Below are 144,179 nucleotides of genomic sequence, written 5' to 3'. Positions count from 1 at the left end.
CCTGGCCCCAGAACCATACAACTCCTACCATGATCTGTGTCAGCAAAACATCTGCCATTTGCCCTTGCTTTCTCCTCACATAATTCATTTCTAAATCTAAGCCTTATGTGAATACATTTTGATCAGCAGGACCCATCCTAGCTTCTGGGGAGACTTGAAAATAGAGTTTTAAGCTCTCCAGCCTCTGTTTTACAGGAAGACATTCTGAAAGGGGGTTGAGAGAATCAAAAGACTATCCTAGGGGCGCCTGGGTGGCTCAGTCGTTAAGCGTCTGCCTTCGGCTCAGGTCATGGTCCCAGGGTCTTGGGATCGAGCCCCGCATCAGGCTCCCTGCTCGGCGGGGAGACTGCTTCTCCCTCTCCCTCTCCCTCATCCCCATCCTCACCCAAGATGAGGGAGAGGGAGAGGGAAAAGCACCCTCTGCTGCATTACGCTCTGCCTACTTGTGTGTGCGCTCTCTCTCTCTCTCTCTCTCTCTCTCTCTGTCAAAAAAAAAAAAAAAAAGACTATTCTAAACTCACTCATTGTAGTGGTCCCTGGCAACACGTGGTTATTGGGCACTTAAAACGTGGCCAGTGTGCCTGAGGAACTGAATTTCTTACTTTATTTAATTTAATTTTTTTATATTCAAATTTTAAAATGGAAGTAGTACAGAATACTTTTCTATTCAACATGAGTTCATTGTTTGTGGAAGACTATGTTTCACTTTAGCTGTTGCATTATATAAGATATTGCTGCTTAATCTAGTGTACATTTATAGTTTACTTCTTTAATGTGGTTACTAGAAAACTTAAAATTATATATGTGCCTTACATTACACTTCCATTCATTTCCATTGGACAGTGCTACTCTAACCCCCTAGACGGGGGCAGGTCTGACTATGCGTCCACAGAGTAGCTATATATCCCTAATCCTCATGTTTGTTTGTTTGCTTTTTTTTCATAATAATCACTGCTGTATGTATTTGATCCCCTAGCTTGTAAAATTCATAAGTGGAAATACTACATCTTTTTGGTCACCATTATTTTCCCTAGCACAATGCCCACAAAAGTAGACAATAAATTATACCAAATGAATGAATGAATAACTCCAAGAGTGGATGTTAAGAGCTAGGAATCTTCGTAGCTCAAGGTAAACCTTATGTTAGGATTTTATTATTTTTTTAATCAATACAGCTATTACTTTAAGATGTTGAGATTAACCTTTTCATTGCATTTCATAGTTGCTTAAATTCCAAATAATAATTGAACATACCTTTTTTTACACATGATATAACTTTCTGTTAGTTTCCTTTTTAAAGAAGAGACAGAGAAGGAAAAAGAGCTTTCTGGGATTTTTCATTAGAGATGCCACACCAGTATTGTAATTTTAAAGATAGATTTCCATATAGATACAACAATGTGACATAAACCAGTGCCACCTACAGATGAGTGTCTCAGGGAGTTAAAAATAGCATTTTGCTGTTTCAATATGAGAGAAAATTTATGGTGTTAATTGTAGTACAAATGAGAGATTAAAATAGTTATTTCAACAGTGTTGCAAAGCATAAAGAGAAAAAAATGATTCACTCTAATAGGAAGGTTTTGTTGTTTTTTTTTTTTTTTAATGAGGAAGCCCTTTGAAAAATAATATTTCCAAATTCTTGTGCTTTAATGAAAATGGAGGAGGAGGTTATTTGTTAGAGCCTTAGGAGAGTATTGATAGAGGGAGTAAAATCTTTGTCATCCCGTATGTAAATATAGATATGAAAGAGCCACAGAAATGAAACATCACAGTGGGAGCATCAGAAATCATGGGATAAATATGGGACTACTAGGAGTATCAATTTTTTTCAAAACAATTTTTGGAAGAGGTGGGGTGAAAAGAAATGTAAGTATAGGAAGTTCTCATCAGAAAATAATTGAGACCAAATTTAAAGTGAATCTACTTAAAATTATGTATCACTTAAGACTTTCAGTTTAAAAGAAATTTAACTGGAGTTTAAGCAAAAGTACATTTATTTCCTAAAAAAAAAAGGTACATTTATTTCCTGATGTAATAAAAATATTTCTGAACCAATGAATTGTCTTCTTAATATTAATTGATGAAGCAAATAAACCATCTTGCATTAAGTCACTCTAAAATAATTCAATAACAGTAAATGAGGATCTTATGTTTCAGTGAACATCACAGCAATAATCCTACAGGCAGAGTTACTTAATTAATTGGACCCATATACATTCTTTCTCCTCAGTGGTATTTTCAAAATGTTTGGACAATATGTATGATTAATACCCTTGCTGTTTTATTTAATTCCTGCTGTCATTCTTTATGTGCTGTGTCTTTTTTGTTAATTTTAAATTTGCACAAGAAAATATATTTTCAAATTATTTTGTATTTAAGGAAGTTCTATATCATTGACTATTCAAATTAAGTATTTTTACAAGATTTTTTTTTGAAAGATAATCTGCACAAGGTATTTTTGTCAAGCTAATAAAATATACTTCAGAAATGTCCATATGGAATAAAAATGGAGCAAAACCATAAATAGCAAAACCATAAACATTGCAGTTGGGGTAAGTCACTTATAAATTATAAAAAAAAATAATCAAAAAGTACAATGCTTTTTAGTAAATACACTGTTCAGTAACAGGGATGGGACAAGGAAAAAAAAAAAGTGAGATTTTGGTATGTCTTCAAGCTGAGCACAATCCAGAAGCATTCCGCTTTCTATCCAAAGCCATGTCCCTCTTTTTAAATTCTCCCAAATCTAGGTGGCAGGAATAAATGAGAACAGACTTGAGGGAGGACCATACCCTTGGACTCTTCAGCATTCTTGTGAGTTAATTAAAAGCTACAGTTATATTTAGAAATTGTTGCCGATAACTCTATGCTCTAATGCTTAAGAAATAACCAATTATAGAAAATTTAAGATTTTTTTATTTTGTAATCAGTATATGATCTATCAAAAACAATTTTACTAGCTTGACATGAAACAAGTAGGGTGGATGATTTTTATAAGTTTGGAACACAGGCAATGAATAAGCATTTCACAGTCAAATGGCAATATAAAAAGTCTAGATAAGAAATTTGAACTTCTCTTTCATGACAGGTTCCTATTATATTTACATATGTACATTAATTTTACTCATAAAATATATCTGATTAAATTTAATTTAGCTAATAGACTAGTACACAGTAAATCTTACAAAGTTAATATATAGTAAACTTTAGAAAGTTATATCAGTTGTTAACCAACTACAGTTCTGATTTTATAAGATCTATTTAAGAAAACAACTTCAGGATTTTAAAAAGTATCTGATTGGCTAAATGGAGCAGAAAAGTGTTAACAAGAACAGTTTACTAGCACCATTTATTAGAAGTTTGCTATACACCTGACATTGTCTTAAACACTATGCTTACCAGTCTCAGTGAATCTTTACAATACTCTGATGATGTAGCTACTTTCCAACATCCTTATATATAGTGGTACTCCCCAAATACTTATTTCATTTTGGATATGCCACATATTGTAAGGATCAGACTTACATATTTTTCCAGGGAGTTGCTAACCAAATCACTATTTAGTAGTACTGGATCTGGTTGGCTGAAGCCTGCATCTTGATTAAAGCACAGTGAGAATGGATCTTCCACTTTATATGTAGAAATAACTTAGAAGCTCAGCTTCTGTGAATAAATGAATTCTTGTTACGATGCTGAAGTATATTGGATACAGGGCTCAGTCACACAATCTACAACTATTTCAGATGTCAACGAGATAGATGAATTAAATGAAGTTTCTGTTGCACGTGGAAATACAAGCCGTCATTATCAATGTGAAGGTTTATATAGGCTGTAAACTCACATTTAAATTCATAGATTGCACTAGAGAGTCAATCTTGCAGTATCATACAGACTTTTTTTCACTGCATGAAATTTTATCAACTTTCCTATTAGTTGAACTATTGTTGTAAACTTCAGGTTGGTGATATGGGTCTACAGATTTGATTACCTGTGATTTATATGTTCTTAGTGTATTGATTGGTGGCATATGTATATGGGGGAGAGGGTATTCTTGAATATGGTCATAAGTGCTATGATGCAGAGATTTTAATATTTCCTGCTAAATTGAACTCAGTAGATGAAGTACTTTGTTTAGGATAGTGAAATTGCATGAAGGTCATCATATCATAACAACTCACATATGAAAATAATAAAACAGCAGGTATGCTATGATTATTAACAATAGGATATTACAATTGATCAGATCATGAATTCACAACTTTTTCCTTGTGATGAGAACTCCCTTAACAACTTCCATATATATCATGCAGCAGTGTTAACTATAGTCATCATGTTGTACATTATATCCCTAGTATTTCTTTATCTTCACAACTATTAATGAGGTATAACACCTTGCTAGAATTGACAAAATTGCTCTTCATAACTCAGGTTTCAAATTGCCCACTTCACTTCTTTTTGTTCTTCAGGACAGAGTTCCAATTACATACTAATCTTATTTTTAGCACTTTTTGTGTGTTATAAATGCACTCAATAGAACTGTGTCTAATGTAAATATTGATCTCTATTGGTGCCTTGCTTGTATTAGTTAGGATATTAGTTGGCTGTTCTAACAGGGATCCAAAATAATTATCAAAAAAAAAAAAGGGGGGGAGGGGCAAATGGTAGGGAGAATCTGCCTACAGAGTATTCGGGCTCCATGTTTCTTTTATCTCACTCTGTCCGGCAAAGGGATTGCCTTCCTTTTCATGGTTTAAGGTGACCCTGTATCACACTCAAAGAAAATGGAAGTTGAACCACACATTTCCACTTGCCTCTTTTCATCCAAATCTTAGAGTCATGGTCACACCTGGCTGCAATGGAAGCTAGAAAATATTGCCTTTACTCTGTGTGGTTATAAGCTTCTATGAAAACACGCGGATTCCATAACTCAGAGAGGGGAGTATGGACAATGGGAAACAATGAGTAGCTTTTGCCACAATGTCAAGGACATTTCTCTATTGTCTACAGAGGCGGGACAGCGTGTTTTCTCTTGTTGTTAAAGAAGACTTCAAAGGCACAATTTCTACAAAGGGCAATGGGCCTTGCAATTTGGGGATGAACTTCAAAAAATATAATCACTAACCATGGATCCAGTAATTAAAAGAAAATGAGACTATGTTTAAAATATAATTCCTTGGTTTAACCTCCTCCCTATGTAAGCTGTAAGGCACCTGAGGTAATTAGGTATTCACAGGACATAAACAATAAACACTGAAATGAGAGTCAAAGAAAACAGGGAGATAATGCAAGGTTTCTCTCTCTCTCTTTCATTCTCTATATGTGTGTGTGTGTGTGTGTGTGTGTGTGTGTGTGTGTGTGTGTGTGTGTGTGTTGTACTCCACAGTTTTTCCTTTATCTATGAAGATAAACATTTTCCTGGAAAGGATGTGGATCAAGAATAATGATTTAGGTCCCCGGTATTAGGACACTGAGAAATAGTAGGCAATATCTTCTATTATAACTCTATGAAAATACATAAGAATATGGGGCAAATTCACAGACCTTTCTGCATAATCTTGGATTAGTTGAGGCTTAAAGATCCTTGATTCAGACATTGTATGAGAAATTATTTTTAGTAATCAGTGGCTCTCAAACTGAGACAATTTTTCTACCCCAGGGACATTTGGCAATATCTGGAGACTTTTGCAGCTTCCTTGGACAACAGAGAATTAGCCAGTTTAAAATGAAAATAGTGACATTGTTGAGAAATCCTCATCTAAATCATACAGCAATGTGAATTTGCTATTAGCATGGAAGAACCCATATTTTTTGGTTAGATGTAGTCTATCTGGTTGCTATGTCCATAGAGGGATTTCAATATGTATTTGTTAGGAAATTATATTTTAAGGATAATATCCTGTTAGATTTGATGAGTTAGTCAAAAAAAGGTGTGTGATTATCTGGGAGTTGAGCATTAACATAGTCATTTCACATGAACCATTTCAATATTAGCAAGATCTCTACCACATGTATGGATAAGTTTTGAAATAAATTAGTTTTAGCTTTTGATTTTGCCAATAACTAGCAAAAATATATACCTTGAGCAGTATCAATGTTTATACTCTTTTTATTTTTGCTATATTTTGCTATAACTACAGTTTACTAACTTTTATCTAATAAGGAGATAATTTTATCAAATAAAGTTTTTTTCTATATGTTTCTGAAACAAAGTCCATTTGAAAAATAAGTTAAATTTTATTATATCTAATATTTACTCTTCAGCAAATGCACAGCAATTCCTTAGTACTATACTTCTGTTCTAGGTGTTGGAGCTATAGCAATAAATTAAATGTTTTTGTGGAGTTAGATAATAGGCCTACACGCACACACACACACACACACACCCATACACACATATCTATATAAATACACCTATGTGTATATAAAACATATACATTGATAAAAATATATGTGTATATGCATGCATATATATGTGCATAAATATATACACACATGCATGCTATGTTAAAATATGTGTGTATATGTTCTATGCAAACTATAAAAAAAAGATAAGTAGAAAACCAAGCGCTTATGTAGAAGAATAAAGACCTTTGTGATAAAACGATATCTGAAAAGAGACCTGATGAAAATATAAACACTTTGAATCAAGTGGCAGATTTGATCAGATTTTGATCAAGGATTAGTACTTGGTTATTTCTTTAAAGTCTATAACTTTATGACTATAAAATTACTGTCTTTGAATATAAAGTTCATTAGATCTAAGACTTTAATAGCGATTAGTGGTAAAGGATTACTGTCTAATTATATAAAATAATTTGAATAATAGGATTTGATAAATCTAAACTAGGCAGAAAACCTTATGGAAATTTTATAATAAATTAATATATGTTTAGTGCCTCTTGATGTCAAGTTATTGACAGATATAATTTTTTATAACTGATTAAATAACTAAAGATTTGAATAGAAGATAATGCGATTGTCAAAGCAAAGTTTATTATTACCTCAGTTTATAATGTGAGCCAATTTAGTAATTTGTCCTTAATCTAAAGCCTAGGAATGACCTCTGTCCTCAAGGGAGTACTTAAAAATAAATAAATACAGTAAAGAATTGTGCAGGGCACAGTGTAGACACAAACTGGAGAATATAATTCTACCTGGGGAAGCAATCAGAGACCTCTGACCTGATTTTTGAACTTATCAACAATCTTGCATTAAATCGTGAATGAGATTAACTTATACCACAGAGGACTATAAAGTATTTAATTTCAGCCTACTTTGTGATAGAAGTCCTTAGGGTTGCATTTAGATGTACCTTTTCAGGAACACCCACATTTATATATATGATACAATCCCTTTAACGGTCTTTTTATATGAAAACAGAATATAAAAATTTCAGTTGGTATATAAAAGATCTACTCTAGCTAATTACATCTCAATCCCTTAAAACTTCATGCAAGATATTAAACTTTTACTTTACACAAGGATTGTGTACAAGTACATGAACTGAAAAAAAAAATACTGCCATTTTAATCACTAACACACTCCCGTGAAATTAAGGCATTGTGCTTTCTATAAAATACATCTTTAACACATGAACATCATGAACAATATGCATTTTCCACTGAGCCCCACATCAGGCTCCCTGCCCAGTGGAAAGTCTGCTTCTCCCTCTGCTGCTCCCCCTGCTTGTGCTCTCTCGCTTGCACACTCTCTCTCTCTCAAATAAATAAATAAAATCTTTACAAATGTATGCATTTTCCAATAATATACACTATTATTGTTGGAAATATATTCTTTACTAGCATTTAATATGAGGTGTTATTTTTGACAGAAATCATATTAGGAAATTATAAAATTATTATTAAAGAAAAATACTGAAATTACACCATTATTAATATTTATTTGAAAATAACATGTTTGAAAATAAAACATTTTTTATGATCTTTAAAATGAAAAGTAGCACTAAAAAGCTGATATAAAGTTATAATGTTTCTTTATATTCTTTAATCTAGCATTCTTATTCCATTAAGTTTTCCACACAGACAAATCAAAACAATGTTCATTATTGTATATAAAAATGTTTCTAAGTTACCTGTGATTTACAAGGCCATTTACTTTGAAATTGAATGTGCAGTCAAATACTTACCAATAATGAAATTTGAAGGCACTCTTAAGTTATTGAGATACTCTGAATATACTTGAGATGATTTGGTAATTAAATTTTCCCTTCAATATTAAATTAAAATTAAAATCTTTAGCTGACAGTTTTTCTCATTAAAAAGCACTTAAGCCACTTACTGTGTATTGAATGTACACACACATTGTTTCAGGAAGAAATACATGATCTCAGTTATTACTAGTATTGCTTTCTTTATTTGATACATTTCAAGCATTGCTAGGAACACTTAAGACATTATGTTCAATTACAGACATTTTATGCTTCTTTAACCCGTGGTCAATAAAAATAAGTATATTTTATCTTAGTGATGTTGAAAACAGCTAGAGGCAAGAATTCTTATGAATTTCATAAAAACTGATGGTGGGGTATAGAGGGTAATGTAGTTTTACACCTAAATTTTCACTGATATTTTTCTTGTATCAAAATCCCTCCTCCCTCCTCCCTCCTTCCCCCTCCCTCCCTCCTCCTTCCCTCCCTCCTTCCTTTTCTCCCTCCTTCCTTTCTTCCTTCCTTCCTTCCTTCCTTCTATTCTGTCCCTCTCTTTCTTTCAACCAACTACACTTGGATTCTCTTTATTCCTCTGTTTTGTCATTGTTAGGATCTGGAGACACAACAATATTTTTAAAGGATTATTAGGCATTTAATAATACATTCATTCAAAAAACATTTATTGAGCACAGCTTCATGCCAGGCACTGTGAAAAGTACTAGGAATAGAGCAAACACCAAGCTCAACAGGAACTCTAGCAAGAAATATAGTCTTTAAATAAAGAATAAAAGTAAAGTAACATGATATGAGAAATACAGAGAGTGAAGGGAAAATAGAGCAAAGATACCCAGCATAATCTAAGTATACAAATAAGACTTATGCTTCTGCAGAAGTTATGTTTAAACTGAAATTTAAAGGAATAGATAGATCAGTCAGGAGTGTTCTGGGGGGAAAGGAACAGTATATATGGAAAGCATGGAAGAGAGATTTGTCCATTGAAAACATCGAAGAAATTTGCTATGGCTTTGGTAGCAGCAAAACTTACTTCCTCCCTTCTAAGACTGGCTACTTACAGTGTCAGCTTTTTGCCCATCACTATCAAGTGCCTGGTAACTTTTGTCTTTGATTCTGAAAGAAAAAAAAAAAGTCATTAATAATGCTTTGAAGCAAGGGCTTCCATATTCATCAAAACAAGGCTCAGTCAACTTTGTGGTATTGAGGAAGGAAAAATACCTTTCATTTTTTCAGTTCCCTTATAACAAGGAGATCAAAACATGAACCAACATATTAACAAACTATCCTGCCAAAACATTACGTTTGTGAAGTCATGAGACATACACAAATAAAATGCATGCCCCAAGAAATGACTAAGTTTGTTTTGGTAATAGGAGTCTTGCTAAGCTTAAGCCAATTTATACTCTGAACATATCACCTAACTTGCACTTCTTGACTAAGAATCAGAATGGCGGAAAATACTACTAAAACAAGAAAATTTTTTACAAAGTTATCAATCCTGGCATCCCAGCTCGGGGGTCTAAGTAATATGAGAAATATCAAAGAACCATGTAAAAGGGCCAGAATATCACTTACCTTTAATTTATTAGTATGGCTAGGCTTCCTAACACTGATTCTTAGAATTAGGCATACTTACCTAGGAGCTGGCAAACCTGAGTTTGGGAGAACTTTCTCGCCATGGGGGAATCGACAGATCCCAAAAAGAAGAGGAATAGTGCTGAGCCATGCATAACTAGTTTACCTTTCCTAAATTTATGGCTTGTGTAATCAGCCACTTCCTCTTAGGGAAAAAGAGCAAAGGATGGAAGGAGGCCAGGAACTGCACTAATGGATGCTCCTGTATAAGGAGAAACATCACAAGTGGGAAGGAAGCATTTTCCTAGTCACAATTCTAATGCGGTTCTAGTAAATGCTAACTGATCGTTTTGGCATTAATCTGTGCCTAAAGTGACCATCTGAGAGGAAAATGAAGTAATGCTTAATCTAAGTAGATTATAAGATTTTTTTCAACATGTTAATCTGTTTCTGATAAATACTGCAATGATATGCTTAAATGAGAAAATGGAAATTTTCTAAACAGAATATTGAAATCAGTGAATGGAATATTGGGAAGATAATGAAAGAAAACATTCATGGAAATTATTTGGCAATAACTGTTCTACGCCAGGTGTAGTAACTGAATTTATTAGTTCTGGGGGATGAAAATGAGATTGGGCTATCCAAGGATAGACTGTACAGGTTGTTCCAGAATCTGGAGTCTGAAGTCCAGTAACCTAGGTGAGCCAAGCAGGCCTGAGCAGAAACAGACATAATGGCAGAACAAGGAAGAGCTAGCAGCTATAAATTAATAACAAGTGAGATGAATAAACAAAGGCACAAGGCAACGGGTCAAAGATGAAAACCCTTTGGCAGGCAAAGCCTGGGACTGAGGTACCATGTGTCACCTATTTATTCAAACAAGGTATTAAGAAAGGATACATTTTGTACCAAACCTCTTCTGGTAATGAGAATACAGCACTGAATAAAACAAAATCCCTCTGACATTCAACTTCAAGGGAATTGACTATAACATAACATAAAATAACATGGTATACTGAAGTAGAAAGTACAACAATTCAATTAAGTCAAGGTAGGTTGATGGAGAGTGGCTGGGTCTGGGTGGGGTGAGGGTGGGAGATATATGTTCCAGGTAAAGGAAATAACAACTGCACAGGTGTGAGGCAGGTCTATGCTTGGTGTGTTCCAGGATCAAGTACTTCAAGGCCAAGGGAGAAGAAAAGGTAAGAGATGACATTGGAAGTTAGATATTGTCTATTGTAAGGAGGAATTTATAGGTCCAAGTACAAGTTTTGTCCTTTATGCAAGTTGTTATCTAAAGATCTCCCTCTTTCTCTTCTTCCTTTCCTGAACATTTCAGGCCTGGAGCCATTATATAGGGCAGAGTAAGGTGGGTATACACACTTGGAGGATAGCCAAGGTGGATCAGTGCAGGTGTAAAAGCTTAAATAAGATTAAAAGACTGTCTCCATTCAAGTACTTAATAACATGGGGTATTAGAGTCCAATCCAAAGGGATGGGGGGGGGTTTCCAAATCAAGCAGTGGTGCTGTGTGGTATGTTAAAGCCCAAAGTCATATGGAGGGTACAGCAGATGGGAAGGCAGATTCATTTCAAAGAGGGGGATTGATAAAATGAGTGAATATATTAAGGATAATAAGAGTCAGATTTCTGTCTACTGGAAATGGAGATACAGGTGTGACTTAATGGTTTTTAATACATACATTCATACATGCACACATATAAATTCTGTGTGTGTACATAAAAATATCTACATACATATATTTTCTATGTCCACTCAGAATGTCTGGGAGCAGTAGTATCTGAATAAGAATGAGCATACCTAGCACCTAAATCTTAGCTACTAAATACCATTCTTCACCAAAAGAAACCAGGACTCATTAAAGGAATTGATTCTAGAGGTAGTCAGAGAAAGTACAAGATGAGTCCAGAATAACTTGTGACAAAAAGCAAAGAAATGCTCAAAGGATGAGGGTGGCATGTCAAAATGACACAGAAATTTGCTTGGAAGGACTACCACTTACCAAATATGGAACAAACTAAATACTCAAATAAATGCTGTTTATACATTATAATCCACTGAATAAATAGGAAACTATGAATCCATATTTCTATAAATAGGGATAAATCGAATGTTTGTTGAGGGATGGCATATTTAAATAATTTTGAAGTATTTTCCCATAAAATAATAAATTAGAAGAGAAAAAGTATTTACTTGAAGAAGCTAATCAAATAATCAGAGTAACATCACTGGCAATGGGACAATTCGAAATTTTATATCATTATTGGTGTATAGAAATGTAACAGATTTCTGTACATTAATTTTATATCCCATTACTTTATTGATTTTGTTTTGAAGATGACACAAAGAAATGGAAAAACATTCCATGCTCCTGGATTGCAAGAACAAATATTGTTAAAATGTCTATACTACCCAAAGCAATCTACACATTTAATGAAACCCCTAGCAAAATACCAACAGCATTTTTTACAGAGCTAGAACAAGCAATCCTAAAAACTGTATGGAACCACAAAAGATCCTGAATAGCCAAAGCAAACTTGAAAAAGAAAAGCAAAGGTGGAGACATCCCAATTCTGGACCTCAAATTATATTACAAAGCTATAGTAATCAAAACACTATGGTACTAGCACAAAAGCAGACACATAGATCAATGGAACAGAATAGAAAACCCAGAAATGAACCCATAACTATATGGTCATTTCATCTTCAACAAGGCCGGGAAGAATATTCACTGGGAAAGAGTCTCTTCAACAAATGGTGTTGGGAAACTGGACAGCAACATACAGAAGAATGAAACTGGACCACTTTCTTACACCAAACACAAAAATAAATTCAAAATGGATTATAGACTTAAATGTGAGACAAGAAACCATCAAAGTCCTAGAGGATAAAATAGGCAGTAACCTCTTTGACATAAGTCATAGCAACTTCTTACTAAATACATCTCTGGAGGCAAAGGAAACAAAAGCAAAAATGAACTATCGGGACTTCATCAAGTTAAAAAGCTTCTGCATAGCAAAGGACACAATCAACAAACCTAGAAGGTAACCTATGGGAAGGGAGGAGATATTTGCAAATGACATATCCAGTATAGGGTTAGTATCCAAAATGTGTGAAGAACTTATCCAACTCAACACCCCAAAAATGAATAATCCAATTAAAAAATGGGCAGAAGACATGAACAGACATTTTGCCAAAGAAGACATACAGATGGCCAATAGACACATGAAAAAATGCTCAATATCACTGATCATCAGGGAAATAGAAATCAAAACTACAATGAGGTGGGACACCTGGGGGGCTCAGTCAGTTAAATGTCTGCCTCCTTGCTCAGTGGGGAGCCTGCTTCTCCTCTGCCTGCTGCTCCCCCTGCTTGTGCTCTCTCTTGCTCTCTCCCTCTCTCTGACAAATAAATAAAATCTTAAAAAAAATTACAGTGAGGTATCACCTCACACCTGTCAGAATGGCTAAAATTAACAGCACAGGAAACAACAGGTGTTGGCGAGGATGTGTAGAAAGGAGAACCCTCTTGCACTATGGTGGGAATGCAAACTGGTACAACCACTGTAGAAAACAGTATGGAGGGTCCTCAAAAAGTTAAAAATAGAACCACCCTGTAATGATTCAGCAATTGCACTACTATTTACTTGAAGGATACAAAAATACTGATTCAGAGGGACACATGCACCCCAATGTTTATAGTGGCATTATCTACAATAGCCAAATTATGGAAACAGCTCAAGTGGGCATTGACTAATGAATGCATAAAAAAGAAGTGGTATGTATATTTAGATACACACACACACACACACTCACACACACTCACACACACACACACACACACACACACACACACACACACACACACACTGGAATATTACTCAGCCATAAAAAAGAATGAAATCTTGTCTTTTGCAATGATATGGGTAAAACGAGAGAGTATTGTGCAAAATGAAATATGTCAGAGAAAGATACCATATGATTTCATTCATATGTGGAATTTAAGAAACAAAACAAATGAGCAAAGGAAAAGAAAAAAGAGAGAGAGAGGCAAACAAAGAAACAGACTTTTAACAATAGAGAACAAAGTGACGGTTATCAGAAGAGAGGTGATTGAGGAGATGGATAAAACAGGTGATGGGGATTAGGAGTGCACTTGCTGTGATGAGCACTGGGTGTTGTATGCAAGTGTTGAATCACTATAATGTACACTTCACACTAGTATTACAGTGAATGTTAACTAACTGGAATTTAATAAAAACTTTAAAAAATCGCAAATCACCTTATAGGATGCAGTTGACAGCACCTTGTTACATTTATTTATTTATTTATTTATTTATTTATTTATTTATTTAGATTTTATTTATTTGGGACAGAGGGAGAGAGAGCACAAGCAGGGAGAAGGGTAAAGGGTGAGGGACAAGCAGACTCCCTGCTGAGCAGGAAGCCCAACATGGGGCTTGAACCTAGGACCCTGAGATCATGACCTGAGCCAAAGGGAGATGCTTAACTGACTTGAACCACCCAGGAGCCCAACACTGTCACTTTTATAATATTCCTCCAAAATAAGAATAATCTTAGTACAAGAAAAACATAATCTATCCCAAATATAGGGACATTCTATAAAATAACTTCAAAATCTTAAAAAAAATGTTGACATGAAAGGCAAGAAAAATCTGAGGAACTTCAATAAACTGAAGAAGATAAAAAGAAACATTACCAAATGGAATATGTTTTCCTGAACTGAATTCATTTGCTATGAACTACATTATTTGGACAATAGGTGGCACTTGACTGAAGTCTGAGGGTTAGATTGTAGTCATGTCAATGTCAGATAAATTCCTGTTATTGGTGATTGTATTGTGGTTACACAGAAAAATGCCCCCTTTTTTGTGGAAAATACATACTAAATATTCAGATGTGATGGGCCATCAGGTTGGCCACTTATTCTAAAGTGGTTTGGTAAAAATATTACTCTTAGTATTGAATATTTTATGTAATTTTAAGTTGTTAGAAATTGAGTAAAAAAGTGCAAATTGTGATGAGAAGCTTTTGGTGATTTTATTCGGGGGTGATATGGTATTCCTTATGTTTGAAAAGAAACATCAAGGCTGCTGTGTAGATGGTAGGGTTAAGGATGGAGAGGGGGAAGGTATTAAAAAAAAGACAAATTGAGATGCCATTTTAGTAATTTAGAGGAAGATAGTGGCAGCTTGAACTAGGGATACAGCGGAGTTGCTGGTGAGCATCAAGTGGAGTTCAGTTATTTTTTGGAATGATGACCTACGAAATTTGCTGGATGTAGAGTATGTAGGACAGACGAAAGGTATAGGATGACTTCAAGGTTAGACAAAGGTTCTTAGACCCAGATTCATTGATTGCCTTTAACCTATTCATTTTCCCCGTCTTGTGCTACAGCTCACATGTCACTGCAACAATATTCTGAAACTAATTTGAGTCACTGAGAGATAAACTAGTCATGAGTTATAGAACTATGCCATTTACAAAAGCCTCAATAAGGAAATTACTGTTTATATTAAATCAACAAGAATGTGAGAAGACATGTATAATAGTGATTGGAGTAACTACAATGCTATAATACAGAAATGGTTTTGACTTCTAACTCAGCCAATTGTAATTTTGGACAAGTTGCTTAAACTCTGGAAACTCAATGTTCTCATATGTAAAATGAGGGATGGTATCTACTTTATAGAGTTGTATAAGGATTCATTGGTAATGTAAAGTGGTTAGGATTGAGCTAAACATAGTTACAGTTACTATTAGCAATAGTAGTGGTAGAAGTTGCATTGTGTCATATATCCAAAGACTGAAGAGATTCTTTAGTTTGAAGTAAATATTAGGTTTAAAAATGTGTGGAAGGAACGTGGAAGAATCATAGCAATTGCTATCAAGGATTATCTTTGAAATTTATAACAATAGTTAGTCATGTTTTCAAATCTCTTAAATTATGCACATTTCTCATAGTTCGCTTATATCTAAAGGATGAAAAAAATATTTTAAAATGTTAATACTATGTTGGTCCAGGAAAATTGTCTTCAATCATATCAGTGTATCTAATAATTTAGATACAAGCATTTAGTACAACATTCACTCTAGACAGGTGAATGTTCTTGTCGCTTAGAATAGAACATATTTCTTTCAGGCATTCCTTCCCAACCCATTTTTATATTCTCTATTTACTATGCCTAATCATTATGCTAAGGTTCGCTTGAAAACAGTTGCTCTTAATTGTAAAATTGAACTGTGCCCCATTAAGCTCTTGCCTAGCTGCTTTTGAGATCCTTGGTGGTTTGGAATGTGGGGATGCATCCACATTTTCTCTCTAATGCTATCCCTTCAGTGTTTCAGCTGCTAAGTGGTTGTAACGTATGCCTGATATAATTTCCTGATGATGGGTGCATTGTTCTCACTACTGATCTGTCAGCAGGAATGCCACCTGTATCTGAGAATTTGGGACCAGAAGGGTTGTGTATTTTATTGAAGCAAGAGGGAAAATGTAGAATTAAATAGAAAGAAGCATTCCAGTCTGTCCATTAACTTCCGATACCAAATTTTGTACCAGCTATAACATAAAAAGAAAAAGAGTAGAGATTATATGAGCTTTATAAATTAACCCACAAAGAGACTTGAAATCTTTTTGACTGTTTTTAAAAATTGCAATATTTCAACTTTTCATATGGATGCATACACATTATTCAGTATTTGTGAATGCCTGTGCTGTGCCAAGCCTTTGTGCAGGTGCTAGGGATAAGGTAGATATAGTCTCACTCTCTTATAGCCTAGAGTCTACTTTGCAGCAAAAATTTTACCATATTGGGTCTCCCAGCTTCAAAAATACTGTTATTTTATTGTGATATTAGAACAATTGGTGTTACATAAATTCTTGTTAAAACTGGGTGAAATTCTTGCTACCTATATAACCTTTGTAAATTACTTAGCCATTGTGAGTTCAAGAATGACAAATAAAAAAAGAAGTGTGCTGGTCCCCCCTATAAAATGAACACTGAATTCTAGGTAGACTTCTAGACATCCACAGGGCTTATATGAAAAGGAGAGGGGCCCTGTGAATAAATCTGATCTGGGAGTCAACCTGCACAATCAAGGCACTGTGAAGCTTGTAGGCTGGATTTACAATTTGGGTTTCACAAAACTCAATTTATTTGTTACCAAAGTCATTGCAGCAATGAGAGCATGTGGTCCTTTAAGGTCCACTGAAGTCAGGAGCTCAAGTTTCTAAACCTGATTTTGGACTTCACACTGATTCTGTTTCTTGCTGTTGGGTTGGTGTATCATGCCATCTCTACCCTCTGGACCAACCACATTGTTACAGATTCTTTCATGCAGAAGCCCTGTTTACCACAGCACCTATTAACTTGTCTCACATAGTAGCTTTCCTGTTGCCATGGAGATGCCAGAGAGGGTTTGTTTGTTTGAGTTATAGACAGGACCTTTCTAATACTCAGCTAGATCTTGTATGTGGGTTCACTGGGGGTCTTTGCGGTCAGGAAGGAACAGAAATTCCACTCTTTTATTGTTTGCCTCACAACTGTCAGCAAAAGAATACCAGAGATATCAAAGAAAAGCATGTAACAAGACAGGAGTCAATCAGGAATGCTATATAAGCTTCTTTTTATTCAAATTATCCTATCCACCTAACCAATATATTAAAGAATAGTTATCTTCAGGTCCATAGTCTTCATTCCCATGGAGATAAAAGTGTCCATTTATGTATTTAATGAAGTCACAATACATTTTGTATGTGTGTTTTGGTTTTGGTTACATTTTTTGTTGTTGTTGTCATTTGAGATTAAGTAAAATGTAAAAGTAAAACACAATACATTTTGTATGTGTGTTTTGGTTTTGGTTACATTTTTTATTTTTTGTTGTCATTTGAGATTAATAAAAAAGTTTTGGTTACATTTTTTATTTTTTTGTTGTCATTTGAGATTAAATAAAAATTAAATAAAATAAAAATACATTCCTGTATCCAGCATGCTGAGATATACCTGAGCATTCAGTTAATTTCAGTACCTTTCCTGTATAAAGTGACCATCACTCAGTAAAGTGGTTCCTACCCACCTCTATTACTCCTGAACATGTTAGCCTGTTTTATATACTCACATCCTCTAATTCCTGTTGAAATAATTTTATTTCTCTGTTTATTGTTCATTTTTCCTTACCAATTTTCACTAGAGAAGAAGTTACTTGTCTTTCATTAAAACAACTGTGATTAGAACAGTGCCTAAAAGGCAGTGTACTTACTATTTTAAATGAATAGTCAGTTTTTAAATGAAATGAGACTATCTGGTCTAGACATGATTATTTTCAAAAGAAAGTGAGAAATTTCTTTACCTACCACTTGTAGTAAGGAAGGCTTATTATAGAAGATATATATATATATATATATATATATATATATATACACACACACACACACATATATATGACATAAAAAGGATTATTTTATTAATTTAAAAAAGAAGTCTGTTTTCATTTCAGTCATTTCATTTAAATCCTGCTTTATTTGCAATTTCATTAACCAAGATGATCAGTTAAGTAGGACTTCATGTATATAATATAAGGGTGATTTAAATTCACAATGGAAGTACTGGAAAATCACAAGATCCTAAAATATTTTCTTGTCTGCAGAAAATGAAAATTTAATAAAGTTTTAGAGGTTAAGGGGACTATTGAAATTTTTCATCATTGGTTATCAGCAACCCATTTATATATATGAAGGGTACTCAGTGTCCTTTAAATAGAATATTTAATTGGTACATCCAATTTATTATGATAAAATGTAACTTAGTGACTTGTATTTGGTGAGCCCTGTTAACTAGGACTGATTTTCTAAAATTATTGTTATTCAAACACTAAAACATAGACCACTTTGAACTACGTAGTCACAGCTGACAAATAGTATTTGTATTTATATTTCCCTTGAAAAATCCCATTGGCAGTGATAAGGGAAATGTGACTCCAAAGAAAGATGTTATAAAAAAAGATGTTGTATGTTTATTAAATATTTCAGCTCTGCAGAGCCCAATAGAAATCTATGCAATTTTTAAGCTCTTCTGATAGATCACAGAGGTGGTCATTATTGTCCTGCAGATTCCTGAGATGCTAGAACTCCCTGAGGACCTGTAAACTACTTAATTCTTCTACCCCTAAGCCTATGACTTCATCCGTCCCTTTCCCTTTTATAATAAAATTGGCCTGTATTTTGAATCCCATCCTCTCTCTTCTAAAGAATTTTGCATCTTGGGTTAGCAACTTTCTCTTGAGTCCAAGTCATTCCCCCATTCTCTGCTCAAACATTTCAGTGAGATATCCACACCTAAGCTTGTTAATTGATGTGATTCTTCAGACCTGCAGGTGTTCAAGGGAACCTTCCATGTCTGCAGCCTCCAGGCCTGCCTTTGGCAGTTGGCTCTCCTATGAGTTTACCTCAGTGAGCACATAATGTTTTCTATGGGCAACATGCTGTGATTAAGTAGGGAAACACTAATCTTAACCTATGTCTTGACTATATGGCATCCTATTGTCATTCTTTATGTTCCAGAGAGGTTTTCCCTCAGTACTCTTCCCTAAACACAGGACAGGATACATTCCTGTATTATTTTCCCTGTTGATTTTTCATAGTACTTTTTACACATTGTCATTAATGTGTTAATTTATTCACTTGTCTGTCTCACCAGTCAATGAATGAAAGGGGCAAATACACACATTTGATACGCTTGACTTTCATTTCTTTTATTTTCACCTTCTTACTGTTTGGAACACACACAATATCGTTATGAAAAGGAAAAAAAGGGAGAAATAGATTAAGGCAGGATTGCAGAAGTATGACTAAAAGTTGATAAACATAATTTTTATAAAATCTTAATATATGAGGAGTTGATATCACTGCTAGGCTTTGTAGAAATTTCATTGAGCTGTTGGGTATATCTCTCACTTCTGTGTATGTAGCAGTCTTTCCCCCCTTTTCTGAAGACAGAACCCTTTTCTTCATTTGGGACAATGCACTCTTGCCTCCAGATAAAAATGTGAATTATATTGCTTCACCTGTGTTACCATAAATGACCAAGGCTCGTTCCACAGATTATTGAATACCTCTGAGATCTATGATTGATCTAGGACTGACAGGTACACTAAGCAGACTGAATTACAATCCTTTTCTTAGTGATTGGCATGATGTTAGCACTAAATACTTTGCAAGCCTAAAGCTACTATGGGCCGTTTTGCCACCACAGGAACACCTGATTAAGAATTCAGCAAACACGGAAGGCAAAGATATGGATTGTGGAAGGAAAAAACTCCAACTCCAGATCCAATCTAAGCCTAAATACTCCTTGACTTTTCAGTTATATGAATCAATCTTATTAGCTTAATAAGTTTTCTTAAATGTATTCCAATGATTGCTCAAAACCCATCAAAAATATAATTTTTGATCAAATATCATTATCATCAAAACCAATATGAATCCCACCTCACAGATAGCTCTACACTGGCCAATTTTCTTTGGGCAATTAAAAGTAAATGGTTTATGAACAAACAATGAATCATGGAACACTGCACCAAAAACTAATGATGTAATATATGGTGATTAACATAACAATAAAAAAATTTTAAAAAAAAGTAAATGGTAAATGTTTACACGTTGACTTTAAATAGTAATATTTATTTACGCTTTTGATGGAAAAGAAAAATAAGAATGATCCATGAGAATTTTCCTTTAGCAACATCAGCTTAGGGCAAGAGATCCCTGTTGGTTGCATGTTATTTTTATCAGGACTGCTGCTTCTAAAATAGTATAATACATTTATAAAAATTGTATAAGAATATACATTTTTACCAACTTGAATCCATTAATTTTAGTCACAAGCCTATGTTTGCCAGCATTAGTATCTGTCATTCATATCTGTCTTATAGGAAGAAATTCATATGGGTAGAAATTCATATACAGAGCAATTCCCATACTTTTGCTTGACAAATGTTTTCATTTGTTAGTAATTTTTAAGCCAAAAGAACCTTTCTTTTCATGTAAACTTACCCAGAAGCCCATGTGTAAATTTTTTACTAAAATAAATTATTATTCCAGTTAAGGCTGGGATAGTTCTGATTGAGGTGAGAGTGGTAGATCTACAGTTTGGCCTTTTATACCGCTTCACCCCTATGTCACTTTTGGGAAGAACATAGGGCTTAATGAAGCTGTTTGAAAGCCACTGGGATTTAAAAAATGTGGATCAAAGTGGAAAGGTGACAAGTATTGTACCAAGGTAGTATATTTTTTATCATCATCACATCTTTTGTTAGAGATTGTCTTGTTAAATGTCATAAATCGAGGGGCACATCTTTTATTTGTTTTGTTTTTCTAGTAACAGTTGCCTGTGGAAATGTACGCTAGTTCCTTGCATGCTGGTCTGCTCACTGAAAAGGTGGCAATGACCTGACAGATGTGACAAGGAATTTATGTTGCCTGAGTGATCACATAGTTAATAGAACATTAAAACTTTGATTCTTATGATTAGGTGATTAAGAAGAATAATTTCTTAGAAAATACTGTTTGCTAAGAGCAAGAACGCAATAGAGGTTTGGAAGAGTTGCCTTATGTGTCAAAACAAGAGTAATAATTCAGAAACATCCAAAATAAATGAAGTGAATTAGAATGGCAGATGAAAATTTCTGTTGGGAAGTAGTTTCCTGTTGAGTTAAGCAATGTGCTAGTTTCACAGCTGCCTTAGCATGTCTCTCTTTTTTATTTTTGGTCTACTTCACATTAACCCACAAGCAGTCTCCCCAAAGAATGTGCTGGAAATAAAAAGACATTGAAGAAATTACACTTTAGGTAAGAGTATTCAGTGCCTGGGAGGCTCTGTGTCGGCTAGTGGCCCTGATCAATGACAGAAGAGGTGCTAATCTGGCAAGAAACTTCTTGCCCTCTTGACTTCATTCTTCTCTTCAGTCCCTGATCCACCTTAGATTTGTTTCTTCTACAGGTCTACAGCTGCCATTCTTTTCTAACAATTAACTCATGCAGATATTAAGCCCCTGGGTGTTGATTATTATAAATGCTAACTAGGTGAGCTGTCATCACTCCCTCATCATAAACCAAGTTCCTGCATAAACTTAGATCTCTTTCTGTGCTCTCTGTCCTGATTATTGATCCTTATATCTATACTTCTAACAATACCATAGTGTTTGAATTATTATAAAGCAGATAAGATAAATGAAACAGTTATGTGTTAACCTGATAGACCTCAAAAAACTTGCATAAGGGTTTATATAGCACAGTGCCTCTTAAGTAAATTCAAATTTATGCAAAGAAATATTACATATTATTTATAAATAAATACATATATAATTAAATAAGTGGTCCTCAAAGTGTAGTCTAAGAACTCCTCGAGCTGTCAAGATCTTGTTCAGAGGTCTAAGAAATCCTTCCTTTCCCATCTATGTATCTGTGCCAGACCAGGTTTTCTTGTAAGGTATTTCAAATAAGACCTCATATCACACTAGATTTAATGCAGAAATAAATGTGGATCCTGCTTTCCTCTATTTAGCAGACATTAAAAATGTTTTCAAAAATGTTTAAAAAATTACTCAGCACTGTTTTCTTCTTTTTTAAAATTTTGTTTTTTAAAGATTTTATTTTTTTTATTTGACACAGAGAGAGTGATAGAGAGAAAGAGAGCACAAGCAAGGGGAGCAACAGAGGGAGAGAGAGAATCAGACTCCCTGCTGAGCAGGGAGCCTGATGCAGGGCTCGATCCCAGGACCCCGGGACCATGACCTGAGCTGAAGGCAGATGCTTAATGACTGAGTCACCCAGGCACCCCAGCACTATTTTCTTTGGGAAAATTTATTTTTCATGACAATGCTACTTATGCTAATAAGTCATGGGTTTATTATTTATTTAAGATCCATTAATAAATAAACTTTCTCAATTTAATTTCTAATATGATGAATAGAAATAACTAACATAAGGCAAAACTTCTGGGCTCCTTAATAATCTTAAATGAGTAAAGGGGTACTGGGAATAAAACATTTGAGAACTGTTGAGTTAAAAAATAAAACTGTAGACATGAAGGATACACATCAAAATCTCTGATAATGATATTTTTTTCTTTAGAAGGTGAGAATTATGGGTACTGGGAAGGAAAGTAAAAGGGAAAACTCAACCTTATCAATTTTGTTCCATTTCTTTATGAAATGATTGAAGATACAGTGACAAAATACAAATATTTGCTATTCTAACTCATTTTGGGGGGAGTTTGCTCTATTATTTTCTTGACTGTTTAATTTTTTTTCTTTTGTAATATTGGTATGAGGAATAGTTCCTTTCTCTAAAGTACTCATGACTTACATGGTATATATTCTTGTAAATATTCTTTTTCTCAAACACTCTATAGACCATCCACATGTTCCTAATGCGTGTGTACCTGGGAGGAAATGGTTCAGGAGATCATAGCACTACAGCCAACAGTAACCAATGATGATCTGTGTTCACAAGTCAATACTCTTTCCTTTTTGTTTCTTCATATTAATAATATCTTTCCTGCTTAAGGATACTCTTTTTTTTAAAATAAGAATTCATCAGCAATATTCATTATTAAAGCAACATAAAATACTTTTCAAATAAGAATCACATTTTGTTTTCTGGTGCAGTACTCTGAAAAGATGTGAGCAAAGTTGATTTTTTAGTAGCCTAGCAATAGCCTGTTGGTTTGAGTGAGATAATTTTTATCTAGAATATTATCTATATTTCAGGCAATGAAATTGTATCAGGAATCAAACTTATATGGGGCTTTTTTTGATAGTGTCTTCATGAATGTATTTTTACAAAGCTTATGATACTGTCTGATTCTGAAACATTTCAAAGGTGGGAACCAGTCATACAACACCCTTTGTTTTGGGTTACAGAGGAAAACATACCTAGCCAAGAGCATCTTAACAGAGTGAGAGCCCAGAATTGAAGTATGAAAACAGAAGTTCTTTTCTTAGGTCTTCTGCCAATGAAAAACTGTTGCTTTTGTCAAGTCTCTTAAGTTGGAAAAATCGCAAAGGCACTCTAGCTAGCTCATACAAGAAGGACTTATAGTGAAGATTCAGTAGGATGATCCCAGTAGAGATAGAAAATGAGGTAAGCTTCATGGAACTAGGATCTGGAAATGGAAATTTTTTTTAAAAAGTTAACTATATTTCTCTTTCTAGAGATTCAACTGTCTTTTGACCTCTTCCTTTCTCCATATGGTCTATTGTCTCCTCTCAGGACCACCTTCCTTTACTTGTTCACAAAATGAAATTTTTGGTTTCACATGCTTTGATGTCCATGTTACTCACCTTAGCTTTGACCAGATATGTTTTGTCCATTTAAGAGTAAGGTGACTGGGATTGTTGGGTGGCTCCCATTCTTACCATGAATCATTATATTAGAAAATAATTCATCTCTAAAATCATTGGCATGCAATGTAGATAATGATGGAGAAGGCCACATTCGAATCTACACAGTAAAACTTGTTGGATTTTCCCATTAGATACTATAGTTATCTCTCCAAAGTCTTCAGCCACCTAATTCTGGGATTCTTTTATTTTTCCTCCCTTCTGTCCACCAAACAGCTTCTAATATTCTCTCCACTTTTCGGATCTCAGCATAGCACAAAACTTCTGTTTCCTTCAAAGTACATACCACACACACACACACACACACACAGTAAAATTAATATTGACCATGCATTATTCTTCAAATATGTCATCCTAGGATAGAGGCCAAAAAGCTGGTCTTGGTTTACTTTGACAGTTATATTCACAGAAGTTATTTGTCACTTAATTCCATTTGTTGAAGAGGTAGTACTTTGAGATGAATTTATGCTATGGATGAGCTTCTCTTGCTGCAAACAGGTCCTCAGTCTAGGGTCAATCAGTATATAAAGCATGTAGGAGAAATTGAGTGTGGCTGAAAATGAACTGATACATTCAAGGCAGATATAGGAATTTAGGTAAGTAAATTCACATCTCTAAGGATTTAAGCTACCCCCAATGATAACTTAGAATCTTAAAATTCTGTAAAATAAAAATAAATATATGGAATGACATCATTTTATTTTATATAGCATCTTATATAATCTGTCAAATGAATGTCAATCTTTTAGTAATTATGTTTTTTAGTATTTTTAAGTATTTTTGTGTAGCAATTTCTATTTTTTAATATTTTCCCATCGTAATACAGTTGATTTCTTCCAACACCTTGGTAATCGTAACATAAAGTCAATTCATCTTTATTATATATAAGACATAAGTTTTTGCTATTTTAGTAACATTTCTTTAGGTAAATGTTTATGAATTTCTTTACTGAAAACAGTTTAAGTATTGGAGTGCAAGTCCTTTGTTTGGCTGACCATTGCCTGTAATTGGGAATCTCTATCTCCATTCCTAGAACCCATAGACAGTATTGATCAAACCCCATATTTACTAAACAAATTTATAATATCAAAAACTCCAAATAAAAGGTTATATGCATTTTCTGAATACAATTAATACTTTAGTATCAGTGAAATGAAAAATCCCTAGGCATGAATTGCAAAAGAAAATAATATGTTTATCAGCTAATAAAATAATAATAACTTCATCTTTTCCCTTATTGTCACAATATTCTATTAGGTCAAATACCTATAGTTTAAACTGATCTCTAAAGTAATTACTGTCTTTTTAATCAGGTATTTTAGTCATAAACTTAAAATTATGGTTAAAAAATATTCAAGTTCACCATCAATCATTGTATATCTAGAGATGACCAAGTCATACAACACTTGAACTCACTGTATATAGGTTATAATGGTAGAAACCGCCCCTCACCAAATAGCTAGAGGACAGTGTGGTAAGTATATAGTCAGAGATACACATTATTTATAAGAGCAAATTTGGAATAAACACGCTGTTTATTAATAAAAATATTGTCCAATCAGGGAATTATCAAATAAATTATAAATGAATTATTATACTTTACTGTAACTAAATATTTTGGATCTATTAAATATTATGTCTTCTAATGTGTGTACTATGAAGAAAATGCACACAATAAAGTTGTTATGAAGAAAAGACAAAATACGTTAAGTCTATATTATCTCAGTTACACACACATATATAAACAGGGAGTGAGAAAAGATGTGGGGGAAGGAAAGTATAGCAGCTTTTGTGGGCTGGTTGTTGAGATCTTGTGAGTGGGGAAGCACAGAATACTGCTCCGCAAGGCTCCAGAAACGAGGCAGCAGATGCATGAAGCACAGAGCAGAGAGCAATGTCACTACAGACTGAAGGAAAGGCTGAGAGCATAATAACAGCTGTGGTTCCAAATACGTGGATCTTGTTCCTCTGGAGTTCACCATTAATTACCATCCCTGAATTCTGTAAAACCTCCCTGAATTATTAAAATGCCTTCCTTAAAAAAAAGTGCCCCTTTTACTTAAACTGGTTACATTTATTTACTATTACTTGTAGTCAAAAGAGCTTTAACTGAAGGAAAAATTTTCATTAAATAGATAAAGAATAGAAATCAATACATTTTAGGAACTTATATGCTTGTATTATACCTTTTGATACCCAAGAGTAGCTTACAGATAATTTTGCTTAATAACCTCAAACAACTCTCCTATCATAATATTTATAGTGCTATCAAATGCAGAGAGTACATTTCTAAATTCAACTCGAAAGCCAGATTGCTACTTTTCAGTTTCTAAGAAGACTGACCTTATAGAGGAAACTACCTTGAATTGCAGAACACATTCCTCGAGCATGCTGTCCAATAGAAATTTCTGTGATGATGGAAATGTTCATTCTGTGCTGTGCAATGTGGTAGTCGGTAGACATAGGTAATTACTGAGAATTTGAAAGGTATCTAGTGTGATTGGGGAGCTAATTTTTAAATTTTATTTCATTTTAATTTATGTAAAAGCAAATAGCTACATGTGGCTAGTGGCTTATATCCGCACAACCTTCAAGGGTACCTAGGAAAAGTAGAAATATAATTAATGCTACGTTAGCATTAAAAATCACAACTATCTCTTATTTTCTTGTGCACATTGGATGTCTCCTGGTTTATGAGATTTTAGCAGATACATTACAAATTGAATCTTTAAAATAATGTCTTTTTTTTTAGCTTATCATATATCTAAAAATATGGAAAACTTAGAAGAAATCCAGAGTAGGCTTCCTACTTCAAATAATATTCATCCTGGGGTGCCTGGGTGGCTCAGTCAGTTAAGCGTCTGCCTTTGGCTCAGGTCACGATCCCAACGTCCTGGGATCGAGCCCTACATCAGGCTCCCTGCTCAGCGGGGAGCCTGCTTCTCCCTCTCCCTCTGCCTGCTGCTCCCCCTGGGGGTACTCTCTCTCTCTCTCTCAAATAAATAAAATCTTTAAAGAAAATAATGTCAGTCCTATTAACCAAAACAAAGCAAAAGGTAGAGAAAAAAAGACAAGTAAGCGGGAAACAGCAAGAGCATATCAAACAGTAAGCAACAGATAACAAGTGCCTACTGTTTTCTAGGGAAATAGCAATTATTTAGAAAATCACATAAATTCTGAAAACGTGTCTGAAAAGTACATTGTGGCTAGTAAACCATTGCTGTCAAATATAATTCATAAACATTTTTAGACAATCTGATCTTAAGCTGGTTAAAAAAGGACTTAGAACAAATAAAACAAATAATTATAGCTTATGATAGAAGGAACTGGATGATATTTAAAAATCAGTTATGTGCTATAATAATTATAAAGAGGGAAATATCTCTCTGGCACAAGTGGACTAAAAAAGCATAAACAAGATTTAGGTAGGACCTAGATAATTGGCAAGGTGAAAAAAAAAAGAGTGTGTTTAGAAGAGAAACTATAGTAGAGAATGGATACGGAGTAGATCCATAGGGCTATGCAGGTGCAGTGGTAGAAAGGTTGGACAAAGAAGATTGCAGACACTTACTGGATGGATTGAGGAGCACTGAGGAATTTAGACTTTATTGCAAAGGTGATATAAGTCCCAGAAAGTGTTACAGTTAACTCATGGATCTAGGGTTGTCCATTTAATATATGTAAACATGACTAGTATCTCTATATGGGTTTCTTAAGGATTTTCTCTTCAACTCAGACATACTCTGTTCTATAAATAATAAAAAAGTTGATTTATTAAAAAATAAAATATTGACTATAAAAATTAATGGTAAGCTACTTTTTTTTATGCTTTCCAAACAATTTTCATACTTGGAAGGAAGCCTGAAAATGCAGCCTCTTCAGATTTTGGTCAAAGTTGTTTTTTGTTTTGTTTTTTGTTTTTGTTTTGTTTTGGTGGGGAGTGGTGTTCAGATATAATGCTTTGACTGAGCTGTTCCTGAAAATAATTTTTGTACCAAATGTGAGAGAAAAACAAACAAAAACCTTATCTGGCTTAGAAAGCAAATGATCTAAAACATTGTGAGTTAACAGTGGTTCAGATTCACTCACATCAGTCTCCATTTATCTACCATGATGCTTATATACAGTCAACTAAATGGTAGTTTTGTTCAAAAGCATGCAGAAGTCCAAACAAAAGAGCAAATAAAATTGTAAGTGCCCTAGGAGGCAAAGAGATGAAGCCTGTGTTTTAATGTTCATTCTAAGATAAGTCTGTGACTAAATAGTAAAAACCAAAATTTAGACTTGTCCAATTGAACTTGTGTGATATTTGAAATATTTTGTGTCTGCACTATCAGTAGCTACTATTCACTTGTGACTGTTGAACATTTGAAATGTGATATGTGTTACTGAGTGACTGAATTTTTAATTTTATTTAAATTTAATTTAAATTTAAATAGTGTAGGTTATATATTTTTTCTATGTAAACATCCAATTTCTATCACATAAGCCAAAAATATCTATAATTAGGAAATCTGAAAGGCCAAGTGTAAGTCTTGAAATTAGTAGCATCATATTCCCTATACACAATAGTATCTTCCCCTTTTATTGTGTCCCATCTATGCTGAAATAATTTGGGCATTAAATATAGAGAATATTTCCCTTCTATACTCCTAGCCCATTTTTTGATTGTAACTTTTTAAAAACAATTTAGTTCCTTCAAACTATAAGGAGAGACTATAAGGAGAAAGCAAATTTAACAATAGACTTGATGTTGATGCTCAGAATTAAGAATTAAAAATATATGTATCAGACAAATATTAGAAGAGGCAATGTCAAATATCTGCATTTATTGATTGAGTTCTATTTGGATACCACTAGAAGGCTTCCCTCTTAAAAATGATGTTTATGTCAAATCAGAATATTTTTAAGCACTTAATCTTGTAAAAATAACAATGTTTTTAGAGGTTCATATCATGATAAGATAGAATTCTTAAAATAAGATGTTATCATGACAGGATTTTATCTTGAGGAAATAGATATAAACACATACATATACACACATAGTTGACCCTTGAACAACAGAGGTTTGAAATGTGTGGGTCCACTTACACATGGATCTTTTCTCAATATAGTAAAGTACTGTAAATGTATTTTCTCTTCCTTATAATTTTTTAAATAACATTTCTTTAGCTTTAAGAATATAATATATAATATATCTATAACATACAAAATTTGTGTCAATTGACTGTTTATGTCATCAGGAAGGCTTCTGGTTAACAGTGGACTCTAAGTTTTTGGGATGTCAAAAGTTATACATGGATTTTCAACTCTGCAGACGGTTGGCACCCCTAACTCCTGTGCTGCTCAAAGGTCAACTGCATAGTTTTTAAAAAAATTCAAGAGTATAAAATAAAACTCAGGTGTAATCATAATGATGTACCCTATGTGTGTTTCTTTTACTTAGATATAAAAAAACAAACAAAAAACCCCCAAAGGTTTACTTGGTATCTGCATGTCAGAGGATAAATGAAATACTCAGTTTTTAAAATATATTCTGACATAGATAACATTTTAACTAAATACTGGCAAGAACCCATGATAGAAGACATAAGGTCTGTGCCCTCTTTCTCTCAGCCATTGACATGTATGGGTATTTGTGGCCATAACCTCATATGAATTAGCTTTGAATCTCATGCATTCATGTTCAGGTCTTATAGTCAGAATATAGTTTAAATCCTAAACCTAATACTTTTAATCTACGTGATATTGGGTAAATTATGTTACATTGAATACTCAGAGAAAAATTTTGAATGAGGTTGGCAGGAGCCATGAATAATTCATTATTTTGGCAGAGTCTAAGTAGCTAGCCTTCTGAGGTTTAGACACTGACGCAGCAAGCACAGAGCAAAAGGGAGATAATATATAGTCCAGATAAGGGAAATGGAAATAATTTGTAAATTGGCAGACAAAATATATGAGCAGAACAAAATCACTAAAATGAATGAATAAGGAAAGTAAAGGAGTAAATGAAAAAAGATAATAGGAGATATGTTAAAGAAGTAGCCAAGGAAAATATACATGGCAGGAAATAATGGTGTCTCAGAGACAGATGTCACAAAACATATGGCAGGGTAGATTAGTTAGTTTGAAAGGATTAATCTATATACATTAATATAAGTTAATATATATATATTAGTGTACATTAATATGTACTGGTATTTATTAAGTTTGAATTTTTGGTGTATTTTTATGACATAGCCATGGTAAATCCTTGGAATTTGCAAAAGAGAAAAATTAAGGTTCAAAAAATCTAAAACTAAAATAAAAAATGTTATCCCAGCAATTTAAATTAAAGATTCTGCTATTAAATACAAATAGGTCAGATTACTACACAATTTAGTATTTGGGGGTTGGGCAGGGGGTGATGTGAATGAATAGATCTGAGTATATCTGGGCTACACTCTTAACAGAATGCTCCCTATTAGGATCATCAATGACAAATAATTTTATAGTGTAGTGATTAAGGGCAAGGATGCACTTTGAAGTAAGACTGCAAATATAACTAACACTGGCTCTGTGACTTTAAACAATTCAATATATTTTTTCTTCCTCTTCTTATTGGTGTGAAGTAGTCAGATAAATCTTAAGTCCATATGAATTGCACATCGGAGCTCACTGTTTAAATAAAACAAATCGTGTGGTCCAACAGTTTGGAGCACTACATACTCTAGATCAAGAGTATCTCAGTTGGGAATATCACTTCAACAGTTACTAGTCATGCGACATTGAGCAAATATATCTCAGCCTCAGCTACATCATCTGTAGAATGGTCATAATAATCATAATAGATATAGTTAGCACACAAATACGAGGATTAAACGAAATAATCCACATAAAACTTTTGGTAAAGTGCCTGGCATACCTGCATACTCAAAATTTACTCCCTATAATTTTATAAATTATAACTTATAAATTATTTAGTTACCCATTATTTTATCATTGTAAATATAAACACCATTTTCATATGGGCCCTCAACTTACTGATGGCTGTTTTCTACAATTGATTTTTAGTTATTTATCTAAAGCTCATAGATAAATGCTAGTTTTATTTGGTAGTTCACAGTTTTTATACCATAAAATAGTTGCAAATACCTATAATTTAAACAATAGATAATATTTAATAATAAATGAAGAAAACCAGCAAGTGCATCAGGTAGAAAATAAACAATGACAGTTAGTGATTTCTCTTAACTGGAGTCTACTTATTAACTCAGAGAAGCACTTGAAAACATTTATTTAAGTGTGTGTCTTGATTTCAATAGTGTTATGTATGTGTGTGAAGACAAAATTTCTGTTTTGCAATGAAAAGGCATTTCATAAAATATTTAGTTAAATTGCAGGCTCTCAAAATAGTACCTATGAAATTGTTTGCTTTTTATTTTTTTATTTTTTGAAATTGTTTGCTTTTTAAAAAGGTACCATATATTTAGTCAATTTTGAGAATAAATTTCAAATTGATGCCAACTCTAACTCAGTTGGTTAAGGATTATGTATTTTATAATGGGATCAGTGTGAATGAGACAGGCTGTATACATAAGTAAACAGAAAAAAATAACAAGAGAATATGTAGATTCATCATTTATTTGGTTTCTATTTTTAAGGTATATTTCAGCCAGTCAGCGTTTTCTTCTGTGCAGACAGTTCTGTGATTTTTTTTTTTTTTTTCCAACCATGCCTGTCCCTAAACAGATGCACTCATCTGTCCACGGAACTTCCCAGCTCCTTCTCCCATAATTAAAGGATCCCTATACTGAATAGGGAAAGGAACATAAAATACTTTGAGAAAGTTGAAAAATTATCACGATTTGAGTAAATTTAGTTGGGGATTCCTGCTACTTGGTTTCTTTAAGCAAGGTATAATTTTAAATAGAATAATTATCCTTTATTCTTGAAAACTAACAGACACTTTTTAAAAAATAAATACATTCCTATTTTTTAAAAGCAAACACCTGTTTCTTTGGTTTAAAAAAAAAACAGGTTTTCAAGATTGTTTACAAAGGAAACACACACACACACACATATATATACACTAAAAATTTAAATATTTTCAGCTTCTTACATAAAGTATACCAATATCAAATTTACATAAGCATAGTATAAGCTGATTAAACATAACAATCTGAAAATAAATATTTTTTAAAGAAAGAGTTGTTTTTTTAAAAAAATACATTCTTTTGGAGGTATGTTCCCAGTATATATCATATATACAATCTGTTAAACAGCAAAAAGAATAAGATCATTTTTACATTTATATTACAAAAAGTATTTTCATCTTTACTAATATATTTTATTAACTAGCAGCATGGCCTATAAAAACCCTTTTCATTGTTTGATTTTTGATTGTACATTGAATAAAAATGGAATCTGCCCCCTTTACCTCATAGACAAAAAAATAAGAACAAGAAAAAAATAAATACAAATATGTGGAAAACAAAGCTGATCTGTATCAATGAACCAAAACAAATAATGAATAGGTGAGAAATGCCTTGAAAATCAAATGTTTTTTTTTTTTAAGTTTTTAACAAAGCTTATTGTTCTTTGTTAAAGATTTTCTTTTATTTATTTGTCAGAGAGAGAGAGTGAGAGAGAGCACAAGAAGGGGGAGCGGCAGGCAGAGGGAGAAGCAGGCTCCCTACTGAGCAAGGAGCCTGATGAGGGACTCGATCCCAGGACCTGGCATCATGACCTGTGGGGAAGGCAGGCACTTAACCAAATGAGCCACCTAGGCATCCTGACAATCAAATGGGGTTTATGAAGATACATTTAAGCTGGCCCAGGATGCTGATTTCAGCTAAAAGTAGCAAAGCACAGTTCTTTGATGTTTGTTCCAAGTCTTAAGCAGGAAAAATAACAATCCTTTATCTGGATCATCAGGAAGCTGAACAGGGTAGTTTTGGGAGCTTTCTATAACTGATTTGGCAACAAGAAGCCTAGGGGAATAGACTAGTGATAAGTCACATTGAGTCACCATTGGTATGGCAAACACACAACATCTGCAGTGTAAGCAACATGCAGCTGCCAATCTCTGATGGCTGAGTAAAAGTAAAGGCTAAAAGAACACATTCACACACAAAGCCCTGTGTTACCTGAAACTTCAGAATAAAATAAGAAGGATCATTGCTAGTGGGCACTACAACACTGGCCTTGGCACCTCTCTCAAAGAAACAAAATAAAAACCTGCAAAAGAGAACTCAAATAATGAAACATAAATAGAGTATTTCTAGATACATATTTTAAGTCCTAGAATTAAAAAAAAATTAATAACATAGAGAACTCTTTTGAGCATCTGGAGAAAATTGTCCAGTCATTTGAGTGTACAAAAATTATGTTAGTCTCAAACTTCTTCCTAATGGCATTCAATTTTAGAATTTTGAGGATTAATTACAAATTTCTGAAAGTTTGATCTGGTTATTTTATGCACAGCCAAACATTCATTCAAGTACTAAAGAAACAAACAAAAATTTTTGAACATTCAAAAGTGCAAAGAGATATTTCCTGTGAGCCGATAAGAAAATTCTAGAGAATAAACTTCAGCCAACCAAGTGATGGGGAAAGAAACTAAACGAAACAAATCAGAAAATGATTGGATCCTTTTTGTAGAGGAAGAATTATAATAAATATGTGATTATAGAATATTCATAAATATATGAATTCTTTAGTGAAAAAAATCATAAGCTTATAGCTTAGTGAAAAAAATCATATAGCTTATCCTTATAGGATAAGGAAGTGGGAGATAGTTCTTTTTCCATAGTCAGAATAAACAAAATGTTAGCTATAAGGTAAATACTGAGAAAAATTATATGTCTAAAGCCAAATGGATAATGGATGTAGAACAGGGTAGAATAATTGGAAATATACTGACACTAGTTGAAAATATCCTAATTGCTCATTCTATTAAAAAATTACTTCATAAGAAACAGTATTGTAGGGGCACCTGGGTGTCTCAGTTAGTTAAGAGTCTGCCTTCAGCTCAGGTCATGATCCTGGGGTCCAGTTCTTTCTTTTGGGATGAATTCCTCCATCTTGGCATTCTGTCTAGGTCTCTGCCTTCTATGTGTTAGGAAAGCCTGTTATGTTTCCTGCTCCTGAGAATAATGACTTTATAAAGTTATGTCATATACTGTCCATGGCCTTGAACTTCAGGAAGTGCCTCTGGTGTATGCTGTGGTGCTCTGCTGCCATGCTTTGGCTACTCTTTCAGGTCAATCCTCTGCAGAGTTTCTCTTTGCCTGCAGTGGGGAGTGTTTGGACCCTGGCCAGAGTGTGATGACTTTTAACTAGGTGTGCTCTAATCTGCTTGTTAAAAGAGACCTAATGCTATTTCCACTAAAGGTGAAGCTCTGCAGAACTGTATGGTCAGTAGACATGTTGCATACGGGGGAGTTTGTGCTGGTCTTCTAGGGGAGGGGCCCACTGCTCTGGTTCTCGGGTATACTTGCCCTAGAAAAGCAGCACCTTCCATGATGTGGCCTCTTCTCACCCTCTAGTTGTATATTTTGTTCTGTCAGCCCTCAGATCAATTTCTTGGGTATTCAGAATGGTTTGATTTTTTATCTAACTGTGTTCGATGAATGAGGCAAGTCTAGGACCCTCTACTACCCTGCAATCATACCTCTCTGTATACTGCATTTTTAAAGGTATTTCTCAAGCATATTCATTCCTTGCCTGTCTCTCTACCTCTCTCTTTAATATACATACATATATATGTGTATATATATATATATATCAAATTGACAATTATACATATGTATTTTTATTGTTTTACAATGCTGTTTCTTTTTTTTAATTTTGTTTATTTCAGCGAGAGAGAGAGAGCACACGCATGAGCAGGGGGAGGGGCAGAGGGAGAGGGAGAAGCAGACTCCCCACTGAGCAGGGAGACCGATATGGAGCAAATTATAGCTGAAAACTTCCCTAATCTGGGGAAAGAAACAGACATCCAAATACAGGAGGCACAGAAAACTCCCATCAAAATCGACAAGGTAGGCCAACACCAAGACATATCATAGTTAAAGTTGCAAAAAGATAAAGAAAGAGAGAGAGATACAGAAAAAAAACATAAAAGCAGCAAGAGAAAAGAAGTCCCTAACTTATAAGGGAAGACAAATCAGGTTAGCAGCAGATCTCTCCACAGAAACTTGGCAGGCCAGGAGAGAGTGGCATGATATATTCAATGTGCTGAATGGGAAAATATGCAGCCAAGAATACTCTCTCCATCAAGGCTGACGTTCAGAATAGAAGTAGAGATAAACAGTTTCCCAGACAAACAAAATTAAAGGAGTTCATAAACACTAAGCCAGCCTGGCAAGAAATATTAAAGGAGACTCTTTGAGTGGGAGAGAAAGACCAAAAACAACAAAGATTAGATAGAAGGGAAGAGAGAAAATCTCCAGAAACAATGACTTACAAGTAATACAACAGCACTGAAGTCATATATATCAATAATGACTCTGAATGTAAATGGACTGAACACTCCAATCAAAAGACATAGGGTATCAGAATGGATTAAAAAAACAAGACTCATCTGTATGCTGCCTTCAAAGGACTCATTTTAGACCTACAGACATTTACAGATTGAAAGCGGGGAGATAGAGAATCAGTTATCATACTAGTGGACAGCAAAGGAAAGCTGGAGTAGCCATACTTATATCAGACAAACTACATTTTAAAGCAAAGACTGTAACAAAAGATGAGGAGGAGCACTATATCATAATAAAGTAGCCTATCCAACAAAACTGAACAATTAAAGATATTTATGCCCCCAACTTTGGAGCACTCAAATATATAAATTGATTAATAACAAACATAAACTCATTGATAGCAATACAATAATAGTAGGGGACTTGAACACCCCACTTATAACAGTGGACAGGTCATCTAAGCAGAAAATCAACAAGGAAACAATAGCTTTGAATGACATACTGAACCAGAGGGACTTAACAGATATATTCAGACTATTTCATCCTGAAGCAGCAGAATACACTTTCTGTTCAAGTACACACAGGACATTCTCCAGAAGAGATCACATACTGGGTCACAAATCAGGTCTGAACAAGTACAAAAAGATTGAGATCATACCATGCATATTTTCTAACCACAATGGTATGAAACCACAAGAAAAAAATTGGCAAGACCCCAAATACATGGAGATTAAAGAACATCCTACTAAAGAATGGAAGGGTTGACCAGGAAATTAAAGAAGAAATAAAACAATACATGGAAAAAATGATAATGAAAACACAACAGTCCAATACCTTTGGGATGCAGCAAAAGAGGGAAATACATAGTATAGTAATACAGGCCTACCTCAAGAAACAAGAAAATTCTCATATACACTGAATCTTACACTTAAAGGAACTAGAAAAAGAACAGCAAATGAAGCCTAGAGCCAGCAGGAAAAGGGAAATAACAAAGATTAGAGTAGAAATAAATGATATGGAAACAAAAATACCTGTAGGAAAGGTTAATGAAACCAGGAGCTGGCTCTTTGAAAGAATTAATAAAATTGATAACCCCCTAGCCAGACTTGCCAAAAAGAAAGGAAAAAGGACCCAAATAAATAAAATTGCAGATGAGAAAGGACAGATCACAACCAACATCACAGAAATACAAACAATTATAAGAAAATATTATGAAGAATTATATACCAACAATTAGGCAATCTGGAAGAAATGGATACATTTCTAGAAACATATATACTACCAATACTGAAACAGGAAGAAATAGAAAATTTTAACAGACTGAACCAGCAAATAAATTGATTCAGGATCAAAAATCTCCCAACAAACAAAGTCCAGGACCAGAGGGCTTCCCAGGAGAATTCTACCAAACATTTAAAGAGTTAGTACCTATTCTTCTCAAAGAATTCCAAACAATGGAAATGGAAGGAAAACTTTCAAACTCATTCTATGAGGTCAGCATTATCTTGATTCCAAAACCAGACAAAGACCCCACTAAAAGAACATTAAAAGAATCATTCACTGCGATCAAGTGGGATTTATTCCTGGGCTGCAAGAGTGGTTCGATATTCACAAATCAATCAATATGATACACCACATTAATAAAAGAAAGGATAAGACACATAAGATCCCCTCAATAGAAGCAGAAAAAAACATTTGACAAAGCACAGAATCCATTCTTAATAAAAACCCTCAACAACGTAGGGATAGAGGGAATGTATCTCAACATCATAAAGACCATCTATGGAAAACCCACAGCTAATATAATCCTCAATGGGAAAAACTGAGAGCTTTTCCTGTATGTTCAGGAACAAGACAGGGATGTCCACTCTCTAAAAATTGTACCGGAAGACCTAGCCTCAGTAATCAGATAATAAAAAGAAATAAAAGACATCCAAATCGGCAAGGAAGAAGTCAAAGTTTTCCTATTCACAGATGACATAATACTCTATGTAGAAAACCTGAAACACTCCACCAAAAAAATTTCTAGCACTGATACACAAGTTCAGTAAAGCAGCAGGATACAAAATCAACATACAGAAATCTGTTGCATTTCTATATAACAGTAATGAAGCAGCAGAAAGAGAAATCAGGAATTGATCCCATTTACAGTTGTACCAAATACTATAAGATACCTAGGAATAAACCTAACCAAAGAGGTAAAAGATCTATACTCTGAAAACTATAGAACAGTGATGAAAGAAATTGAAGAGGACACAAAGAAATGAGAAAACATTCCATGTTCATGGATTGGAAGAGCAAATATTGTTAAAATGTCAATAGTACCCAAAGCAATCTACACATTTAATTCAATCCCTATCAAAATAACACCAGCATTTTTCATAGGCTAGAACAAACAACACTAACATTTGTCTGTAACCCCAGAGGACCCCCAAAATAGCCAAAGTGACCTTGAAAAAGAAAAGCAAAGCTGGAGGCATCAGAATTCCAGATTTCAAGTTATTACAAAGCTGTAGTCATCAAGACAGTATGGTACTGGCACAAAAACACACATAGATCAATGGAGCAAAATAGAAAACCTGGAAATGGACCCATAAGTATATGGTCAACTAATTTTCAACAAAGCAGGAAAGAATATCCAATGGAAAAAAGACATTCTCTTCAACAAATGGTGCTTGGGAAAATTGGACAACAAGTGCAAATGAATGAAACTGGACCACTTCCTTATACTACACACAAAATTAAATTAAAAAATGGATTATAGACCTAAATGTGAGACAGGAAAGCATCAAAATCCTAGAGGAGAACACAGGCAGCAAGTAACCTATTTGACATCGTCCGTAGCAGCTTCTTATTAGCTATGTCTCCAGAGGCAAGGGAAAGAAAAGCAAAACTAAACTACTGGGAATTGATCAAGATAAAAAGCTTCTGTACAGCAAAGGAAACAACAAAACTAAAAGGCAACCTTTGAAATGGGAAAAGATATTTGCAAATGACATATCTGATAAAGGGTTAGTATACAAAATCTATAAAGAACTTATCTAACTCGACACCCAAAAAACAAATAATCTAATTAAAAAATGGGCAGAAGACATGAATAGACATTTTTCCAAAGAAGACATCCAGATGGCTAACATACACATGAAAAGATGCTCAACATCACTCATCATCAGGGGAATACAAATCAAAACTACAATGAAATATCACCTCACACCTGTCAGTATGGCTAAAATTAACAACACAGGAAACAACAGGTGTTGGCGAGGCTGTGGGGAAAGAGGACCCCTCTTACACTGTTGGTAGGAATACAAACTGGCGTGGCCACTGTGGAAATCAGTATGGAGGTTCCTCAAAAAGTTAAAAATAGAACTGCCCTATGACAGAGCAATTGCACTACTAGCTATTTACCCAAAGAATACAAAAATACTAATTCGAAGGGATAAATGCACCTTGATGTTTATAGCACCATTATCAACAATGGCTAAATTATGGAAAGAGCCCAAATGCCCATCTACTGATGAATGGATAAAGAAGATGTGGTATACATATACAATGAACATTACTCAGCCATCAAAAGGAATGAAATCTTGCCATTTGCAATGACATGGATGGAGCTAGAGTGTATTATACTACACAAAACGTCAGAGAAAGACAAATACCATATGATTTCACTCATATGTGGAATTTAAGAAATGAAACAGATATACATAGGGGGACAAAAAAGGCAACAGGAAAACTATTAAACAGGCTCTTAACTATAGAGAACAAACTAAAGGTTGCTGGAGGGCAGGTGGTGGGAGGATGGGCTAGATGGGTGATGGGTATTAAGGAGGACACTTGTGATGAGCACTGGGTGTTGCATATAAGTGATGCATCACTAAATTCTACTCCTGAAGCCAATATTACACTATACGTTAACTAACTAGGGTTTAAATAAAAACTGAAATAAAAAAAGAACAAAACATAATAAATACATTATTATCACCATTTAAAAAAATGAAAAGAAAATATGGGATACATATAGGTTGTTCACTTGTGTGACCTGGTGAGGGGTGGAGAAGGTGGTGTAGATGAAATTTATTGTGGGAGGAGGATAATGACAGAGGCTGCAATCAAAAAGGAAAAAAAAAAAAAAGATTAAGATCGCAAAGACTGCCCCCAAGAATATTTTGCATGATACAATCCAATTTATGAAATCATGTAAAGTTTTATATGTATATCTGCATCTAATTATTAAAATCATAACGATAACTGAGTAGTCAAAGTTATGACAAGCTAATACGAGCAAACAAAAAAAGCCAGGCCTCCTTATTTCAATATCAGATACTCTTTAATTTAGAGCAAATGCTTTTGGGACTTTAAAAACGGATCTTAAGTATGTCAAAAGTTAACCAACCTCTCTTATAATTAAAAATAAATGACAGCTAAATCGAGAGAGAAATATAATTTTAGCTCAGATTATTGAACACTAAAAAGTTGGATAATTCACTGTTTTGGCAGGGGTATGGGGAATTTTTTATGGAACTTTAGATTGGTATAACTTCTATAGAGGATAATTTAATAAAATCTTTCAAAATTAAGAATGTACCACACTTCAACTCAGCAATTCTTCTAGGAGCTTACCCATCAGGTACAGCTTTTTACCTGTGAAATAATGTATATATAATAATGCTTAGTGTAGTGCTTGCAATAGAAGGAGTTTGGAAACAATCTCCGTGTCCATTGACAGAGGAATATTTCAATAAATTATGTTAACATCCATATAGTAGAATGCCCTGAATTCTTAGACCAAATCAGGTGGATCATATGTACTGATACGGAACTCTGAGATATATTAAATGCAAAAAGTACAGAAAAGTATGTAATGTGGTATCATTTTGGCAGAAAGCAAATATTAATAATACAAATATGCTTGTAATAGCCAGTAGCTCTGGGACCTGTGTAGCTAGGAAATAGGAGTAGGAAGGAAACCTATTTTTCATGGTATATATTTTATAACTACTGAATTTTATATCATGAATATGTATTAACTTAAATAAGATGATGAATGTATATGTATAAAATTTACAAGAAGAATACTCAAAGTGTTAACAGTGGCAAGCTCTGGGGAATGGTACTCTTTGCTATTTAGGTTTCAGGAGATTGGAAAGAGACATTTATTTGTTACCATGTATCCTGTTGTGTTTGAATTTTCAAAGTAGGAGACGTGTTTTTCTGATGGTTAAGCAACTGCCTTTGGCTCAGGTCATGATCCTGGAGTCCTGGGATCGAGTCCCACATCGGGCTCCCTGCTCAGCAGGGAGTCTGCTTCTCCCTCTAACCCTCTTCCCTCTCATGCTCTCTATCTCTCATTCTCTCTCTCTCAAATAAATAAATAAAATCTTAAAAAAAAAAAGATCTTTTATGAAAGAAAGAAAGAAGGAAGGAGGGCAGGCAGGCAGGCAGATAGTGAATTATCCTACTTCAAAACAGTGAGACCAAACTTCTCTTCTTCAAGAGAACAAACTTTTGAATGTGCCTAATTTGTGCTCACTAGTTGATCAAGCTCTCTCAGGAAGTCTTTGTTAAAGAAAACGACACTATTTTATTATTACTTTTTTAACTATGTTTTCTTAAAGATAACACCTTTGGAAGGTGAAATGAAAGACATAATGAACTAATAATTTGCAGAGTATCCTCACTAAAGGACATCTTGTTGAAATTCAAAAAGAGTTGCTGAGCATGGATTTTATTCATGTTATTCAATAGAATGCATTCTTCAATCTCTCAAGCACAAAACCTAATGCCTAATTTAAAGAAGTTTGTGTAAAATGCTGATTAGGTCATTATCAGAATATACCATCAAATGCTATTAAGGTTTTTCCTCTTTGCTAACTTTCTCTTACTAATGCGAAACATTGGACAATATTGTCTAATAGAAAGGTTGATAATTTGAACCTCAGCTTTTCACCTCATGTACTGAAATCAAAGTCCAGCTTATAAACTAGAGAAAGGAAAACTGTAAGCATATCTTTTGGTCTCAACAGATGGTCTGTTTAATCTATAAATTCAGTTTAATGACCAGCATGAATCATTGAATGTACATTTTAAGATTGTTTTTGTTTGTTTGTTTTAACCTTCTTCTGTTAGATGCAATATTTGACCTCTATAAATGAATTTAAAAAATAAAACCTCAAAAATAACATAACTTAGTGGAATACATTTTACACTAACATGTTCAAAATAAACTCAGTTGCCTACATTTTTAGTTATCATTTTCTTCTGTCAGGCATTCAATGAGCTTTTCTAGAAATGCAAATATATTGTTTTCTCATTTTATATTCCTAAAAATATTTTCTAACAGACAAAAAGTACAAACATTGTAGACATTATTTAAGAAGGCAATAGGAGAATGGAAAATACCTTTAATTTTCAATTATGTAAAATCCACATGTCAGAAGTACTTTGAGAATTTCAGCTTAATGTTAGTTCTGCAGTTAGGTCTCCGTTCACTCCAATCTCATCCTTCTTCTCCCATTAGCTATGATAAACAAGAATTGTAAACCTTTAAAATTCAATCTCACTATTCAACATTTACTCTGATTCTAATTTAATTCTTTAAAGATACTCATCAATTTGATTTTTTTCCTTATTCTGCCATTGCTCTAATAGATGTTTAAATTAAAAATAAATCCTGGGGTCTGAGCAGATAGCTCAATTAGAGGTTAACTAACAAAAACCAATGCTCTTAACCCCAGAGCAGAGATTGTAGAATGACCTAAAAGCCAGAAATAGTTATATTTTGGAAGAGGTAGGCTGGATTTTATCTAATTAGAAAGCATAAACTAAATTTGAACACTGTAAAATAATTTGTGGAATATGAGACTACATATACAGTTATGCAGGCATAACATGTAATTTTTGCCATTTACAAGTCCATATGGAATTTTGAGAGTTTATGGGAAGCAAATTTAAATATTTTAGTGATATTATATTTTGAGTACATCTAATCTCTCTTCTGCCATTCCATCCTTCAAATCTGTGAAAACTTTAAATGTTTTTACCTTGCATTTTCCGTTTTAAAATCTGGGTGTTCCCAGTTCCTCCAACACCCAGTTGGCATGGTTTCTAGACTTTTTATCCCGTATCTGAGAAATTATCATGTAATTAATCAATGCTCCAGTGAAATTATGGCAAATGGAATTCAACAATCGTTAGTGGTATCGTTAGTTCACAATTTTGTGGAATGAAAGGTAAAATCCTTTGAGAAGTAAAATAGACTAGTGGCTAAGAGCACAAACTCCGGAGTCAGACTGACAGGCTTTGAATTTTGGTTCCATCATATTCTGCTTTCTTAACAAAATGGAAAAACAAACAAAAATAATGCTTTTCTCATAGAGTGATGTAAAAATGAGTGACTTGATGTGAATCAAGTACTTAGAACAGTATCTAGTGCATAACAAGCCCTTATTTTTATCCTTTGTCTTGGATATTTTATCCTTAAAACCTAGGCTAAAATAATCATAGTTGAAGGGAGGTATACACTCAAATTCATATTGACTCCTGATACACTTATAATAAAAAAGCTAAAATTCTTAGCATATTTTTACATGAGTTACTGGTAAGCCAGGACTCTTATACAAGAGTTCTTGAAAATATACTGAAATTATGTGTAATTAATTCTTGATGTACTCAGAAGGAATACAGTACTTTGGATCTACATTCACTTGGAATCTTTCTGGTATTATTGTTCCAGCCTAGGTTTGGTAAATACACATTCTTGAAATTGAAAAATATGGAACAGGCTAAGTTTGATTTGATTCGATCTTATTTGTCTACCACTGTTCTAGCTTTGTAATAGATTGGATTTAAATTGGGACAAAAATCAACGTATCTATTTATAGTTTAAAATAAAGGTTCATGTCCTGTACTTCTCCAAAGTAGGGCAGCCTCATTTTTTCTTAATAGGAGACCAGCCTGGTGTAGAAACTCTATTGAGGTTATTTGGGAGTAATCAGGTCAGAAGTAGAAGGCATTCTTTTGAACTCTGCATGAGTGTTCATTCATTTGTGATTTGGTAATATTTAACTATAAGAAATAATTATAACTCTGTTTTCCCTAAGTGTAGAATGATCAGAAATATTGGAAGATTGTTTCAGATGCTGCTAGATCAAAATAAAATTGCATTTTATAATGGATGAATCATAATTACTATTCAGAGGAAGATGAAAAGTTGCCATAGCAATAATTGTCCTCTTTAAGTGAGTTAGACACATTTTAAATGGCATATTAAACCAAGAATCAAAATTTTTAAAGTGGGCTGAATGTTTTCTCTAAATGATATGTAGAGGTGATGAGAATAAATGCAGTTACTCCCAAAGTAACATGCAATCTCTTACAAATATCCCACATGTAGAATTAGTAAATTTCATCTAATTTCCACTTTGCCTAAGTGGTTACTGTCTTTCAATCATATCCTCAACCTCTACAAAAAATGATTTTCACCTAATAACTTTGTGGGTAAATGTTAGCCTGTCTCTCCCTATAATTTCTTTTTCTTTCTATCTCTTACCACTATCACTTTTTTTTACTATTACCATTTTGTCTTCTCCTATCTTACCATTTCTTGTTTAATCAATTCTACCTCAGGAAATTTGCTTCATATGCGAAGATAAAATCTGTTCAAGAGGCAAACTTTTTCTTTGTCAAAATCTTGAAGTAGACCATGGCACAAGCATATGGATTGTTTTCAGTGAGGAAGCTAAAGTGATATAATTATCTAAAATGGAAATGTCAGTCTCTGGCATTCAGTACTAGACTTCTAGAGTTATTTTAAACATTATGGAGTGCATAAAAATCACTTTGAGAACAGGTTACTATGCAAATACCCTAAGTGACTTTGGCTCTAACAATTTGGGAGGATCTGGCAATCTTTTTTCTAAACAGGATCTCTACTGTCATCAGTCATATCCTCATCCCCTATAAAAAAAAAAATGACTTTCACGTAGTAACTTTGTGGGGAAATGTTATCCTGTTATACAGGTAGCTCTGGACCTAAGGAAAAGTGGCCTGAGAAAACCAAGCCTTTGATCTAGCTCTGGCTGGATGAGCTGGCTGTCTCATGGAATAACAACTAAGGAAATGCAGTGAATGTCTATGTGAGAGCAGGGCCTTTGGGCACGAGGGCAGAGTGTCTCTGATTCTTTAAACTCTTGGATCTTTACTGACTGGGATCATTCAGTAGTTGAGTCAGAAAGTTGGAAAACTGGGGTCATTGTGGTTCTGGAAATTGCTCTATATATTTCATAGCTATTTCTGATCTAAGGAGGTTGGGGTGATGCAAGTTTTCATCCTTACAATTAGCTAAGCATTTCACCCTTAATAATAGGATTGTTACACAACAGAAAAATGAAGCTTCTGAAGAGCATACTCCAACTGATGAGTTTAGTGAAATCCCAAACTTTGTGCATTTCCTGAATGTCTCTTCAGCCATATACATGATGTGCCTTTTCCTGAATAGCTGGGCAATATATAACATATAAAAATGTGCCTTTTAGGAGGCTGACATGAATCACCATTGATGTGAACAAACAATGAATCCAAAGTATTTGTAATTCAGGCTGTAATCAATTTCTTGAAAGAAAAAGGGATAGAATGCTTTCATGGGGTTCTTTGTTGAGGGATATAGATTCTGCCTGAAGATGCTTTCATGTGAGAATGAGAATTAGGACTAGTCTTGTAAGCTGAAGGTAAGAAGACCTCAGTCAAGAAGAAAATTAGGTTGTATTTATCTGGGGTGAAAAGCAAGGCAATTACTAGCATATCATAACAAAATAGGGACACTAAAATAAAGTGTCTAAAAATGAAATAAAATCCAGAATCCCAAAAGTCAGGTTGTCAGCATAAAGCCAGCAATTACAATACAGAAGTGAACCTGGTAACCTATAGTTTGTCTGAAAAGTTATTTGTATTTCTTGCCAACTTCAAGGATTAGAGACCAAGTAGGCACACTTCTGACCCTACACATATGTAAAAGGAAAAAATAACAGATTTTGCACAGTAAAAGAACAATGCTGATTACTGTGTTTTTATGCTTAGTAGGGTAAGGCTAAGAGAGAACATGGGAAGTTCTAAAATATTTAGAGATGTTGAGTAGATCTGTATATTGACATATGTGTCAAGTTAAAACAGGGTCATTTAATCAAAAATTAAAATTACAGGGGTAAAGCAAAGCCTTACTTGGAAAATTGCCTTAATGGAGTCTCATTGTCCCAGTACACATCCTCCAATTTGAAGGATTCTCAGCTCTGTCATACTCTTCTCTACAGAAAAGTCTAAACTCAGTGTATAACTGAGTCTCAATAAGAAGAAGTAATTGGATAAAATTGGGTGAAATTAAAGGCTAGTACGTTGTACTACAAAAAAACTCACAACTCCATCTCTACTGCAGGGATATAATTGCAAAATAAACTAGAATCATCTTGTCAGTTCCCCTGGAGCCCTTCCCTATCAACAGTATGCTTACGTGGTTTCCCTTTTTCTAGTTTCCAGTCAGACAGTTATTGAAGTCTTTTTTTTTCTTTTTGGAATATGGGAATGCAATTCATATTTTTTCTTTTCTAGGAGTTGTTCTTCTCACATTTCAGATTGGATTCATTAGGGAGCTTATTTCAGATTTGGTTGTTCTGGTGAGGGGACCAGAGACAATGTTCTGAGAAATGCTACCCTAAGGAATTCTGTAGATAATTAATCTTATCCACAATATGTGATTTTACAACTTGAAGTCTGAGATTTGTCAACATCCCTCTGAAGGCTGTCTTGCTAATGAAATTAAAAGAAAAAAAAAAAGACATTTACTCAAGGTTAAGAATGGCTTAAAATAAGCCAGAACTTCAAAGTTTAAACAAGTTACCTGATTACTTTTGTCTGCAGACAAGTAAAAAATCCAAGTCAATCAATTACCTTCTCTCCTGCTATGAACATAGTGTATATTTAGTTGTTAAGCCTGGAACTGTGTTAATATCATTAAATCAGCTTTACAACTTGGGGACTAATAAACCATTGCATTCAAAGCATTTCTCTTATAGGAGAGGGAACTAATTGATTTGCCCATAGTGACACAATTTTCAGACCTGGGTTTGAATTCAAATCTCATGATATTTAACTTTGTTATTTTTCAAATGTGGCACATTAAGGAGCCAGAGGGGAAAATTTAGAAACTGCCAAACTATTGTCAAAGCTAAATATAGCTTTAAACTGACACAGCATCACAGCTTTGCATTGACCCATTTTCTAAGAAAATTTCAGCATGGGCAAACTAAATGTATTTTTAAGTCCAAGTTTTTGGTAACCTTGTCCTCAGAAAAAATTATAATATATTTCTCTTAAGACAGAGAATTTTACAAATTTGAATAAATGGTAAAATGACTTAGGGAAACTAAAAGTTGTTATATATTTGATTGAGTTATTTGAGTTTTATAGGAATTATCATATTTACTGTAATCCTATATTAAAACATTGCAGAAATTAATCCAAAATAACTTACCTACATGTTGCTTATTTATCTATGATGTTTAATAAGTCAATTAAAATATTTACTGAGTGTTTACAAAATATTATACTATATGCTTTGGGAATAGGTATTTTGAGCCCAAGGAAATGGGATAGTGCGTTTCAAATTGTATTCCTACCTAATTTTTAAATGATGGCTTCTCAGTACATATTTATTTAATGAATGCTTATATAAAGTTGTAGGATGCATTCCCTAGTTTTTAAGTTTATTCCATAAATTATAAAGGGATACGTATGTACAGAAAACATTTATAAATATTTAAATTTTAAAAGTCAATATATGATACTTGAAGTTCAAAGAGTTGGGGCACCTGGTTGACTCAGTCAGTTATGCAGTCGACTCTTGATTTTTGGCTCAGGTCATGATTTCAGGGTCCTGGGATCAAGCCTCACCTTGGGCTCACTGCTCAGCAGGGAGTCTGTTTGGGATTCTCTCTCTCCCTCTCTCTCTGTCCCTCCCTCACCACTCATGGGTATGCTCTCTCTCTCTCTCTCACTCTCTAAAATAAATAAATAAAATCTTAAAAAAAATTTTTTTAAAAAGAGACCAACTAACATTTGAATTAATTTTCATACAATCAAAAATATCTCTTGAATGTGGATTATTGCCAGGCACTCTCTGAGGGATAAGGGCAATTAAGATGGACAAGGGAGTTCCTCTTGCATAGCATTGTGGGCAGAATTCAAAGATGACCCAATGACTCTCTGGAGTGTGGGTGAGACCTGTGAATATGATGAGAGATCAGTCCCATGATTGGGTTACTAATCAGTTGACTGTGAGGTAATCAAAAGGAACATTATTCTGGATGGCTCTGACTTAATAAGAACCCCTGAGGCCCTTGGTTAAACAGGATGACATTCAAAGCATGAAAAGATCTGTGGAGGGGGCTATATAACAGGGGTGGAAATTAATTCAAGAATATATTAATAATATACAACCACTCTAGTTGCTGAGAGTGGTCCTCAGGCAACAGATAGTAAGTCTTGAGGCTGCAAAGAAATGAATTTTTCCAAAAACTTAAGGAAGCTTGGAAGTCTACAGCTGCAAATGTACCCAGTTGACACCTTGGTTTCAATCTTGTGAGACTCCGAGCAGAGAATTCAAACTCTTGACCCACAGAATCTGTGAGATAGTAACGTTTTAAAAAAATTTTTTAAGTTTTTATTTTATTTATTTATTTTAGAGAGGGGGAGGAGGGAGGGGAAGAGGGAGAGAGAGGGAGTCTTAAGCAGGCTCCACACTAGGCGTGGAGCCCTGCTCTGACTCTGTCTCACAACCCTGAGATCATAACCTGACCTGAAATCAAGAGTGAGACGCTTCACTGACTGAGCCACCCAGGTACCTCATTAACATTTTTTTTAAATTGCTCAAATTGTAGTAATTAGTTTCACAGAAATAGAAATCTAATATGTACTCTTGCTGCCTTCTCTGTGTCTCTCTGTTTCTCTGTGTTGTTGTTGTTATTATTCAATTTGAAGTCATCAAATGAGAGCATCTACTTGGTTACCCAGTAATTGTCCAATACTGAATACTCATTAAAGGGCCTTTCTAGGCATGCCATTTCCAAATCTGGTATACCACATGATTTTTTTTTAAGATTTTATTTATTTATTTGAGAGAGAGAGAGAGAGAGAGAGAGGGAGACAGAAAGAAACACGAGTGGGGGGAGGAGCCGAGGGAGGGGGAGATGCAGACTCCCTGATGAGCAGGGAGACTGATATGGAGCTCGATCCCAGGACCCTAGGATCATGACCTGAGCTGAAGGCAGTTGCTTAACCAACTGAGCCACCCAGGCGCCCTTACCACATGATTAATAATAACAGTTAGCACTTATTGAATACTTACTACATGTTAGGTACTGTTGGAAGCATTTTTTTAATGTATTGTCTTATCTAATCATCACAAACATTATAATTAACCTCCATTTTATTGATGAGGTAACTGAGGCACAGAGAAGTTAAGTAATACTCCCAAGGTAACATACTAGTAAGTGGCAAACCCAGGTTTGAAAACCCAAGCAGTAGGGCTTTACGGTGTGTGAGTTTAATTTTACATACTGACTCTCCTGATGTATCAGAGAATATTATTTGAACAAGTCCTAGCCACATTTAGATATGCCATATTGTGAAGTTAGAAGACTTCTAAGTTTTCTGGTAAGTTGCAAAGGTTGTCCTGTGAGGAATTTTCTCACTACTTAGGGAATATTTCATAAGTCTCAAATTGATAATAATTCTGAGAAGCAATACCTACACTAAAAATGACAGCTCTCAGCAAAGTTTCAAAGATGCAAGTAAAAATCACTGCTTCTGAAAATGTGTGTTTATAAATGAGTATTATTAAAAATAATAAGACCTTAAATTCTGAGTGGCCATCATCTAAAATCCCACATAGAAATTCTTCCTTCCAACAAGAAGAAAATTATTAAAAATTCAGATGGAATAGCATTTCACCAGATTTTCAATTTGGGGAATTTTTGTCATAAGTAAAATCTAATATTAATACATATGTGATTCATTGTAGTTCTTATTTTAGAACTTTCTAATCTGTCATTATGTGATATTATTGTCTGTCTTGCAACCATGATTTCCTATGCTAAAGCACTTCACTGACTATAAATTAATGAGCATAAAAAAATTAATTTGTAAAGAGAGTCGGGACTCACAGAGAGAATAATTTTTGTTAATATTATCTTCATGATAGCATATCAATTTGATCATAATAAAGCAGTGTGGCCCTGTCACTGAATTAGAAAATATTTGGGGAGTATTCATTTTTTTCTCTCTCTGCTAATAGTTAATGCAATGTACTCATTTTAGAATGGTAGTACACTTAAATCTCTACTAAGAAAATACCTTTTCTATATTTTTGATGTATTACTATCTTAACTGTACATATTTCCTTATTGGTTTTAATTTAATCCCTCTAATACGACACCATATTTTGCTTTTTCAATTTTATTTAAACATTTATGCTTTTACATTTTAATATCGGGCAGGAATTAACTCAAGAATTTCACAAAAATTTATTGAAGCTCTAGAATGTGTTAGATATTGTGCTAGGCAATTGATATATTGTGATAAAAAATACATTATTGATAGCATCATGGAGATTTTAGTCTAGAATAAAACTCTGTATATATGTAGGTTATATATATATACACAGGAAGTGTGTGTATGCAATTACATATCTTAATAAGTGATACAATGGAAAATAACCAATTTGATTAAAAATATTAATAGAGAGAAACTACTTTAGACTAAATAGTGGGTGATTAGAGTAGATTTCTAGGCAAAGGTAAAATTTAAGATGAGAAGAGTCATTTGCAAAGCAGAGAAATGTGTTTGAAACAGAAGAAATGGAATGTATCAAGAGTCTGAGGTGAGAAATCCTTGATATTTAGAAAGGTGTCCAGTGAGATTGATTGAAGGGTAGTAATGACCAAGTCAGTGAATACCAGGAAATTGATTTGGAGAGCTAGGTAAGCCCCATTCACAGAAAACACAGTGTACCTACCTGTTATGTAATTTAAAGTTTTAGAGATTTTCTTTTTAGTATTGCAGAAGAACAAACACTAAAATAACTTCAAATTGGTCATCTATCTAATGATTGCCTTCATCTGGGTTTACTTTTAAAATTCAGTGTTACAGGGTTCTACACAGACCTTACACTTTTCACAAAAATTAACTTAAAATGGATCATATGTCCCAATATAACATGCAGAACTTTAAAATTTCTAGAAGAAAACATATGGGAAAATTTGTATGACCTTAGGTTTGGTGATGAGTTACAGATACAACACTGAAATCATGGTTCATGGGAGAAAAAAATGATGTTTATTAAAATTTAAAACTTCTCTGCAAAAGATACTAAGAAGATAAAAATGCAACGTGCAGACTGGGAGAAAATATTTGCAAAATCCTTATCTGATAAAACATTTATATCCAAAGTACACCAAAAACTCTTAAAACTCAATATAAAAGAACAAACAACCCAGTTGAAAAATGGGCAAAAGGTTTGAAGACACTTCATCAAAGATACACTAATGCCAAGTAAGCATATGGAAAAGGACTATCATCATTTGACAAGAGGGGAATGCAAATTGAACATCAATGGCAAATTTCTGTGCATCTATTAGGATGGCTAGGTTCCAAAACTTGTTAATAAAAATTGCAGACAAAGTTGTGGAAGTTAACAATTCTGAAAACCAGATTTAAACCAGGAAATGGATGCTTAGTGATGAGCCAGGATCCTCACTATTGGAATAGGAGGTAACAGAGGAGAAAGGGGGGTTCTAGAATGATCCATGTAGTAATGGATTAGAATTAAAAAAGAAACATAAGTCTGAATTCATGATTAGTTAGATGGGTTACTACATACACATGTATTTGCTTATTTTGTCAGCAAAGAAGAGGATCTAGAAGCAGCAACACTCCAACAAGTACTCCTAGAGCACAGGCCTTGGTTTGTAACGCAGTTCTCCAGTAAACGGAAGCAGGTTTTTCTGGGCATTGTAGCTGATTCTAGGACTGAGGCAGGAACTATACAAGAGAAGCCTAGAACATTTGTATTGTAGCACCAGAAGAAAGGATGCGCTCAGAAAACAACAAAACAAAAGCACACGTAAATGGGAGTGTGTCAAAAGGGCACAGTAGCCAACTGAAAGAGCTCCCAATGGCGGTGCCAGAACAATTTGAACAATAAAATATATAAAGTGGTATTGGCTTATAACCCAAAGTATAAAGCAAATATCCATCAGTGAATACTTAAACAAACAAATAGAGGGACATCTCCATGAAGAATTCCAAATAATTTATGTTATTCCTCCCAAAAGAAGGTGGAACATAATCCCTGCACCTTAAGGTTAAATGTGGGCTGTGATAGAAACTTCCTTCTAAAGAGCGCAGTCAAGAAAGGAGGGGAAAAAGACTCCCTTTCCAGTGAAGAAACTGGAAAATAGAACTTCAGCCAGGTGATGAAGGTCAAAATCCACAGTGATAAGTCATGTTTTATAGTTTGGACCCTTGGATATGATGTGATGAGACTGGAGCTTTACCTCTATGGCTTTTCTCCAAAAAACCCATAACCTCAGTCTAATCATGAAAACATTAGACAAATCCCAACTAAGATACAATCCACAATGTACCTGAGTAGTACTCCTCAAAACTATCAAAGTCATTCAAAAACAAGGGATATCTGAGAAACTGCCATAGCCAAAGAGGAGCCCCAAGAGACATGGTGACTATATGTACTGGGTAAGATCGTGGAACAACAACAACAAAAGACATTAGGTAAAAACTAAAGAAGAATAAAGTGTGGACTTTAGTGAATAATGTGTCAATACTGGTTTACTAATTGTTGCAAATATACTAAAGTAAGATGTTAGTAATAGGGCAATCTGGCTTTGGGGTAAATGGGAGCTCTGTACTATCTTCATGGCTCTTTTGTAAATCTAAAACTATCCTAAAATAAAAATTTCTTTAAAAAAATCTCAGTGTTTAATGAACATGAAAAGATTTCTACATATATTCATTCCCTGACATACTCTAGGATAGGATGCTTTTTATATTTTCTCTTTTGTCCTTGCTTCTGATTACCCTGTAGAATTTATCTTTTTATTTTATTTTATTTTATTTTTTATTTTATTTTATTATTTTTACCCTGTAGAATTTTTACAACTGTATTGAATTTAATTATAGCTTAAATCACATAAACTAAGTTGAAACTATCTTCAAAAGCTTTTCTATAAATCCAAAACTATTCTAAAACAAAATGTTTATCTTAATTCATGGTTGTAGCTTTATATTTTTTTCCAAATTTGAAAACTTGAGCTGGTTGACATTTTAAGCCATTTCCATGATTAAGGTGTCACATGTTTTGGAAGACTATGACAGTACCATGACTATAGCCAGGAAAAGAAAATGTCTTTTCCTTTTCTCTTTTTCTCATGGAGTGGAGTTGTGGAATTTGTGGCTAAAAAAAGAAAATACATTCTTAGAAAGTCTCAAAGTACAAAAGCTGGCAAAACCCCAGAGGTGTAAGATTCACTTTCTGTGGCCATTTCTTGGAAGTTGGCTTTTTAGGTCACTGGCCTTCAATATTGTCTCATTTTCTGTCTCTAAACGTGTATTGTCTTTATTTTACCTCACATTTAACAGTGTAATAAAACTTAGCAGATCCGTCAGAATATTCTAGGTTTTGTGTTCCAGGCTTTTACTTAAGTTGTTCCTTCAGTCTGAAGCCTCTTCTTTCCTTTCCTCAGTTTTCATCTTTGCCAGAAAGTCTTTCCTGAGTCCTAAGGTTATAAATTTTTCTGCTGTCTTGGTAGTTTCCATATAATCAACATCCATTAAGTAAGCAAATATTTACTGAGCTTCGACGAGTATCAGATACTCAATATGCTGGATTCATGGTTTCCTAGCTAGAACTGTCAGCTCCTGGAAGTAGGAGAACATGTCCTCTTAATCTTAGCCCTCAGGACTTGGCAAAGTTCTTGGTATATAGTATGTGTTCTGGGGTGGGGGGGGGGAGGAAATTGCAGTTCTAAATGCAAATCAGTTCTCTTGGAATGCAAGATTTTCAAAAGTGAAACTTTTTTCAGGGATTTACTCATTTTTATGACTATATGACACATAATTTTCTCTCAGACTGTGATTTGCCTAAAACCCTTGTTTTCAACAATGTCCCATTTCTGCTCCTGAAAAGCCACGAGATGAATTTGCTTCATATAATAGCAAAATAAAATGGTTGCCCAAACCTTTCACATATTGAGAATTAATCTGGAATTTCTCCCATCATTTTTTTGGATTGCTTGAGAAAAAAATGGAAATCCTTCCTCCCCTTTATTAAATAGGTTGGATTTTCTGTTCCTTAAAATTAGTTTATAACAAATGTCACTCTGTATTTGATTGTTTGGAGCACTTCTATTATATGTGTGTAAGGGTGTGTGTGTATGTATTTATTCCTATACACTCTCAGTGGAGTTTAAACAGAATTATAAATAAAATAAAAATGTATTTAAATTATTCTTTTCTTAATATTTCCTATTTAATTTCACAGATATGTTTGTATGAGAGAGAGAGAGAGAGTGAGAAATGATTAGACAGGTGAGAATATTTCATTCATTTGAATTCTCCCAAATTCAGAAGTTTGTTTTAGGGATGCATGCAAATTTAAAACCAATTCTTGATATTGTGTCATCTGGCTCTGCAAAAGGTTACTTCCTTTACTTCCGCAGTCTAGACAGTGCTCATATCCTAGACATGTAAATTATATCACTTTTTTCTTTTTCAGTCGTCATTATATCTTCTAAAGTGATACCATTGAGCTTGAGGAAGTAAAAAAAAAAGGTAATATAAACATATTGAATGAATAGTATTAAAATTGTTACTGTTACTCTTCCTCCCAAATCCCTAGCAATTCTAGGCCATTGTGGTTAAAAGAAAAAAAAATAAAGAAGTATCAAGTGAAGCATCTCCAGAATACCCCAAAATATACTTTATAACTTGGAAAAAAACAAAAATCTATGAAACTCATTAGTAATAACCATGGTAACATGTATAGAAAACTAGCTATGTACTAAGTAGTATAGATAGATTTGCTCCTTAAATTTTCCCAACAAACCTATGAAGTAGGTATACCCATTATCTTCATAATATCAGAGAGAACACTGAAGCAAAGAGAATTTGTCAATTCAAACAGCTAAAATTATGAAGGCAAAATTCCACCTTGGAAGTATGACCCACTGGACACCATACTTCAAGAGATAAAATAATCCTGTTATATGTTATGTAGTTTTAAGATAAGTGTGACCCAATGTTTGATATATCATTAAGTAATCTACTTAATGTGCTTATGTATTTGTGGGTTGTATTGTGCTTATGCATTTGTGGGTTCTCACATAAATGTTTAGTAATATTTGAAAATAGAGATTAAGTTCGGTTATTTAATTCAAGCATGTGTTTACATATGTTTCTCAGTTATCTTTGTTCATTTACTTAAAATGATGAAATATTTATATGTATATATAAATGTTTATATATATAAAATGGTCAGACATACAACATAATATCTAAACATAACAGACAGAATTTCAGTTGTAATTTATCACTCAGTTCCCATCAATTTAGGTCTTCATTCTGATTTGTTTTCCTATTAATGACAACATAACTTTCAAGTCACTGAGGTCCAACCAAACTTTAGAATTATCTTGGACTTCATTCTTTCTTTGCCACCAAATCAAACCAATCACAGAATCTTATTAATTCTATATTCTGAATTATACATATATATATATCCCCTTTCCTACTGCCACTGCTAAATTTTAGGTCCTTATACATCCAACTCATTTCAACTTTCCCTCTCAGCTTCACCTTCCCTTACTTTGTATGCATACCTTACACTTCAGCTAAATATCTCAATTCCTAAATATTGCCCTTATTTTTCAATATCCTAGCTTTGTTCATGCCAAAACATCTTGTAATATCTTTTACCATTCTTTGCTCAGTCCTTCAAGATTTTGCTTAAATTACATTTTATAAAAACACAAAAATGAAACTTTGCTTAAAAAAAGGGCTATAATTAGCCATTCTTAATCTGCTGTTAATCCCTCAGCTAGATAAACTTCCCTGTAAATAGTCCCTATAGGAATCATTTTCTCATTTCATTGAGTTCTCTTCTCTTTCCTGACTATTCTACTTAATAGGCAAATACTTATCACTTCCTTACACATTCTATGTTTGATAATATTTATCCTTTCTCCTCTCACTAGAATCTACAATAGATCCATGAGCGCAAAACCTTTTTCTTTTTACTGCTGAAGCCCCAATCCTCCTAAACTGTACCTGGCATAGAGAAGCACACAAAATGTGTGTTCAGTAAATCAGTGCCCAGTTAGAAATAGTCTCCTTTTTTATTACCTCCTTATAGTACTTCATATATCCTAGCTGTTTTAATGTTATTTTTGCCATTTTGTTATTTTGTTATTTTTGTTACTCTTTTTTATACTAGGTTAGAAGAGAAGATTTTCATCATTTATTCTGTACCTGTCACAGTGCATTACATGTAGCAGGCATGCTCTTGGAATTTTATCCCAAACAAATATTTGTAAGGAATATTACAAGATTGTACAGTATTAGAGATTTACTGATTTATCCATTTATTTTCTCCATTAATCTTAAACAAACAAACAAACAAACAAAGCAAGTTAACATAGAGCTACTCTCATGTAGTGGTAGTGATTAATAAATAGATGTGTGATTTCAGTTTCATAAAGTCCAACTTTCCTATATGATCCTGTAGAAGTGCATGGAAGAGTGGATGAGGGCTTTATTTTTAAAAACTCTTGTAAAAATACCATAGCTTCCTTTCTTGAATTTTCTGCATTGTCTTTAAAATGTTATAGGTCAATCATTCCCCAAATACTTTTAAATGTATTTCTGTTTGGAATAATTCCAATATTTGATTGGAAGTCTCATATTATAGGATCTTTAAAACCAAGATTACTAAGTAATACAAAAATAAGATTTTAACTTCTATTTACCTCATTATAAAACTGTATCGAGGGGTGCCTGGATGACTCAATCGGTTAAGTGTCCATCTCTTGATTTTGGTTCAGGTCATGATCTCAGGGACCTGCGATTGAGCCCCATATCAGGCTCTGTGCTCAGCAGAGTCAACTTGAGATTCTCTCTCTCCTCTCCTTCTGCCCCTCCCTGCTGCTGGTGGGTACGCATGCTCTCTCTCTCTCTTAAATAAATAAAAATCTAAACAAAACAAAAAACTGTATTGAACTTCATGGAATTTTTTAAAAAAACCCCAAGGCAGAAAGATAAATTAAGCAGTGATACCAATGTTGATATTAACAAGGCTTCTAGAATGTTAATGTTCATATTAATAAGTACTCTAGAAGTACTCTGCCACAGTTTCTGGAGCCGAACATCCGAGTTTGATGCCTTCCTCTATTGTTTACTTTTCTGACTCGGTTTCTTCACATAAAAAAAGGAATATAACAAAAATATTTAACTCAAAGATTTTTTATGACCATAGAATGTGTTTGTATATGTAAAGAACTTACGACAGTGTCTCACATGACAGACCTACGTGTCTGCTAACTTTATCATCAATATTGGGGGAATGTCACAGTTGATAGTGATTTTTCAGAAGTCCAAGTGTCTAAATATCAGCCAGCAGAATGATAAACTCCTTTTAGCACTTCCAGAGCAGATTCATCACTCATAAGAAGACAGATTCACAAAAAAATGAGCTCATGAGATTGGTGTGTAAGTTCAGAATTCTAATTTATCCACATGAAATAAGAATGCTAACTATACTAGAGAAGCAGATAAATTATCCAACCTTGTCTCCATGTGGATGGCACAGAGGAAGCCAAATTATGATCAAAATGGCTTAGTGGGAATGTGAATTAAAGAAGGAATCAGTTGTTTGATTTTGATGTTAAGTGGAATTATACTAAAGAATAAGCCTGACAGGCAGAATTCTTGGAACTAAACATCCTTTCCCTAGGAGAATTTCATATTTACCCCCGTGCTATGCTTCTTGGGCTAAACAAACTCCCTTCTAGATGACACAGCTTTTAGTAAGTCAATCATAATATATTCCTAAAAGCTTAGAAATACTTTTTGTCACTTTATGGAGATTTTCAGTATTTCAGGGTAGCTATACATCTTAAGAGAGAAATCTTATTTCACTCTAAGTTCTTATGCAGGTAAAAGTATTGCTGTAGCCCAGAATACTAACACCATTTATTATGGATAATGTGATGAAAAGCATTATTGCTAAAAACATACAATAGAAGGAAGTATTGGTATATGCTTAGGAATATTGTGTTAGAGAAAACAACCTCTCATTAGCTTTTATTTTATTCTAATAAATTTTGACATGTCTCAAAGTAGCTCACTGATGCAGTAGAATTAACAGAAGACAAATATTTGTTTCATTAAAAAAAATTAAAAAAATAAACCTCATGCAGTAATTACGCCTAAGATTTTTTAACATTAAACTAAACTCAACATGAAAAGTGCTTTTTTATTTATTTTTTTAAAGATTTTATTTATTTATTCATTTGAGAGAGTGAGAATGAGAAAGAGAGAGAGAGCACACGAGAGGGGGGAGGGTCAGAGGGAGAAGCAGACTCCCCGCTGAGCAGGGAGCCCGATGCGGGACTCGATCCCGGGACTCCAGGATCATGACCTGAGCCTAAGGCAGTCGCTTAACCAACTGAGCCACCCAGGCGCCCCGGAAAGTGCTTTTTTAATATTTATGGTTCAACTTGCCTACTCTGTTTGAATTATGTAGATTGAATAAGTTTGAATACACTCATGCATGCACATGCACACATACACATATGCACACATTTCTGCACATCTTGAACCATATTCTAATGTAAAGCACGTGGCCAAGCATATTTACTCAAAAGAGGCTAAATGGACTCTTAAAAATAAAACAAACCAAGTTTTGCCAAAAAAAATCTTATAAAGAATAAAAAAACCCTCTAGAGATCTGCTCTAAAACATTGTACCTGTGATCAACAATAGCATATAGTACACTTAAATTTTTTTTAAGAAGTAGATCTCATAGTGTTTTTTTTATTATGTTAATCACCATACATTACATCATTCGTTTTTGATGTAGTGTTCCATGATTCACTGTTTGCGTATAACACCCAGTGCTCCATTCAATACGTGCCCTCTTTAATACCCATCACCAGGCTAATCCATCCCCCCACCCCCTCCCCTCTAGAACCCTCAGTTTGTTTTTCAGAGTCCATAGTCTCTCATGGTTTGTCTCCCCTTCCAATTTCCCCCCCTCATTTCTCCCTTCCTACTATCTTCTTTTTTTTTTTAACATATAATGTATTGTTTCCGAGGTATAGGTCTGTGATTCAACAGTCTTACACAATTCACAGCACTCACCATAGCACATACCCTCCCCAAAGTCTATCACCCAGCCACCCCATCCCTCCCACCCCCCACCACTCCAGCAACCCTCAGTTTGTTTCCCGAGATTAAGGATTCCTCATATCACTGAGGTCATATGATATATGTCTTTCTCTGATTGACGTATTTCGCTCAGCATAATACCCTCCAGTTCCATCCAGATCGTTGCAAATGGCAGGATTTCATTCCTTTTGATGGCTGCATAATATTCCATTGTGTGTGTGTGTGTGTGTGTGTGTGTGTGTGTGTGTGTGTGTGTGTATACCACATCTTCTTTATCCATTCATCTGTTGATTCTTCTTTATCCATTCATCCATTAATATCTTGGCTCTTTCCATAGTTTGGCTATTGTGGACATTGCTGCTATAAACATTGGGGTGCACATGCCCCTTCGGGTCCCTACATTTGTATCTTTGGGGTAAATACCCAGTAGTGCAATTGCTGGGTCCGTAGGGTAGCTCTGTTTTCAACTTTTTGAGGAACCTCCATACTGTTTTCCAGAGTGGCTGCACCAGCTTGCATTCCCACCAACAGTGTAGGAGGGTTCCCCTTTCTCCGCATCCCCACCAACATCTGTCGTTTCCTGTCTTGTAAGTTTAGCCATTCTGACTGGTGTTAGGTGGTATTTCATTGAGGTTTTGATTTGGATTTCCCTGATGCTGAGTGATGTTGAGCACTTTTTCATGTGTCTGTTGGCCATTTGGATGTCTTCTTTGGACAAATGTCTGTTCATGTCTTCTGCCCATTTTTTGATTTGATTATTTGTTCTTTGGATGTTGAGTTTGATAGGTTCTTTATAGATTTTGGATACTAGCCCTTTATCTGATATGTCTTTTGCAAATATTTTCTCCTATTCTGCCGGCTGTCTTTTGGTTTTGTGGACTGTTTCGTTTGCTGTGCAAACGCTTTTTATCCTGATGAAGTCCCAAGAGTTCATTTTTGCCCTTGCTTCCCTTGCCTTTGGCGATGTTTCTAGGAAGAAGTTGCTGCAGCTGAGGTCGAAGAGGTTGCTGCCTGTGTTCTCCTGTAGGATTCTGATGGACTCCTGTCTCACATTTAGGTCTTTCAACCATTTGGAGTCTATTTTTGTGTGTGGTGTAAGGAAATGGTCCAGTTTCATTCTTCTGCATGTGGCTGTCCAATTTTCCCAACACCATTTGTTGAAGAGACTGTCTTTTATCCATTGGACATTCTTTCCTGCTTTGTCGAAGATGAGTTGACCATAGAGTTGAGGGTCCATTTCTGGGCTCTCTATTCTGTTCCATTGATATCTGTGTCTGTTTTTGTGCCAGTACCATACTGTCTTGATGATTACAGCTTTGTAATAGAGCTTGATGTCCGGAATTGTGATGCCACCAGCTTTGCTTTGCTTTTTCAACATTCCTCTGGCTAGTCAGTCTTTTCTGGTTCCATACAAATTTTAAGATTATTTGTTCCATTTATTTGAAAAAAGTGGATGGTATTTTGATAGGTATTGCATTAAATGTGTCGATTGCTCTAGGTAGCATTGACATCTTCCCAATATTTGTTCTTCCAATCCATGAGCATGGAACATTTTTCCATTTCTTGTGTCTTCCTCAATTTCTTTCATGAGTATTTTATAGTTTTCTGAATACAGATTCTTTCCCTCTTTGGTTAGATTTATTCCTAGGTATCTTATGGTTTTGGGTGTAATTGTAAATGGGATCAACTCCTTAATTTCTCTTTCTACTGTCTTGTTGTTGGTGTATAGGAATGCCACCTATTTCTGTGCATTGATTTTATATCCTGCCACTTTACTGAATTCCTGTATGAGTTCTAGCAGTTTTGGGGTGGAGTCTTTTGGGTTTTCCACATAAAGTATCATATCATCTGCAAACAGTGAGAGTTTGACTTCTTCTTTGCTGATTCGGATGCCTTTTATTTCTTTTTGCTGTCTGATGGCTGTGGCTAGGACTTCTAGTACTATGTTGAATAGCAGTGGTGATAGTGGACATCCCTGCTGTGTTCCTGACCTTAAGGGGAAAGCTCTCAGTTTTTCCCCATTGAGAATGATATTCGCTATTGGTTTTTCCTAGATGGCTTTTATGATATTGAGGTATGTACCCTCTATCCCTATACTCTGAAGAGTTTTGATCAAGAAAGGATGCTGTACTTTGTCAAATGCTTTTTCTGCATCTGTTGAGAGGATCATATGGTTCTTGTTCTTTCTTTAATAATGTATTGTATCACATTGATTGATTTGTGGATGTTGAACCAACCTTGCAGCCCAGGGATAAATCCCACTTGGTCGTGGTCAATAATCCTTTTAATGTACTGTTGGATCCTATTGGCTAGTGTTTTGGTGAGAGTTTTTGCATCCATGTTCATCAAGGATATTGGTCTGTAATTCTCCTTTTTGGTGGGGTTTTGGGATCAAGGTAATGCTGGTCTCAGAAAATGAGTTTGGAAGTTTTCCTTCCATTTCTATTTCTTGGAACTGTTTCAGAAGAATAGGTATTACTTCTTCTTTAAATGTTTGGTAGAATTCCCCTGGGAAGCCATCTGGCCCTGGGCTCTTGTTTGTTGGGAGATTTTTGATAACTGCTTCAATTTCCTTCGTGGTTATAGGTCTGTTCAGGTTTTCTATTTCTTCCTGGTTCAGTTTTGGTAGTTTATACATCTCTAGGAATGCATCCATTTCTTCCAGATTATCTAATTTGCTGGCATATAATTGCTCATAATATGTTCTTATAATTGTTTGTATTTCTTTGGTGTTGGTTGTGATCTCTCCTCCTTCATTCATGATTTTATTTATTTGGGTCCTTTCTCTTTTCTTTTTGATAAATCTGACCAGGGGTTTATCAATCTTGTTAATTCTTTCAAAGAACCAGCTCCTTGTTTCATTGATCTGTTCTGTTCTTTTGGTTTCTATTTCATTGATTTCTTTTTTTTTTTTAAGATTTATTTATTTATTTTGAGAGAGTGAGAATGAGAGAGAGAGAGAGTACATGAGAGGGGGGAGGGTTAGAGGGAGAAGCAGGCTCCTCGCTGAGCGGGGAGCCCAATGCAGGACTTGATCCCGGGACTCCAGGATCATGACCTGAGCCAAAGGCAGTCGCTTAACCGACTGAGCCACCCAGGCGCCCCTATTTCATTGATTTCTGCTCTGATCTTTATTATTTCTCTTCTCCTGATGGGTTTAGGCTTTATTTACTGTTCTTTCTCCAGCTCCTTTAGGTATAGGGTTAGGTTGTGTATTTGAGACCTTTCTTGTTTCTTGAGAAAGGCTAGTGTTGCTATATACTTTCCTCTTAGGACCGCCTTTGCTGTATCCCAAAGATTTTGAACAGTTGTGTTTTCATTTTCATTTGTCCATGATTTTTTTTAAATTCTTCTTTAATTTCCTGGTTGACCCATTCATTCTTTAGTAGGATGCTCTTTAGCTTCCATGTATTTGAGTTCTTTCAGACTTTCCTCTTGTGATTGAGTTCTAATTTCAAAGCATTGTGGTCTGAAAATATGCAGAGAATGATCCCAATCTTTTGGTACTGGCTGAGACCTGATTTGTGACCTAGGATGTGATCTATTTTGGAGAATGTTCCATGGGCACTAGAGAAGAATGTGTATTCTGTTGCTTTGGGATGAAATGTCCTGAATATATCTGTGAAGTCCATTTGGTCCAGTGTGTCATTTAAAGTCTTTATTCCCTTGTTGATCTTTTGCTTAGATGATCTGTCCAATTCAGTGAGGGGGTGTTAAAGTCCCCCACTATTATTGTATGTTGTCAATGTGTTTCTTTGCTTTTGTTATTAACTGCCTTATATAATTGGCTGCTCCCATGTTAGGGGCATAAATATTTATAATTGTTAGATCTTCCCTTTAAGTATGATGTAGTGTCCTTCCTCATCTCTTATTATAGTCTTTGGTTTAAAATCTAATTTGTCTGATATAAGGATTGCCACCCCAGCTTTCTTTTGGTGTCCATTAGCATGGTAAATGGTTTTCCATCCCCTCACTTTCAATCTGGAGGTGTCTTTGGGTCTAAAATGAGTCTCTTGCAGACAGCATATCGATGGGTCTTTTTTTTTTTATCCAATCTGATAGCCTGTGTCTTTTGATTGGGGCATTTAGCCCATTTACATTCAGGGTAACTATTGAAAGATATAAATTTAGTGCCATTGTATTGCCTGTAAGGTGGCTGTTATTGTATATTGTCTCTGTTCCTTTCTGGTCTATGTTACTTTTAGGCTCTCTCTCTGTTTAGAGTACCTCTTTCAATATTTCTTGTAGGGCTGGTTTTGTGTTTGCAAATTCCTTTAGTTTTTGTTTGTCCTGGAAGCTTTTTATCTCTCCTTCTATTTTCAATGACAGCCTAGCTGGATATAGTATTCTTGGCTGCATATTTTTCTCATTTAGTGCTCTGAATATATCATGCCAGTCCTTTCTGGCCTGCCAGGTCTCTGTGGATAAGTCTGTTGCCAACCTAATGTTTCTACCATTGTAGGTACAGATCCCTTGTCCTGAGCTGCTTTCAGGATTTTCTCTTTGTCTCTGAGACTCGTAAGTTTTACTATTAGATTTTGGGGTGTTGACTTATTTTTATTGATTTTTAGGGGTGTTCTCTGTGCCTCCTGGATTTTGATGCCTGTTTCCTTCCCCAAATTAGGGAAGTTCTCTGCTATAATTTGCTCCAATATACCTTCTGCCCTTCTCTCTCTTTCTTCTTCTTCTGGATCCCAATTATTCTAATATTGTTTCATCTTATGGTATCTCTTCTCTCTCGAATTCTGCCCTCGTGATCCAGTAGTTGTTTATCTCTCTTTTTCTCAGCTTCTTTATTTTCCACCATTTGGTCTTCTATATCACTTTCTCTCTTCTGCCTCATTTATTCTAGCAGTTAGAGCCTCCCTTTTTGATTCACCTCATTAATATCCTTTTTGATTTTGACTTGGTTAGATTTTAGGTCTTTTATTTCTCTAGAAAGGGTTTCTCTAATATCTTCCATGCTTTTCTCAAGCCAAGCTAGTATCTTTATAATCGTCATTCTGAACTCTAGTTCTGACATTTTACTAAAGTCCATATTGATTAGGTGCCTGGCAGTCAGTATTGCCTCTTGTTCTTTTTTTTTTTTTTTTTGAGGTGATATTTTTCCTTCTTGTCATTTTGTCCAGAGGAGAATAGATGAATGAGAGAACAAAATGCTAACAGGGTAACAATGACCCCAGAAAAATATATGCTAAACAAATCAGAAGAGACCTTCCAGAAAGTGGTCCCTTTTCTGTTCAGAGAGTTACTGCTATTCTTTTCTTCGATTTCCTGTTGAGTTCATAGGTGTTCAGAATGGTTTGATCCCTATCTAGCTGAATTCCTGGGACCAGACGAAATATAGGTCTCCTACTCCTCCACTGTCTTGCTCCTCCCCGACATAGTAAGTGTTTTTACCATAATAAATTAAAATTTAAAAAAATAGGCCACATAATAAAAATAAACTTTTTTTGTGCTGTAACCTCACAGTGTACTTAGATTTAGATTTGGATATTTGTGAAGAAAACATTCAACTTACTCTGAATAGAATGGTTCACCTTAGTATTAAGTGCCCACTGTGAAAAATGCAAATGTTTCTTCTGTATGAGCTGCAAATGTGCCAAAACACCGCAAGTAAAATATTTAGTGCTAAATTTAAGATGGAAATATGTCTTCCTTATTGAGCTATAACTTTACTCAGAAAAATTTCTGGGAAGAAAAGATTTGTTTTAATATTTCAACATTTAACTGGTGGCTGTTCACGATTAAGGATCTTGCTTTACTAAGGCATCATTTTCCAAAAGAAAAAGAGGAAAGAAATAGGTAAGATTATTTGTGGGAAGTGAGACATGATGCCTACTATTTTAAACTACATAAATGTGTATTATCACCTTATTTTACACTGGAGAAATGCTATGCTTTTTTAATTTAATTTTACTACTATAGATGTCAGTAATTCATTTGGAATCATCTGAGTAGAAATATAATTTCTCATAATGTGTGTGAAAGGCAAAGGGATACCGTACACAAATTGTAATAGAGACTACTTAAGATAATCCTTTTAAAAATTTTAAGATAGCTAATATTTTGTGTGCTATAAGCTGACATAAATCATAATTTAAAACAGTTGTCCTGTCAGCAATATTTCCTGGCTCTATCCTTGGGACAGGACATTTTCTCCCTGGGAGAGGATCTTAACTCTTTTCCAATGCTATGCTTCCTGGATTAAGCAAAATCCCTTCTGCTTGGCACAAGAAATTACATTGTAGACAAGTTGAGCTAATATTAATATTTAATAACTTACATTTGTAAAGCACTTTAGTTTTTTAAACTGGTTTCTTATATAATAGTTGACTAATTGTTCTAGCAATCCTATGACACAAAATCGGTATTATAATCCTTGTGTTTAAGGTGAAGTTGTTGAAGCTCAAGGAGATTGTTTCATATGACACAAATAATTTGTTGTAGATATAAGTGATTGACCTCAAATTTATTCATTGACTACTTAGTATATGTCAGGCCCTACGATATGCAAAAACAAATTCATGGTGCTTATTTATATAGTTCTTACTAAAACCAGACAATAAGTGCTTTACAAATATAATTCATTTAATTAATTTACAGGTGAGAAAATGAGGCAGAGAGAGGTTTAGTTGTCCAGGATCACCAATGTATTGATAGGTAGAGCCAGGATAAGAACCATGTGTCCTTAATTGCAATACTATGTTTCTTGTCTGTAAAACAGGAGCCTGAAAGCTATTACTCAAACTGCTTTAAAAATCTCAAAATAGGATACAAATGAAATCTAAATTAAGCTTGCTACAAAACAATTGTACATTGTAAGTGAGAAAGGGGTTTGGGAAAGTGAAGAAAAAAACTTTTTAAAAAAATTTTAAAAATTAAAATGAGGATAATTAAAAAACAGTATGATTAAAAATAGTCTAGATAGAAGCAGTATTCAAAAGCATCATGATGGAATTAAAATACTACATATTAATGTTATCATAAAGAGACATATTCAAGGGACTCGGTGAATTCATTGGCCTATTCATTTCTTTAAAAACAAAAACAGTTTCATGATTTTGTTTTAATTAAATCTTTTGTATTGGAATGAAATGGGATACATATTTGTTCTCAAAGCATTTATGTGAGTTTTCTGACATTTCTCTTCCTTATAGTCCTCAAAGAGGCTGTGCTATTCATGAAAGAATATGAGCTCATACAAACGTGATCAAGACCTTGGTATTACAAAAGAGTGTGTTCAACTTAGAAGCACTTGGGAAAGGAAGCAGTTACAAGATTAAAAACAAACAAGCAAAAAAACCCAAGGGTAGTTGAGCATTAAATATGTTTATAGTTTCATGTAGACAGTTTGTCAGATTCACATGGGCACCGACCAAAATTAATTCAATTTACAACAGGATTAAGTTCTAGAGCTGCTGTGGATGTATAGCTGAATGCTTATGACCTCAGATCCTATATACAGTTACTTTTAATCACCTTGGAGAGCTTACATTCACCTTAAAAATAACAGCACTCTAAGTAAACTTGAAGAGTTTGAAAAATATGTGGTAGAAAACCTTGGAGAAAAAGAGGTCAATAATTATCCAACAGCCTAACACACTATTCTCTCTATTAATCACCATCCCCGCCCCCCGAATATACACATATACCCCCCTGCATGAGCTGGGGAAAGAAAAATAGAGTTCTTCCTGCCTTGCTGGAATTAATCATACAAGTAATAACTACTAATTGTATAGGTTTTGTGATAGGTTTTACACTAATCCTCTCAAACATTCCATAAGGGGATAATTGCTAGTATCTCACTGTATAGATGAAGCAACCAAGCCTTGGAGTGATGAGTTTGCTGAGATAAGACTCCACTGTTTGATTTCAAACATGTGCTCTAAACTATTAAACTATGGAAATGGGTCCCTTGTTAAAAACCAGTGTTCAAAACTGTTGTCATTCATGGTCCTACTTCATGGTTCATGCTTTGAGTCATTTTATGGCTTTGTCCAAAAGACTCTCAAGTGACACCTTGTCAACTTTTGCTAAATGTTAGACCCAGTTACCTGGGAAGTTTTAAAAAATCCCCATGCTTATATCTACATCCTGTACCAGTTAAATTCACAATCACTGGAAATGGCACTCAGGCATACATATCTGTATTTTGTAATTTTCTGGGTGATTCAAAATATAGACAGACTTGAGAAGTGGGTATTCTGGATAACTCGCTCCCTACCTTTAGTGCTTACATAGTCTTTACCTCACACCAACATCCAGTCTCTACCCAAACACTTCTGTTAATAGCTTTGACTGTCAATGAAATTCTTAGGTTAATTCAAAATTCTTCCATCTTTTGGTGCTAGTCCTGCCTCATTGGGATAATACAATTTTTTATCTGTTTATAGTCCCCTGAATTTTCTCTTCTCCAAGATAACCTTTTTACTTCTTTTAATTACTTGTCTTATGACATGATTTCTAATCTTCTGATTTATTCTCTAGGATAAACTAGTTGTCAGTATGACATCTGGGAAAGAACTTGGATTCCGGAGTCACAATACCTTTAGTTTACATTCCATATCTGCTACTAATTAATCTTGTAAACTTGAACAAGTTACTGAATTTTCTCAGTTTCCCTTCTGCCACAAATGATACCACTTCATATAACTTTATGAATATAAAATGAATTATATAGGGTAGGAGTAAAACTATCAGAAGTTCTGAGCACTGAGAATCGTAGTGTCTCATCATGGCCCACTTCACTCCCCACATAGTAATGTATGGTGATTAACATAACATAATAATAAAAAAAATTAAGGGGGGGAAAAAAACCTTTTCTTTCTAAAATTAAATCTCATTGCAACCCCCCCCCCAAAAAAAAGAAAGAAAAGAAAAGAACATTAACTCAGAGCACAGGAACAAAGAACCCAATTCAGTTCAAGTTTGTTTTTTTTTTCTCCATTGGTGGCTATGTAAATTTTTTAAATTATTAAACAGGAGGTCATTTCTTTCTACTTTTATTTTACTGCTGTTCCACAGATATGCATAGCCAGTCTTGACTTTATAGTGCTAAAGTGCTTGAAGATGGCCCTGCTTAGTAGATTTGAGTGGAGGGCAGACATGTATGACTTTAAGTTCTACAAGTCTACAAACTCCCCTTTCCTGATTTGTAAAATGAAGATAATATTTGCCTGAGAAAATTATTGTGAAGATCTCAGAGGATTAAAATCAGTGATGTATAAGAAGTGCTTATAAGTGATCAAAACCGGTAAATATAATATGGTGGGTAAGAACTTCGGCTCTGATGCAGAGCTATGTAGGTTCAAATCTGAGCTTAGAGTTTGCTGGCTCTAAAAACCTGGGAAAATTATGTGATATCTGGGTCTCAGTTTCCTTCTTGGAAAATGAGGAGAAAAATATCACCTAGTAAGGTTTTGTAAGTTTTTAAATAATTAATTCTCTCAATGTGTTCAATACAAAAGAAGGACTCGATTTGTATTAACTATTATTATTAAAATAATACTTTGTATTAGACATGGACATTTCTGGCACTTGGTAGGCATTGAAGGTAGAGTGATATAATTTTCTTTTCTTTTTAAGTGAGATACCCATACTTGAACACATTACTGAAATATAGAACAATATCTGCATGTTGTAGGTACTCAGTGAATATATGCTGAAGAATGAACAAGTGAAGGTGGTCTGACCACAAAGTATAAAAGGGATTTTAACTTTTATAACTTTCTTCACTGTAAGTATAGACTGATTAGTTCTGATTAGTGTAACCTAAAAATAGATTATTTCATTCTCTCCAAATGACCTAAATTCCAATTAAATTTAAATTTTTGTTTTAAATTATAAACCTCTTTACTTATCTTTTATGATTTTCTAGTCATATTTATGGTGTTCCTAATATGCCTAAATAGGACAAAACTGTAATAGAAAACTTTAAAAACATTTCTAATCTAACTCACCATGATGTAACAGTATGATATTACATTTCAATCCCTGTGACTCAAGCTTGAGACACTTTTTACCTGAAAAAACAAATGGAGACACTTAATTTCTCATTTTAGCTCAGCTTAGTATGGCCTGAATCTCTTTACCTTCAAAGTCATCCTCTCTAGCAGCTATTAACACCTATACCTTTTCCAAGTCATTTAAGCACTCTGGGCCTTAGCATTATTATCTGTTAAATGGGAATAATGTAGGGACACCTGGGTGGGTCAGTCAGTTAAGTGTCTGCCTTTGGCTCAGCTCATGATCTCAGGGTCCTGGGATTGAGCCCCTCATCGGGTTCCCTGCTCATTGAGGAGTCTGCTTCTCCTTCTCCCTCTGCCTCTTCCCACCCCAAACACTAATTCTCTCTCTCTCTCAAAAAAATAAATAAAATCTTTTTTAAAAATGGGAATAATGTTACTTAGCTTGTAAAGATTTTTTAAGAAACAAATGAAGTGGCATATGTGAAAATATCCCGAAATATACAATAAAATACATATATGACAGCTACATGTATGTGTTTGTGTATATGTATATATATATGTATATATATGAAGAGAGAGGGACAAAATTAAATTTGCTGCTTGTTTAAGCACATCCTGGACAAAAGGCAATCAAAGTAGCTGTGCCTAAAGTTCAGAGACTTGCCTCAATAATTTGCACATTCTGACAGTGCCTATTTTAGAATGCTTATTTTGCTGGAAATAAAACTGGTATGAGAATAAATTGCTTGCATTTTCTCCTTGCAACAGGTCAGAAGAGGTTAATTTTAATTATGATATTCTGCACTTACATTTTTACAGTCTATTGCCAAATTTTAAAATTCAAGTTTATACATTTTATCTGCCTAAGATCTAAAATTATTGCTTTTCCTAAATATATATCACTTGAAAGATATATTACAAAATAAGCACCCAGACTGCAAATTATTTCAGAGGACGCAGAGCCTGTGAAATAACTGACCTACATTGTCCTAGCTGTTATCCTAGTGCACATCTCTGACAGAGTCCCTTAGCTACCTAACTTTGCTTCTACTTTTCTACTTTATAAGCCAAGATGTCATTTGATATATGTCAAAATGGTGCTAAATATTAGGCATTAGGTTTGAAAACTAATGTCTCTAAGAAGAGAATAGAAAACTTGGAATAGTTTAGTCTGAAAAGCAAAGTTTGGTAGAAAAATAATGATAATGATCATCAAAATTAGAAAACCTTTTTAAAATAAATAAATACTGGAAAAATTCTCCTGATTCCATTCTATGAGTTTCTCAAAATAAAAGCTACGTTTTTTGTTACCTTAATATATATAAAATAGAGCATGATGATATATTTTTTAAAAAGTCTGTGCTCTTTGTCAAAATAGAAGGACCACTGTATCCAACGTGATCCATTTCACAAGAATATTGGTTACTTCCAATATAGACTATGTTTTTACTTTTAAAAATGTGGACAAATGAAGGAAACAGGGAAATAATTATACTACCATGTACCAAAACCAAATTATGCTTCCTGCTGACTTTTAACAAACCACCAGGATGAAAAACTAATGATGGGTGAGCAAGAGAGTGTCTGGTAATTTTCCTAAAGCACATTTATATTGCATTTTAGAATGTCCTCCTCAGGAGAACACAAATTATTTTTTATTAACAAAGAACTGTAAGGAAAAAGTGCTGCTCTCTTTGTGCCTTTTTTTTGAGAGTTTAAATGTTTCCTACAGTTTTATTATTTTAGTACATAATAGAAAGTTACTTGCACAATAAGTGAGTTGTGATTGTAGTTAACATTATGTAGTTTGTAATCTTTCTAGTTTCTAATATTTTAAGGCTAGAAAATTTTCTCGACAGTAAATGGCTTTGTCTTACTCTTTATCTAAAATCATTCTAAATTAGCTTATCCTTTAATAAATACAACATTTTCTGAAAAGAATTATCCCACTGTTCTCTCATGCTTAAAGTTTTTATTTTTTGTTTTAAAAAGCATAGTCCTCAATGTTTTCTCTATGAAACACTCTCACACTGTAATTGAGAGACCTATATTTTATAAAGCATTGTACACTTTTATTTTATTTTATTTTTTAAAAATTTTATTTATTTATTTCACAGAGAGAGACAGCGAGAGAGGGAACACAAGCAGGGAGAGTGGGAGAGGGAGAAGCAAGCTTCCCACGGAGCAGGGAGCCCGATGTGGGGCTCGATCCCAGGACCTGGGATCATAACCTGAGCTGAAGGCAGACGATTAACGACTGAGCCATCCAGGCACCCCCATAGTAGACTTTTAAAGTTTTATATTACCATTGTTAGATTTGGAGAGTACTGGAAGTAATTCTTAACTAGTTTAATCACACTGTTCTTAGAGGTGGCTACTGAGAGTAAAAACTCATGAATAGGAGGGTTATTTCCCAATTCATAAAACATTTTACTAAAATATTACAAAAGGAATATAACACTTATGTGAATGCATACATGGCTAATCTGTGTATTTTTAATATTCTTTTTCTACATTTATCATTCTGTTGCTTGGCTAAAAAGACTTAAAATTAGCTTTAAGTGTGTGAACTGATATTTCTGGTTTTCAATCTTACTAAACCATAAGGAAGAACTATCACTTGTAACTTACTGACATTTCCTTAAAGATCTCAGAATTTTCAATAGCCATTGACTTCCAACTTTTAGCTCATGAGAAAACTGTTAGGCTTAACCTGACCTATCAAATACTAAAATCCAATATTGGTCTTTATCTTTGGAATTTTGATTAATCTATACCTCTTTCAATAAATATAAATTATAATCTAGTGAATATTTTATTGAATATGCAAGCAATTGTGTTGAAAATTAGACTATTGAATAAACTGACTTGTATAATCATTAACTATTGTATATTGCTATACACAAAAATCCCATTAATCAACACAAGGATCTGAGGTACCGTGAATTAGGGAAATTTTCCAGATACATGAAGATTATCATATATGTATCAGAAACTTAATTTTTATAGTACATGCTCTGTCAACTTTCTACTATCTTTAAAAATGGTTAATGAACATAATTCTACTTTCATTTGATCATGCAGATCATGAGGACACCACAACCTACTCAGTGAATTAATTCAAATGCCCATTCCCTCTGGAAAGCCTTGATGCTGATGGTGATAGGCATCTTTCACATTGTCCTGCTTGCTACATTTCCTTGAGTTCTTTGCCCCTAAACCTATTAAATTTGGTTGTAATTGTTATCTTAAATATTATTATTATTAGGTGAACTAGTTAAGTATTAGATAAACAGATCAAAGAGGCAAGTGAAAAGAATGAACAAAACTAAGTTGAATGTTTTAGAATGTCTTGAAATCACTGAAAAAATTGGAATAAATGAGTAAATCCATAAAAAAAATCAACACTGAGATTGCTTTGCAAGGAACTTTAAGCTCTAAAATTACTGTAAATTAAGGTGGAATTTGTGGAAGATATACTACTGTGTGTGCAAGAGAGAGGAAGCTGAGTATCATGCAGAAGATCATCTCATGTAAAGGAAAGACCTTGGTCCCACATTAAAATGTGGTTAAATGCATGAACTTCCATGTGTTTTCAGTTAAAATAAAGTATTTTTTTATGATTCTTGGATTTATAGACTTTCCCTGGTTGCTGGTCAACTGGTCCTGATTTTGTAAACGAGAAGGCATTGATTTAGTGTATTTTATTATATGTCGTATCCTAAGGAAGGCTATATACTTTGGCTGTGGAATGGGTTGTGATACAATATTGTCCTTGCTGCTTAGGCACCATTGTACTTTCAGGTCCACATTTTTCCCATGCTTCTGAATATTTTGCGTTCTGATTCCAGGTAACTGGAATACTACGGTACCTTCAATAGACAAAGTTGGATATAGTTCATATTTGCCAGTTAAGACATAAACTTTGCAGAATGATCTCCTTCCTCCCTACATCCCACAATCTACTTATTTTTCCATTTTCTCTTTTAGATAAGCCAGTCTGAATGTTATTTGGGAAAGTGATAGGTAGATTTGAAGGACTAGGTGAATGTAAGCTTGTAGCAAACCTGAGGGTTAAGCAAAGGTTTCTGAATTCTGCCACCATTGGTGTAGCACTGAAGGGTTTGTGATAAGTATTTGTATATGTTTTATAATGATTAAATTAATCTCTTATGTCTTTGCTTTTCATTACGTTTTTAGTCTTCTGTCCTTTTTCTGTAAAAAGCATATAGTTCATCATAATAAGTACATCTGTGTCAAACAAGAAAAAAATAAGTTTAAAGAGAGGGCTTATTTCTCTCTCTACAAAAACAATTTCCTAAATAGCCTGTCCTCAGTATTAGCTTATTTTCCCTACTTGTGTAGTGTGAAGAGTACTGACATGTAAAAGGTTTTAATTTCTATTGATAATAAATGAACACACTGCCAAAGAAGAAGACTAAAATAATTAGAGGGACGTATGTCAAGTCTTTCAGGCCCCCATATTCACACGCAGGGCATGCTGCTGCTTATTGTTGCAAATGTCAACTTTCTTCTTGGCAAGTGTCTTTTGGGAAATGGTTCACTCCATTTCAATGGCATATAATAAAGGAAAGGGCTTAGGGCAATATTTAAGCAATGAAAGAAACATAGGACATTTATGACTAGCTGGGAGGAACTGATTGCCTTTGGCTGTGCCTTGGGTAATCCCTAGGAAACACAGTAAGTTTGTGATTACTATTATAAGTTAAAATGATTTAAAGCGTGCAGAGGAATTTGTGTTTTCCTTATGGGTGTATTTCATATTCTCGGTGTGCCTTCAAAGTTCATACTTACCTCCTGTGTTTCTTACTGAAGTACTAGCAGGAGATGTATTATTGAAAATTGTGTAAGAATGACTTGCAAGTGGGTCAATTTAAGAAAAGAAAAAAATAATAATTTAAAGCAAAGTTTATGTAAAAAAATGTGTTTTCACATACCTCAATTAAATGTCTCTCATAAAACTAGTCATGTTTTAAAATTAGTGATACCAAAGTTTGTATTGCAAATGTTTGTTAAATATATATGGTAAATTTATTACCACGTGTATACTTGGTATACATTACCTATGGTAATATATATATTACCTATGGTAAATTATATATATTATTATATAATTATATAAATTATATATATTACCTATGGTAAATAGGGAGGGATAGATGTAGGTAAAAAGAAGGGATTCAATTTAATTTTCTCAGTGCATTTTCACTGTGGTTATGTCCTGAAATATTTAGATCCAGTAGCACTACTTGGAGGCTGTAAGGATGTGATTCATTATTACCATAGAGGTTTTCGTTCCTGCATTTTTACCAGGTTGTTGAGAAAATAAAGGAAAGTATTTCACAAATCCCTGTAATTTTTTCTTGTACTCATCAAAAAAAGATTATTTCTGTTTTCCCTTTCTGGTAGTTAAAGATCTAACACCTGGGATGCCTGGGTGGCTCAGTCGGTTAAAGCCTCGGACTCTTGATTTTGGCTCAGGTCATGATCTCAGGGTTGTCAGATCAAGCTTGGTGTCCGGCTCTGTGTTGGACATGCAGCCTGCTTAAGATTCTCCCTCTTCCCCTCCTGCTTGTGTGCTCTCTCTCTCTCTCTCTCTATATATATATATATATACCTCCCTCTAAAAAAAAAAAAATCTGACACCAAATCCTGCTTACTTTATTGTCTCAATTTTATTGCACTACCTTCAAATTTAAAACATGGCAGAAGAATTATTCTTGAAATGAGGTCTGAAATGCTAATAGTAGATATTCAGCCTGGTTATCACTATTTTTAGTCATCTAAAGGTAACAAACCAGGTACAAAAAGTACAATCTACTTAAAGGCACTTTCATCTTGCAAGCTCTGTGCACTGCCTGGTTTGATTAATGAGTGAGTAACTATCACTTGAGTCATCCAAGGTGGTAGGTAGACCAAGGGCATGCCTTGGGCAGCTCAATGATCCAAGGAGAATTTTAAAATAGATAATACTTTAATATGTTCAGTTTGGGTGTTTTAATAAAAATTTAAATATCAAAGCAAGAATCTGAGTAAGCACAAAACTGATAAGGTTGTTTCTTGTAATATTTAGGTCCCTAAAATACATATACCTGAATAGTTCCAAATTTTGAGGAATTGCCAAGTATTTTACAATCTACATATGAACTACTAACCCATCTCTGTTAATTAGTCCTTGAGGACAGTTCTGAGTGTTATCTATAAACTTGAAACTTTACCCTTACAAGTTTAAATAGAAATTCCACCAAAAAGCATGAAATAGTGTAAGAATATTGATATTTATCAGAAATATCTTGTCATCATTTAAAATCATATTATTTCGAACTTACAATGGTTATATCAACTAAATCCTACTATTTCCACACACATATATATATGCTGTTATGGGACAAAAGCCAAATTTTCTTTTATTTGTAATTATTCTAGAAGTTGAACATTCTATAAATGTTAAATGTTAAATCTGTTTTCTTGAAAGCTAATTGTTTCTTAAACCATTTCTTTATCAATAAAACTTTAATTATGAGGACCTAAGATAAGGCAATTAAAATCCTAATTTTCTAAAAATTTCATACTTCCTTGGTTTCTAATTATGCAATCTTTATGATTTTATAGTTCTTTAATCTTTAATCTACAGTTCTGAGATCCAAAACAAACAAAAAAGCTAATAAAGTCCCCTGAAAACCCAAAGTTTTTCTATGACTTATTTGGTAAGCAAATCTGACCTGATCTAAATTAACAAGAAGCTATTTATAATTTCTTTAAATCACAGTGGGGTTATCATATTTTTGTTGCAGAAATATTAATGTCTTTGATTACTCTAGCCCTAGATTTAGCTAGAGGTGTTATTTGCAAATCTAAATAATTCTGAATTCTGAAAAACATTTGGCCCAAGGCTTTTGGGTAAAGGGTTATTTAGGAATTCTCTTAGATTCATATTTCCTTTCTATGTCTGGCACTGTTTTGCTTTTTGGTGTGTGTGCCTGGGGCGAGTGAGTAAGTTCTAAATTCTTATTCAGTTATAGTTGCGATATTATTTTAACTTTTTTCTCAGGTAAGAATGGTGTTAGCTCTTTCTCCAACCAGATTGTGTATTCCTCTTTTCTATCTGCGTTCTGGACTATACCTACAATCTGTTTTTTACTAAATGCTTCCAGAGGAGTAGGAAGATATTAAGGAAGTTTGTCTTTTTTTTTTTGTGCTTTTTAAGGCATTTATTGCCTTTTTTTATGGGTTTCTAGTTTTGGTATTTTTTCCCATTTCAGAATCTTGTGCTTATTTCAATTCTTATTTACAACTAAGATGGTTTATAATGAGAACCACTACACCCACGTAATCCAGAGAATAGCCTCTAATGGAAATGGGAAAAAAATATATCATATGAAGATATCATGTGCTTCAGTGAATTTTGTTGCTTCTAATACAGCAGTACATATGAAATAAGCACATGGTGTGCTATAAATATTAGTTAAATAAATATAATGATACCCATGAACTTTCCTGTCTGTGTAGGAAAAAAAAGTATTTCTCTGCTGGATTTAATAAGCTCCTGTAATTAAATTGAATGCTGGCTTATTCTTTACTAAGCCTTGGATGAATAAGTTCAATACTTTGATTTGGACATATTATTATATTTAATTATTATTAATTGTTGCTTCAATTGATAGTCTCAAATTATGGATGGAATTTTAAATCAACTTTTTAGAGAGAAAATGAGTTAGAAAGAAAATTATGTGAATGAACTAGAGAATCTAGTCTTAAGTCATCATGTTTACCTAAATATTTTCTCTTACTGGTTCTATACTGCTTATGCTAAGCAGTTTTCCTAAGCCTAACAATTTTTTTAGCAATGCTTAGTCTTCTTATGGTGATAGCTGATGATTTACTATCCCAACCCAAGTATTACTTGAAAAAAAATAGTAATATTTATTATCCATTATTCTTAGCTATATATATATATAGCACTATTATTAATAGTGTATGACAGACCCCTAAGTTAGAACAACCACTGCCGAATACTTCCCAAATTCTTCCAGTTGACAAAGCTCTGTACAAACAAAGATTGTAATTCAAATTATTTTTTTATTTCTGGCACTGACCTCTGTCACAAAATTACATTATAATATACTCAAGGAGAAGATTTTAAATATTAGATAAACAGATCTCTGTGAAAATCAGTAGTTTCAATATATATGTATATATTGAAATCAGTATATTTTATATATATATATTATTTTATAAAATCAGGGTCCAATAAAATGAAAACTTTGGAAATGCACTATTTTGGATTTAGCATTTTGTTAAAAATAATAACTTTGTCCATATTTGGTCTTTCTGCTGACATTTGATGGCATTTTTAGTTGTAAAAGATTCTATTGTGGTACATCCACTTTGTTGTTTTTTGTTTGTTTTTGAGGTACATCTACTTTGGAAGGCAGTTTGGTACTTTCTTACGAAATTAAACATATGTTTACTTTTCAATCCAATAATCACCCTCCTTGATGTTAACCCAATTGAAATGCAAACTTATATTCATATATAAGCCTGCACACAGGGGGCGCCTGCGTGGCTCAGTCAGTTAAGTGTCTGCCTTCGGCTCAGGTCATGATCCCAGGGTGCTGGGATCAAGCCCCGCGTCAGGCTCCCTGCTCAGCAGGGAGTCTGCTTCTCCCTCTCCCGCTCCCCCTGCTTGTGTCTGCTCTCTCTCTGTCAAATGAGTAAATAAATAAATAAAAATCTTAAAAAAAGAAACCTGCACACAGATATTTATAGTAGCTTTATTCATAATTTCTAAAACTGGAAAGTAGCCAAGATGCTCTTTAGTAAGTGAATGGATAAATAAACTGTGGTACATCCAGACAATGGATTATTATTCAGTGCTAAAAAGAAATGGGCTATCAAGACTTGAAAAGACATAAAGAAAGCCTAAATGCCTATTACTAAGTGAAAGAAGCCAATCTGGAAAGGCTGCATACTGTATGATTCTAACAATATGACATTCTGGGAAAGGCATATGACAGTATAAAGACCAGTGATTTTTAAGGGTGAGGGTGGGGAGTGGAAATAGGCAGAGGGTTTTTAGGACAGCGAAACTACACAGTTTGGTACTATAATGGTAGATACATGTCATACATTTGTCCAAATCCATTGAATACACAACAAATGGAGTGAATCCTTAGGTAAACTATGGACTCTGGGGGTTAATAATATGTCAGTGTAGGTTGATCAGTTGTAACAAATGTACCACTCTGGTGGGGGTATTGATAATGAGGAGGCTATGCATGTGTAGGAGCAACGGGTATAAGGAATAACTGACAAGGTAAGTTTCCTTGTTAGTATACCTTTATAGGAAGCAAGGCCATAATACTAGCATTTGCTATTCTACTTAGAAGTAAATTCATTAAATGCCAGCAACAGCAATTATTTTATGGATCTGTCATTTTAATTATTTAAATATCCTTTAAAAAGTGAATAGTTCTTTAAGCTGATTCTTGATTTTTTAAAAATTTTTAAAAGAATTTATTTATTTATAGAGAGAGAGCATGAGCAGAGGGAGGGACAGGGGAGAGGGAGAGAATCTCCAGCAGATCCACAATGAACAAGGAGCTTGAGGTGGGGCTCCATCCCACAACCCTGAGATCATGACCTGAGCTGAAATTGAGTCAGACAGTTAACCTACTAAGACACCCAGGTACCCCTTCTTTAAACAATTCTAAACTGAATCTAAAGTTACTTAATCATTCTAAAAAGAGTTTTGTCATTAGCAAAAATGGGACTAATAAACAAAAGTAAAATTTATAACTATGTCTGGGATTTTGTGGAAACAAAATGAGGTAATGCTTTTCATGTGCTAAGTGTATCAGCCTCACAGAGTAAATGTTCAATAAATATTAATCTTTTTCAAATATTCTTGTCTTTTTTTAACTTATTAAATTAATAATGAACATGTTTGCCTAATATTTCAAAACTTCTCTTTGAGTGTATTATAATGTAATTTTGTGACACAGATCAGTGCCAGAAATAAAAATAACTAATTTGAATTACAATCTGTGTTTGTACAGAGCTTTGTCAACCAGAAGAATATAGCAAGTATTCAGCATGTGGTTGTTCTAACTTAGGGGTCTATCATACACCATTAATATCTTTATTTAATAACTTTCTCTTTCCATTTGATGATGCTGTTTTTCAATGATTAACTTTTATTGATGCACAGATGAGGGCCATTTTATGGAGGTCATTAGTTTTATTTTGTACAGTGTTTGAGGTAGAAATAGAAAAGAACAACTACAAGTATACTGCTTAGTTTAAGACTTGGAGAAAATTTTTGCATCAGCTAAGGAATTGGAGCAAGGGAACCTACTTTTTAAGCAGGCCACTTCATAAATATCATGTGTGTTCTACTTTTCACAAAACTCTTTCTGTCAAAATTAAATGTTCCCAGTTTTTGCATTAATTTTTATTTTACTTTCTTATTTTTTGGTGCATTATATATATACATTTTTTCTAATTTCCTCCATATATTATCTTAATACATATACCTGCCAAATACAGCAACTCAAAAGCCTTTTTTAATAAAAGTCTTTTAAATCCTCTTTATTTTGTATTTCTTTTCATAGTCTTTATTCATTTCTTCGCCATTTTCTATTGTTACCAATGATTAGTTGCTCCACCAAAAAAAAAAAAAATGTGTTTTATTTACAGGGCACAGCTTATGGAAGTGCTCCTGTACCTTCTCGCAGGCAATTATGTGAGTCTCTTCAATTCAGCTCTGTGTTGTAAACATGACTATGTGTTCCTGTGCTGTAGCATGGCATGCTGAGACCAAATGCCCTCAGGTCAATATGCAATCCCCAATGTTGTATATTACCTAGAATGTGTTTGTAGCAAATGGTTCCCTTTGCCTCTTCCTTATCTGTTTGTCATTATCCAGCCCATTCAAGAAAACTGCATTGCAATGTGGCCAAGTGCGTGGAAGCTTCCGTAATGATTCAAAGTCTGCGGCAAATGTGGAAGTGGCTCTTAAGTTTATTTTCATTTAGCACCAATGATAGTACTTTCTCTGTCAAATGAATCAGTACGCTTTCTTAAATCCTAACTCCTTTTACATACTTGTTCAAAGAGCTCTTATATCCTACACAGCTGTGTTTTTGCCACACAGCTAATGAGACCTCTTTCCTTGAAAAGGAAATCCATTGAAAGAAATCCTTTCTCTAGTGAATTTAAAGAAAACTTGACTTTCTAACCACCTTAGTTTATTTCTAAGTCATCATATTTAGAACATTTGAAAATAGTCTATAAATTTTTAGATAGAAATCCTAGATTTTACACCCTTGCTCAGCTGTATTATAAATATATGCACCTCAGCAGAGAGTCAGATATTTGCACTTTGGCTCAGTAGATTTCTGTGACAGCTTGTCTGCTTTAACATGAACTTTTTTCAATGAGAGATATATATGTAAATTTAATATGTAGAATCTCCAAAGCGCCATCAGACTTTGAGAAAGAGCTATTTTCATTGCCCATTTCCATCCATGTCTTTTCTCTTTTTCCACACGTCAGAAAATCATGGTTGTTTACCACCATTATAGACTGCTACAGCAATATACTACATGCTTCTAATTGTTGTACCCAGCAATAAATACCAAAAAGATTCGTCTTAATATGATGTTAAAGGTCATTCAAAGCTACAGTCCTGTTTTCATAATACTTTTCTCCCCTATTGGCAGAAGAAACATAAAATTTGATCCCATTCACTGAGAAGGAACTGTGAATCAACTAAAAAATTGCAGCAGTTTGCATCATTCTAAAGCTGCTCAAACAACAGACAAAAATATGCACTTTACTATTTCATTTTTCATGAAACACTTTTGAAGTTCTGAATTATGAATAAAGTTTTGGCAAAAAGAATTGCTATAATGAATAGAAGATTAGGTTTAGATATATTAAATATTCTGCTAGAGTTAAATAATCACCAGCAGGTCTCAAATTATTGCTGTTATTTCTTCTTATCTACTTCTCTGTCATCTAACTTTCTAAAGTATACTGAAGGTATGGTTCCTTTTTGACAATATTGGTATGGTATTAATGATAAAACTGAAAACTATAGCAAGAACTTCAAATATGATAAAATATTTTTTATTTGCCTCTTTATAAAATAAAGTCATTTGTTATGCATATAAATTATATAGCATTGAAGATAGAAGAATATCTATTGTTAGGGGGTTAGAGAAGATATTGTTACTAGAAACTTTTAGAAATGAGTTCATTATAAGTGCTCTGAAATTATGAGTGGAAGTATAACCTTAAATTTGGATTAATATTATTTCTCACTTTCACACAGTCAATGTGCATAATATAAAGATAATATTAAATATTTGAGATTTCAGATCATTTGTTCTGGAAGAAAAAATGATGGATGGTTTCTCTAAGTGTGAAAATCTAAAATTGAAATGTATTCTGTGCCTCAATATATAAGACCATAATATGGATATTACCTTCCTAAACATGTGGACTTGGAAATAGTAAGCCTCTGAATTTAGAATGCTAATTATCACATTTCCTTTTGGTCAAGTTCAAGTGTTAGGATCTCTGAACTACATATTAGTCAAGACTCCTTAAGTATTTGTTTAATTATGGTGCTTATTAAAGATATTATATTGAAAGAGTGAATGTTTTATTCTATACATGAACATGAGAATACTGATATTAAACATCTCTATTCCTGCCCCTTCCCTAAAATCAATACCTATCTAGATACGTTACAGTTGGTTCCTGATTCTAGTATTTTCCATTTGTGACTACATCAGAAGTAGCAACTAACACTTTCTTGAGATTACAATTAACCAAAGTGTCATTCTTTTTTTTTTTTTTTTTGTATTCAGTATTAAGGACTTCCTTGTTCTATGGCTGTCATTTTACTTCAAAAAATATATCCAGTTTCACAATTTCCTTTGTTGATAACCAAAAACAGAATCTAGCAACAAAAAGGGATTGCTTAGATGATGAGGTAATTAGAAAGGCTATGAATCTACAATGAGAGAATTTACATCTCCGTCTCTGGAAGCACTATGTGGCTTTTAATTATCGGGTCCACTCAAATATGTGTGTATTTGCTACTAATAATTGATCAAAGTTAAATTGATGGTAATTGGTTAATATTTTTCGCTTTCAGAGAAATGCTTGCAGAATTATTAACTTGGGGAAGGAGGAGGCTTGAAAAGTTATTTGAATGTTAATAGTACAGTTTTTATTTAAATGCTAAAAGGATACATCATCTATTCACATGATGTTGACTTTTTTTCAATTTCAAGCTGGTTTCTGGTTTAAAATTTATAATCACCTTTAGTGAATGAAGTGCTATCTTATGCCAGTAAGACCAACTCTATCTTTGTGTGAATTGAGATTTATAATATTTGGATAAAATTTTGCAAAGATTTGACCCATAAAGTATTATCTTAACATTTCAAAATATAAGAACTGATTCACATAGACTATTATTTTCTATTTTGTGCCTAGAGTAACTGCTATAAGTGTTCTAAATTATAGAACCATACATCTCTGACAGGCATGTGTCTTGTTATCTTTTTCAAAGGAATATCCTAAAATTTCATAAACCGATTCTAAAATTTAATAAACCGTAAATATATTTTCTGTAGAAAAATTGTAAGCATCATATTTCAAAATGCATGCAATGGTTCAAAAATGATTTGGTTAAAATAATTAAATGTAGATGTTTTCCTTTCATTTCATAGTATGGCTTTATTATTTTCCTATTTATAAAAGAAAGGAGCATCAAATATTTATATGTAGTCTAATCAGAGGTACTTACCTAATTTAGTTAAGTCATTCTCCTGCTAGCTGAATGTCAACCTAATTGAAATGACTACACGTGATAATAATATTACCTTCCTATTCAGAATCAGATAGCAATTGCCTTTGTAACCCAAACAGAACTAAATCATATGTTTAAAAGGGAGGGCATAAACATATGCATGTGCAAAATGTGCATATGCATTTTTATTTGATAAATCGTTGAAGAATTATCTAACAATAAAGGGAAATTAGTTAGCTACATGTAATTAAAAGATTAAACATTTCCATAGGATTATGCATGTTGTACTTCAATCTATACTTGAAAATATAACAATATTCTATGAAACAGCAATTGTTGTTATTCAGTTTATCAAAAAAAAAATGTATACTGTCAATTTCCCAGAGTATGTTTCCCTCTCCTTTGCCTTAACTTACTGCCCCTAATTTTCATCAAGTTTCTTTTTCTGCCTGCCTTTCAGTGCTAAATTAGCGATTTCTAAGTTCCAAATTGATTTCATCAGCAAGTGATGAAAAACAACAAATTAAGAAGAAAGGCAGGATAGCAAATTATTTACAATAACATTAATCTCAAAGTCAGAAGGAATGTTTTTAAGATGTTAGGCTGTCTTTGTAAACAGTTTTCAAACTAGTTTTTCCACTGCGCCTTCTGATTTATTCCCTTTCCTTTTGGTTTACCAGTTTATTGTCATTTCCCTTTCTTTTCTCTCTCTTTCATCCCACACAATGTTCTTGCATTATTTATCATCCTATTTTAGTTGTAACTTTGATTTTACTTCTTTTCTTCATTCTTAGATCTACTTAGAAATGATAAAGGAACAGATTTCAACAACATTGAGAAATAACAAAACTTTCCTATCACTACCATTGAAATACACCTTCAGAAGTCTCATCTGGTAGGGTTGCTTCAAATGTTACATGAGTAAAATGGCTTTGTATTCTTAGACAAGTGCATTGTGTCTTTCAGTTCACAGTTAAATGTGCATGTATACCCAGGAATGAGAAAGTTCTTCAGAAGAGAGGTTTCAGTCAAAGGAAACACTTTAAATGGTGTGAAGAAACATTAATATACAACTAATAGAAGACAAGCTAATACAACTGATTATTAGAAAGTAGAAAAGTTACAAAAGAAAAATGTAATCTACGTTATCTTATGGAAGGAAAATTCTCAGTATTGTTATTCTTTTGAAACCAAAGTAGTGGTTTCACATGAGCTTACAATTTTGAGCTACTAAAAAGTGAAAGCTAATATGTATGGCATTTCCTTTGATATATAGACAATAGTGATTGTTGTTTTAAGCTATTGAATTTATTTAGATAATGAATATATGCTAAAACTATACATAGATGTTCTGGTTTTAGCCTGAGATGTCAAAAGCTAGAAAAACCATGCTTCCCACCTTTATGAAAACAACAAAAAAACCCAAAAAATGTAAATCCACAACTTCTCTTGCAATATCAGAGAGCTAAAGTAACAGAGCAACGAACTACCTGAGACAGAAGTGAAATGACAGTTTTCAAGGAGAGACTAGATACAGCAGATGCAGTCAGGTAACAGTAAGAATTCTGTTAAATTCTGATCAGCGAATTGGTAGGGGTTGAAAGGCTAGCAAAAGGATAAAATATAATGAGAATGTGCACCCACTTATAGGCTCTTCTCTACAGATTTCATTGGGTGCTCCCCCAAAAAATATTGGCAAGATTCCTAAGAAAGTGTCCCTTGAACTAAAGGTTTAAAAGAAGGGAACAGCAGCTGCTATAGGAAAGGCACAGAACTCTACCCAGATTATTTTTCCTATTATCCATACAGAACAAACACCTGAAATACAGGGAGAAAAGCAAAACTCATTGGTGAAAACCCATTGCAGTTGGGGGAAGGGAAAAGAAAATCTTTTTCTTTCTAAAAGAAAGAAAATCTTTTTCTTTCTAAAAGAAAGAAAATCTTTTTCTTTCTAAAAGAAAGAAAATCTTTTTCTTTCTAAAAGAAAGAAAATCTTTTTCTTTCTAAAAGAAAGAAAATCTTTTTCTTTCTAAAAGAAAGAAAATCTTTTTCTTTCTAAAAGAAAGAAAATCTTTTTCTTTCTAAAAGAAAGAAAATCTTTTTCTTTCTAAAAGAAAGAAAATCTTTTTCTTTCTAAAAGAAAGAAAATCTTTTTCTTTCTAAAAGAAAGAAAATCTTTTTCTTTCTAAAAGAAAGAAAATCTTTTTCTTTCTAAAAGAAAGAAAATCTTTTTCTTTCTAAAAGAAAGAAAATCTTTTTCTTTCTAAAAGAAAGAAAATCTTTTTCTTTCTAAAAGAAAGAAAATCTTTTTCTTTCTAAAAGAAAAACATCTTTTATTTCTAGGACGGGGCAGGAATGAATGATAAACCCAGAATTACAGCCAGGTGGGAAGGCTGATGCACTGAGAAGGCCACATCTGTAAGACCCAAGGACACAGTGCCTACCTAAGATTTAGGCTTAATAACAGGAGCAAACATGCCTTTCTCTCTGTTCCACAGACTAACAAGCATTGGGTTATAAGTAATAGGATAGGAATATTACAAGAGTGTGGGGAAAAACCCTCTCTGAGGCACAGCACAAAGGAGAGGCTAATGCTGAAAATGGAGCAAACACTTAGGAAAACCCTCTGGCAAACTGTCCATGTCCTAAATGGAAGGTGTGGTTAGAGAAAATTGAAGCCTGTGGGTAACCCTAACAGCAAAAACAAACCCTGTTCAACTCTCCCTAGAGTGACCTAGACTCGCACACCAAAGCCCTGGCAGAAGGAATGGCATGTTTTTTTTCCAGGAATTCAGTTTATTTACTTAAATCTCTAATACCTTACACAAGATATCTGGCCTCCCACAAAAATTCTGAGGCACAGAGAAAAGCAAGAACGAAACATATTGCCAAGAGGTAGAATCAGATTCAGATATTACTGAAGACATTGAAAGTATCAGAAAGAAGAGTTAAAATAACCATAATTAATATGTTAAATACTCCAGTGGAAAAGTTTGATGACATGCAAGAATAGATGTGCAATTCAGGCAGAGATGGGATTGTAAGAATGAATCAAATATAAATGCTAGTTATTAAGAGCTCAATAACAGAGATAAAGAATGCCTGTGATGGTCTGATCTGAAGACTCAACATGGCCGAGAAAAGAATCAATGAATTTGAAGATAGTTCAATATAAATTACCCAATCTAAAACACAAAAGGAGGGGCGCCTCGGTGGCTCAGTCGTTAAGGTCTGCCTTCGGCTCAGGTCATGATCCCAGGGTCCTGGGATCAAGCCCCACATCAGGCTCCCTGCTCAGCCAGGAGCCTGCTTCTCCCTCTCCCGCTCCCCCTCTTGTGTTCCCTCTCTCGCTGTGTCTCTCTCTGTCAAATAAATAAACAAAATCTTTAAAATAAATAAGTAAGTAAGTAAATAAATAAATAAATAAATAAAGAAGACACAAAAAGAAGAGAAAAAAAACAAGGAGGGGGAAAAAAAGAACATCCAAGAGCTATGGCACAATATCAAGTAGTCTAACTTAGGTGTAATTGGAATCTCAATGGGGAAAAAGGATAGTACAGAAGAAAACTGAGAAATAATGGCCAGAAATTTTCTAAAATTAATGGCATATGTTGAATTACAGTTACAAAGAAGTTTAAACACTGAACAGATTAAAAGAGAAATAACAAAAAACACACCCAGGCATAACATATTCAAACTACTGAAAATCAAAGACAAAATCTGAAGGTAGCCAGAGAAGAGGAAATATACACATTATATACAGAAGAACAATGATGAGAATTACAGTAGATTTCTCATCAAGAACCCTGCAAGTTAGAAGATGATGAAGTGATATCCTTAAAGTTTCAAGAGGGAAAAACAAACTGGCAGCACATAATTCTAAAGTTAGTGAATATATCTTCCAAAAATAAAGGTGACATAAAGACTTTTTCAGAAAAAATACTGAGAAAATTTACTGCCAGCAGACCTCCATTACAAGAAATGTTAAAGGAAGAATGATGAACCCTGGGAATGGAAGAGATGAAACTAAAACTAAACTTGGCCCTAAAAAATCATATATAGGAAGATTCTGTTCTATATTCATATATGATTTGTGACATGTTATGATTTAATTTGTAAATCTTAAATGAGGTTAAGTTATATTTACTACTAAGGTATTACCAAAATGAGCAGTAGCTTAGTCTGTTCTGGCTGCTATAAAAAGAATACCATCTAGATTGGGTGGTTTAAACAATAAACATTTATTTCTCACAGTTCTAGAGGCTGGGAATTCCAAGATTAGAGTCAGTAGATGCTGTCTGGTGAGAACCTACTTCCTGATTCATACATGGCTGGTTTCTCATGGCAGGAGGGATGAAGGATCTCTCTAGAGTCTCTTTTACAAGAGAACTAATCCCATTTTTGAGGGCTCTACCCTCATGACCTGATCACCTCCCAAAGGCCCCACCTCCAAATACCATTTCATTAAGGATAACTTTCTGAATATGAATTTTGAGGGAATACAGGCATTTAGTCAATAGCGTCCATATTCACAATATTTTTGTAGTTTATGCCTCCTAGTTTTGTTATTTTGCAGATTTTTCTTTTGGTGTGTGTGTATATATATATCCAAATATATATGTATATGTATACATATGCACTTATATATCATACAATTTTATAATGGGTATAAAAAGTTAATAATGAAGCAGAAACTGTGTACCCAGTATGGTACAGAGGAAAGGCAGGAACCCAAACTATTAAAATCTGAATGATCTATTAATTCATTTGCTATTCCATATTTCTATACTCAATGACTATAATTTATATTGTCATATTGTTGCAGTCTCCTCTTACCAAAATTAGTACATTCTTATTGTAATTAAAAATTATTAAAATGTTTGAACTGTTTTAACTAAATACTAATTTTACATTGTGATATGCTTTAACTCAAATTTTTCATTAATCAAGGGACTTTTGCCCATTCTGAAATTATTCTAAAACAGAATGACATTTAAAGATTGGAAATTGAAGTACTAAATTTAACAGGCAAGAAATATTGTAGGATAATACTAGAATATAGAATAAAAGGAATATGATTTTGCTTTCATATTTTCCTTTTAAATAATTAGTGAGCTAATTAAGTGAATTAAGTTACTGTCTTTAAGAATTAGAAATAATCAGCTCTTAGAAATTTGGAAGTTTCTGATCATTAAACTGGCATCTCATTATCAAAGTAGCTGATTTTTTTAGTAGCTGATTTCTTATACTTGTTATTTTATAATTATTTTACCTTCTCTATATTAATAAGTATTTGTAAGTACTCACAAGGTGCTAAATTCTACCTTTATTAAAATTTACAGCTAAGTGATAAGATCACTAATGACATAAAGTTTAGAATAAAGCTTAGATTAAGGCAATATATTAAAGAAATATATTAGTAATATATTTAGGTTTAATAGTTGGGGCACAGTGATATCATGGATTTTGAGAGTGAATTTAATCTGTTATGATTTTTCTTGAAGGTACAAACAGGTTAAATGTTTCCCAATAGATAATATAAGAAATTGCCATAGGCTAACAATATGAAATTATAAATGGTCCTAGAGGTTATCTATTCCAATTCATACAACACAAATAAATTCTTTGTTTTTTTTTTTAAGATTTATTCATTATTTGAGAGCGAGAGTGCGCAACCACACAAGAGTGGGAGGAGGAGGAGGGACTGAGGTGGAGAGAGAGAAAGAGGGAAAGAATCCAAAGCAGACTCCCTGCTGCAGAGCCCAACACAGGGCTCAGTCTCATGACTCAGGAGATTAGGACCTGAGCCAAAAGCAAGGGTCAGATGCTCAACCGACTGAGCCACCCAGGTGTTCTAACAAATAAATTCTTGAGAGACTAAGTGAGTTATCCAAAATTCAAGGATCAGTGGCAAAGCCAGAGTTCTAACTCATTTTTCCTGTTTCTTCTTCCAAGGTTCTTTTCTTTAATGTTTTTTTATCAAGATATCATGTCTTTTTCTCCCTAGATTCTGTCCTAAATTCTGTGGAAAGTTTTCTTCTTTCTGTAAAAGTAGGAGATGATGCCCAACTCTTGAAGGGTGGCTAGAATGTGAACAAGAACAGGTTCAGGAGGATGGAGCAATATGTGGACAGGCATGACAGTGGGCTAGAACACTTTTGTGAGCAGCTGTACATAGCTCATAACACTGATGGATTGGCTATTTGTGCAGTTGAAGAGTTTCCTTGCAGTGTCGGGGAGTGTCAGTTTCTCTGTCAAACAAAACTCACATCAAGTGTTATTTTTTTCTTTTTCTTTTTAAAAATATGTTTTATATTTTTGGCAAAAGACACTGATTTTTTTATTAAAATTTAGTTTTTTTCTTTATTTGTACAAGGTTTTGTTTAAATAAGCAGTGTTGGATTACTCAGATAACCTGTAAACTATTTTAAATCCATTTGTTAATTTGCTTATGAAAGGAGGCAATTATTACTTATTAACCAATTTTTATGTCAAAGAATTAGAGATGATTGGATATGAATATAGATAAAAAAGATGGCTTTTGTTTATTTGTTTTTGCTTCCTAAAGAACAAATAGACCAAGGAATTCAACTACTTTAACATAGGTCAGGAAATATCCATTTTAAAATCTTCCCTTGGATTACTTGGACTGTCAGCGGGTGGGGGAGAGAACAAATGTCTCATTACTGTTGAGGTAATCACAGTGTTACATATAAATATCAGTAAGTATCACAATTTTTCATAATTTAAAATACCAGTTAAAATGAATTCTTTTGTTGTCACACATATAATCTCTAGGTGAGCAGTATTCTTCAGTTTACTAAGAATCCTATTGTCCAAACACTGCATTTGTACTCAAATGGCTACACGTTGGCCTAAAACCGGTAATGAGTTCAATGTATCCCTTCACCTGTTCACTTAGAGACATGTGACTCATTTATTGTTCATAGCGTGTTCATGTTGATTTGGTGTATTTCCCACTCCTTAAAAAAGAAAATATGCATCCTATATAAATACATAATGAAACATCCTCCAAGAGACATAAACATTTGAAATTATGATTGATCTCTGAGAACTAAAATCAATATATAATAGATCTTGGGTCTACATACGCAAATTACCTTAAATTGGAAAAATCCGACATAATCCTTAATATAAATGGCTCTATTAAGCCTTAACATAAAATCTGAGGAAAACTGACCTCATCAACCATAAGTAGAGGTTTTGGTTATGAAAATAGACCAAAAAAGGAAACAAAAAAAGTCAAGCATTTAAGTACTCCTTCATGCATAATCCAGGAAACACTTGAATTGTTGATCCCTGTGGTATGTATAATTTATTGTGGAAATGGGCACATTAGTTAACTTAGCTCAATACTTAAGCATTTTCTCATCTGCGTTATTCCATGGTCTACACTCATCCATCTCATTATGGTTCGTGATCTGCATTCCCATGTGACATTCACAGAGAGAACATAGCATTAGGGTTTGGGGACCTTAAGCATCAGATTCCTTTAGCAGTAACAATTCAAATTGGAAATCAATAAATCAACATGGAATTTTATACAGTTTTCATATGAAACTTGTTCAGAAGTGTCTGTCCATAAAAAAATCAATTCATTCTTGGTCTGTTTTTAAATCTGAAAGACTAAAAGTATAATTTCAGGAGACTAAAACTGCATTAAGGAAAGGTTTCCTGGGAGAACTCATAAGAAAATTCTCTAGTGGCCCCTCTTACTCCCATCCCCTCCTCGAAACCCTTGCCATTCACTTAGAACAATGTTGTGAACATCTATAAATGGAACTTTTATTTTCTCAGTGTCCTTTTTTGTGGGCTTTATAGCATTTAGGAAATTGATAGAAATAGTAGATACATAGAACCCACTTGATTATTAGAAACTTTTATTGTTATCAATCTCTAGTCAACAGATTGAGGTAAATCCTTATGTTAAATGAATAATTTTTGCCTAGAGTATCATTTTTATCTAGCAAATGTTAATTGGTATCTGAAATTAATAAGGTATTGTTTTATTTTTTAATCACTGCTTTTGTTTTAACTTACATGGGAAAGGAAAAAAATCATTCCTTATAAATAAGTATGCAATGGACATTGAGATTCTTTTATAAAAACTTGCTGATCAGAATACATTAAATGCATGTTTTGAAGTAGTTGAGTTTTGTAGACTCTGTCTCTTTAAAATTTGTTTTCTGCAAAATATTATTTAAGTTAAAAAATGTGTTCTATATTCAGCCTTTTTTGCCAAACTTTTATTTACGATTAACAATGATGTTTTCTTTGCTCTCAGGTAGAGAAATAGCCAAAAAAGGGCAAAATATTAAAAATAATAACAAAAGATAATGTGAGGTCGGGCTGTCAAGATTAGAAGCTTTTAAAAATTACATGATTTTTTTCAAACTCTAAGAATTTAAAGAATTAGTCTTAAGTTATGAGCTATGAAAGCTTTCCTCTGGCCCTTCAGGAGTTAAGCTGAGTCCCTTCCCTTGTCTTTTCATTCCTCCATTCTACACTTTATGTTGAGGTCAGCGTGGGTAGTTGTGATGGAAGGCTCATGAATACAAATGTTCTGGGAGGAAGATGAAAATTTTCTATCTGACTTCCTGACATAACAAGAGATTTAAAAGTGCCATGTAATTTCTTTATAACTAATACTCACTGCATTTAATTAAATTTTTGCATCATGCTGTTTCTAAATCATGAGCAATACTGGAAATATACATGAAAATTGCCTTTTAATGGATTGTAGTTTCTGTAAACTTATACAAATTATATTTATATTCCTTGCTAAGGCATGTATGTTTTAGAAATATTCCTTTGGGAAATCCTAGTAGAGGCCACTCCTGAGTGGTTGTCAAAAGGGAGACCAATGTGTTTGAGTGCTACTGGATATCAGACAATAGGGTAAGTGGTTTATTGATGCTATCTCATTTTATTTTCTTAACAGATCTAGAAAGTGGACATTAGCCCCATTTTTACATCAGAAATCTAACTCTTTTAGTGACCATATGCCTATAGTAGTTTCCTAGAGCTGCCGTAACAAATGATGACAAACTCTGTGGCTTAAAACAACAGGAATTTATTCTCTCGCAGTTCTGGAGGTCAGAAGTCTGAAATAAAGATGTCAGCATGGTTGGTTCCTTCTGGAGGCTCAAATGAGAGACTTTTCCATGCCCAACTCCTAGCTTCTGGTGGCCGCTTACGATTCTTGGTATGTCTTGGCTTGTGAACTTCTTACCCCAGTCTCTTCTTCCATTTTTGCATCATCTTCCCTCCAGGTGCCCCTCTGTCTTTTCCTTGTCTGTGTCTAACAAGGACATTAGATTTAGGTCCCACTCTAAATCCAAGAGGATGCTGTCTCCTCTCAAGATCATTAACGTAATTGCATCTGTAAAGACTTTATTTCCAAATAAAGTCACGTAATGAACTGGGACTACTTGCAAATAATGTTTTGGGAATGACTGTTCCTCCTACTACAATGTGCAATGGCAGAGTCAGAATTCAGATTCTAGTTTTTTTCTGAATTTGGAATACAAATGCTTTCCATTTTTCCAAACCAACTCAATAAATATGGCCCAGGTTCTGTGTTAGACAGAAGATGATACTCTTAACAAGATAATTAAAACAGTCTCTGACTTTGAGGGGCTTGCACACTAACGAAATATGGCTGATGCGTTATTTATTTATTTATTTATTTATTTATTTATTTATTTATTTATTTATTTATTTATTTTAGAGAGAGTGCATGTGAGCCAGGGGAGGGGCAAAGGGAGAGGGAGAGAGAAAATCTTCAAGCAGACTCCCCGGGGAGCCTGATGCAGGGTTTGATCCCAGGACCCTGAGATCATGATCTGAGCTGAAATCAAGTCTGACGCTTAACCAACTGGACCACCCAGGCACCCCTGGCTGGCTCTTTAATTTCCAAAAACTAACAATGTCATCTCATTGTAATTACATACTGAAAACATAATTTAATTTGTCTAATGAAATATATTACCATATATTACCTCTTTTGGTTAAGTATATTTTCTGTATTATTTATTATTTAAAGACCAGCAAAATGAGAAAATTCAATTAGATAACATCAGTGGACTTTAATTATTACAAGAATAATTAGCACATTTAAATTTCTTATATCTGAGACTATAGAGAATATTAACTTTTAAAGAAATACTAAGTTTTTAAAGGGAAAAATAAAATATTTATTATTAAATAAACCCTAAAATACTGTAAAGATTTTGACTACGAAAAACCTAGGGAAGATTAGTCTATGATTTAAAAGGTTATATGGTCTTTGTTTCTGAAGGAAATAAATGTTAATATTTGATTACTGAAATCTGGGAAATTAAATATTTTGCAATATTAGAGTACCAGCTACATTATTTTATAAAGATTATGAACAATTAATAGTTATAAAATGTATTTATATTTATAAATATTGCATACAATAAGAAATTTCTGGGTCTGTTTTTTCTTATTGATTTTGGGTTTTTCATTATTTTAGGGTAAAGTGGCTCATAAGTGTCACAATTATCTTATCTGTTCTTTTGTGTTAAGTATCATAGCATGAATCAGCCAGCTTGTGTTTTTACATACATCATAGTAATTGGATATAAATAGCTTGCTTTAAAAGCCATTTGGGTATGTTTCATATTAGTATATTTTATAGCAAAAAATCTAAATTAAACAAAAAACTTTAACTTAGTGGCTTTATAGTAACTAAATGAAGATTTATGTGTATAAAATACAACACACTCTCAAAGTGTTTGCATGGTAATGTGGCTTTTAAAAATGAAATACTGGTGCTTTCCTTAAAATGAAGTAAAAAAATATTCAGTAACTAGAAAAAAATAACTAAAAAAACAAAATAAAAATGAAATATTGAAGTAGCTCCACAAAACCTTTATTTGAAATATGGTTTGAGGTTATACAAATTTTCAAGGAACTTCAGAGATGTACAGGAGACTAATTCTGAGGAATCAATTCCATATAGATTTTGGAAGAAGAGGAAATGGAGTAGGAATGGGGAATGAGGCTTGCAGGGTAAGAAAGATATGGGAGACTGAAAGTCAGGATCTTTACCTTCTTCTTTACATTTTCCACTCTAAAGAGTGCTTCTACTTTTCACTTCCGTCCATATTTCTGTCTCCCTTCCTTCCTGTTCCTACCTTTTTACTCGCCCCCTTCTCTTGCCCATCCTCTCTCTCTGCATAACATAGCAATTCTTAGGTTTAGATTTGGAAGGCAATATACATTAAACCAGACTTTTCTGTAATTAATTCTTAGGATTGTTTTAGGTTTCCTTTCTTTGGTTGATTAAAAACAAATCAGTCTTGCCAAGTAGCTAATAGGTAATACGTGGACTGAATAGAAAAAAGAATGAAATATCAATAATAACCAATTTTTTTGGAAATCTTTTTTGGACATTTAGGTTGCTTCCATATTTTGGCTATTGTAGATAGGGCTGGAAGAAAATATGGAGATGCATATATCTTTTCAAATTAGTGCTTTCATTTTCCTTGGGTAAAGAAAAATTCCCAGTAGGAATTACAGGATCATATGATAATTTTATTTTTTAAGGGATACAGGAAGAGCTGTTTCCTTCCTATGGTATTCCTATTTTTTTTCAGCAACTAGAATCTGTTATTGATCAAATTTACTGCCATCTCATTTGTTCAGTTATGAGATGTTAGTCACTGTACCTGGGAAATCACCTGTTTCAGTTGGGGTAGGAGGTAAGGAAATTAGTACTTATTGCCCTGCATATTCAGCTACAAAATGGAAACACAGGGCCATCTGGCTGGCTCAGGCAGTTAAGTCTCGTCTGACTCTTGGTATAGTCTCAGGTCATGATCTTATGGATTGTGAGATTGAACCCCGCATCAGGCTCCACATTCAGCCAGGAGTCTGCTTGAAGATTCTCTCCCTCTACTCTTCCTCTAACTCACACGTGCTCACTCTCACTCTAAAACAAAGTTAAAAAAAAAAAAGAAGAAACATAAATGGACTGAGATTGCAGTCAAATGGAGGGTCAACTCATATATGTGGGGCATTTGAGTATCCCTTGAGAGGAACATACAATTGAGGTACTCAAAAAATGATAGAAATGACTCATCTTTTACAAATTGTAAATTTTTTTCATGATAACTCATAAAGAGAATGCAGATTTGTTTACATTCATACCTTCGATTCATTTATTTATCATTTTTCAGTGTGTAACTCAGAATGTAACTGGCATTTTAAGATAAAACACTGAGGTTAACTTTGATTTTAACTTGATGAACTGAAACATTTACAGGGCAATTTTGAAGAAAATATATTAAAGAAATGTAAAAATAGTAAATACTGGATCTACATACTGATTCTGCTTTAACTATGCTTACAAGGCAATGTAAATGTACTCTAATTAAAATGCATAGACTTTCACATAACATCAAGGATATGCTGTAGGTGAATTATGTATACTTCTTTCTATTTGTGATATTAAAAGCTGCATGATTAATGCTCAATTATAATTACATACATATTTACCTTTAAACTTAAAAAAGCTAGTGATCATTATTCCAAATTTGAAATTAAGTGATTATTTTGATTACTAAACTCTCTTTAAATAGTCCAAAAATGAAATTCAATTTTGTTAGATATTATTACTATAGACAGTAAAATTGAATAGTGTTTCATTCTGAATTTTCCTTAGCATAATATTTTCAAGGGTTTCCACGCTGCAGCATCCATTAGTATGTCATTCCTTTTCGTTGCTGAATATTATGCCATTATAGTGTATACCACAATTTTTTTTTTAAGTTTTAAAATTCTAGTTAGTTGACATATGGTGTAATATTAGTTTCAGGAGTAGAATTTAGTTGTTCATCAGTTACATACAACACCATTGGTCATCACAAGCGCCCTCCTTAATCCCCATCATCCATCTAGCCTATCCCCTGTGCTCCTCCCCTCCAGCAACCCTCAGTTTGTTCTTTATAGTTTAGTCTCTTCTCGTTTTCCTCCTTCCCCTTCTTTTTTTTTTTTAACCTTTCCCCTATGTTCATCTGTTTTGTTTCTTAAATTCCACATATGAGTGAAATATGCATTTAAAATCACTGACTGGATTGGGGGGTTTTCATTACCTGACCAGAGATTTTTAAAAATCTACCAAAAAATGTACACAACGGCAGTAAGACAGTATGCAAGTGTATCTACTACAACCATCATTTCCACTTAGAACAATTTTTAAAAATAACTTTTTTATTGAAGTGTAATTAACATACACTGCTATCTTAGCTTCAGGTGTACAAGATAACAATTAACAATTCTATGCATTTTTCAGTGCTCATCACGGTAAGTGTGCTCTTAATCCCCTTTGTCTATTTCACCCATCCCCCCCATTCACCTTCCCTCTGGGAGCCACCAGTTTGTTCTCTGTATTTAAAAGTCTGTTTTTTTGTTTGTCTATTTTTCTCTTTGTTCATTTGTTTCTTAAGTTCCACAGAAGTGAAATCATATGGTACTTTTCTTTCTCTGTCTGACTTATTTCTCTTAGCATTATACCCTCTCAGTCCATCCATGTTTTTGCAAAAGGCAAGAGCTGATTCTTTTTTATACTTATGAGTAATATTCTATTGTATGAATAGAATTAATATTCTATTCTATTCTATTAAATATTCTATATGTGCCACATCTTTGTAAATTCATCTATCGGTGGACACTTAGATTGCTTCCATATTTTGGCTATTGTAGATATGGCTGGAAGAAAACATGGAGATGCATATAGCTTTTCAAATTAGTGCTTTCATTTTCCTTGGATAAAGAAAAATTCCCAGTAGGAATTACAGGATCATATGATAATTTTGTTTTTTAATTTTTTTAATTTTTAATTTTTTTGAGGAACCACCATCCTGTTTTCCATAGTGGCTGTACCAATTTTTACTTAGCACAATTTTTTTTTCTTTAAATTTTTTTATTGTTATGTTAATCACCATCATTAGTTTGTGATGTAGTGTTCCATGATTCATTGTTTGTGCATAACACCCAGTAGCACAATTTTTAAGGGGAATTTTTAATTGGTTTCTTATTCAGGTATTAGTGAATATTATATCTGTGTTTTTTCAAGATACATCAAAACATTATTAAGATTAGGGGTTGGTAAAGGTTTTAGGACAAGATATTCCTAGTGGACCTTAAAGAGGATGGGTCATTGCTCTACAGATAAGAATATTCCAGGCAGAAGGTGAAATTAAGCATACAATGTAAATGAAATGCTCAGGGAAGATGAGCCTTGGAAGAGACTTCAAAAACTCTTGACTAAAGAGTGTGTCTTCATCCTCTGAGAAATTTCCTAACTTTTCATTTCATATTTTTCTGCTTCTTTTTCAATAAGCATGTCTTATGTTTATAATTAAGATAATTGCATTTTAAAAACTGGGCATGCAGAGTGAGCAGAGGCAGGGTAGCAGAAATTAAATTGTTTTCCCTCCCTCAGATATAAAAGTAAAAAAGCCAAAAGTGTTCTCCTTACTTTGGGAGAATGGGGATAGTTTGTGTATGTGGATGAGAGAGAGAGAGAGGGAGAAAGGGAAGGACAGAGAGAAAAGGGTGTCAGCTTATGATAGTGATGTTTGGAGGAGTGAGAGTTTCCAGGTATGGATGAAGAGAAAGAGCAAATCTTCCTGTGTTTCTGAGAGTGGGTGAGATAATTGTATATGAAATAAGAGATTTGAATTTCTGGTTTGATATATTGGAGAATAAGAATTTCAGACAGGGGCAAGGTCCAGGTTGCACACACGAGCTGAGAAACTTAGTGAAGTGGGACCAAAGGGACCAAAGGAAAGAATTCAAGACTAGAATGGAGCATACAATGGTGGAGAGAAGGTAAAATCACAGGGGATGAAAGGAGGAGGTGGCCAGGGACTGAAAAACATTGGTCATATGATCAAGATCTTAATAGAAACAAGTGTGTGAGCAGACAGACAACCAACAAATGTATACAGGGGGAAAAACTGTGTAGTCGACTTAAAAGGCGAGTGAGGTATTTGAGACAAGGTGGTAGATAGAAGTAAAAAAGGAGCACAAAAGAGATACTCAGCACAAACTCTGCTTGAGATTTTCTGCCTCTCCCCCTCCATCTGCCCCTCCTCCCCCACTCTGTCACTCACTCTCTCTTTTTCTAAAATAAATAAATAAATTTAAAAAAAAAAAAAAGGAAGAAATGTCATCACCAAGGAGAGCTTCCAAAGTTCTAGATCATGAATGATACATAATAGACTTGGTAATCTAGGCATTAAGCCTCTGATTCACACCATGCCTTGACCAATATTTGGAATGTATGCCAGAATTTTATTTTTATCTTTTCTTATATAGGTAATTTTCTGAGTTAGGTTTCAAGGAGGATTTTAAGAAGTATACAGTTGCTACTCTCTTTATCATACGAGAAAAAGGTTAGACTTAGCTGAGAGCAAATATTTTTATATGATATTCTCGGCAATAAGAGAGCAAGATGGTTTTATGTCTTTGCATTTGCAATCTATAACTAATGTACACAATTTACAGATGAATATTGATAAGTGCTCTATTACCTGATAATAAAGTGATATGTAAGGGTTATGCAGAGTATGGAAAAAAGGTCTTATCTGATTATCAGATGCATGTGTTCTCTGTAGATACTTTCCTTTAATATAGATAGTGTATGTATTTTCTACATTGTCTACTGAAATAACAGAAAATCTTTCTTTCCTTTTGAATTCATAATTACAACAGTTTCTTTTATAAAACTGAAATATAAAAAAGGGAATTACTCTAAGATTTATCTGCTATAATATGTCTGTCATGCATGCCCGGTAGATAAAAATGTGTTTCCCTAATATGTATTTTGACACTAAGTTTACAGAAGGAAAAAAAATCTATTTTCCTTTATGAAGTAGGTAGGTCTAGGTGGAGTTATTATTTATCTGTATTTATATATTGAAAAGCACTTTTACAAAATAGAAGGCCATATTAAGTAAGGACTTTACCACCCTCTCTTAGAGATAAGAGCTGAAGTGTTTTTCTCTGTGTAAGCCTATGACATTTATTGGCAGTTGTCTTAATTCTTTAAGGTTGGTACAGTGCATTCAGAGAAAGCCTCACATTCACTAATGGCTGAGAATCAGTCTGAAAGCAAAGCATCAAAGCTTAGATTATAGTCCGCCCACAACAACAAAAGAATAGGAAGTAAATGAAGCGACCAGTAATGACGAGGCAAGCAGGGCTTTGTGAGCAGTGAAAATCACCGATGCAAAAATGGACCACTTTCCTCCCACCGATTTATCTCCTTTGCCTTTTGCTTGGAGCTGGACTCAATTACTAAATTACCCTATGATTCCTTCTTCTTCCCTTCCATTCCCTTTCCTTTCCTGCCCTCCCTTCCCCTCCTCTGCCCCACCCTTTTTTTCTTTCTTCTCCTTTCTTTTCCTTTTTTTTTTTTCTTTTGTCTTTTCTTACATGGTATCATGGAACATATTGCTCAATAACAAGGTTTGGACAAAGGTTAGTAGTGTCCCTGTAACATCTAAAATTGAATCACCAATTCTTACTTCCTCCCAAATTCTGGGCATATATTGAAATGCCAAACTGATGTCTTCCTTTAGATATGGATATAATCATCTAAAATTTATGGGGTCAAACAAACACTCAGTATTCACCTTTGAACATGTTCCTCCCTATGTTTCATCTGGGTAAATGGAAACTGGTTTTTAAGCCAAAAAATTTAGGAGACTTCTTCAATTCCTCTTTTTCCTTCACCCCGGCATTCATGTAGCAGCAAATCCTGTTAGCTCTACCTTCAACAGATATTCTCAGTCTTTCTGGTCATGTTTGTTTCTTTTTTTTTTTTTAATTTTTATTGTTATGTTAATCACCTTATATTACATCATTTGTTTTTGATGTAGTGTTCCATGATTCATTGTTTGTTCATAACACCCAGTGCTCCATGCAGAATGTGCCCTCTTTAATACCCATCACCAGGCTAACCCATCCCCCTACCCTCCTCCCCTCTGGAACCCTCAGTTTGTTTTTCAGAGTCCATCATCTCTCATGGTTCGTCTCCCCCTCTGACTTACTCCCCTTCATTCTTCCTCTCCTGCTATCTTCTTCTTTTTCTTTTTTCTTAAAATATGTTGCGTTATTTGTTTCAGAAGTACAGATCTGTGATTCAACAGTCTTGCACAATTCACAGCGCTCACTGTAGCACATACCCTCCCCAATGTCTATCACCCAGCCACCCCATCCCTCCCACCCCCAACCACTCCAGTAACACTCAGTTTGTTCCTGAGATTAAGAATTCCTCATATCAGTGTTTGTTTCTACTAGGACCACCTTAATCCAAACCAGCATCGTTTCTTATTTCTACCAATTCCTGACTGACCATCTATTTTCTGTTATTGTTTCCCTCCAAATCTAATCTCCATAGGGTAAAGGAATATTATTTTAAAAACATAAATCAGAGCAGATAAGCCTTCTACATAAACTCTCTCTTTGAAATTCTCCAATGGCTTATTTATTGTGATATAAATCCAAACTTCTTGCCGTGGCTTAAAGGGCCCAATTATTCTGCTCTGTTCTTTATTGCTTTTCTGACTTCCAAATACTTTCTCCTCCCTCTGCCACTACTTTTCTGTCACACTGTCCTGATTTCTGAACTTGCTTATGCCTTACAATTTTGCATTCTGTCTGGTGAGGATGCTTTTCCCCCAGATTGTTTTTGTCACCTGAGTATCAGCTCAAATTATATACTTTTGTTTCACATTTTTAATATGTAAAATTATGTTCTCAATTTATTTAATTCCTTGTTTATACTCCTAACCAAGGTATAAATTCAGTGAAAGCAAGGACTTTTTCTGGTTTATTCATTATCTTATATTCAGTGTCACAAGAATGTCTAGCACATAGTAACCACTAAATATTTGTCACTTGAATAAATAACCATAAATTATGTTTCAGTTTCACAGTTTATGAATATAAAACGTTTAAAGCAATTGCTGATGATCACATCAGACATTGTGAGAGGATGTGTGATGATTCCAGTGATGTAGCTAGTCTTAAGGATGATGCCCAGTCAAGTGAATGAAGGATACATTTGTAATTCAGTTGTTTGGGACTTCCAAAATAGATACCCAAAAGCACTTATGAAGTTAAATAGGTAACTTTAGTCTTTGCTACTGCCCCAGAGCTCCATGATGGTGGGTGTTATATCAGTTTTATATTAAAGAATATTGTATAAAATCCATATCACAGGCGAGGGGAACCTAAAGAAATGTAACACTTCAATGTAATGTGGTGTGCTGGATAGGCTATTAGAACAGAAAAAAGATATTAGACAAAAACTAAGGAAATCTTAATAAAGTATGGACTTTAGTTAATACTGATGTATTAATATTTCTTTATTACTTATAACAATTGTACCATACCACAAAATGTTAATAGTAAGGTAAACAGTTGGGGTAGCACAGGGATGGGAGGGTATATAGGAATTCTCCCTAACATTTGCTGCATTTTTCTGTAAATATTACAGTCTCTAAAAAATAAAGTCTATTAATTTGAAAAAAATCCATTTTTCACATACTTAAAGAAAAAAAATTCCCCTTGTAAATATTGTGGTAACACTATGCCTTAGTCAACTCCATTCTATATTAAGCCTTTTTGCCATTTTACAGAAACAAAAATTTACTAATGATCTTGCCAATTAAATTTTGTGTTTCAAATTGTTTGATAGTCTAAAGAATAAACTGTTTTACTGATGGTGGCTACATTAGTCTGGATTCTCCAGAGAAACAAAACCAATAAGAAATATAAATATATGTTTATATTTACAATATCTATCTATATAATATCCATCTATATTATACATAATATATATTATATACATATCTATCTGTCAAAATTTATCCTAAGGACCTGGCTTATGTGGTTATGGAAGCTAAAAATTTCCATGATCTGAATGACTTCAGCAAGCTAGAGATCCAAGAAAGCTGGTGGTATAGTTCCAATTGAAGTTCAAGTCTGAAGAGTCAGGCAGAGAGACATCATTCTCCCTTACCTAGCCTTTTGTTCTATTCAGGCCTTCAGAAGATTGGATGAGGCCTACCCACACTGGGGAGATCAATCTGCTTTACTCAGTTTACTGATTCCAATGTTCATTTCATCTGGAAACACTCTCACACACACACTTAAAATAAAACATAACCACATATGCGGGCACCCAGTGGCCCAGTCGTCGACATACAAAATTAACCATCACAGTGACTTTCTGGAAATTGTGAATTAAAATGAAATTCAAAATGTCATTGAAAGCTAGAATTTTGTAGCAAACCTAGTGAGTAAGAGTTTATTTTGGCACAAGCCAAGTCAGCACTAGTGTATTATGTTATAATTACAAGAATGTATTCTCTTATAATTTCAATATATGTGGAAGAATTTCCTGAAATAGCAGGTATTTTCTGAAAGGAAATAAGAGGTTTCTTTTTCTTTTCTTTTTTTTTTTGGCCTGTGGTTTCAAACTATTTGCTAAAATACTAATTGAAGAGATAATATAACTACAAAAACAATCTATAATTTTAGTATTATATTTACTTACATTTAAGGGAAAAAACTTTTCAACTGGGTTAATATTTTGTTGACTAGGAATGTAAGACATTGTCTTGAATTTTCCTTTCTCATGTATGGTTTTTGATACATTGGCTAACTTTAACTTTGCCAGGCTAACTTGAACTGTCTGGCATACTATGCATATCTGCATTCTGTGAGCCATGTCCATTGATTTATCATTTCATATGGCCCAGATCATCAAAAACAACTCACCTTAGCAACCCAATATTGGCTCAAGGACTTATACTAATCTAGTTTAATTTGCACATTTTCACACACCACATACTTTCCTTTTCCATAATGGAGGGCAGCCAGAATTTAATTAGATCACAGAGTTCACACCATAGGATATACGATCTTTTAATTAGCAACATATATTGTTTCGGATATTTACCTAGACACAATCATTAACACTATAAACAAATCACACAGAAGCCCAAAGTGTTACTGGAAGCATATTTATTTATTATTTATTGTTTTCATTTATAAAAGTACATCTGCATTCTAAGTTATTGGGAGGACATAAAAAAACATTATTTAAATTAAATGTCTTCTAACACTAATACTAAAGTACAAAATACAATTACATGGTGAGATGTATGTGTTTTTTAGGGCTTCTCAACTGCAGAAAGAACTGCAAAATTCTGCCATTCTCTTCCTTCGAAGCTAGATTTCTTTGTTTCAGTGAGCTATCATGCACAACTTATCCTTAATACTACATAAAACATCTGAAACCTTACACACATGACAATAATTTGGGTCTTTTCATTCTTCTTTCAAGAGATAAACAGAAAAATAGTTTTGGGTCAGTTAAAAATGTCCATGTCATTATCATCCCAATGAATGTTTTGTCTTTTCAATTTCTTAGATTGTTTGTGGAGGTATTCAAAAGTTTGTTTTCACATGTAGAACAAAACTATTACATTTTAACATTACATTAATTTCGGAAAAGAAAAAAAAAGGCTTGCAACTGAAGCTCCAAAACACTTATGTAACTAAAATAAAATCAACATAAAAGTAAATGAAATCCATTTGAGATGTGACATATTTGTGGAAAAGTGTAAAGGCACCCTCTGCAATTTTAAGATGCAGAATTTTCTTCAGTAAAAAAAATATTTTTGTGTATCTCAACCTGGAATAAATTGCAAGATATTAAAATAAAAATGACTTAAGAACAATATTACATAGGAAAAAGCATAACAACATAATCAGTATTGGGCGCAATGTGTAAATGGTTTGTTTCTATATTTTATTTATTGCTTATTATTTAAAAGTGGACCAGTTTAATTGATTTTTTAGGAGAGAGGGTAGAAAAATATTTATTTTCTATAAATATACACAACAAAAAAACACAACAAAAAATACTCATTCAAGAAGTTTTTATAGGAACATCACTGCCAACATTTCTTATATGATTAATTTTCATTTTCTTTTTTTCGGTTTGGATAGAGAACTTGAGAGCTATTAGTTCAAATTATTTCCAGAGTAGGAAGGAAAAGATCAGGGCATTAAAACAATAATCCTCATATTTTTATTTATTTCAACTGTGTGGTTCTCATTTGAAGAGTTAAAGTGGTTTACATGTTTGCTTTGATTTGGTTTGGTTTTCTCTAAAATAAAGATTCTTTTAATGGAAAAGAGAGAGTTTTTTTATGTTGTTTGTAAGTATTTGCTTTCACTTAATAAATAACTTATTTTTGAAAGCACAAGGAAACTAAATAGCAAATTTATTTTTTAGTGGCTTTCTAAGCCTCAAATTTGTTAGCTTCCCTTTTACTAGCAGATACTATTAATAAAAGCTTCCATTTGAAAGTATAACCCCATCTGATCACCTAACACATCTATATTTTATTCATGAGTATATTGTTTAAGGAAATCTGCAACTTGATTCATTCAGACCTGGAAAGGAAAAAAAAAAGGAGAAAAAAAGCAAATAAAATGCTTATGAAATTCTAAAATCTTTGTCAACATTTCACTATATTTCAAAGTTGCAGTAAAAACTAGGTGTTCTATTCTCACAGTAAGGTGTATGTACATTTGCCATTTTGTAAATAGCAGACATACAATACTATGCAACTGTTAATTTAGGTTGGCTGTTGAGTCAACTATTAGAGAACTTTCATTTGGGTAAGTTTTTTTTTCCTTTTTGTTGTAACTAAGGAAGTTGTCACACTTTATTAAAGGTAAATGTGGACTGAGATGCTAGTGTTAATCTAGGAACATTCAAATAAATTTTTAATAGTAATAAGAACAGATTACAATTATTCTTGGCTGAAATACTTTAGAACTAAAGATCTTTCTTTAGGTATGATGTTCTATCCATGTTTCATCCCTAAATAAGTATAGAAACAATTTACAATATTTTCAAAGAACATATTAGAAACTCAATGACTTATGCCATCAACTAGTTCATTTCTTTCTAGTTTTATCAAGGTATGATTGACTAAAGGTGTATATTTAGGTTGTACAATCTGATTTTTTAAAAGACAATGTGATGATTTAATATATATATATGCATTTTGAAATACAATCAAGTCAACACATCCGTTACCTTACCTCACATAGTTACCTTTGTGTGTGTGTGTGTGTGTGCGTGTGTGTGTGTGAGAGAGAGAGAGAGAGAGAGAGAGAGAAAGAGAGAGAGAGAGAGAGAGAGAGGGAATACTTAAGGTCTACTCTCAACAAATTTCAAGTGTATATCAACTCTTAATAAAATACATTTTTGTGTTTTTCTAGAGTGTACCACTATATAACCTCTCTGTGTAGTGACTTATGATGAAGAAAAATTAGGAAATAATATAGAAAGGGAACCTGAACAGATCCAGTAGAAAGCTCAGCCTTTGTAATCCTTTTTCACTTTCACTTGCTAAATCCTTTCCTCTTTCAAACACATTTCCTATAGAGTCCTTTTTTGTTTGATGCCTAAAGGAGTGTGGACTAATCCAGATGTCACAGTTCAGCTGGATGTTTAACTCATCACTGTTGTACTATTAGGTTGTAAGCAAATTGTTAAATTTATTTTTGCTACAACAGGGTATGCATATACCATGACTTTGACTTTCTTAGATGAAACATTTTGCTGAATGGGTTGTAGGATATGGTGAAAGCATGGCACAACCTACAGTGAGTAGGAGGAAAGTGGGAGAGCAATATTGTGTGTACTGGAATGTGAAAGGCTTTAGCCATTAGAGAATAGAAAAGAGCCGTTTCTTGGGAGAAGGTCAACTTGGCTGTGTGAATAGAAACCATGAAAAGTTGTTTTGGTGTAATAGCATTTGCATTGTAATCCTTGCTGGCTTGTTTAGTTTTGTCCTGAACCTTTAAGTCCATCAAGAGCGCTATAAAAATATTGGTCATTTATACCTCTTTTAGCAGGGCCCAAGCATTACTGACATTTTATAATGCTCTGTCTTTTAATTAAGTCTTTAAAGTCCACTGTAAGCTTACATTTTCCTCATGAGCTGAGTGCTGTGAAATGCTTTGAGCAGATAAAATACAAAACTGATTTTTCAGTACTTTCCATCTATAGATATTAGCTCCCTTCACTGCTAAGGTTTTGGGTTTGGCTAATGATCATCCCTGACCTAATAGGTTCAGTGCATTCCCATTTCCAAAAGTGCATCCCCTTTGAGTGGATATGCATACATTTGAGACTGTGTGTGAACACACAGAGGTTTTATACCATTTACTGATTGTGTCCTGCATAGTGTGTTGTTTACTGATCTGTGGCTTCTCCATTTATATTTTGGTGAGCACTTTTGTCTCATAACAGTTGACAAAACATGGCACAAATGACAGTGCTGACCCTGTCCTAAAGTCATTAAAGGGAGAGAGCTTCATGCTAGATAGTTTTAGGGTATCTGGAAGTACTTGGAGGAAATGTTCCAGAAAATAGTAGGGAAATATCTATAAACAATTAGGCATCAGTGAAAGTCCTTTGTCATTACAAAAGATATCATAGAATACAACACTAGATTGTGGAGATTTGCAAACACTTTGATGGAAATTATCTTCAAGCAATGTTCTCTGAGCCTACTGTGACCTCAGGGGATTAGTGGAAAGTGGAAGAATATTTGCTAACATACTGTGTCTGGTCTGCCACACACACATTTCCACAGTGGCTCTGCTTTAACAACTTATTTGTTCAGTGATTCCAAGTTCTAAAAAATGCAGCCCTGCTGTTGCATGAGCATGCACATATTTGAAAGCGTGCATGAACAAAGATTTTGAGAATTACTGGCCTAGGGCATTCAAATTGTCATTAGCCTATTTTACAAGGGGTGTTAATCAAACATTGAGTGGAATGAGATAAAGTAATTAGCCAACAGTAATGCATAGCTGGGTTTATGGCACAAAAAGATGTAAGAAAAAATATTTTGAAAGCCTAAGGTGTTTTTTTTTTAAACAGATAAGCAAATGTATAAAAAATGATATAGCAAAATTCTTTTTCTTCTGTCTAGAAATGGGTTATTTAAAGCTTAGGTTTTTATAGAATGGAAAAACATTAATGAAAAGCAATTTAGATAATTCGAGCCCAGTTAAAAAATGGTAATTTCTCTGGCTACTTGCTCAAACCCTGTGGGAAGGTGAGCAGCCCAGCTTTTTTAGGACACTTTATTTAGTTGTTCCCATTTTCATCCTGAGTTCTTCTCAGATATTACTCTGCAGTATGTTCCCCTTCTCTCTCTCTCTCTCTTTTTCTTTTTTTTTTTTTAAATAGCAACATCTTTCTCATATATGGCAAGTGAAAATTTTTAATCTCCTTCATCCTTTTTAGGTGACTGCTCTATTCTAATTCCATAACTACTTGTCCAGACACCAGAGTGCATGTAGGTATCTGACTCACTTGGTACTTTTCCTTCTAGTGGCAAAATGATGTCTAATACATCTGTTTAAAACAAGGCAAACAGTAACAACAAAAATCTTCAAGGAGGCCAGTGGTGATTCTGTGGAAAGGTGTGTGTGTCTGTGTGTTCAAGTGGATTCCTAAACAGATTTAATTAAATAGGAAAAAGAAACATGCAATACATATCTGTTTGGTAGTATATTGATGTTTGCAGAAAATCCTTATCAAAATTTAATGACCCTAAAGGTAGATATTGATTTTCCTTTCTCCTCAGACAATATTTCATTTGTGATATTGACTTGCCACAAATGAATGTTTGCTTAAAATACAGTGTTACAATGTTATAGAGCAATCCTCTACAAAAGGCTTGCAGCCCTTTGTGCTCTGCAAGGAACAAAGCAGCTCAGAGCTAGCAATGAAATGTAAAACCAAAGCCAACTCTTTTTTTTTCTTTTTAAAAAAAGATTTAGATTAGAATTTGATTTCTTTCATTTTTATTTATTTTAGGTGTGGGGTGGAGCTCTTAAGTGTCTCGTCAGTGTGAATTTGGATTTGGAACGGAATAGATTAGTGCATTGGTGTCTTAGAGCTGTTGTGACAAAGTACTACAAACTGGGTAGTCTATCCAACAGTAATTTAATATCTCACCATTCTGGGGGCTAGGGGTTCAAGATGAAGGTACAGGCAGGACTATATTCCCTCCAAATGTTCTAGGGAAGGATGTATTCTAAGCCTCTTAACTTCTGATAATTTCTTGGCTTGTGGCAAAACTCATGTATTTGTGTGTGTCTCCCTCCTAAATGACCTTTTTTTTTTTTAATAAGGGTATCAGTCCTATTGAATTAGTGGCCCTAATTTACTCTATTCTAGTAAAGGCCCACCCTACTCCAGTATAATCTCATTTTAATTAAACTACATTTGTATGGATCCTATTTCCAAATAAAGTCAAAGTTGTTTAATTTCAATCATCAAACCTTTAGAACAAAACAAAATCAGATGGTGTGATATTCTGTGGAACACCTGGCTCAATCTATTGACAAATCGTATCATGAAAGAGGTGTGCAATACTAAATTAGAAGAGGTATACGAGATACAGCCATCATATACATTTTATCATCCTGAATTATATTCAATTTGAACAGCTGCAAAGAATGTCTCTGTGACAATTGAGGATATGTTGAATATAAATTGTGTATTAGATAAGATAAAAACTTTTTGATAGGGAAAAGTTGATTGTAATTGAGGAAAATCAGCTCATAAAAAATAATGTACAATATGATCTCATTTTGGTGAAAAATACATAAAATTTATATACACAGGAAGTTATCTGTAAAGATATACAATAAGGTGTAAACAATTATAGCCTTTGGGGATTAAGAAAATGGTGTTTTTATTTCCATATTCTTGTTTTAACATAGGTATTAAAAATGTCTTTTAACATAGGTATTAAAAAAGGTGTGTGTGATGACATTTTAAAATTTTGAAGTATGTATTATTTTAACAAAAATGTCAAAATAAAAAATTGGGTTCCTAAACAGAAGGATAGAATACTTTATAGGGTTAATTCTGGTATTTTTTATGTAACCTTTCAGCCTCCCGACACTTAAACCCCTTTGTTCACATCCATCTGTGGTCACATGATCAATATCTATAAACCTAGCCCTTCCCAGATTCTGGACTAGTTCTGTCTTTGGTTGAGAAGTGTCATACTTCAGTAGCTTGAAGTTAACTATATTAATATTGTCATTTCTTCTATTTTATCCTGAAGTTGCGCTCTTCTTCTACCAGGGACAAAATAAATTAGTGCCTTGTAGCATTCTTCCATGATTCCTTGATTTTATCATTTGCATCAGGTTTAAATACAGGCTTCTATTTCATTCTTGTCTCTCTTTTTGGGGAGTGGGGGATAGAACTTCATAATGTCCTTGTATCCCACTCTTTAATGCATTTTTTACAATAACTATCTGGAGGTAAGTCAAATTTCATATAGGTTAAAGGCACAGTTCTCCACAATGCTACCCTCACTTCGGATACCAGCTTTAAGTTCAGAGGCCACTCACACTTCTGATAAACTGGTTACAAACTGAAAGCACCTATTACCCTTCAGATTTGATAATTTGATAGAGTAGCTCACAAAATTCAGGGTACAATTACAGGCTATAAATTCGGACCAACCAAAAAAAAAAAAAAGAAGAAGAAAACCCATAGTACATAGCATAAGGTCTGAGACACTCCTAAATGTGGAGTTAGTACATTTCACCTTCCCAGATATCAATGTGTATCACTAGCCTGGAAGCTCACTTAACCTTTGAGTCCATGTCAATGGAATTTCATTACATTGGCATGGTTGATCAGATCATTTACCATGTGATTAAACTCAATCCCTAACTCTAGGAGGTTGGGCTGATATCACTTTCCTCAAATTCCTACCATTTTAATCACATGGTTGGTCTTTTCAGCATGACCAGCCCCCATCCTGAAACTATCTCAGGGCTCCTCAAGAATCTCCTCATTAGCATAACTAATGTGTAGCCCAAGGGACCCACTTACCATGAATAATAAAGACACTTCTATCATTTGGGAAGTTCCAAGGGTTTCAACATTTTCTCACAAGAACCAGGGGGAGACAACCATGAGAGACTATGGACTCTGAGAAAAAAACTGAGGGTTCTAGAGGGGACGGGGGGATCGGGGGATGGGTTAGCCTGGTGATGGGTATTAAAGAGGGCACGTACTGAATGGAGCACTGGGTGTTATACACAAACAATGAATCGTGGAACAGTACATCAAAAACTAATGATGTAATGTATGGTGATTAACATAATAAAATAAAATGTAAAAAATATTAAAAAAATTAAATATCTCTGCCAAAAACAAACAAACAAACCAGGGATAAAAACCAATTGAATTTTTTTATTATGCAACACAGTCTAAGTGTTACAGCTCAGCTATTTTAAGCTAGCCATACTGTACATCCTGTGTCTGCACTCTAAGATGTGATCTGAGCCCTTTTAACTACAATATTGGCCTTATCTGCTGCCCTTATGCTTAGTTTGCCCTACTATGCTTTCTCATCACTTCAGTAGGGTCTTGTACTTGGTGAACATGGCCACCCTGATGCACATACTATCTCAGTTTTCTCATTTCTAGCTCTGGTCTATCTCCTCACCCCCTGAACTCTAAACCTCAAATCTGGTATTAGGCTTAGGAAACATTGATTTATTTTTGTCCTCTACCAAAATGGAGTACAGTTAGCTAAATGTGATATTCTTTTGACTCAGTGGACCCATAGACCCTTCTGTCCACAAGTAGCTGCCACAAGGTATTGACTTGAAATAAAATACTAATCCATTATCAGCTAGAAGGGATAACATTTGAAACAGCCCTGTTTCTTTGTAACATTTTTGACTAATTATTGCTTTAATATAATTACTACTTTATTATTGCCATTAATTTCACACACCTATTACATAACCTTTCAAAATATGATGTGCTTACAGAAGATTGTATTCAGTCTGATACACGTTAAATTCTTGTCTTGAACATGGGCCCATATGTAACTTTGGTTAGAAATTCTCTAGTTTCTAGCTTTCAGGACCTTTAAATATTTGCTAAAAATCCATACATCATCCCTGCTCTGTTCAGCAAAGTGGCGTGAAAGTTTAAACATCAAACCTTGTTATTTGGAGTTGTATTCTGCTATTGGAAAGGGCTGTCAGAATTACAGTGTTTTTCTCCTGCCAGAAAGATGCTAGAGATTTTTATTGTTGCTGCTGTTAAATGAAGACATTTTAACATAGATTTTTTTTCCCCTTGTAGTAGACAGGGCAATATTTCCCACAACAACAAAAAGGCTAGGTATTTCATTCTTTCTTTAAACATATATTTACACCATTTGTGTAATCATTATCAGAATTCTGTGCTGGAAACAAATATAATCTTGATGTGCTTACCTTTGAGTTGATTTCTTTCACCCAAAGTAGGTGTCTGTATTCTTGGTAAATGTTAATACAATACAATCTATAAAACCATGACCTGAAATCCGACAGTGAGATTGACTGGTCTAGGGTCTTAAAGCCAGGGTCATGTGTTCCATGTGGTGAATTTAACATACACACTAGTGGCACTTTCTTTTTATAAAATACTGGTTGCTGTTTAATTAAAATAAATGCAGAAATGCAGATGGGCATTCTTGCAATAATTTTCCCTTTTAACAATAATGCAGAAGGGGTACCTGGATGGCTCAGTCCACTAAGCATCCAACTCCTGATTTCAGCTCAGGTCACGATCTCATGGTTGTGAGATGGAGCTCCACATTGGCTCCATGCTGGGTGTGGAGCCTTCTTGAGATTCTCTCTCTCTCTCTCCCTCTCCCTTTGCCCTTTTTCCCCACTTGTTCTCTCTCTTACTCTCTCTCTTTCTCACTCTTGCTCTCAAAATAAATAAATTAATTAAATAATGCAGAAAACATTTATTTTATAAAAGCATGGGTTGTCACTCTACAGCATATTTATTTTCTCCTTTTGACAACTTTTATAATTGTGATGAGTATTTTTTGAGTGAGAAAACTGATCATTAGGGTTTTGTATGAATGAAAGGGAAAATTATTTTGTCTTTTAAAATACAGAAAAACTAAAAGACGTTAAACAGGAAGACTTCAAAAACTGAAACCATTTTGGCTTAAGTAGCAGAATTCAGCTTATAAAATTTATGGAAATTTATATTGTAGAACATTTTCTAGGTGTGCATTAAGTCATCTCTAAAAATGGCAATAGCGGGCGCCTGGGTGGCTCAGATGGTTAGGCGTCTGCCTTCGGCTCAGGTCATGATCGCAGGGTCCTGGGATCGAGTCCTGCATCGGGCTCCCTGCTCCTTGGGAGCCTGCTTCTCCCTTTGCTTCTCTCTCTCTCTCCCCCTCTGTCTCTCATGAATAAATAAATAAAATCTTTAAAAAAAATAAATAAAAAATAAATAAAAAAATAAAAATGGCAATAGTAATAAAGGGCTAATCGCTTGGTGTTAGTAAAAAACAACTATATTGCAAGAGTCATAAAATATAAGATAATACTCATTGCCACAGGCAGCACTGATTTATCCAGCAGGACTTAAAGGTATAGAAGGATGTCAAACAGAAAGAGTCAGAGACTTTAATGTGATGTTGAGAGATGTGTTATTCTGCCTGGAAATATGCTAAGTGAATAAATGACAAACCAAATATCTGTGATAGTCTAGGCTCTTCACAAATCGTGGGAATAGACTGGTTAACAAAACTAAGCCTCATCCATGCTATCATGAAACATACAAATTAATGGGGAAGATTAATGCCATTCAAATATATAAAAATGAAATCAGGAGTACAAACCAAAAGGCCTGAGAGGGTCCTAAATATGGAACTTCTGTGCCCTCACTGTGGAATTAGTATATTTAGTAGATGTGGAATTACTTCTTAATAAAAAAAAAAGGCATAAAAAACAGAGACCAATGGGATCCAAACTTTTTGTTCTCTAACCCCTAATAGAATTTTGAACAATTATGTACCACCTCACACATTTTTAACTTGACATCTAAATTTATTCAGCTTAAATTTTATGTAGTTGTAAAGGCCATTGCCTTTAGCATATGGGGTATTTTGACTAACATAGGTATTATATCACTCTTTTAAGTGTATTTAATGAAATCTAAAAATCATAATTATGTGATACTCTTTTCCAACATCACAAAATACAAATCAGCTCTTCTGTAACTTTTGAAAAATGTATTTCTTTCCTTTTACTGTTTGAATTGATATTTCCATTCCGTGACATTTAAATATTTTTATCAAAGTATAACATATTTTATGCTTATCATACTGAGCTACAAATACATACATATGAAAATTTTAAAATCTTATTTCCCATGTTCACAAGATGCTAAGTGCTTAAAAATATTTTCTATGCTGACTTATCAATTCAATTAGTATTTTTATATAATTAGTTATATTATAAATTTAGAAAAGTAATTGTGGGGCTCCTGGGTGGCTTAGTTGGTTAAGTATCCAACTCTTGATTCAACTCAGGTCATGATCTCAGGGTTTTGAGATCGAGCTTTGCATCGAGCTCTGTGCTGGGCTTGGAGACTGCTTCAGATTTTCTCTCTCCCTATCCCCCCTCACCCACTGCTCATGCTCATGCATGTACACACATATGCATATGCACATGCTTCCACACATTCTCTCATAAAAAAAGTAATTATAAAATACAAAAATTAAAATTTTATTTGAAACACATGAAGTTAAACATGATCATATTTTCTTATGTATTTAATGAAAAAGAAAATTATGTAAAGCTAAAAATGAATTGATCAGGCAGCTGGCAAATTATTGTTAAAAGGAGAAAGATGATATTAAATATCTTTATGATTAAATAATATAAATCTTGACCCAAATTAGAGTATTTCATAATGCAACTTGTTTTAATAAACTTGAAAAACGCTTTAGTGCATAGCAAATCCTAAATCTGAAAAAAAAACATAAACTTTTGTTGGTGGACTTTATCTGATAATCTTGATAAATTTTCTGTTCCTAGAAAATATTCTGCCTATATTGAAAAGATTTTACAGCATTAATCTACACTTCTGGCTTTTCTATTGTAATTTTCCCCCCATCTCATGACAAGCCCTAGAGATGAGTATCGAATGTTCCTGCAATGATTTCATTTAATTACCTAAACAAAAAAATGTTGTGTTCAGTAGTTTTTACCTGTGTTCTCTTGGCTTTCTGCTCTGTTGTGATGCTCACTCAAGAACAATGCATCCTTTGATTGGAGGGGGAGGCAGGTAGAGAAAGGGAATGGAAGAAGCTAAACAGGTAAACAAGTTATTTGGCATGGCTCATACCTCCCACACTTTCATATCTGAATTTCTAACATAAAAATAATCTAAAATGCCACAATTCCAGTGCCATATTTTACCCTTAACTAGAATATTTGTTGCAAGGAAGTACAGGAAGTTCAGAAGTTCCATCATATCTATTGGAAAACTTCCCCTTTATTTAGGACCCCAAGGGTTTTACAACCCAGGGCAGTGCAACAAAACAAGTGTTGAGATCAGTGTGTGTGTGTGTGTGTGTGTGTGTGTGTGTGTGTGTGTGTGTGTGTACGACACACATATGTGCCTATGCAGTAGGAGAAAAGTGGGGTGGAGTGTGTTAGGTATCTTTTCAAAGCTAGTAGAATGCATTTGGGTACTCAAGTGCTTTCTTAGGATTATTCTCATAAATTGTGATTATGAAGTTGCTTTTGAAATTGAGATCTGGAAACTGATACCCTTAAACTGATCTATGTTCACATGTTTTCTGGAAAGTACCCCAGTTTGAGGATCACTGAGCTAGGCAGGAAGTGATACCTGATCCGAGGTCTGAAGAACAGTATAAAATTATCCAAAAATAAAATAACCTGATTGTCTTTATTGTATTATTGTATCACCTGAATGGAGTGACTTGATATAACTGCTTATGTAATGATCATATGGTCATTATAGTTTTTTTTAATTAATTGTATTCATTAAAATTTGATTATGTCATTTAACTTTGAAATTCTACAATATGGTTAATGTTTGTAACTCTTGTTCAAACCAAAAATCCATTCTGACATTGCCACTCATAAATTAAGAAGTTAAACTTGGATATTCTTAGAATTTTGACATAAATCAGTATACGTAGTAGTATTTGATGGCTATGGGGGAGGACTGTTCAGGATTTGGAAATGGGCAAAAGATTACTGGATGTTCTTTCAATGCTCAACATTTCTACAGGACACTCTGGGAATTATATGAGGGTGGGAAGAAAGATGTATTTTTGATTGTCTTTTCTATTAAGTAGGCTATTTTACAATTCTGTAAGGGTAGAAGGTAATTTGTAGAAAATTGATAGTAATTCAGTGATTCTTGTCCATAGTAATGCAAATGAATCTTCTCCTGTAGAGATATGTTCATTTATGCCCAATAGAAAAGATCACTCAAAACACAATGATTTATTGCCCTGTAGGATACAAACTGGTTTGCATCTATTAGCAACTTCATTTCAGCATTCCTGATTGCCCATACATACAAATACTTCCGTGTACTGTTCCTAACATCTGTTTTCATCTGTTGTGACTATCATAACAAATACCATTAGACTGGTGGCTTAAACAACCAACATTTATTTCTCATCATTCTAGAGGCTAGAAGTCTGGAATCAGGGTGCCAATTTGGTTCAGTTCTTGATGAGGGTCTTCCTCTTGGTTATGTCCTCACATTGCCTTTCCTTGGAGCATGCAGGAAGAGAGACGGAGAGTGGGAGAGAGGAAAGGGGGGGAAGGAGGTAAAGAGGAAGGAAGGGACCTATTTATCTGCCATTTCTTCTTATTTTTTTATAGGACATTAATCCCATCCTTTATGACCTCATCTAAACCTAAATACCTTTCAAATGTTCCACTTCCATATACTATTACTTTGAGGTTTAGGGTTTCAATATAAAAACTGGGGCAGGACACAAATATTCAGTCCATAGCAACATCTTACCGGTTGCCTCATTAATTGTGTCAAATGAAATCTTTGACATTGACCTTGACATTTTACATCTGCAGTAGAGTCATATTTTTTAGTTTTTTTTTTTTTTGAGAATATGACATAGAGAAATATCAGGGGAAGTAAGCACTGAATAGTAGACCGTGCAAATCTTTATCAGAATATTAACAATGAGGTGTTAAAATATACCCTTCATGGACTATTATTCTTCTCAAAAAAAATTATGGCCAACTAAGTGCTACATACATTCTTTCATTATCCTTGTTCGCAGCATTTCCAATTTATGGTTCTAAATACTTTCTTTTATGAATTAACTTGATAAGGGGAGCCTGAGTGGCTCAGTTGGTTAAGCGTCTGCCTTTGGCTCAGGTCATGATCTCAGGGTCCTGGGATCAAACCCCGCATCGCATCAGGCCCATTGCTCAGTGGGGAGCCTGCTGCTCCCCCTGCTTGTACTCTCTCTCTGTCAAATAAATAAATAAAAGAATAAATAGATATTCATGTCCACTTATTTTTCAAGCCACCACAATCATGTTTCTGTCTCTAATCACATAGTGTCACTGAAACCTCTTTGGCAAAAGCCACTAATGATTTTCTAATTGCCAAACCTAGCTGATTTATTTGTTGGTCTTATTGTTAGCTATCTCTGTACACTTCTAATATGTTACATACTCCTTTCTTCATGAAAGACTTTTCACCTTTGGCTTTCTTGCCCTTTCTCTGTCTTGGTTTGCATTTTTTCTATGACTTATCTTTGAATTTCCCATCTGGCTCCAGATCCTCTGTTCACTTGACATCAGTTCCTACCTCTGAGGCTGATATATCTAAGATGTGAAAAACATTTCGAAGTTGTCCGTTATGATAATGGCACCTAATGAATCACACCTGTCCATATCTCTCTGATGCACCTTTGCAATGTGTCCATCAAACCCTTGGGTCTTGTCCAGCTTTGTGACTTGCTCAGAACAATACAAACTGGCAGATGTGACATTGCATGTGATACGGAGTTTTTGCTTCAAGAGACATTGCAGCTTCCACTCTTGCCTCTTGGGATTCTATCGTGAGTCCAACATATGAGGAAGCTGGTGTGAAGGAGGTAAAGCCACGTGGTGGAAATAAACCAAGTCCAAGACCTCTGAAGAGGCCCTTTAGTATCTTCCAGATCAGCTAGACTGCTACCTGAATGCAGCTACATGAATGCGTCTAGGTGAGATAAGTGGAAAAGCTGCCTAGCCAAACTACAGAACTGTGAGAGAGAATACATCATTTTTGTGTTAAGCTACAAATTTTAAGTGGTTATGCAGCAGTCGATGATTGATACATAATTATATTATGAAATCCCCAAACCTCTCCCTTTTGTCCCACATGCAGTTGTCTACTGAGCAATTCCCAGATGTTCTGGAGATATTTCAATGACATCTTCAAGATTGAAATAATGATCTTGAAGTAGTTTCTCCCTTCTGCTCCATAAGTCAGTGCCTATTTCCTCTGCAATTTCTCCGTTGTTTCTGAGGTATACTTCCCGTATCTAGTGGTCAGAGCAAGCGTAGAGAAGTTGTCCATGTCCTTGTCTCCTTCCGTCCTCCATCTCCTCACCAGGTGACCAAGGTCAAGTGACTCCACCTCCCTAATAGTACCCTAATCTCTACCCACTTTCCTATTTTCATTTATTTGACTGGTTTCCTGAGAATATGGGGACATATAGAGTTTTCCCTTTTTTTGGTGACCTTAGGAGCTGTGCCTGGTTGTGTATGGTCAGTTAGGGTCCGTGGTTATTTTGAGGTGGGTTGCTTGATGAGTCTATTTGCATTCAGCTAGGTGGTTGCTGTGGGCCTTTTTACCTTGCCCTACATTATCACTTTACTTAGTTGGTTAAAATGTCAGTTAAGTTTGACTTAATTACTCACCGCTGCCTACACAATGAAGGCTAACCTCTTCCTCAAGACAAAGATGGTTCTCTCTGATCTCAAACTACCTCTCCAGCTTCCTCCCTCCGCTACATAGTATCCCATAGCGATACTGAACTTCCTAATATGCTGACAGAGACTTTCTCACTTTGTATCTACTCAGGCTCTCCACTTTTCCCAGAGTACTCTCTCCTCCCCACTGCCTTTAAATGCTCTCAGGATAAACTGACATTTCTTTTTTTTTTTTTTTTTAATTTTCACCGTATTCCTTATCTATGTATACTGTAGGATTCATAGCTCTGTCTGTTTTTGGTATTTATGTACATATCCACTTCCCTGTATCATAGTTAAGATTGCCCCGGAAGCAGAGCTCCCTGAAGACAATGATTCAGATTTTTTTTAAAGATATTATTTATTTATTTGACAGAGAGAGACAAGCGAGAGAGGGAACACAAGCAGGGGGAGTGGGAGGGGGAGTAGCAGGCTTCCTGCGGAGCAGGGAGCCCGATGCGGGGCTTGATCCCAGGACCCTGAGATCATGACCCGAGCCGAAGGCAGATGCTTAAAGACTGAGCCACCCAGGCGCCCTGCAAGTAGGTGATTTAATAGTTAAACCTGGGACGCTATTGTAGACGAGTGGAAAAGTGAGACAGTGAAGAATAGCCAACAAAGTGTGACTTTCAGGCCAGATACTACTGTGGGCAACTGGAGCTTAATCCTGTAGGAAAAATCCAAAAAATGGTAGAACACAAGTGTCAAAATTATCTCTCCTAAGGGATGAGAGAACTATATATTTATATACCAACTTCAGTCATTAGATATGGGCTACCATTCGGGGAGGAGACCGTGTATGACCTGAAAAGGGATGCAGACAAAAGCCAGCCCCATACATTGAAATGGGATGCCCCCAGGAATAATAGAAAGTGTTACACCCTGTTACAAATTCTTTTCTGGCAGGAAAAAAATGCCATATTTGTCACTGTATTTCCAGTGTCTAACTTAGTGCCTTGCATTATATTGGGACCACATGCGTGATTGTGAAGGAATAAATCATAAAGTGAAATATCATTGGTATCAATAGTAGGTTACAATCAGCACTTAGTGAGTATTTCCTGTACGCCCAGCACTGCTGTATGTTCTTTTTTTTTTTTTTTTTAATTTTTTATTAGAGAGAGAAGGAGAGTGCGAGCAGGGGGTGAGGCAGGCAGAGGGAGAGTGAGAAGCAGGCTCCCCGCTCAGCAGGGAGCCCGACGTGGGGCTCGATCCCAGGACCCTGGAATCATGACCTGGGCCGAAGGCAGCCACTTAACCGAAGGTGCTGTATGTTCTTAATAGGCATAAGTGCATTAGACTGAAGTGGGGCAAGAAGAAACAATGTAAATTCTTTTTGCTGGTGGAAATCTGAGGAAGAAAAAAACACAGCAGTGAATCAATCAACTTGATCAGTAATAATTAATTTTCAAAGAGGAAGGACCAATTAACATTTTATTGAGTCACAGTAAGCCTAGGCATTTTCAGTTACTTACAACTAATAGTGCAGCCTAGCAGTTAAGAGGGTAGGCTCAGTATCTATCTTGATCTAGTTGCTAGTTTTATCACCTATCAACCTTGTGATCTTCGTCTAGTTATCTTTTATCTCTGTTCTGCTAAAGAAGCATATTAATGGTTTTTAGATCATAGGATTATGAAGGCCATATAAATTAACAAATCCAAAGAACACAGAATAATGCCCAGTGCATTGTGAGCACTTGATAAAGCTATACTCTTAGTGTTTCTTAGAGGAGAATAAATTCATTTTCAAAGACTCCAGGGCTATAGATCTGTGTATCCAACTACAAGTAAGAGGTATGTTTGAAATGTATGTCTTATCTGTAGAATTGCTGTGACGGTTTTCATACTTATTATAGGCTACAATTGATTATAAAGTCACATGTCCCATGTTTATTCTGTGAAATCAAATAGCTATGTCCTCTTAGGTATGCAAAGTCAAGTTTGAGAACCAATAGCACAAGCTATCATAAATAATAAGCAAAACAGGGTAATTACCGTGGGGCTTCCTGTAAATAGCCGCACACCAAAAGACAGTCTTCATATTAGGAAAAAGACCTTTATCTGTGTTATATTTGTCTGCTATAATTATGCACAACCACATCCATTTAAAGCAGTGGCCCTAGGCCATATACTTCTTGGTGTTCGCATCCTGCAGTGCCTCGTGGGAAGTTAGATCATAAGGGAAGTAGCTGACAGGTGGATAAACAACTGTTCTTCTGTCATCAGTGCTAGAGAAACCAGAGGAACACATACAAAGACCAGAAAACTAAGTGAGAGAGGGAGAATCAAGGATTGGGTTTTATAGGTCATTGTTTCCTATCACTCCTTTATGACATCAACTTTCTTTCACGTGAGGACCGATACATTTTATATAGTTCAGCTGATTTCTTCTATGTAAAAGTTGCTCCGTGAAGAATGTCAAAGTTGATTAGGACTGGCAAAACTTTCCACATAGTGGACATGATGTCTTTTGTTTGGTAGCAATAGCACCTGTAAATAGACAATAGACCCTTGGTGAACATTGAGGTTTTGTTTCGTAAGTTTGTCTTTAAATCCTAGAACAGTTCATTCAGTCCAGTAGTTCATTCTACTAGAAGATAGTCATGTCATTCTCTTGAGAGTGTGTGCTCAAATCAATCTGAGAATGATGATAAAAGCATGTTCCATTTTACTTTTAACTTATTCTTCCTCCAGGGTGGTATTCTGTTCTCTGTAGCATTCTTCATATAAACTTTATGCATCATCTAGTTTTATTTTTCTACCTTAGAAGAATTTATTCAGCAGCCAATACCTTCTGTTGCAATGTGTTATAGCAAAAAAAAGTTCAGGAGATGATTGAAAATGTGACACTGGAGGAATCCTAAAGTCCTCTTCCCAATAGTCATGAAATTTCTGAAAAGTATCTGCTACCTGCATGGCATATTCCCTCTGGCCAAAACCATGCATGATAGTAACTCATCTCTCTCTCTCTCTCTCTCTCTCTCTGTGATTTTTTTTTAATGAAAATAAAGGGACAATATGTACACCTGCAGGTTGAGAAGGCAGAGATATACTCCAAATTTAGTGTAGAGCCTAAAACATGGTAAGGACTCAAGAACTTAGCAAATAATACAAGAATACCATAATGTGTGTGTACATTTGGACAGAAACAGCATTTAAAAAATTATGCCATAGAGAATGACAAAAATCTTCAGGCTCAATTACTCCATTTCCCTTTAAAAAAGTGGCATACACAATTCTGAGAAAGAAAACTTATTATTGAACTTCTATCAGATATCAGAACCTTCACATACGTTTTTATTTCATCCTCACAACAATCTTATTTGGTTAGTATTACCTGCATTTTACTATGAAAGACTCTTTCTCTCTTTCTTGGTCATACTATTGATCATAGAGTCACAGTTTAAACCCAGGTGTTGCCCCCAAGCTGAAGCTTTTCCCAATATCTTATTATCTTGTTATTCAGATCCAGTAGGTAATTAAAAATTAAGTCATGAGGGTGTTCTAAATAATTTTAATGGAAAAAATCACCACAAAAGAGTGACACTTTATAGACTTATACAAACTATTGTTGTTGTTATTTTTTCTGAGATTAAGATATAAAATATGGGCGCCTGGGTGGCTCAGTCGTTACATGTCTGCCTTCGGCTCTGGTCATGATCCCAGGGTCCCGGGATCGAGCCCCGCATCGGGCTCCCTGCTCTGCGGGAAGCCTGCTTCTCCCTCTCCCACTCTCCCTGCTTATGTTCCCTCTCTCGCTATGTCTCTCTCTGTCAAATAAATAAATAAAATCTTTAAAAAAATAAAAATAAAATATATAAATGTCAGTGACTCTTGAAATACTTGGTCAGTTTGAGGACAAAACAATTCCTTGCTGATGTCAGGAATTCTTCCTTGTTTCCTAAATGTATTGCAGCTAGGGCTACACCCCTCACAACAGTCTCTAAGGGTCTTCCTATGGAGGGCCCTGTAAATTCCCCCACATGGTAAATCACATATGATGACCAGTGACCCACAGCGGTGGACTTTGAAGGGACCAGTCGGACAGCTGTATGCTTCACTTTCTGTCTACACAAACAACAACAACAAAACAAAACTGACAAACAAACGAAATGCTGCTTCTTTAAAAATATTGCCAACTATTTTCCTGTGGCGTGAGGACCATCTCCTTTAGATTGAAAACATCCGTCACTCATCCCCATGAAGTGAAGCAATGTCGGTACACTAGATAGATGCTCTCACTCCAGGTTTTGTTAGCAGCTTTCACCTTGGTCTTTTATATCATCATTTTTAGTAAACCTCCATTTATTTCCCTGGTCTGACTGATGTCTCTTTCTCAAGACTGTTATTAAAATACGTTGCTGTACTTGCTGGTCTCTTTAAGCCACTGGTCTGCAGCGGCAACCAGTCACTTCTTTCTGACAGTGGCTTCTCAGAACTGTTCTGAGGATGGCTGGGGTTCTTTCAAAGGGTTCCAATGTACCAAGGCCAATATTTTCTCAAAAGTCTCTCATTAGTATCCTTCCATTAGAAGATTTGCTTTCCTTATGAGCTTTAGAGCTCAGATTTTGCATGTACACAATTACACTCTTACACACTTTGTTTACAAATGTTTACTGAGCCTTGAAGATATGTTCTACACATTTTTCTAGGCAAACCTGAGACACTTTCCTGAAACCAAACCAAAACAAAACCCAGAGATCCTATTCCCCTGCAGTTTATAGTGGCTGAGAAAAGGAGTAGAAAAAAAGCAATAGATGTGATAAATAAATGTAGGGGAAAGCAAAAAAAGAATGAGGAAGGTGTGGCTTGAAATAATAAATAGGGTAGTTACCTTCCTTATTGAGAGAGTGAGCTGGAACATGGATTTGAATGAGGTAAGAAAATTAGCCCTGAGAATATCGGGTCCTAGGGAAAGTGCAAAGACCCAAAGGCACAGTTATATTAGAGGAATAGCAAATACGCCTGTCTGGCTAAAGTTTTGTTGAGTGGGTGTGGTAGAAAAGCATTTCAGAGAGATGACTAGGGTTGGGTCACAGAGGGTATTCTTTACACCCACCAAGGGAAATGGAAAGCCTTTGAAAGGTTTTGAACGGAGGAGTGACATGATAAGACATATTTTGAAAGCATCACTCTGGCGATTGTGTTGAAGATAGGACAAGGCAAAAAGGATATTTTAGTAATTAATGGTGGTTCCTCCCTAGGGAGTAGCAGTAAAGGTGGAACCCAGAGATTACCTGACACACTGGATGGATGTTAGAGAAGTGGAGGAGTCAAGAATAACCTCAAGGCGTTGGCCTGAGCACCTAGAAGGATACAGCTGTCAGTAACTGGTTAAGTATGAAGCCAGATTTGGAGGGGAGATAGGTTTAATTTTGCATATGTTAATTTTGAGGTATCTTTTAATAATATATAAGTCGTTAGTCATTCAGGTCAAAGAGGCATTTGAAAAAAATCTATGTGTATGTGTATCGGGAATTCAGGAGAGAGGTCTGGCCTGGAGATACATGTTTGGGACATATTATTACTAGAATGATAACATTTAAAGCCAGTTCTTCTCCTGCTTAATTTTTTTTTCCCCATTACCACTGGTTACTGTTAAAACACAACAGACTATTTTCATAAAGAATAGCTAAAATACTATATTTTTCCTTTTTTACCTTGCATTTTTGTCTCCTTCTGCCAGAATAGAATATTCATGTGGTGATTTTTGTGTTTTGTTCTCTGCCATATCTTCAGGTCCTAGAAGAATATATGGCAAATACTTTGTGTCAGGAAATATTGTTTCCCACCATAGCCAGGCATTGGAATAACCCTTAAATTGCTAGGACTGAAATTCTTCCCAGAAAGTTTCCCACACGTTTGTCCTTCTACCTACATCGTCTGGGATCCTGCTCCAGAGGCATTTTTATTTGGGTGCTTCTCATTTTCCTGAGGTTCAAATGCAGGATGATTTCTTGGTATCAGCAATTTCCTTCTATCTCCATTTCTCCCACACACCCTCTGATTTTAAAATGCAACCAGTTGTGGCCCTTCTGGTATTTTTCAGTCACAGATTCAATCTTTTGGAAAACGATTGGGAAAATATATTTCTACATACAGTTATTATAGATCTTTTAGACTTGTTTAAATTATCTAAAACTAAGAAAGGCTTTACAACTAACTCAAAGAGGTTAAAAGATTTCCTTGAGTCCTCTCTCTTCCTTTCAGTTTGCTAAGAAGGCTGCTCTTGGTCTCAGGCTCATTAGAGTGCAGTATTTGTTTAATGAATTGTAAGTGAACACTTTCTGTATACCAGGGGACAAGCAAAGACTTGTAAAAATGGAGGAATTTTGACATTTACAAATGAGTAACCTATGTTAATAAAACCAAGAAAGCATGGTTTTCCATCCCTACCTCTACCTACCTTTCCGGTACAATTGATTGTCACTTAGTAAATTTGCCTTCTTGAAAGAGAATAGTCATGCACAGTCTATACTAAATTCAAGGTCAATTTTCCACTATTAATAGTCAGGAAAATGAAAAGTTGAATTGTTGTGTGGGTACGATTTTTAGAAACGTGGTAGACTAAAAGCAAAACAGAAATAAATTCAGTCTGGAAATTTAAAACAAGCTTTAGAATCACGATTTTTTTTTTCAACTTTACAATTCACAATTAGTTTCAGTCCTAACTTCTTCCTTTGTTATTTTATAGGCCAGTCCCTGAACTGTTAATTAATTTGATCTGGGACACTGAAGTAGTTAGTAGCACTGGTTGCACTTGATTCCTGTTCCATAAACGTCTCCACTCTAAACAGTCTTTCTCACTGCAGGTCCTACTAGAAAGGCTATGATAATAACAGCTTAACGGTTTTTCTTGGTAATTTTATTTTTGATTTCTATTTTGTTGAATTATGTCATTATTAATATTAATCATGAATGAGAGGTGGTCTGTAATTTGAAATCATTTGGGAACTTAGAGCTTGAGGGGTCAAATTTTATTCGATGGCCTGCCTTTGACAAAAGAAACTCCTTTTAGCAGCTCAATGCCCATACCATGTGGGAGGTAAAAATTATAAAAAGGTACTGATTACAGCTTGACCTAAGCAACCAGGGATTTCTTAGAAAGCAAATGTACTCAATAGCAACAGTTCTGCTTTATTGTTTGTAGTTATGTTATTTGAAGCTAATCACTTTAACTTATTCTCTTTATTATTCATCAGATACTTTCCTTCTAAAATATCTGTTTTTATTGGGAAATAGATCCATTTAGCTTTCAGCTGTAGCTTGGTTTTTCCTTTTATAATTTTTTAAAAATGAAATGATACCCAATCTTAGATTTCCTTCCTTCCTCCTTCCCTCCCTCCCTTTCTTCCTTCCTTCTTTTCTTTCTTTCTTTCTTTCTTTCTTTCTTTCTTTCTTTCTTTCTTTCTTTCTTTCTTTCTTTCTTTCTTTCTTTCTTTCTTTCTTCTTTCTTTCTCTCTCTCTCTCTCTCTCTCTCTCTCTCTCTCTCTCTCTCTCTCCTTCCTTCCTTCCTTCCTTCCTTCCTTCCTCCCTTCCTCTCTTCCTCCCTTCCTTTTTTCTTTCTTACTTTTTGGGTTCAGGAGTAGAATTTAGTAATTCCTCACTTACATATAACACCCAGTGCTCATCCCTGTACCCACCTCCCCTCCAGCAACCCTCAGTTTCTTCTCCATTGTATCTATAGCATCTCTTATGGTTTACCCCTCTGTCTATGTTTATTTTTCCTTCCTTTCCTCTTTGTTCATCTGTTCTGTTTCTTAAATTCTACATATTACTGAAATCATATGATATTTGTCTTTCTTTGACTGACTTTTTTCATTTAACATAATACTCTCTAGCTCCATCCATGTTGTTGCAAATTTTCATTCTTTTTTGATGGCTGAGTAATATTGAATTGTATACATAAACCACCTCTTCCTTATCCATTTATCAGTCAGTGGACATTTGGGCTCTTTCTGTCGTTTGGTTATTGTTGGTAGAGCTGCTATAAACATTGGGGTGCATGTGCCTCTTCAAATCAGCATTTTTGTATTCTTTGGATAAATACCTAATAATGCTGTTGCTGGGTCATAGGGTAGCTCTATTTTTTATTTTTTGAGGAACCTCCATACTGTTTTCCAGAGTAGCTGCACCAGTTTGCATCCTTACCATCAGTGTAAGAGGGTTCCCCTTTCTCTGCATTCCCACCGACATGTCGTTTCCTGACTTGTTAATTTTAGCCATTCTGACTGGTGTGAGGTGGTATCTCACTGTGGTTTTGATTTGTATTTCCCTGATGATGAGTGATATTGAGCATCTTTTCATGTGTCTGTTAGCCATCTGGATGGATGTCTTCTTTGGAAAGTATCTATTCATGTCTTCTGCCTCTTTCTTAACTGGATTATTTGTGTTTTGGGTTTTGAGTTTGATAAGTTCTTCATAGATTTTGGATACTAACACTTTATTCAATATGTCATTTACAAATATCTTCTCCCATTTTTGTAGGTTGCCCTTTAGTTTTGTTGATTGTTTCCTTTGCTGTGCAGAAGATTCTTATCTTGAAGAAGTCCTAATAGTTCATTTTTGCTTTTGTTCATACTTGGATTTTCAAATGTGCTATCCTCTCTCCCAGAGTAGACAGAACCTTTGAGCACAAATGTTCTGCCATCTCCCTCATCTCAGAGTCTTCAGATCTCAACATGCACAACTGTTCCTCATGAAGCCTCCCAAGATTTCCTTGACCATCCAATTCCTACTTTACTCTTTTATCACATCACATATTTCCATAGTAAATGTTTCATTTTACAAGTACAACTTTTTTAAAATTTTTATTGTTATGTTAATCACCATATACATCATTAGTTTTTGATGTAGTGTTCCATGATTCATTGTGCATAACACCCAGTGCTCCATGCAGAATGTGCCCTCTTTAATACCCATCACCAGGCTAACCCATCACCCTACCCTCCTCCCCTCTGGAACCCTCAGTTTGTTTTTCAGAGTCCATCGTCTCTCATGGTTCGTCTCCCCCTCTGACTTACTCCCCTTCATTCTTCCCCTCCTGCTATCTTCTTCTTTTTCTTTTTTCTTAACATATGTTGCATTATTTGTTTCAGAAGTACAGATTTGTGATTCAACAGTCTTGCACAATTCACAGCGCTCACCATAGCACATACCCTCCCCAATGTCTATCACCCAGCCACCCCATCCCTCCCACCCCCCACCACTCCAGCAACAACTTTTTGATATTATTTGTTTAATGTTGGTGTACCTCTCACAAATGGAATTTCCCTAGGGACAGGAAACATGGACTTTTGCTCACTATTTTATCTCTAGCATAATGGGATAAATCAAGGAGAATTCAAAATAGGCACTGAATGAATATTGGATGAAGAAATGAATTATTTAAAATACTGCTGAATACAGAATCATTTATAGCAAAAGCAGTGTTTTCCCAAAATTGTTTTACCTTGAGCAGAGTTACAAGTCCACTGAACTATATTAACATGAGAAAAGAAAAAAATGTACCTTTTCTTTTTATTTTTCTTATAACTAATCTAATATTCTTCAGGAATCTCTCACCTCACTGATTTGCCCCTGGGTTACATGAGTGGCTCAATTTAATTCCTTCTTGGAAATTCATTCCAATTCAGTAATTTAGTCAATTTTAGATATCTGAGTTTCTGTAGGTTTCAGACCTTCCCCATTTCCTTCATGAGTTGGTACCCAAGTATTTGTTACAAGTTAATATGATTTGAAAATGTTGTGAAAATAATTTTGTGAAGAATTTATTAATAAGATGACTACTTCCAAGAGTAATTCCTATATAGATTTTATTCTAAACTCCTAAAGAGTAAGGGGCCATTTCTTCTCATTTTCACTTGTTTTCCTACAATCTAACACAGTAGCTAGCACATAGTAATTGCACAATAAAAGATGTCTTAAATGAATGAATCAAAAGCACATTAATCAAATGAAAAAGAAATATTAGTATTTATGTTTCTGCAGAAAAATGCTTAACCATTATTCAGAATGTGTTTTCAATATATGTCTTTGATTTGATAAATAGGTTTGAAAATATTTCTAATAGCTTCAGTAGACATGGGGTCTAATAAATATGCCAAGTGAATGGGAAAATACACAGAAAAAGGTAGTATGCTTGGATTGCAAATCTCATTTTGTTTTACCAGTAAAAAAGAACCCCTTAATCAACTAAACTGTAAAGATAGAAATAGGGGTGGTTAAGAGGCTGATTCTAAAACAGGCTTTTAGCATGATATCAGAAAAATAAAAACATGGCAGCAAAAGAAAGATTTATTATCTCCCTTTAAGATATAGAGATTTCTCTATAGATAGGGTTTAAGTACCAATAGTAAATAACTAAACCTGTAAAAGCTGAATATCCATTAGACTTGACTAGGCACTGTAAGGCTAGACCTGACTATAGCCAACAGGAAGAAATCCAACCAGGCTGGAAGGGCAAGGTAACTGGCAACTTTGAGGACAGGTGTTTGGTGACTGTCCAGTTGCCTTTTCAGTGTAGATAAGCAGATGGTCTGTGTTATGAATAAATGAAGAACAGTAGTTCTCAAGCTTTAGAGTGTATCATCCAGATAGTTTACTAAAAATGCAGATTCACAGGTCTCATCTTTAGAGATTCTAATTCTGTCATTTTAGGACTGACAGCACTGTATTTTTAGTTGGAACCCGAGGACATTGTGGTTACCCAACCACTTTTTCAAAAACACTTAAGATCTCTAAAACATTCATCTTTTTTTTTAAAAGATTTTATTTATTTATTTGACAGAGAGAGACATAGCGAGAGAGGGAACACAAGCAGGGGGAGTAGGAGAGGGAGAGGCAGGCTTCCCCGTGGAGCAGGGAGCCCGATGTGGAGCTCAATCTCAGGAACCTGGGATCATGACCTGAGGTGAAGGCAGATGCCCAAAGACTGAGCCACGCAGGCGCCCCTCTAAAACATTCATCTTTTTTCAAGTAAATTGAAATTTTACTAATGAAAGATGACCTAACATACACATAATGAAATAAATAGAATTCATCTGGATGACAAATATTAAAAATAGAGATACATTTAGGATATTTAACTGAGATTAAACTTTGAACCATTTTTCTTATAAACAAAAAATAGATTGTCCTTCATTTAAAGTTCCAGCAATCTGAAGAGTCTAATTTGAAGCTGTTAGCCCCACATTAAAGTTAGTTTGGCATAAATTTTCTGCTGAATACAATAAGAAAGACATTCCTGGCACAATAGCTATGGGTATATAGCCCCATGGGGCATTCCTTAAGCGGAATTCACTTTTCCTAAGACTAGAACTCCTTGCCCTGTGCTCTAAAATCCTGCCTCAGAGGCTGGGGGACTTTTCTCTTGTTTCTGCATCTCTGAGATCTGACTTGCACAAGACAGCCTTGATTATGTACAGTTCTGTCTTCTACATTCTCTGTCATTTCGCAATGGACACTCCGCAAATACACGCTGAACACGAGTGAATTTTTACATACAACAACATTAAAATTTCACTTATGATCATTTCAACTTCTTAAATATTTTTGTTAAAACTGGAGATAACCTGAAAATAATTTTAAAAATTCACTCACTTTACAGTGGAAGCAACGGAGACAGATATGCCTAAGATAACTCAGGGTCTTTATGGTGACTTTGTCCATATGGTGTTTTATTTTGCATTTATCTGTCCTCTCTCACAAATTATATTACGTTTTTCTTATATTATTTAGTAGTTTTACATTTTCAAAATTTGGAGAATATCACTCTTTAGGGTCTATTTTGTGCCAGTTTGCTATTTGTTAGAGTGTCAAAATGATTTTGGGGCGCCTGGGTGGCTCGGTCGGTTAAGCATCTGCCTTCGGCTCAGGTCATGATCCCAGGGTCCTGGGATGGAGCCCCACGTGGGGCTCCCTGCTCAGCAGAGAGCCTGCTTCTCTCTTTCCCTCTGCTGCGCCCTCTTGCTTGTGTGCTCACTCTTGCTCTCTCTCTCTGTCAAATAAATAAATAAAATCTTTTTTAAAAATGATATAATTGCTTATTGTGCTCAACAAAGGGCTTAGAAGGGAATTCACAAATGTTATCTGTGTGCACACATCTGTTCACACTAGTGAAATGCTGGGTACAAGTTTTAAAAACAAGTTTGATTTTTTAAATTTAAATTTCTAATGAAATTTAAAATTTATAAACTTAAAAATATTACATAGAGTAATATTATTTTATTTAGGAATATAACAGTATATATTTTGAATGTATATTCATAACAAATACATAACAACTATAAAATCAATGGCCAGTGATATCAGTTAGTGATACATTTGGCTGTAAATAATGAACAAACAAAAACTGTACTACTGACATTTGTATAAACATAGAATTTATTTGTTTCAAGTACAGGAAATCTGGGAATAGCAAGCTAAGACTGAAACAGTGCCTTAGTGAAATTAGTCAGGTCCTGCACTTTTTCTTAGGGCTACCATGCATTACTGAGCACCTTAGGTCTGTGTGTGAAAAGGGGGCAGTGAATGGCTCAGGCATCCCTTTGTCCAGAGGGAATACCTTATTTATGATTCCCAAGGTACCAGATGGATTAGCAATGGTCTTGTCTTTCTGACTCCTTGTTTCATTAAATTATTGGTGGCTTTTGTTATCATGGTCACAAGAGATTGCTATTGTACATCTGAGCTTTTGCGTCTGGATTCAAAGCAGGAAGAAAAAAGCATTCCAAGGTTTATTTCCCAGAGAATCTTTACTTGGGAAATAAAAGTCATTTGGCAGGGACCAACTATTGCCATTAGCTTATTGTCTAGAATTGTACTATGTGCCATTTATAAATGCAAAAGAGCTAGGAGCAGCAAATATGTTTAGCTGGTACACCCTGGTACCTGTAAGGAAGGTGGGGTCAGGAATCAAGATTCTCTCTGTAAGCAGAAAGGGAGAACAGGTATCAGATAGGAAGCTAGAACTGGCTGTCACAGGGAAAAATTAGATGAAGAAGAAAAAAAACAAAACAAAAACAAAAACAAACGAACATTTGGGTCAAGGTTAATAGTGCTGCAGATTTTCAGCATGAAGATCAAATCTCAACAGCAAAATTCTGCTGAAATAAAAGCCTCTTCTTTCATCCATTCCTACTCCCAGTACTGTTTAAAGCTTCCCAGACTTGACTGCCTGCCGTCTGACTAATATGTGAACCAATTCGCTCATCTTTACTTTTGTACTCTTTAAGTTCCAGTAACAATATACATGGCAACAGTCTGCTCAGTAGTCACAGCAAAGAAAGAGTTTGGAAAATGTAATTAAATATTCAGAGCCTGTAATAGTATCATCACAGAATAAAAGATTTATTAGTTTTAGTTTGAGAAATGAAAATGTTTATTCATTGATTAAAAATGTATGAATCAATTTAGAAATGAATGTCTGTTTTCAAACTTCTGGATTTTCCTTTGAGTGATTAGCTTTGGTTTTAACAGTGTAAAATTTGCTTTTCTGAGTTTTGAATTCTAGAATTTTGGATTTAGAATAAATATGTGTATTTAAAATATTTGTATATAACTTTGCTCATTAAAGGTCTAGATCAATTAGATTAACATATATAAAGAAAAATAGGAACTCTTGCTATAATCACAGAAATATTATCTGAAGCTTTTGGATTTTAGATTTCAGTAAAGCTTATTTGAATGCTTTGCATGGATTAGTTAAAAATAAAAGACTAACTAAATATATATGTGATGAAGGGATCCTATCGAAAAAACTAAAACTTTTTTGACCCCTGGGGGTGTAGGCATAAGCCATACTTAAATTTGTATTATTAGTAAGGATTGTGCTTAACTCTTCTCTAATTTACAGGGTCTAAATATGGCTTCAAATCATATAGGGCTCTAATTTATCTTCCCCAGAAAGAATGGTAGTTAAAATACCTATGAACATTAACAAATTAGAAAGATAAAGGGAAAATATTTTTGATATATTGATCTTATATCCAGCAATCTTGCCAAACAATGTTATTAATTTTAAAAGTAAAACATATTATCTGCAAATAATGACAATTGTATTCTATTTTTCTGATGCTTTTATTAATTACTCCTATACAATTGTGCTAGCTAGAATTCAGAATACAGTGTTGAATAGAAATAGCATGGACATATTTTTCTCATTCCTGGAATGCTTTCAAAATGTCATTATTGGGTATGATGTTTGTTGTGTAATTTAGTTTTGTTTGATAAACATACTATTTTTTTGTCTCTGATATTTTAATATACTAGCTATATTAATAGATTTTCTAATTCTGATGCAATCTGTCATTCTTGGAATAAGCACAATATATTAGATATTTTCTCTTAGAAATTACTAGATTTGGTTTGTTATTTTCTTTAGGATTTTGGTATCTATATGAGTGCGGTTCACCTGTAAATTTGTTTTCTTGTTTTGCCTTGCTCTGGTGGGTTGAAAACAAGGTTATATTGGGCTTCATAGATGATATTGAGTGTTTGTCAGGGGGGTAATGTTACCTCTCTTTCATTTCTGAAAGAGCATAATTATTGGTGTTATTCAATATTCATAAGAATTTACCTGTAAAAATATGGGGTTCTGGTGTTTTTCTGGGAAGATTTTGTATTTATTTTTAAAATGACACCTATTTAAAAAGAAACATTTTAGAACTAAACCTATTTTTATTTTCTTCCTGAATTGGTTTTAGTAGTTTGTATTTCAGGATTTTCCCAAACTAAATTCACCTAAACTAAATATTTTTGACATAAAATTATTGATAATATTTTTATCTTTTTACTCCCTGCCACATTTATACTCATGTCCTGCTTTTAATTTCTAATGCTTTTGTTTGCCTTCTCTCTTTTGTTCTTAATTTTTTAGAACTTGCTAAAAGCCTGGCTAATTTTATTAGTCATTCTGCATAATTGTTCCTCCTTTGTTTTTATTTTTATCAAATTGTACTCTAAAGAGTATTTTCTGTCTGCTGTACAATTTGGGTAATTTTTCTGTTTTTTTTTTTTCTAATTTTGGATTTTTAACTCTAATTCTTAGCCTTTTCTTTCTTCCTTCCTTCCTTCCTCTCTTTTTCGTTCTTTCTTTTTTCTTTCTTTCTTTCTTTCTTTCTTTCTTTCTTTCTTTCTTTCTTTCTTTCTTTCTTTCTTTCTTTCTCTTTTAGATTTATTTATTTTAGAGAGAGTAGAGGAAGGGGCAGAGGGAGAAGAAGAGAGAGAATCTCAAGCAGACTTCCCAGTGAGCATGGAGCCCCATGCAGGGCTAGATCTGACAACCCTGAGATCATGACCTGAGCCAAAATCAAGAGTCAGACACTTGGGGGCGCCTGGGTGGCTCAGTTAAGCATTTGCCTTCGGCTCAGGTCATGATCCCAGGATCCTGGGATCGAGACCCGCATCGGGCTCTCTGCTCAGTGGGAAGCCTGCTTCTCCCTCTCCCTCTGCTTATGTTCCTTCCCTTGCTGTGTCTCTCTCTGTCAGATAAAATAATAAAAAAAAATCTTTAAAAAAAAAGTCAGACACTTAACTGACTGAGCTACCTAGGCGCCCCAACCTTTACTTCTTCTAATGTAATCCTTTAAGTCTATATATTTCCCTCTAAGGATGGCTTTTACTGTACTTGTAGATTTGATAAGCAGTATTTTCATTATCATCCAGAAGTAGGACTTTTATAATCTATGGGTCCATTGTTATTTAGAAATACATTTAATTTTTTTCTGTTACTTATCTTTTTGCTATTATTATTGATGATTAGGAGATCATGGCAAATACGGGTTTGAAGTTATAGAGATAGATTAAGATTGGAGACAAAAATTGAGAGTAATACTCATTGACCCTATACTTGAAGTCATGGAGTAGGCTACACTGCTCACTATGGCAAATGTGGAGTGACAAAACAGCTAAGAAATGACTTTAAGAGACTCAGGTAATTTTGTATTTGTCCCTACTTTTTTTTTTTCCCAACTTGCAGAAAATTCTTATTACTCCTGAAAGCATTAAAATAACCCTTTAGCTGAGTTAAAAGAAATCTACTCTTTCTCTTGGGCAAACTATATACAATTTGCTGAAAAGGCTAAATTTATTCCCTGAAGACAGAAATAAAAATTTTTCATTATCTTTTCAGTTTTCCAATTTAAAAATAACTCTGTTGCAATAGGATCAAGGAGACCATTTGCCCTGGAGAGATGTCTGCCTGAACTTTTAGCAACTTTACTTTCTATCACCAGTATCCTGGTCATTAAGTACAGATTTCACTTTCCAAATACCCAAATCATAGAATGTTAGACATGGAAGGGGTGTTTGAAGTCATCCAGGACAACCCTTATTTTACGTTTGAGAAGAACGGCATCCAGGGGAGTTGACTGACTTAATTAAATATTTCATTCTTGTTTCTTCAGTAGTCCTGTCTGACCTATTTTCCTCTATTGTTACATTCCACCATGGACACTTCTGTTTTATTTTTTGTTTTGTGTTTGTTTTCATTGTTCTTTGAAATCTACATCTAATAATCTGACTATAATTCTAGATTCACCCTTGCACACTCAAGAAAAATTTAATGTGTTTCCAAGGGCCTGTAAAATCTGGCCCTCCCTGTCCTTCTAGCCTCATTTTGTTTCAGGCTTCTGGCTCTCTGCTCTGCCACAGTGACCTTTTCTTCATGGTTCTTCTCTGCCTTTTCTTACTGCAGGATACTGGCACTTAACCTTTTTTTTTCTTCCTCTTACCTACTTAATTCCTGTTTGTTTTTCAAATCTCAGTCCTTGGGCAGTTCCATAGGAAAATTGTCCTTCACCTCCCTGTCAACCAACCTTTATAAATTTGCATAAAATAAATGGAAACAGAATCTCCATAGTTTTTTTTTTTTTAATTTGGGTATATATTTTCACATTTGAGAAAAATCTGATTATTTGATATAGTACATCACCCACCAGGCTCAATCAGCACAGGGACCCGATGTCTCTATAATACAAATACACTTTAGACATCTGACACAGGATATTTGTTCACTAATAAGTGTTTTCAGACTAGACATGAAATCATGTATCTTTCAAACATTTCAGTATTATCATCAATAACTTTGTAATGTATTTCTAACATAAAGTTGTTTTCATCTCCATCAAAATTAGATTCTTATATATAAATACCTTAATGAATCGTCAACAAATTTAAGTCAATAAAAATGAATGATAATGAGACATTAGATTCTCATTAACTTATTGAAATCTTGATAATTTCTAAAAAATGTGCTATGTTGGTTTACTTGACATGGTTTTCTTTGTGTTGAAACCAGTTAGGTCATTAAAAACTAATTTAAGTGTATGATTAATCTTATTTTCTGGTTCATGCTATTTAAAAAATAATTAGTTATAGCATAATTGAAAAATACTTGAATCAAAATCATATTTCCTTGTTAATCAAAGTATAATTTTTTTTAATCTGGAAATCATTGCTTACTTTGATAGTATTATTACCATCATTATCTGCATTATTGAGTGCTCATAAACCTTATGCTACATTTATAAACTATAATATTAGATTGTAAGCCCCTTTCAATTAGTGTAAAAAAGATTCACTGGTCCCAAGGAATGTATAATTAAAAGAGAAATATATCCAAGTAGGAAAATTTTAGAGAGGAAGATGGTGGTGGAGTAGGAGGATCTCAGGCTCATCTTGTCCCAGGAACACAACTAGATGGCTCTCAGTTCATCCTAAATACCTCAGAAATCATCTGAAGACTGACAGAACAAACATCACAACAAAAGGGAGAGAAGAGGCCACATCAAAGAAGGTAGGAAGTCTGGAGACTTGTTTCAGGAGAGAAATGGATCACGGGTTCTATAGAGCAGAGGGAGCTGTGGTCATGGAGAAGAGTGAGAGAGAGGGGAACATACAGGGTAAGGCACATGGAGAAGAGTGAGAGAGAGGGGAACATACAGGGTAAGAATATTTCCCCAAAGCCATTGACTTGGAAAATGAGAGGGACTGAATTTCATGAGTCCTTATAACCAGAGGGGCTTAATACCTGGAGTTTTAAAGGTAAGCAGGTTTGTCTGGGATAGAGCCCAAAGGGTACTGTGCTGCTCCTGGAGAGAAGGCAGGCAAAAAATCTGGAGGAAGACAGTGTGGAAACAGTGATCTGAAGGATGCCTAGGGCACAAGAGGGCAGGGGGTCGTGGTTGAGATTACTACTATTCTACGAACACTTCCCTGAGAGGCAGCTTTCACAGAGATACCTCTCTGGGAACAAAGGAGCTGGCTGGCACTATTTCCCAAGACACCAAGACATACTGTAATTAAATTTGCAATGTATAGTGATAAGGAAAAAACCTTAAAAGCAGCAAGACAAAAGAAGTCCTTTTAACTTACAAGGGAAAATCCATAACGCTAGCTAGAGATGTCTCAACAGAAACTTGGGAAGCCAGAAGAGAGTGGCATAATATATTCAAAGTGCTGGCGCGCCTGGGTGGCTCAGTTGGTTAAGCAACTGCCTTCGGCTCAGGTCATGATCCTGGAGTCCTGGGATCGAGTCCCACATTGGGCTCCCTGCTCAGCAGGGAGTCTGCTTCTCCCTCTGACCCTCTTCCCTCTCGTGCTCTCTGTCTCTCATTCTCTCTCTCTCTCAAATAAATAAATAAAATCTTAAAATATATATATATCTATTCAAAGTGCTGAATGGGAAAAATTAGCAGCCAAAAATATTCTATCCAGCAAGGCTGTTATTCACAGTAGAAGGAGTGATAGAGAGTTTCCCAAACAACAACTAAATGAGTTTGTGACCACTAAAGCAGCCTTGCAAGAAATATTAAGGGGGACTCTTTGAGTAGAAGGGAGAGACCAAAAGTGACAAAGACAAGAAAAGATCAGATAAAATCTCCAGAAACAACAACAAAAATTAATAAAATGGCAAAAAATATATGTCTATCAATAATTACTTTGAATATAAATGGACTAAAGTCTCCGGTCAAAAGACACAGGGTGTCAGAATGGATAAAAATCAAGACCCATCTATATGCTGCCTACAAGACACTCATTTTAGACCTAAAGACACTTGCAGACTGAAAGTGGGGGGGGTGGAGAAATATTTAGCACACAAATGGGTGTAAAAAGAAAGGGGGAGTAGCAATACCTATACTGGACAAAATAACTTTAAAACAAAGACTATAAGAAGAAGTAAGGCATTATATAATCATAAAGGGTATTATATAATCATAAAGGGGACATTCTAACAAGAATATATAACAACTGTAAATATTTATGCCCCCGACATGGGAGCACTGAAATATATAAAACAATTGATAAAAAACACAAATTTTTAATATTTTTTATCAACTGATAATTGATAATGACACAATAATAGTAGAGGACTTGAACACCCCACTAATAGCAATGGACAAATCATCTAAATGGAAAATAAACAAGGAAACAATAATGGCTTTGAATGACACACTGGACCAGATGGACTTATATTCAGAACATTCAATTCTAAAACAGAGGAATACACATTCTTTTCAAGTGCACAGGGAATATTCTCCAGAATAGGTCATATATTAGCTCACAAAACAGGCCTCAACAAATACAAAAAAGATCAGAATCATACCATGCACCTTTCCTGACCAGAATGCTATGGAACTAGAATTCAACCACAAAAAAAAAAAAAAAAGGAAAGACCACAGAAACACAAAAACATGGAGGCTAAACAATGAATGGGTCAACCAGGAAAGCAAAGAAGAAATAAAAAAATTCATGGAAACAAATGAAAGCATAGCAGTCTAAAACTTTGGGGATGAAGCAAAAGCGCTCCTAAGAGGGAAGTATATGCCAATACAGGTCTACCTCAAGAAATAAGAGAAATCTCGAATAAACAACCTAACCTTACACCAAAGGGAGCTAGAAAAAGAACAACAAATAAAGCCAGCAGAAGGAAAGCAACAATAAAGATTAGAGCAGAAATAAATGATATAGAAGCTAGAAGAATAATAGAACAGATTGGTGAAACCAGGAGCTGGTTCTTTAAAAAATTAATAAAATTGATAAATCTCTAGCAATTATCAGAAAGAAAAGAGAAAGGACCCAAATAAATAAAATCACAAATGAGAGAGGAGAAATAACAACCAACACCACAGAAATGCAAACAATTATGAGAGAATATTATGAAAAACTCCATTTATTTGCATAGAGACATTTAACCTGGAAGGAATGGACAATTCCTAGACACATACAAACTGAAACAGGAAGAAATAGAAAACTTGAACATACTGATAACCAGCAAGGAAATTAATTGAATCAGATTTTTAAAAACTCCCAATAAACAAAAGTCCAGGGTCAGATGGCTTCACAGGAGAATACTACCAAACATTTAAGAAAGAGTTAATACCTATTCTCCTCAAACTATTCCAAAAAATAGGAAAGGAAGGAAAACTTCAGATTCATTCTATGAGGCCAGCAATTACCCTGATACCTAAACCAGATAAAAACTCCTCTAAAAAAGAGAACTACAGATCAATATCCTTGATGAACACGGATGTAAAAATCTTCAATAAAATGCTAGCAAACTGAATCCAACAGTAAATTAAAAAAAACAAAACAAAACACATTCACCATAACCAAGTGGGGTTTATTCCTGCTTTGCAAACATGGTTGAATATTTGCCAATCATCCTGATACACCACTTTAGTAAAACAAAGGATAAGAAGCAAATAATCATTTCAATAGACGCAGAAAAAACATTTGGCAGTGTACAACATCCATTCATGATAAAAACCCTCAACAAACTAGGTTTAGAGGGAACATACCTCAACATAATAAAGGCCATCTGTAAAAAACCCACAGCTAATATCATCCTAATTGGGGAAAAACTGATAGCTTTTCCTCTATGGTCAGGAACAAGACAGGAATGTCCACTCTCGCCACTGTATCTAGCATAGTAGTGGAAGTCCTAGCCTCAGCAATCAGACAGCAAAAAGGCATCCAAGTTGATAGGGAAGAAGCAAAACTTACTCTTCACAGATGACATGATACTTTATACAGAAAACTAGAAAGACTCCCTCAAAAAAGTGCTAGAACTGATAAATGAGTTCAGTAAAGTTGCAGAATACAAAATCAACATACAGATATCTGTTACATTTCTGTATACCAATAATGAAGCAGCAGAAGGGGAAATCAAAGAATCAATCCCATTTACAATTGCACCAAAAACAATAAGATAACATAGGAATAAACCTAACCAAAGAAGTAAAGGAACTATACTCTAATCACTACAAAACAATGATGAATGAAATTGAAGATGACACAAAGAAATGGAAAAACATTCCATGCTCACGTATTGGGAGAAGAAATGTTGTTAAAATGTCTATACTATCCAAAGCAATTTATACATGTAAGATAATCCCTATCAAAATACCAGTAGAAGTTTTCACAAATCAAGGACAATCCTAAAATTTGTATGGAACCACAAAAGACCCTGAATAGACAAAGCGATCTTGAAAAAGGAAAAACAAAGCTGTAGATATCACAATTCCAGACTTCAAGTTGTATTACAAAGCTGTAATTATCAAAACAATATGGTACTGGCCCAAAAACAAACACATAGATCAATGAAGCATAATAGAAAACCCAGAAATGAACCCACAACTACATAGTCAAACTTTGACCAAGCAGGAAAGAATATCCAATGGAAAAAAGACAGTCTCTTCAACAAATGGTGTTGGAAAAAGTCGACAGCAACATGCAAAAGAATGAAACTGGACCAGTTTCTTACACCAAACACGCACAAAAAAATTCAAAATAGATGGAAGACCTAAATATGAGACCTGAAACCATTAAATCCTAGAATGGAAACTTCTTTGACATCGGCCATAGCAACTTCTTATTAGTTATGTCTCCTGAGGCAAGGGAAACAAAAGCAAAAATTTAACTACTGGGACTTCATCAAAATAAAAAGCTTCTGTACAGCGAAGGAAACAACAAAACTAAAAGGCAACCTACTGAATGGGAGAAAATATTTGCAAATGACATATCTGATAAGGGTTAGTATCCAAAATATATAAAGAACATAATACTCAACACCCCAAAATATGAATAATCCAATTAAAAATGGGCAAAAGATATGAATAGACATTTTTCCGAAGAAGACATACAGATGGCTTACAGGCACATGAAAAGATTTTCAACATCACTGATCCTCAGGGAAATGCAAATCAACACTGCAATGAGATACCACCTTACACCTGTCAGAATGCCTAAAATCAACAATGCAAGAAACAGCAGGTATAGGCAAGAATGTGGAGAAAGGGGGGCCATCCTACTCTGTTGGTGGGAACACAGACTGGTGCAGTCACTTTGGAAAACAGTGTGGAGTCTCCTCAAAAAGTTAAAAATAGAACTGTCCTATAATCCAGCAATGGTACTACTCGGTATTTACCCAAGGAACACAAAAACATTAGTTCGAAGGGATACATGCATGCTGATGTTTATAGCAGCATTATCTACAATAGCCAAATTATGGAAACAGCCCAAGTGTGCATCATTTGATGAATGGATAATAAAGATGTGGTATATGTATACAATGGAATATTACTGAGGCATAAAAAGAATGAAATCTTGCCGTTTGCAACAACCTGGATGGAGCTAAAGAGTATTTTGCTCAGTGAAATAAGTCAGTCAGAGAAAGACAGATACCATATGGTTTCACTCATATGTCAACTTAAGAAACAAAACAAAGGGATATAAAAAGAGAGGAGGAGAAAAACCAAGAAACAGACTCTTAACTGGTCTGATGGTTACCAGCGGGGAAGTGCGTGGTGGGATGGGTAGACTAGGTGATGGGGATTAAGGAGGGCACTTGCTGAGATAAGCCCTGGATGTTGTATGGAATTGTTGAAGCACTGTATTGTACACCTGAAACTAGTATTACAATATATTTTCAACTGACTGTAATGTAAGTAAAAGCTTTAACAAAGAAAAGGAAAATTTTAGATGTAAATGGTAAATTAAGTCATTTAGGAACAGGATGGATGAAAATAAAATGGAACAGGATGGATGTAAGAATAAATACTCTGGAATAATGGAAAATTGCCATTGAAATCTCTGTAATTCTCTGGGTACCAGAGTCTCTAATTCCTTTTGTTTTTTATAGAAAAACTATTTAATAGATTCATATAATAGATATATGTACTAATAAAAAAGAGGGAACACTTTACCTCAGTTGTGACTATTTATTTTAATGCTACAGAAGGAAGTAGGGGGAAAAAAGAGTATTAGAAGTTGCAACATCCCTCAGGATCAACAGTGGCTCTAATGGCCAAATACAGGTTGGTGGATCATCATCAGCTCTTTATATTGCTAATTCAGTTTATAGTCACATCGTCTACCTTCCTGCTGCTAATAACTGAGTGGAATCTGACCCCATGTTTATATAATAAATTCCTGATTATATTATATAATAAATTCTTGATTTTCCCTGGAAAGTCTTAAATAAAGCTTTGTTTCTTGGGGGAGATACTCTGCTCCATTAAAAATAGTGATGCAATTTACATTATTCTATAATATGGATAAAAGCTTATTAAACTCAGTGCCCCACACTGAAACTTCAGTTTCAAACTACTTGAGAGGAACAAATTTAACTTTCATGGGAGAATGTTTCTCCTTGTTCTTGTGTTAGATTTTTATGCTTATAAGCATCTAAACATCCATTCTTGTCACAAAAGCAATCTTCACCAAACATCTGCAGAAACATTTGGAATGCTATTGTTATGACAGGAATTGTCCAAGTGTGCATGCTTTTATAACATACCATTACGGTTGGATTGGTAGTCTTGAGAAAAGAATTCTGAATACAGTGTAATGCACTGTCTTAATCATCTGTCACTGTATATCAGATAAAATAACTTGTTTATCATAGAATTCTTCAGAATGGAAATGTGAGTTGTCTTCTAGAGTTGCAAGTAATATGTCACCTGAAAAATTATTCATTTGCAATCAACTTATTTGCTGAGGAAAGCATTTTAAATTGGCAAGGACTCTAGCTATCTGGAAAGCACTCTTTCCTTTTTACTCCTTGAGGCAAAGATCATGTTACTGTTATGTTTATTTTCTATCCCTCCCTCCCTCCTTCCTTCCATTATCTCGGCTAAAACACAGTGCAGATTTTCATTTTTAAATTTTTCTTCAAATGATGTTGTACCTCTTACTTTCTTCGATCATGACTTTCAGTTCTAGAAATGGAATAAGGTAGAACACCACCCTTGAGTTCGTATATACAACCACATATACCCAATTTAATTATGGTGCTACCATGTATATCAATAAGTAATGTAATCATTTCTATAGTAAAAATAATGCAATTTATATTGGTAATCTGTATAATTCTGTTAGAGAAATTTATAGTTTAAAACAATGAATTAAATATAGCTATTAGTTAAGAGCTGAGATCTGATATTATGAGAAAAAAGATATTGAGTAACAGAAGAGCAAGGCAGAATGAACTGTCTTCTGCTTGAACTTCGGTTTGAGTGATTACATTAAAACAGATTTAGTATTAATTTTTAAAATAGATTAAGTGGCAGTCTTTCTGCTTTTAAAATAATTTTTGCTTACAATACAGCTAAAACAATTACTGAGAAGTTACTCAGATGTTTTGGAAAATGAGCAAGATGTAGCCATTGCACTAAATTTTAAAATTTTAAGGTTCTTGCTGAGTTAAATAAAACAACTTAGAAACTTAAAAGAGTTAGACTGAAAGAATACTCATGGTGATTTTTAAATAGTCCAATGTTTATATAAATTAAGTAATGAATAATTTGAGAAAATGGAATATTTAGAGCCCCCAGTTTGGTTCTAGAGGGGAGGGGGGCAGGGGGATGGGTTAGCCTGGTGATGGGTATTAAGGAGGGCACGTGCTGAATGGAGCACTGGGTGTTATACGCAAACAATGAATCATGGAACACTACATCAAAAACCAATGATGTATTGTATGGTGATTAACATAGCATAATAAAATAAAAAAAAGAAAATGGAATATTTAATCATTCTATGAGATTACTGACAATATTAATTCTGCATGATTGATGCCAAAGTCTTGGGGCTACTTCGTTAGACAGCCAGTCTGTTTTACCTCCCTATTTATTCCCAATCTCTTTATTTTTAACCAACAAATTGCACTTGCTCATATCTTCTCAAACTCGGACTTTTATTCAGCATCCTGTTTCTCTCAATTTCATGTGTTTCCCCAGGAACATGTGCCTGGATCTTGCCTATGTGCCTTAAGGTTATCCTTAGATGTGTTTGCTAAGATATTAACAAATACATTAAAATAGTCAGTAAACATCTATGTGCGCTGTACTGTACAATTTGCAGTGGTGGGTGGGGAGACATGAGGAAAGCAGGGCTGCTCTCCAAAGTCAGGCTAAAGAGGAAGTTAAGAGGAGGACACATACACACCTGCCAAGAAAACCCTACAAAGCAAGGTAGAAAACACTTTCTAATGATCAGAGATATCCAAATAGAGCATTTAATAAAATTAAATAAATTAAAACCATTTAATTTGTGTTGACATGCACTCTTTTGCAATGTGCTATATTTGTGTATCAGTCTCTATCTTTTAACAGGTAATATCCATATGCAAGTACATTTTCGTGTTTATGACATTTAGTTGAGTGGGACAGTTTCTGTATCCAGTTGTTGGTGTCTCTGTATTGAAATTATGTCTGTTTCTCATTTCCTATACATGTAAAACTCAATGGGGAAGATGTATTTATGTAGGTAAGTAAAAACTAACATAAGCTGGGGTGTAAAAGAGTGTAAAATCAAAAAATCTTCAGTGTTTATACATCTTGAATCTGCCCTAAGGGTTTTTTTTACTGAGATGAAATAAGGCTTCTAAGTGTATCTTTTTTTTTTTTTTAAGTGAAAGACTGGTATTATTCTGCGTAAGATTACTATATATTCTTTGTAATATTGTAAGAATGAGAATAGACATTTCTGATTTGGGATTTTTAAGCTTGGAGCCTCGATATTCTACCTAGTCTATATGTGTTCTGAGTCAGTGGGAAAACAGTCCCTACAGTAAGGGAGGGAAAGATCAGATAAAGCTGGAGAGGAGTCACAGGGAGAAACTGAGGCCAAAACGTACTTTCTGTTTCCCCACCCCACTCCCATGTGAACTTGCCCATCCTGTTACAGAATAAACTGAGTAA

This window comes from Eumetopias jubatus, unplaced genomic scaffold (genome assembly GCF_037043125.1).
Source record: "Eumetopias jubatus isolate StellerSeaLion01/CBP00866 unplaced genomic scaffold, mEumJub1_p1.0 scaffold_2, whole genome shotgun sequence".
NCBI classification, from domain to species: Eukaryota; Metazoa; Chordata; class Mammalia; order Carnivora; family Otariidae; genus Eumetopias; species Eumetopias jubatus.
Note: the sequence above shows the minus strand (reverse complement) of the source record.